At 40.0% G+C, this 121,896-nt stretch overlaps 10 protein-coding genes across 28 annotated transcripts; 4 read left to right on the top strand and 6 right to left on the bottom strand.

Moving 5' to 3' along the window:
* Positions 1-555: 555 nt before the first annotated feature.
* Positions 556-8,985, bottom strand: LOC103701969 (putative phospholipid-transporting ATPase 9). Of its 4 annotated transcripts, none has more exons than XM_008784204.6 (12): positions 7,531-8,985; positions 5,249-6,597; positions 5,026-5,136; positions 4,603-4,879; positions 4,421-4,509; positions 4,204-4,312; positions 2,582-2,785; positions 2,355-2,480; positions 2,089-2,187; positions 1,815-2,006; positions 974-1,564; positions 556-887 (listed from the first exon to the last, which is right to left on the bottom strand). In XM_008784204.6, exons 1-12 carry the CDS (start codon positions 7,915-7,917, stop codon positions 846-848), a joined length of 3,576 nt encoding a protein of 1,191 aa, XP_008782426.4. In that variant the 5' UTR covers positions 7,918-8,985; the 3' UTR covers positions 556-845. The 4 variants fall into 4 exon arrangements, with proteins under 4 accessions (XP_008782426.4, XP_088557972.2, XP_008782425.4 ...); XM_088701846.2 differs by having other exon boundaries at positions 556-1,564; positions 7,531-7,604; positions 7,733-7,910; XM_008784203.6 differs by having other exon boundaries at positions 556-1,564.
* A 6,662-nt stretch (positions 8,986-15,647) lies between these two features.
* On the bottom strand, positions 15,648-38,045 carry TGH (SWAP (Suppressor-of-White-APricot)/surp domain-containing protein). Of its 6 annotated transcripts, XR_015967564.2 has the most exons (20): positions 37,794-38,045; positions 35,285-35,375; positions 35,105-35,199; positions 33,728-33,831; positions 31,656-31,717; positions 31,477-31,551; positions 30,117-30,265; positions 29,891-29,966; positions 29,718-29,804; positions 29,483-29,560; positions 27,740-27,881; positions 27,037-27,523; positions 26,616-26,900; positions 26,399-26,527; positions 24,093-24,311; positions 22,794-23,901; positions 22,021-22,184; positions 16,793-16,900; positions 16,541-16,653; positions 15,648-15,898 (listed from the first exon to the last, which is right to left on the bottom strand). XR_015967564.2 is itself a non-coding variant. In XM_039127069.3 (17 exons), the coding sequence occupies exons 1-16, from the start codon at positions 37,923-37,925 to the stop codon at positions 22,834-22,836; spliced, it is 3,279 nt and encodes a 1,092-aa protein (XP_038982997.3). In that variant the 5' UTR covers positions 37,926-38,045; the 3' UTR covers positions 15,648-15,898; positions 22,794-22,833. The 6 variants fall into 6 exon arrangements, 1 of the variants encoding a protein (XP_038982997.3); XR_015967565.2 differs by lacking the exon at positions 16,541-16,653; XR_015967566.2 differs by lacking the exon at positions 22,021-22,184.
* An 888-nt stretch (positions 38,046-38,933) lies between these two features.
* Positions 38,934-46,610, top strand: TADA (tRNA arginine adenosine deaminase). The gene is made up of 4 exons (XM_008784201.5): positions 38,934-42,854; positions 42,951-43,038; positions 45,660-45,787; positions 46,250-46,610. The coding sequence occupies exons 1-4, from the start codon at positions 39,148-39,150 to the stop codon at positions 46,503-46,505; spliced, it is 4,179 nt and encodes a 1,392-aa protein (XP_008782423.4). The 5' UTR covers positions 38,934-39,147; the 3' UTR covers positions 46,506-46,610.
* Positions 46,611-48,559: 1,949 nt separating this feature from the next.
* LOC103701965 (AAA-ATPase At3g50940) lies at positions 48,560-54,185 on the bottom strand. Of its 2 annotated transcripts, XM_008784200.5 has the most exons (3): positions 53,187-54,185; positions 49,538-50,566; positions 48,560-49,357 (listed from the first exon to the last, which is right to left on the bottom strand). In XM_008784200.5, exons 2-3 carry the CDS (start codon positions 50,519-50,521, stop codon positions 48,935-48,937), a joined length of 1,407 nt encoding a protein of 468 aa, XP_008782422.2. In that variant the 5' UTR covers positions 50,522-50,566; positions 53,187-54,185; the 3' UTR covers positions 48,560-48,934. The 2 variants fall into 2 exon arrangements, with proteins under 2 accessions (XP_008782422.2, XP_088557970.2); XM_088701844.2 differs by lacking the exon at positions 53,187-54,185 and having other exon boundaries at positions 49,538-50,620.
* LOC103701964 (acetyl-CoA acetyltransferase 2-like) lies at positions 54,013-65,328 on the bottom strand. Of its 2 annotated transcripts, none has more exons than XM_008784198.6 (15): positions 65,247-65,328; positions 64,232-64,299; positions 61,812-61,910; positions 61,555-61,728; positions 61,335-61,440; positions 59,718-59,856; positions 58,970-59,047; positions 58,814-58,879; positions 58,079-58,164; positions 56,282-56,381; positions 55,614-55,724; positions 55,488-55,529; positions 55,209-55,295; positions 54,683-54,768; positions 54,013-54,270 (listed from the first exon to the last, which is right to left on the bottom strand). In XM_008784198.6, exons 2-15 carry the CDS (start codon positions 64,269-64,271, stop codon positions 54,237-54,239), a joined length of 1,248 nt encoding a protein of 415 aa, XP_008782420.1. In that variant the 5' UTR covers positions 64,272-64,299; positions 65,247-65,328; the 3' UTR covers positions 54,013-54,236. The 2 variants fall into 2 exon arrangements, with proteins under 2 accessions (XP_008782420.1, XP_008782421.1); XM_008784199.6 differs by having other exon boundaries at positions 65,044-65,290.
* Positions 65,329-71,178: 5,850 nt separating this feature from the next.
* On the top strand, positions 71,179-72,953 carry AGP19 (arabinogalactan protein 19). The gene is made up of 2 exons (XM_008784197.6): positions 71,179-71,909; positions 72,620-72,953. The coding sequence occupies exons 1-2, from the start codon at positions 71,289-71,291 to the stop codon at positions 72,710-72,712; spliced, it is 714 nt and encodes a 237-aa protein (XP_008782419.4). The 5' UTR covers positions 71,179-71,288; the 3' UTR covers positions 72,713-72,953.
* Positions 72,954-73,897: 944 nt separating this feature from the next.
* On the bottom strand, positions 73,898-77,838 carry LOC103701962 (nucleolar essential protein-like protein). Its single transcript, XM_008784196.5, has 7 exons — positions 77,203-77,838; positions 76,080-76,172; positions 75,347-75,491; positions 75,120-75,230; positions 74,961-75,046; positions 74,815-74,872; positions 73,898-74,286 (listed from the first exon to the last, which is right to left on the bottom strand). The coding sequence occupies exons 1-7, from the start codon at positions 77,491-77,493 to the stop codon at positions 74,207-74,209; spliced, it is 864 nt and encodes a 287-aa protein (XP_008782418.4). The 5' UTR covers positions 77,494-77,838; the 3' UTR covers positions 73,898-74,206.
* A 1,506-nt stretch (positions 77,839-79,344) lies between these two features.
* Positions 79,345-85,706, bottom strand: PHO1;H1 (EXS (ERD1/XPR1/SYG1) family protein). 2 transcript variants are annotated; one of them, XM_039127071.3, is made up of 14 exons: positions 85,150-85,706; positions 84,389-84,689; positions 83,226-83,619; positions 82,969-83,017; positions 82,788-82,859; positions 82,484-82,613; positions 82,272-82,392; positions 81,922-82,171; positions 81,561-81,665; positions 81,431-81,475; positions 80,899-81,051; positions 80,526-80,804; positions 80,172-80,308; positions 79,345-79,740 (listed from the first exon to the last, which is right to left on the bottom strand). In XM_039127071.3, exons 1-14 carry the CDS (start codon positions 85,378-85,380, stop codon positions 79,653-79,655), a joined length of 2,355 nt encoding a protein of 784 aa, XP_038982999.3. In that variant the 5' UTR covers positions 85,381-85,706; the 3' UTR covers positions 79,345-79,652. The 2 variants fall into 2 exon arrangements, with proteins under 2 accessions (XP_038982999.3, XP_088557969.2); XM_088701843.2 differs by lacking the exon at positions 85,150-85,706 and adding an exon at positions 84,916-85,137.
* A 13,859-nt stretch (positions 85,707-99,565) lies between these two features.
* On the top strand, positions 99,566-112,486 carry LOC103701960 (putative apyrase 7). Of its 8 annotated transcripts, XR_015967561.2 has the most exons (5): positions 99,566-99,747; positions 106,314-108,372; positions 111,384-111,703; positions 111,804-112,088; positions 112,255-112,486. XR_015967561.2 is itself a non-coding variant. In XM_088701840.2 (4 exons), exons 2-3 carry the CDS (start codon positions 106,518-106,520, stop codon positions 111,677-111,679), a joined length of 2,151 nt encoding a protein of 716 aa, XP_088557966.2. In that variant the 5' UTR covers positions 99,566-99,747; positions 106,322-106,517; the 3' UTR covers positions 111,680-111,703; positions 111,804-112,486. The 8 variants fall into 8 exon arrangements, 6 of the variants coding, with proteins under 6 accessions (XP_088557966.2, XP_088557967.2, XP_017697016.4 ...); XM_088701840.2 differs by having other exon boundaries at positions 106,322-108,372; positions 111,804-112,486; XR_016396047.1 differs by having other exon boundaries at positions 99,582-99,747; positions 111,384-112,088.
* A 2,526-nt stretch (positions 112,487-115,012) lies between these two features.
* OXP1 (oxoprolinase 1) lies at positions 115,013-120,027 on the top strand. The gene is made up of 2 exons (XM_008784191.5): positions 115,013-115,325; positions 116,056-120,027. The coding sequence occupies exon 2, from the start codon at positions 116,093-116,095 to the stop codon at positions 119,861-119,863; it is 3,771 nt and encodes a 1,256-aa protein (XP_008782413.3). The 5' UTR covers positions 115,013-115,325; positions 116,056-116,092; the 3' UTR covers positions 119,864-120,027.
* The last annotated feature ends 1,869 nt before the right edge of the window (positions 120,028-121,896 follow it).

Raw genomic sequence — 121,896 nt, 5'->3', positions numbered from 1 at the left:
CCCTAAAAAATCAAGGCTGTGGTTAGTTTTAAGGGGTGAAGAGCCACTTGCCTGTGCGAAGACCTAAATTTTAAGTTGGTCATCAATCATTTGAGATGCCATGTAACATTAGGCACTCCACTCTAGCAGATCAAAATACTCCATCTTGAACCGAAAATCTGTGGTTCTAATCTCTTTAAGCAAGCACAGACCAATGACCAAAATCTGTCTCAACCTTCACTCATTATGCACAAATTTTAATTCCTCCACTGTTGGAGGCTAGATGCTACAATGTCTTTGTTTGGTATATAATTTTTGGAGCATATATTTCTCTAAAGTTTCCAGAGTTCAATTTATTTTTATCTTACTTCGATGAGGAGAAGCTAGTTTCCAATAGCCACCTCCCCCATGAAACTTTCTGAGCTTGTCTATGTTCTCCTTTCAAGAAGTGCCAAAATATCGTATTAATGAGATAAACATGCTCTACAGTCTACCTCGACCAAGCTCTCATAATATGGCTTCACAAGCAGGCAGCTTTCTGTGATATTGGGAACAATAAGCAGCAAAAGAGAGGAATTTGATGAAAACGAAACTATATGTATTTCCACTATGTGACTATATAGAGGTTATTGTAAGGCACAAAAATTTAAAAAAAAAATAATGCACCCAAAAAGGGGGCCAGTGGTTGAAATATACAACTCTTCTGTGGACTTTGCTTTTGGTCACCTGACTAACAAATTATACTGCAGCGATACCCTGCATCTGAACGTAAAAACTTGAGTCAATGCCGTCCCTCCATGGGAAGCAATCTCACTCCAAACCTGCTTTCCTTCATTAAGGAACCATCTTTGAGCTGCTCAGCGAGTTCAACATGAACCTCTTTTAGAAGCAGCGGATCGAGAGTGTAACTGTACAAGGAGTGAGACTCAGACGACAGAAGCTTTTACAGCGAGTGAACTGCATGGTGGACTTTCCTTGTTATTAACTGACTAACCTTATCAAGGCGCGCAGAGACCCCAACTGTCGTTGGTCTCACCGACCTCTGGCGCACCACCTGGCAGTACTCAGGATCATCTGCTCGCCCTTCCAACCGTATCCACTGAACCATGTTATGGTACATTGGAAAGAAGCGCATCTGAATTGCAGCAAAGGCGAAGTAGGGAATGAGAGTAGCCAGCACCACGAAGAGTGTCACAATCCAATAAGAAGGCGCAGGAGCCAGCGCCTCAACGAATACCATGAAGGCAGTGGTGGATATGGTGGGGATGATGGCTCCATAGACCAGGAGGAAGAGATACCAAAGAGCAACGCCGCCCCATATGAAGATGTGCTGTATCAAAGTGAAGTAGCTGACAGAGAGTGCCATTTGGCAGTTCACAACCCACACCACGCAAGTGTACATGGTGGCCCCGAGAACTTCGAAGCCCACGACCTCGCCACCTTTGCGGAAGGCCTGGTGCTGGAAGGCACTGGTGCAGAAGAACAAGATAGCGATTGCATTCAAGATGCCATTGAACATCCAAGAAAGAAGGCGGGTCCAGCTGAAGAGAACATTTTGCACGCCTTCTTGGTAGAGCATGGGAAACTGCATTGAAACCGAGATCAAATTCAGGATTAGTTCATAAAGTAAGCATGAAATATCAGATAAGAAATTATGGAAGTTTAGAATGCTTCATTGAAGCAAAGTATTGTTGATTCTCATGTGTATAGGATATTGGGTTACATTCTTCAGGGACGAAAGTTCATATTTTGGTGAAACCATGGGGACAATTGGGGAAAACAGATATATCTGATTGAAAACAAATGTATTTATGACTGATGGGCTGAAGACAGACCTTGAGACAAAATCGGGCAGAAACATCCTGGTCGAATACTCCCAAAGCAATCACAGGGAGTGATGTGAAGAAGACATTATAGAATGACATGAACCAATCATTGTATGCAGGTTGACCGGAGAATGATGCATATGCCTCAAACAAGAAGAGGGTGAGACCAAATGTGATGTTCTTGTAGAAGAAATAGCATATCTGCAAAGCAATGCGAGGAACATGTCAGACACCAGCTGCAAAGAAGATTCAAGTATAAAATTTATAAGTCCAGAGGCTATACCATTGATGAGATCCTCCTATAACACCAATGCCCATGCACAAGTAGCAATCGCTCCAGAAATCTAAACTGAGCAATGGCAACATCACTTGACATTACAGCCTGAAATTGAGCATCATTCCAGGAAAAAAAATAGATTTTTAATACTAAGAAGACCAGAAATTCGTGCAACAGAAAATATTACAATAAAAAGGCTTCAGATAGAAACGTCCAGTCTGGCATCAGATTCTCGTATATGTTTGCAAGTATTTTTTTCTGATGTGACTGACCTGCATTCCTTCAGCACCACTGATACCAACCCCTATATCTGCTTCTTGAAGCATGCCCACATCATTGGCCCCGTCACCGATTGCTAAGGTGACTTTACGTGTGCCAGTTTTAACAAGTCGTGTGACCTGGACAATTCCATGATGCCTTCATTAGATTCAATGCGAGGATGACTAAATGATGAGAAACCAAGGTCAATAATGTTATTAAAAATTTTGCCAAAACTCACAAGGGCTTTCTGTATGGGCGACGAACGGCAGCATATAACTGATGCGCAGCCAATTGCCAGCTGCAAGAACATGTCCTTGACACCATCTTCCAAAGCATATGTAAGTGACTTCCCATCAATGATCAAAGCAAATGATTCAGCACTTGATGAACTAATAAGTTTCCTTCCCTCCCTTATCTGATGGATGACACTATCCTTTGATGCCTAAAGTATCAACAACAAACTGTAAATATGTTGGTAAGGACCGAGCTTGCAACTTCAGTAATCAGGTGAGAAATGTTGCATCAGAATACAGAAAACTTTTAAAATGTAGGTCCAAATAATAATATTTCTAACTTTCATCAGGAGGTTAGACAAGGTGCTATAGTGCTAAGGCAGTTAAACTAATCTTTAATCTTTTCTTTTATATAATAGTCATCAAAATGCAGTGAAAGGAAATTCACTAAACTTTCTCCAATTTTATGAACCTCCCCATTACATGTAGCCTATCGAGAATAAATAAAGCATAGAAACAACTGGAAGAACAGTATATTTATACAGTCGATAATCAGGAGTATCTAACTGAGATGATTTGTTAACATTTAAAATTACTTATATACCTTCCATCCCCAACTCTACCTCATCCTACAAGAGATGGTACTATATTAACATACGGAACTGTAGCTAAAGATTGTCTTAAATGCAAAAGTTGTTCTGAGTGCTTGTAATTCAAGCACGGATTTTGGATATTCTATCATGATGGCAACTGTAGAGATAAATCTGGTCAGTGTCCCAAGAAATGAATATCATCAGAAGTTCAGAACATGCACTGAACATATAAAACAAGTTTGGGCATAACTAGGTGGTTGTGAAGGAGTCACCCGTGATGTTTAATTCGCAGTGCTACTGCCCTGTGTTTCAGTTATATTCTCAATCACATTGTTTTAACACTTATGATCAGCTGATACCATTTAGACATATAGGCTGAAGAAATGGAGAATCTTTAACAAGCAACTTAGCAACTGTTGACTTCTATTTCCAGCCATAAGAGACAAGCTTTAAGCCTTATTAGCTAAAAACTTCGTCTTAGGGCGGCATACTCACTTCCTTAACGTTTCCTCATCCATGCTCCCACTTTCCTAATGTTCCCCATGCTAATCTTTACTGATAGACCCGTTTCGCTGCACCTACAGCAGAAGCCACCATCACATCCAAGGTTCACAATATCGGTGCATACTAGCACATACTGGGCAACACCGTACCCATGCTGAACCAATATTTAGTGCAGGGGAAAACCTACTGTCGGTACACCAAAATGAACTGTACTGATACTGTAGCAACATGGTGCTGGAACGGGTACTGAGACCAGAATTGCGAACCTTGGTCATACCTGCTCTTGCTTTTGGCAATTAAGCTTTAAACTGTTTATGTTCCTTCTATATCTTTATTAGTTATTAGGATTATCATTCAGTGTTTAGAAGTTTGAGCTGTCAAGTTAGGTACTCAAATAGTATCTTGACCACTTAAAGTTGTCCTGATTCAGATACCCTGATATGAGGATTATTTTCAGTGAATAAGAAGGTGAACTACTCATTGATAAGAAATATTGTCATGATAATAGAACAATAAATCGTAATTTTTACCTTAGCAATGGCATCCTTGTTCCCAGATTTCACCAATCCTATAATTTCTGGTGTTTCCAAAGTGATGATTATCTGATTCATTCCTTGTCTTAGTAGACTACAGGAGAAGCTGCAAAAATTCATAAAGTTAACTGGGTAAGAATAGTGTCCAGCAAGATTAAAAACACCCACAAACAGCAAGCATTTGAAACTGAAAATATGTATTTCAAAGGAATACCCTATATTGATGGCTGTCTCCATCTTGTCACCAGTAAGTACCCAAATCTTGATTCCAGCTTGTGCAAGTTTGTCGATGCACTCAGGTACCTATTGACCCATTCTAGAAGAAGTGAGCATTAGCATATACAAGATGGTTATAAGATTCACATGTACTATATTCCTTGAGAACCTTCTACGCACCCCGACTTGCAGTTTGTCTTCAACAGCAGTGGCACCAAGAAGAATCAAATCTCTCTCTATCATATCAGCAGCTTCCTCAATTTTTTCGTCTCTATCAGCACTAACTAAATTCTTGGCCGCCATGAATTTTTTGTTGAAAGTCATGTATTCTTCTTCATCAAGTTCACGATATGCAAGAACTAACGTTCTTAAACCTGCATCAGCATACTCATTCAAGTGTTCCTTGGTTTTTTCCTCGAACTCCCTTCCATTCTTTGCAAGCCTTTCAAACATTACACTGTTTATATCCATGTAAAAAAAAGTGGGCAAAGACAAAAGTTATTTTGATTGCATATCTTTTTCAAAATAGAACATGAGAAATGAGAAACCTGGTTTTCTTTTAAACTTATACTTCTAAGCAGATTGGTGTAGTAACTTTTAAACCTGTCAGCGCCTTTGCTGAGTAGTAGCAATTTCCCCTCCTCATCTTGAACTATCACAGACATCCGCTTCCGAGAGCTACTAAACTCCAAGATATTTAAGAGCCTATATGACCTGCAAGAAAAAAGGAGAAAAACATTCGGCTATAAGTTGAAGTTTGATTAGAACTTACCAGCAGGTCATGAAACTGTTTGATCAAGCAGAGGTTGAATGAAACATTTCTCACCTTTCAACTGTCCTGCCCGACATGGGATCCAGTTCATGCAGAGAGATGCTTGTCTGTGTCCTCTGGTAAAATTCAAATCCTAGTTCCCTTGCCGCAATAACAAAGGCAGCCTCATCAGGTGACTCAGCTTCATACGATATCTTCCCCGAGTCTTTGTCTGCTTCAGGTATGCAAGTATGGCAGATAGCCAACAGCCGAAAAAATTTCTGAATGGCATCAGCATGAGGCTCATTAACCCAATTCTGATTCATGATGCGTCTGTCCTCAAAATTAAACCCTTTAATTGCAGATTTTGCATCCACATGATTTTCTTCGTGATCTTCATCGTCTAACTCATTAATCAACGGGGTTCCTTTTGTTCTAGTCATTGCTCTCTCAACCTCTGTAACTCCGTGTCCATAAGCAGTCCCAGCAATGGAGCATTTAATAAACTCCATTGAATTGCAAGTCAGTGTTCCCGTCTTGTCCGAGAGAATCGTGTCAACTTGACCAAGTTCCTCATTCAAGTTAGATGTACGAGCATGAGCAGGCTTGTCTGATTCCTCATGATACATTTGAATATCTTGGTTGATGAAAATAGCCTGCAACACCTTGACAATCTCTATGGATACATACAGGGAGATGGGGATGAAGTAACCATACAGGATCATTGCCGTCAAAAAGTGCAGTACTGCTGCAGCAGGAGCTCGGTTAGGATCAAAGTAGATTTTAGACTGATCCGGTCTTAGATACCATCTCTTCATCTTGCCATCTTCTAAGTCATCATGGGTTGCAATACCAAAGAAAATCGAGCCAACAGCTGAGATCAAGACCAGAGCAGACAGAAGGAGGTAAATGATTTTATCCATTTTCCTTTCGATTTTGCTTCTTTTGGATGGTGGGCTTGTGGCATTTTGCATGACTTTTGTATCATGACCTGTGAAAATAACAGCCCCATATACGTAATCAGTGTTGCGCAGCTTAGAGTCCCTGAGAAGAAGTTGCTGAGGTGAGAGGGGGTATTGCTTGTCATCATGTTCCATGCTTCCAACAAAAGAATAGAGGCTTGCATTTGGGTCTTCACATCTGATTATTGCTTTAAAATCTTTGAAGCTAGAATCAGATTGAAAAATTGAAGTTGCCTCCAATGATTGCTTCAATTTCAGATTTGTTTCTCCATCAAGGTTCATGGTCTCGACATAGCAAATTGCATTTTCATAACTGGATGAAAGCAAAATAAGGTCAGCAGGGAAGAATTCATCCTTATCCACCTTCACTATATTCCCAACTCTCAATTTTTTCCATTCTGTATAATCAAAATTACCATCCCCTTGATGAACTTTAACCTTTCGATTGTTCACCTCAGTATCCTGGAAAAGGGATTTTTCACAGAATTGTTCATTAAATTAAGATATACAAGCAAGCCGACATGAGAGAATTACACTTCTTTGGCAACCAAATTATAATACCACACTTAGATACAGTTTAGGAGAAGGAAAAATATATATATCTTTTAGAAAACTGAACTAAAAATAGAGCGATATAAATGATAATGATCAGTTAAATATCTGTAAATGAAGTAAGCAAATTTCCTTTTTCTTAGAAGTAACAATATGTCAGTATTCCTTTGTCTGGATCAACCAATAGAAGATTATTACTCATCATTAGAAAAGTCCAGTTGGACAATTATAAAGATATTGATTTCACTTTCATGTCCTTCAGAAAAACCAAACTTATACAGATGACATAGTCTAACATAATTGCTACCATTGAGACGCCAGCATCCATGATAACGTTTAGCATTCCCACCATTTCAAGAAAGGAAAACTCATATTCTTTTAGTGAAAGGAACTTTCTACTCACTAGATACTGAATGCTTTCCAGGTCCTAAACAACCAATGGGGTCAAACATCTATTTTAAAACCTCTTCCGTCAAATTTTAAGAAGGCTAAAATGTTCCAATTTCTGCAACTATATCTAGATGCAGTGATACAACTATTACTACTACTGTAATGATTACCGAGTATTTTTCATAATATCAGCATTTCCTTTGGTTGTTTGTCAATCATCAGGAAACCCAAAAAGATTGTTGGAAAAAGTTCAGAATGAAGGGAGATCTGCAATCATCTAACGATATGGTTACCAAGCTCTAGAATTCTTATTTTACATGGCAGAGTTTTGTAGATTGATCATAAAAGTCAATAAGAAAGCATACATACATACATACATACACACACACACATCAATAATTATCATACCAGATTCAAGTTCTTCCCCTAAACAAGAAGAGCCCAAAAATTTACCTGCTGGCTGCGCCTCCAATCCTCAACAGCCTCCTTTGCCATGGTTGCTCCAATCACCACAATCAGTGGAAAAACTGCACTCCAAGCAGTGTAAGGAGCCAAGGGGGTGAAAGAGAGACATCCCGAGATCAGGAAATATATGTTAGCAACCCTCCTGAACTGCTCAAACAAAGACTTGGGAATGAAGGTAGCTAACGTATACTTGGTGGTAGAGACATAGTTAGATCCATAGCTTAGGTTGATGGCATCTTCTGGGTCATTGGCAGAGACTACTCGGGAGAAGCCCGGGCCTCCAAGCTGAGAGTGGTCTTCTTCAAACTTCGGCCTAACACATGCAAAGCTGTATAATTTACTAACATGAAACTTCCTTCTTCTCCCTCTAGCCATCTTGTCTTATTGTCCAATCCCAAGCAGTGAAGCCACCTTAAATGCAATCACTACCAATTTCCAAACAATGGAGATAGAAAGTTAACAATCTAATCTCCAATCAAGCCAACTAAATACAGGGACCCGGAATTGCAAACTAAAGGAGAAGGAGAAGGAAAAATCGCAAATCACAATCTCTTCAGCAAGTGAAGCTCCGAAAATCCTCAAATGGATAGCAGATACTGGACTTCATAATTTTTTTTTAAAAAAAAACAGCCTCGGTCAATAGAAAAATTCCAAAAGCTTCCTCCTTTCAAGCACTCCAAAGCCTAATCACTCCCGAGCAGCAAGAATAACAAGAAAAACAGAGCTTGCCTCTCCAAGATTAAAAGAGAAACAAAAGAACCAAGCCCAGAACAAACCAAAAGAATGCCCAGAGGAAACGAAAGATCCCACCTTTACCGCACGTTCAAATCCAAAGTCCCACAAACAGCTGGAATCCGACAAAAAGAGAGAAAAACCCAAAAAAAATCCAATTTTTCTCTATCTTCCGGACATCAGAGTCTTTCAAAAGCTATTAAGAGGTAGGAGAAGGAAGCAGCAAGCCATCTTTGAGAGCTTTGCTGACGCAGGCGGCATCGCGCAGAACCTCCAAACCGAGCGCGAAGTCTCCTCTTTGACTCGAGCCCAAGCGAGAAGAGACCGGAGAATCCCTCGGATATCTCATGCAGGAGCCCGAGAAAACGAATAAAAGTCGAAACTTTGGGCGAAAAAAGGAATCCCCTGTTCGAGAACGTCAATGTCACCAACGTAGCAAATCCGACGACTTCCCCCCGCCCGCCACGGCCGTTTGGTGCCCAAAAGCTCGGTCTTTTTCCTTCTTTTTTTTTTCTCCCCCTTCTCCCTCCTCTCTCCCTCTTCTCTCTCTTCTCTCTCGAAGCTGCTTCTCAGGAGAACAGACGGTGGGAGGCGATGGGGGAGCGCGAGCATGTTAGCTTTTATATTTGGCATACGTCTGAATTGGGGTCGGACAGGGAGAGGAGAAGACGACTCCAGACGCAAAACCTAACCTTAAATAGAAGCGTAGAATCTAGGATAAAAATTGAACTTTAATCTGGAGATCAGGAGTAAATCTATATATATAAAATGATATTTTTGAAAAAAAATAAAATGACAGTAACATATTTATCAACTTGGTTTAGATTGCAAGCAGCAACAATCCCTTTCATATTGTGCATGGACAAAGTATTTAATAGGCATTGCGAATTATGATACATTAATTGCCACCTGTCCAAGAAAATATCAATTTACCTATCCATAGAGACAACATGCGAAGAACATCTTGGTTGGTTGCAACCCAGGCCCCACCCAGAACTTGCACAGGTAAATTCATATTAAGAAAGATATCTGAAAGTAATTAATTTTTTTTCCTGGAAAGGTGGCGCCAAGGAGGGGGAAAGAGCGTGGCTTGTGGGTTGGAGTTCAAACATGGGAACAAGTTGCTTAAATATAAATACACTTATTATTGAGTCCGTCTAGTTTTCCCCTCATTAAGTACAAAACTATGGACTAAATCCATACACACACACAAAAAAAATTTTTTTTATTGATTATAGAAGGATATTTGGAACATGGAAGTTGGAACAGGAAAGGTGGCACCAAGGAGGGGAAAAGAGGTTGGCTTGTAGGTTGGGGTCAAACATGGTAACAAGTTGCTTAAATATAAACACACTTATTATTGAGTCCATCTAGTTTCCACTCATTAAGTACAAAACTATGGACTAAAACAAAAAAAAATAATTTTTTTATTGATTATACAATTGGATATTTGGAACATGGAAGTTGGAACAGGAAAGGTGGCGCCAAGGAGGGGAAAAGAGGTTGGCTTGTGTGTTGGGGTCAAACATGGTAACAAGTTGCTTAAATATAAACACACTTATTATTGAGTCCATCTAGTTTTCCACTCATTAAGTACAAAGCTATGGACTAAATCAATACAAAAAAAAAAAAAAGAACAAATTTTTATGCAGAGAATGCCCTTAACGTGGGTCATGAATCTTTATCCACCATACATAGACTTCTTATGACCCTCGTGGCTATAAATCGATTTGGACCAAAAGACCCCCCAAGTGCTGTTCCCAGAATACCCCCTTTATTCACCTTTCTCTCGTTATTCCAGGAATATCGCGAGGGCGTATTGGGAATATCGCGGGTCTTCTCGAAGCACAGACTGAAAGGAGCTTGTAGAAGTACGACTTGGGATTGGTTGTGGGACACCACGTGGCGAGCTAAAGCCAACGGCCGGGGGAACGTGGAGTCGTTGGGGAGGGCCAGAAAGGGAATAATGAGGTAGAAACTTTGTCGGCTTCTCGTGAGGGTTGGAAGTGGTGGGGTTGCTTTGGAATTTTTTTCCCTTTTTTTTTTTTGCCCCTTTTACCCGATCTTATGCAACGTTGTTCACAAATTTAGCTCCCAAAAATCAGACTTGTAACATTTAGAAAGGGAGAGAATGTTACAAAGTAATAAGTTTAAATATAAATTTGTATGTTAAAGTAAAAGTTTTAAAATCTAAATATGAATGATAGCTGAAATAATACTTTCTAGTTCTCAAAAGCATGGTAAAGTAATACTTTTAAATTTAAAACTCAATAGAAAAGCAATTAAGCACTAATTCGAGCAAATAATAGCCATTATTTCATTGTAATAGTTTGATATGAAGCATATCTAGGTCATCTAGATGTGATAGCTGGTTTGAATAAATTGATAATAGATTTGATTCATGCATACTATAATCACAATATATGCCAGTATGATTAATATTTCTGGTACAATTTAAATTTAAAATATATCAAAAATGATAATTATATTAGCATATCTTATGATTGTAACTAGTATAAATTAAGTCTGCTATCAAGATACAGGAATAAATTTGATATATAGGATATATATTATATGCGCACAATCTTATCTCCAACGTGCCACCTTTGAAAAATGTTAGCTCCAATATTTTGGTCAACACTCATGTCAATAACCAGCTGAAACTCAAGCAGCACACTTCCTACTTCAGTACAAAGTTTTTGATGCTCCCAACTTTCTTATTCATCTAGATTCACATTTGTTCAATTGCACCTACCCTCGTTAATCAAATAACATCAATACTTCCTGCTTCAGTACAATAATAATATATATAGATATATTTTTTTGTTGTTGTTTTTAACAGAAGTTCCCCCCCTTGATGGTGAAGAGGTAAAATATCACCATCAGTATGTTATTGGGTCATATAGAAAGCACCAAATAGAACACTGGAATAGATAAGGTCTGGTGATGGGATCATGTAAGGTGAGAAGTCTTCTGAGAGAACCATATTTAACTTTCATGGGAGGCAACCTCAACTTTCCAGCCCTCAAATTTCCGGATAATCCCCAGGCAAAACAAAACCCCAAATTGACAAGAGAAGAAGCCACCTTGGGCTTGCAATGGGTAAGGTATACCATTCCCTTCAGACTTCAGGAGAGGAATATCCTTCCCCCCATCACCAATCTGTACCCCACCATGGACAAAAAAAAAAAGAGAGGTGGTTGTAGGGAGGGGAAAGGATTCTTTCCTTGAGACTTACCTATTCAAAGAGTGGCAGTAGGTTGCCTTTGGTTCTTTAAATCTTGCATGCATGAGAAAACCTAAATTTCTTGAGCATTCTCTGATCCAACTCGGAAATGATGTTAGTAGCAGGATATCTGGATTCACTTGTGATCCCGCAGGTTGTTAGACTTAGATCCATTTTCCAACTTGTACCACTCCATTGCATGGATTTACTCTCCTAATCAAGTGTCTACAGTGTACCTTTTTTTTTCATTGCCTTGTGTTGATAGTGAACAAAAATCATATGTGGTAGGCATCAGAGAAAGAAATATAGGGTGGACTTCCTATTTTGCCACATTTTTTCTAGTGTCCATCTCCATTAAAATACTTAAAAGTCAAAGGCTTCTCTTGCTAATGGAGTAGTCGAACTCGTGATTACAAAAAAAGGATGGCATTCTCTTTCTTTCTCATTTTTAAAACGTACTTTTTATTAGTATACACTACTTGGCCAGGTAATACACACCAAGCAAATTAATCATCTTGTAAGTTAATATATACTTTTAGGTAAATCGATACATAATCTTCAGAACATAGTATATATAGTACGTAACCCGGTGTTATATATCTAGCAAATTAGTCATCAAGTAACCCAATACACATCTCCAAACAAATGTTGAATATCAAAAACTTATTATACTGAATCCCTTTTTTTTGGAACGAGTTGAAAGAGTGGGCATATCTAACGAATCAATGGTCGCCGATTCGGTTAAATGCTCTTTAGTGCCTTCGTGATATTTAAGGATATATAGTTTATAGAATATCATATTTATTACTATATACTACATTGCCAGATGATGCATACTCCTCGACATTCTGATACATATTGCAAGCCTATTTGATATATACCCACCAGTGATCCAATACATACCTCCAGATAAATCAATACATAGTTTTCAAGATATTTTTTTATCAATGCATTCTACATAGCCAGGTGATACACACAAAGCAAATTAATCATCTAGCAAGTCAATGCACACTTCTAAATAAATCGAAACACAGTTTTCATAACATGATATTCATTAGTATCAGTATATAGGACACAAGTTTCTAGCCGTCTAATTTTTCCAGTATGCATCACCTGGCCGTGTACTACGTACTGATAAACACTATATTCTGAAAATTATATATTGATTTATCTAGAAGTGTGTATTGACTTGCTAAATGATTAATTTCCTTTATGTGTATCATCCGAATATATAGTATGTACTGATAAAAAGCAAATTTTGATAATGATGAAGAACGAGGATCCCACACTTTTTTTTTAATCATAGGGCTGACAAATGTTTTAGCAAGAGGAGTCTTCAATTTTTTAAGTTTCTTCTTTAAGAGACGCATTAAAGAAAATATGGTAAAATAAGAAGTCCGTCCCATATTTCTTTCTCTAGTGTCCATCTCATATGATTTTTTTCGGTTAGTAGACAAATTAAAGGGAAGACAATGGAAGTCACATAGACATGATGTCATGGTCTGCAATATTTTTGTGTGATGTATGATGTCTCGAAAGTGAGGGCATTGAAGTTGTAGTTTTGGTGGATGGGTGGGGCACCTAACATCAAGGTAACGCTCGTCTGAAGAGTCCTATGATAGGTTAGCATAAAAAAAATTATGTAGGATGACATAATTAGGTCTCCTTATTATTGGAGTTTATTTGCTAAATGCATTCAGATGTTTTATAGGTGTCCACTTTCACACACAGGAATACAAAAGTTTTGGAAAAGTCAAAATTACATGATTAAATTGGATATCTTTGCAAGATGCAACAGAGTATTCATATTTTTCTCAAACTCTTCTACCACTGGCTTCTGCTAACTGTCATTCAACTGATCTGTTGCTCATCTCATTTCAGCTCGTTGAAGAAAGAACGTTGGGCGGTCAAGATCGATGGACCTCTTGCGTGGGAGTCTGCTTTAAGGAATTGGTATCAAAACAGTGGCAAGATATGACATTATTTGCTTAGAATTTAATGGCTTGGATCACAAGAAAGAAACATTGGAAGAGAATAAATTTTTCAATTCGTTGGTTGGATTGTGTTTGGGTGGGGTTTAGTGAGGGCTTTAATTGGCATATCTAATGAGACATTAACTTAAACTCTCTTTTATATTATTAATAATCATAAAATTTGCATGTCTATGTAAAAACCTATCATGAGGGCAACCACATAAATAGATCAAAAATAATTATGTTTTATCATGCTATTAGCCAACTAATTTGAGGAAAACATAAGATAGTGGATAATAACAACTAATTCCTACATAATTGTTTGCTTGTGTATATGTCCATACATGAGATTGCCCTTGGGCTACCTTTTTCTTCTTTTTTTTTTGATAAATCCTGCCACCTCACAGCATATATCTAGCTTCCGCGGTGTCTCGTCATGAGCTCGAGTTGATCATCCATGAGCACATTACAAAATCTTCTTGCTCACTGATAATGGCCATGCAAAAGAAAAGTATCTAATTTCACAAGATACGTGCATGGCTCATGGCTGAAGCCAGTCTTATCAAAATGCCCTTCATTACAATGCTAAGCTGATCACTTGACAACCAGAAAGTTTCACCTTCCAATCCTTGGCTTCGGATTGGAAAACTTGGGAATCCCGATAGGTTTGGTTTGGCCTGTGGAGAGGTATGCCTTTGCTCTGTCCGACGGAAAACTGCCATTTGGAGCCTCACCATTGAATGCCGTGCTCCAGTCCAGGCCACGCACATCTCCTTCGTGCCTCAATCTCTTTGGTTGCATGAAGTAAATCTTGAATAAAGACAGCTGCATCTTAGCATTGTTAAAATAGTGTCAACTTTTGAGTAAGCCAGATGGTTAGCTGCGTCATTTATTGCGTTGTTCAACAGCAAAGGCAGCCACATCCCAAGTTGCTTTTAGAAATTGTAGTCTCAAGGAGGAACAACTCATTAAATGACAAATGGCGTTCATTTAAGCAGATGCTCTCTTATCTTTTCTAGCTATGGATTGGCACTTTACTGGAGAACTTTTATTTTTTGGACGCCCTTCGGATTGGTTGGCGGTCCCCCAAGCCACCATCTCTCCTTTATTATTAATTATTGTTCTGTATGTGAATGAATGACATCAATGGACATAGAAAAAATAGCTACCCATCAACAACGTTTGAATAAAGAATTTAGCAATGTCATTGACCCAAATTGTGGGTTCCCAATGAGTCATGGATTACCATATTGCTTTGATGGGCACTGGCTTAGTGACCATGTATTAAAAAGAAAAACCAAGCCAGCGACACCAACCATGGGTTAAAATAAAACAGTATGGATAGCCCATCAAAATCATCAAGACAATGAACCCAACCAGCATTCTTGGAAATGCTTGGCTAGCACATAAATTATCTTTCCTTTCGTTTTGTCAAGCCAAAACAAAGTTCAGGATAAAGCCAAACAGATACGTAATGCGAGATCCCAAGCTATTCACCTAATGATCCCATCAAGCACCTAACACTTGTTTCTTTAGCTATGACTCTCCATATTAACCTTTGCAGCAGCAAACGGCAAATAAGAAACCTTAGAGCAGGTGAAACTATATCGAGATTAGGCTTGCCTTGTGATGGTCATGCATTCTTGCCCAAGGGCCACCTCTCTTATCTAACAGGACAAACCACAGCTCACCTACTTGTACATCATAATCATCAAACAGAATTTCAGAGGGAAACCAACTTCACAACCATAAATCGGCAAAATATTAAACGCGTCCTAGGAAATTGTTTTGTTTGGCACTATCTTTTGATAGGCTATTTTGATGACCCAGCCCATTCATTTTTTTCTTTTTTTTGGCAAAAGAGCACCGCCTATTTTGTCTCAGAGGACCATATCAAATTATTGATCAATATATATCATCAATTCCTGCGCCATCCTGGCAGTGAGGATGGATCTAAATTATAGCTTAATTTTTCTAATATTGCTTTAGCAACCCTCAACCGGTACCAACGCACAAATGGTTTTGTGCAAGTTTGACATCTTAATAAACTTATATCCAAGGGGCCCCCTCGATAGATTTGGTAATGTTACTTGATATTAGAATTAGATTGTGCAGCCACATCTATTGTCATTTCGAAAAGAACTAGAAATCGGATGATGAACAAGCAAAAAATCATATTTAAATACTAATGCATTCTTTAAAAGAGAGTTGTGTTTCAACGGGATACTATACAATCTGGTCTTTCCATTTAACAGAGGCGACATAATAATTATCGATCCCTTCAATCGTTCGTTAATGATTTAAGTATCAGTGTGGGCCTAAGGAAGGATGATGGAAACAAAGTCACCCAAGACGGCAGCAGTTTCAATGGCAACAATGAAGCATTTCCTCTAGCTCCCGGCCATGGTTGCATTGAGCTGTATGCCTGTATGCAGAAATATCAAAAAAAAAACTTAAAATCTGATAAGAGCCAGAAACTAAAGACAGCAAACAAGAATTGCGGCAATCTGTTAGTTAGATATGCCAGGGTAAAATCCTTCTAGTTGCAATCATAATTTTCATCCACATCAAACAAAGAGAGACGAGGTTCCTAGAATTCTCTCAAGCATTACAAGAACCCCCCAGGGGCCGGTCCTCTGTTTCTGTCGATACGATATGAAACTATTGAGTTCAGACTTCCAGCAACAGTATAATAATGCAAAAATAATAGCAGAGCAACGAGCACCGGTGTGATACCTATCAGTCACCTATTTCATCATTGGAAGAGATGCCCCGTTGTCGCATATATATATATATATATATATATATATAACTGGCAGGTGCAAGACCAGGCATATAATGCTTCGTTTCAAATTTGGAGGGCAGTGAGCGTTATTCATTAAGATGGTTGTCATAGCATCATATGATAACAAAATCCAAGAGCCAAATGCCAAAACAAGCATGGTTTTCAACCTCCTAATTGCGGTACGGCAAAGGCACTCTTTAAGACAGACAAAAAGCAACTTCTCTTTTGAAGTGTTCTGTAATTTAAAGAACCTCCTTGCTCTTTAGGAACAACTTTGCTTACAGGATTTAGCTTTCGCAGAAGGTCTGGCCTTCTGCATTTAAGGCTATGATATGCCGAACCACTTAGAATAATTTTCCTGTTCAAAAATAAATGCTTCCACACTGAACAGCTTCCTGGTCGCCAGTATGTTAGCACACTATTAGTTGAAGCCTTCTTAGATGGAATATAAGAAGATAAAGTAACAAAACAAATATCATGTTGAGATAACAAGAAGAGAAAGAAGTATCAATAAGGCTCAAAACACAAGCATACCACCAAAACAAAACATGCAACAGGCTCTCTGCATTCTTCTCTTTCCAGCTCAAATCACAGAGCAGTAATCCGTCCTAGCTTGTAGTGAATGCCTCTGTCAGAAGACATCTAATGCCAAGATCATAGAAAGACTAAACTATCAAAAACGAAACATGATTTCACACACAAGGAATCGGATGCCTAGCACAGATAGTTTAAAGAAAAGCAGCACTTATCTGCTAAGTGCTTGTAGATGAGCAAACAAGATCAGAATAAGACAAAGAAACTGGAATACAAAGATATAATCGGATATAGAAATAAATGTGCAGTGTCAAATAAGTCGAAACATTGACAAATGGTAATTCATGTATCGCAGTATCTGTTGATAGGTGGCAATGATATGTTTTCACTAAAATCAGCCATGAGTAGGGGCGAGATAGGACTTTTTATCATGATGACAGAAGCAGCTAAACAATTTGTTAATTCAACTGAAGCCAAAGATGCTACTCCAGAAGGGTCTACTGCCTAGACTTAACCTGAATAGGCCCACTTAAGGCATATGCTTGGCTTTCAAAGTGGCTCCCTCAACAGCAAGCTGTCTGTCTGTGCCCATCTACTTATATAATTGATAATATTGCTACTAATTTAAAAATTAGAAGTGTTGGGGGAAAAACCCCAAGTCATACCGCCACGGAGGCGCTCGGCCAAAGAGCGCCGACCAGGAGGATGCTCGGCCAAAGAATGCCGACCAGGAAGGCGCTCGACTAAAGGGCGCCGACCGGAGAGAGCGCCAAGAGGCGCCCAATCAAAATAACCAAGTAGAGATGCTCGGATAGGAAGAGCCGACCAGCGGACGCCGACCAGAGAAGCGCTCAACTAGAAAGCGCTGACTAGAGAGAGCGCCAAATAGAGGCGCTCGGCTAGAAGATACTCGCCCAAAGGGCGCCGACCAGGAGTACTAGAAGCAACCCCGCCACAGGGCGCCCCTCTGGGCGACCAGCTCGGCTCGGCACCCTTGCCGAGCCGATGCCTTAACTAATACTCCTCCCCGCCAAGCTTTCTCGAAAGGTCCGGCGGCTATACACGCGACTCTACTATAGCCTGCCACTATCTCCAAGCCATCAAGGCATAAGATCTCTGCAGGTATTCGGCACGACCTGCCATTAATGCATGAGACTCCCTCAAGTCTCCGATGCACCCAGTCATTTAATGAGCACGGCCCAAGACGATCTCCGGATCACTGAACCATCAGAGCGTATGGCTCTCCCTGACCGCCGGTTCATTCGGTAATAAATGCACTTACCATCCACGGACCCCAGGCCCACCACAGCCGGCGGTTCAACCACTCCAACAGGTCCGATCGACCGTGACAACTCCCTGATTCCGGTCCGATTCGGTCCCGTTCTCCACTACGCCATTAATGGGCCAAATCGTGCCCAATTATTACAAAAGAGGACAAACCTCCTGTCAACTCTCAGGTAACAAAAATCCTTCTATAAAAGAAAACCTGGGGGGAAAAGGATGGGGGCCGCCCGGACAGAACCCTCCTGGACCGGGTGAAAAGAAACAAACAGCACAGACACAATGGAGGATATCACCCTCTTCATCTTCTTCATCTTATCCAAATATTCCTGCTGTCTTCTCCATATACTCTCTTCCTTGCTCTCTCCACATATCTGCCCCCTCTGACTTAAGCATCGGAGGGCCGGCGCCGGGGAGCCCGGCCACCGGCTTTTTGCAGGACTTACACCCCTCCAGGAGGACGTCACCAGTCGGCGCGCCGCCGACCACCGTCCCTGCAGCGAAGCTCCTCCTTCCCCGGCTTCGCGGTAGCCCCCGGGTCCAATTTCCAGCAACAAGAAGCAATAAATTATATAAGCCCAACAGTATCGCAGATTATTTAGTTATCTAGACAGTAATTTTACATTCTTATAATTTTAGTGTGCCGTTTATAGATTATGATAGCTATACTTTATGCAATCTTTTGAAATTGGACTCTTTTGAACTATTGTATAGGAATTTAGCAAAAAAATTAAAATTCAAACTTCTGAAGTATTTAAATTGCATAAGATATCAATCAAAATAATTAGATATGATCTTTAGCATGCTCAATTCTTTGCTTCTGCTCCCAGACATTATACATAAGATTTATCAAGGGAGTGGCACATTGCCTACAGGCACTTTGACTCCCTTGGTCGGCAAGGCTTTATGGACTCTAATAAACCTTCAGATACAAAAAGGCATTTGACCCGTCCACCTACAATGTAAGTGAACAAAATACTCCTACTAGCAAGGGAACACTACAACCATATTCCTAAGCAAGGTATGCTGTGGGTATCGGGATCCTGTACTGGTGCCACCCTGTTACTATATCAGCATGCCTAGTACAGGGGCCAATTCGGCATACTGAGTGTCGGTATGCCCCCGATACCACGTACTGGTACATTATAATACGTCCCGTACCATGCGGTTCGATATGGTATGGCATACCTTGTTCCTAAGAATCATAATCCAATTCAAAAGTACTGAGATTCCCAAAATAGCTACATAACTGAAAAAAGAACTACACCCATAGTCAATGGAAACCAGGAAGGCAGGTTTATCCAACTTTAATACATGGAATAAACATCACTTCAATCACCATTTCGCAGAATTAGTGGCTTTGCCCAACAAAAATTCCAAAATGGTGTCCAAGGTAATTATAAAAAAAACAACAACTGTTGGCTATTTAGCGTTCGATCCACACCAAATCATGTTGAGTGATACTTCCCACAGCACTCTGATAAATTGTCCGAGACCACTTTGTTCAAAAAAAAAGAATAGTTCCCATATCATGCAGCATGTATCTCCCCTGAAAGAGAGAGCTAAGAAAGTGATGGTTTATAACATAAGTAACTTGTGGACAATAACAGAGATTCTGTCATTTCCTCTCGTCATAAGAAGCACATGCAAATGACCTGTCTCAAGAACAACTTCTTGAGACAAATTATAGAAAATCTTCACATGTTCTAGTCTTCTTTCTCACTGCCATCAAACAAAATATGCAGGTTCTTTTTTTTTTTTTTTGTGGGGCAGGGGGTAGCAAGGATGTAACGTTTTTACCAGACCATGAGGTCAAGAACATATACTTCAATCATAGTTAACTCCATAAACAAAGGATTTTTTGCGTAGATATTCTCCTAAATATTGAAATTTGCATGAATAACCTCCTAAAATTCATATTTACATGTATACCCTTATAAAATACTTGTTTTGCATGAATACCCTTTATTTCTCTTTTTTTTTTTGTATATATGTGCCCACACCATCTAATGCCGTCAAAAAATAGCGGTTTAAAATTAAAAATGACTGAAATATCCTTAAAGGGTAGATATGCAAAAGAAAATATTTATAAGGGTATATATACAAATAATACTTTGCGAGAGTATTCATGCAGTTTTACATATTTAGGAGGATTTATATGCAAAAAAATTTAATTTTATGTTTTTCTATTTCAATTTGTTTTAATACTCGAATTTGTCTAGCGCCCGCTCCTCAATGTTTTCCATAAGAAAATTGCTTAAAAAAAATTGATTCGACAATTAGATAACGAAAAGAGTTATGGAAGTTCTTTCACTAATTATCAGATTAACCTACTTTATTCTTTTTCATTGATAACAACCTCTATATCTTATTTAATCGAAACATAGCTTATAATATTTATTGTTATAGATGCATATATGAGGGCATACATTAGAATATAGAAAAGGATTAGAATCTCTTAAAGGCAAACGATAGATTACAATGATCAAGCTTCCTTGCTATTGCTATGTTCATGGGTGGAAAAGCAATATCAATCATCCCCAAGCAAAATCATTGAAGGACTTCGAACCCTTCAGATTTATTAACAATCTCCACGTCCATGTGGTAGAAGGCCACCCTAGACAAATCTGAGTGTTAAAACAGGTTGAAATAGAAAAAAATAAAATTAGAATTTTTTTGCATGTAAACCCTCCTAAATATGTGAAATTGTATGAACCCCCTCGCATAGTATTATTTGCATATATACCCTTATAAATATTTTCTTTTGCATACCTACCCATTAAGGATATTTCAATCATTTTTAATTTTAAACCGCTAATTTTTTGACGGCGTTAGATGGTGTGAGCACATATGCAAGAAAAAAGAAAAATAAAGGATATACACGCAAAACAAGTATTTTATAAGAGTATACATGCAAATATCAATTTTATGAGGGTATTCATACAAATTTCAATATTTAGGAGAGTATGTACACAAAAAACCCATACACAAATTATTAGAAACAACTTGCAAATTGATTTTATCCCTTAGATATCTAAACTGAGGGTGGGTGTGAAAGTGGAATTGGTTGCTGCCTTGTAGGTAAAGGAATATTCACTTGTCATCAACTACACCTTTCAGCCAGATCTGAGATCCCTGACTCCACCCTAAGTGGCCGATGGATCTAGATGGAATATAATATAATGGAACCACTTTGACGTTTCCTATGAAATGAGGCATGAAACAGAGCCACGATGAGGACGTACTAGGAGTTTAAGAAGGAAGCCTCATGGAAGTTTCAAAAAGATTAGGATGCGGAAGCACCTATTAAGTATCTGAACAAAATAATTTTCTACAAAACTAGTGATAAGAAGAGTTGATTAAAAATAAATATTTAATATGATATTTCAATATTATGAAACATCTATGCAATGATAAAAAGAGCAATTGACCTAGAGCAACAGCAGCCAGAAGAACCCAAAAAGGTCACGTTAAAGGCAAAACCATCCCTTCAGAAGCTAAAGTCCTTAGCTCAGCCAGCAGCACAGCAATATTTTCAGATGAGGTCCCAATTCTGTTAAAATTCTCTTCTACCAGTTTGAGAAAACCTGAAAAACGTCCCTCAGTGACAATTTAAGGCCCCAATAGCTATCTTTACCATAATGTAAAGCAAACTCCTGGTGAGTGCCTTAACGTTCAACCTTACTTCCACTCAATAATTATCCATAAGATAGAAACCTTCAGGGAAAAAAGAAAGGGAGGTGGGGGAGAGCTAATAGGAGGGCCAAAATTCATGGGAAGGCCAGATATCCCTCCTTTTAAAAACCACAGTCCCACACATGAGATAAGAAACCAAGAAAGGAAATTGAAACACCTAAGGAAGAGTCTAAGGAAAGGCTCAAATAAGAGAATAAGAGGGGGGAAATTAAACAGAAAAAAAAATAGTAGGCCTAAAAGAGAAATCCAACCATTTATCCAGATGAAATTCTTTCCTTTCCATGTCTTTCTTATTACGAGCACAACTCCATCCATCAGACTGCAAGCATCCATATTTCCTCTTCCCACTTGCATCACACATGACACAAATGTGAAGTTAAAAGGAACATAATGCCTAATTTCCAAAACATGCTACCTGTCAATCGTATAATAAAAAGATAAGGTTCAAAATCAGCTTAAAGACAACAAGATAACGGAAGCCAGATATACGACAAGAATGTAATTGTTTCTTTAGAAACTATTAACTTGAATAATATTAATACTCTTGACGAGGATTTCTACAGCATCCTGTTATGCTGGTTATATAGCTACAGAGATGCATATAATTCTGGAACAATATTCTTTTGTTTATATATCAAAAACCAGATATTGCTGTCAAGATTTAGTAGAAGTGTGCAACCTGATGATTATGCATAGCACGATACATGTTGATTCAAGTTTATAACCAAATAAGCTGCTGCATAAGTACTTGGAAGATCTTCAAGTGTAGAAGCAAAACATCTTCTACAATGCAACAAAAACTTACGGGAAGAGGCAGACATGTAATGTGCCATTTTGCTTAGTGGGAAACATCACTGAAGTGATAGACGGGAATATACAAGAATATAAAATAAGCCACGATACAAATGAAAATAGAAAAGATACCCATCCCAAACAACTATTGAATGCATGATAGAATTAAATAGAAAGCATGGCATTTTTTTTTGACTATGCACAATGAGCAATAGGCAAACAAAGCACTTACAACTCTAGAATGATTTTCATCTCTTTCATCTTAAGTATGTTCAACGGTAGTTTCTATGACTATCTGATTTTGATTTTGCAGAGTGCCTTCCCCTGTCCCCTGATTTCCTATCCTTTCTGCTATCATCTGTGAGATCCCTGTCGTTGTCACGGCTAGCATATCTATCCGGAGATCTCCTTTTGTGCTTGTGGTGTCTTGAGCGCTTTTTCCTTTTTCCTTGAGGTGAACATTTTTCTACTCCGGACCTTGAGAGATCACGATACCGGCAATCACTAGAAGAATCAATATCCGGTGTAGTGCTCCTATGGCGATGCCTTGATTGAGTTCTACTGTGTTTAGCTTTATTTTGATCACTATAATAATCAGTATCTGGAGTTCTGCTCCTGCTTGGATGATGCCTTGAGTGAGTTCTATTTTTTCTAGAACGATGTTGATCACTAGAAGAATCTGTATCTGGGGTCTTGCTCCTGCCTCGATGATGCCTTGAGTGAGTTCTGCTTTTTTTAATCCAATGTTGATCACAAGAATCAGTATCTGGAGAGCTACTCCTGCTTCTTCGATACTTTGAGTGTGAGCGACTTATTTTAGCATCAAGTTCATCTTTCTCTACTTGAACTTTATCATTTTTAACATCAGGACGACCACTAGCCACTCCACTCCTCAAACAGATGTTAAAACTATCTTTCGAAGAGGAACAATGACCATGCCCATCCCCATTAAAAGGCGGAACTTCAATCTCCCATGCTTTAGAAGCAGAAGCACTGTTTTTGCCATTTTCAGGAGGCCATGGTTTGCAAGCTTCATCCTTGTTTTCCAAGAGCACTTTGGGCATTTCAAATGTAGATGTGGATTTTTCATTAGTTGATGGGATTTTGAGATCTCCCATGGAAGCATTTTCTGTTAAGGTTGAACTGTTGGCTTTATACGGTTGGCAGGGCCTATCAGGAGGAACCTCTAGTCCTAGCTCTTTACCCAAAGATTCTAGAAAATCCCCTGCTATCAAACGGTTTAAAGTTGTGTTAGCACCTTCATTCTTACTTGCAGGATCAACCACTTGGCTGGGACTAGCACCATCCACATCATCATCAGATTCATCAGAGAAAATGGCCTGCAACCAATAAAGATCAACTCCATCATAAGAGGAGCACTGCAAACATATGCACCATTTTACAGCAACTCATGATGACAAACATGCATCTTAGAAGCTTGAACATACCAGATGAAAAAAAACGACAACAAATAAACAAAAACAGGAATAAGTGTTTGTTTATTTTCTCTTGTTAGATTGCAAGTAAGCACCTTATATAGATCAACTGGCCTCTGCACAGTTGTAGTGCTTGGCTCAATGTCAGGCTCGTTAGCAGTTGGTTGTTTCTGAACCTCTTGTACTTCTGATAGAGATATGTGTTTTGAGTCTCTGGCAGCAGAACTTGTCTCTTCAGTCTTTGAACTCTTGAGAGATTCTGTCATAAAGATAAGGGTCTCCATCTTGCTTCTGGGTCTAGGCAAGGGTGGTGGCTGCAAATGGAAAGAAGTTATCTCGTTAGATCTGCTTGCAGGAGACGAGAATATGAGATATTTGCAGTAGGCTTTCACATCTAAAAGCCATGAGAATGAGATCATGCAGTCATCACAGAAAGCTAGATCTACCAATTAAGGCTTACATTGAGCCAAAAAAACAAAAAACTAGAGATCTTACGTTTAACGTCTGCACCAGATGGACAAAGGAAAAAAATATAAACAACTCATTTTAAGAAACACAACAGAAGCTGATTGAAGACCTTAAGCAATTTCAAGACCAAATTGTATTGGTGAAAGGGTTCAGAACAATGGCTCTTTTCCTTGTGTTTGTTGAAGGGTAATATAGAACATAATGACATGCCTTTAAAGGATTGGCAATAGATCTTCACCAAAAATTGTATAACAAAAAAGGGAATGACAATTGCTCTTTTGGTAGTTCAAAAGGAAAAATCACCCTCTGACTCTTTAAATTTGAATTAAGCCATATAGTTTACCAGTTACCACAGAGAAATACAAATTACAAACTATGAAGTACCTGGCAGTTTTTTCAATTTGATCAGCTATAACAAAGGGTGTGTGTTGATGGACTGCATAATGGTGCACTCCCTTTTGTGAATCATACTGGCAAAACATACTCGAGTTCCTTAAATTCTGATACAGCCAACTGGTAGTTGTCCCAGCAAAGAGCATTAGAGAAAACTAGGCAAGGGTACTCTTTCATTGTCAAAAAGGGATAGGGTTCAATTATCACCCACTAGACTGGAGGAAATCAGGGCAATGATCATGCAATGGTTCATACACGTGTTCTTGGAGATTTGACAAACCTAATTAGATTTCAGCTTTCTTATGGAAATGACTGCAAGAAGGTTGCGACGAACATGATCCAACCAGAACCTGATCCAAGGTTGAAATATGGACGAATGGCGAGATTTAGATTTATCACGTTTTGGTTTAGTAGCAACGACCTTCCACTCAGGGTGTTGTAATCACTCCAGGACTTATGGGTGCATGGCACCTGCACTCTCAACCAAGTTTTCAGTAGAAATCTTTCTTTTAGCTTCCATGTATTTAGGAAGCCAACCACAGAGCTGCACCATCTGTACTTTTGTCATTTATACAACTAGTGTCATCCATATTCTAAACGATAGTTGCCAAGTCTTAGTTCATAACATCTTCACGCTCAGTGGTTTCTCTGGCACTTCTTATATTCCTGGGACCCTGCAACCTTGATCCAACACCTATTTCCTATTCAGGTTATTTGACATAACTTAATATGTCATATGATACCCCATATGATGCCCCACTGCAATACATCAGGTACTATATAGGGTATGTTCTGCGTATAAGTTTGTATTGTATGTGCCATACCATTTGCACCACAAAATAGGCTGATAGATGTTGGCATGTGTGACTACAGCATACATAAGCAGGCAAAGCACTCGAACCTGTGCATTTTGTTCAAGAAGATCAATTTCCAGATTGATACTTAAAAAAACTATCTATCACATGCACAACTGAAATTAAGTTCAACTCTGCCATTAGTAGGTGGTTATCTGGAAAGCAGATGTTGGATACCACCAAGTGGAAGGCTGTCATTCAATTATAAGAACCAAATCACCTGACAGTTTCAAAGATGGAAGCAACCTACGATGAAGCAGATCCAGACTACATAAATCTGCTAAAAAGATAATTACATTCTATGATAGCAAAAAATATAGCAACTAATAGATGGATGCGGCGTGAAACAAAATTGGAACATACATGTAAATAAACAGCGATCAGAACAATTACAATGATGTCTGTGTTTGTCCATGCATAGACAAATACGCACACATACATAGATAAAAAGGTAAGATATAATAGGAATAAAGAGTTGCACAATGAATATGACATTTAATCGATGCCACTTGTCACTTCATGAAAATAAAGTCCAGAACTCAGACAAGCAATATTTAGCTAAATTACTAGAAGACAAAAGGCAATATTCCTCAATCTGCACATAGAAAAACCTTGAAAAGAGTCTTGCTAATCATGTTGAATAAAAAAACCTTTCCCAGTGCAATGCTAATTATGGACAGATTTACCTTCCCCATGAAAGGATCGACGATATCAAATCGCTTGCATAGAATGGGTGTAGGTCGCCACTGAAACTCTTCTCTCTTTGGGTAAAACTTATTCATTATCTTTTCTTCATCTTGAGAAATGTCATGTTTCTGCTTGAACATGTTCAACATGCATCATAAATCAGTTCTCAAAAGGGATATGAGCTAACAGAAACCCTGCAAACACTGCAAAATATACCTCTACTCCGGTTGATGGTATAAAGAACTGCTCCCCAAGTCCTGGCAAAACTGTGTGGGTTGATGGAACACAAATTTTTGTGTTCCCTTTGCCCTTTTCAATTGCCTCTGCTGCAGCCTCAAAGTCCAGTCTCTCGCGGGCACGATCAGCCTCCGACATGATACTACTACCCAAGGCCTGTGTAGAACGGAGGCCACCTTCGTACTTATCCTTAAGAAAATACTCAAATCTTTCTTGCTTTGCAGGATCATTTTTGAAAGGTTTTACAGATTCTGATGACTCGACCTACAGCCCGGACAAGCCTTAGTGTAAGTATTATCCTTCTCAAGAAACTAACTTCATGGGATCCAGCTAAATGATATTAGACAGAAAATTGCTACTGAATAAGATGGGAGAAAATAAGCGACGAATAGAAAGTTACAAGAGAGTTTGGTTTGGTAAATGTGTCTGAAAGATTGGACTGGAAATGGACGACTTCTTTGAAGGCAGTAGATGAGCTAGATCCACTGGAGCTTCTCTCCAAGGGCTTTTCACCAAGAATTCTTCCACGACTGTCTGCAGTCATTGTTTGGACAGATGACTTGGATTTTACATCTTCCATCCTTCGCTGATCAACTTTTTTTTGCTTCTCCTCCCACAACTTTCTTGCATAATAACTGTGGCCATTTCCTCCATTAAGAAATGAGAATAATGGATTGGATCTATGCTTCTCCTTGGAGAGATCTTCAAAATGTTTCCCATAACGAGCAACCAAAGTTGCAAGCCCTTCGATCGACAGTCTCAAATTATTGTCTTCTGGAGGAGGTACCTCAGGAGGAGGTAACTCAGCTAACTTATCTTCCATCTCAAGAGGGGTAGGAAACTTGTGATATGGCTCAAAATCAGCTGGAATAACAGGAGGGAGAAATCTGAAAGTAAATTTGAGCAGCAAGTCAATATAAGTCAAGGTGCATCTCCAAAATAAACAAAGGGCCAACCATTGATGAATAGTATCTATTATCCACTAATAAGCTCCACTCAGGTATTTAGTAAAGAATGCAATTCATGAAGGTGAAAACAAATATAGGAAAAAAAACGCCTTACAAAATTATGAATCAGGGAATCTTGTGATGTGTTAAAGCTACCTTACAACATTGTAGTCGGAAATCGATGCAACTTTAAAACCAGGCAGAACTCCCTGCTTTTTATCTTCCAGTTTATACTTATTGTGTCTGATAATTCTTGAAGGCTCAACTTCTTCAACTTCAGTTTGTTCAAAGTCAAAACCTATAAACGATATTTTAGAGAATAAGAAATAGCACTAGAACAACTCTACAAGCTAAGACAGTTAATTGAGTTAAAATGATCTTTATTGAGCCTAGATGCATCATAGACAATCACGATAGAAACAGAAACTTCATCCTGTGGATTGAAGGTTCTTACGATACCTTACAACATTGCCTCATCAGTATCATTCATGACCCATGTTTCAGAGAGAGACAGACTAGACAATAAAAAAGTGGGCCATACGAATACATATGAAGCATAAAGTTACAGTCTGGCAAAACTTGGGATGGAAAGGCCTGAAGCATTATAGTTTGTTTGAACAAAACACAGTTCTTTAGTATAATAGCAGAACAGAATCAATCAAAGGAACATGCAGGATACAATTGGATCTAAAATTGATAAAGGATTCAAGCCAGTAAGAGACAGCACACAATTAAGTTCTATAGGAATATAACTATTTTATCTATAAGTAGTCTAGGATCATAATTGATTCGTTGGAAATCTAGTCGATGCCTTTAAGCTAGAAGTATAGAACCGTTAAGGTGATTCTAACAAAAGGTATATTTTCCAAATATTACTCTCAAAGGATATATTTTCAGGTAAATGTTGCATTAAACCCACAAATGTTATTTTTGACTGCACCTTCTAATTAAAAAAATGTAGAAACATAAAGTGATTTTCCGCCAGAGCTCATGGTTGGTTTCCAATTAATTAGCTAATAGCTTTCTTTAAATTGGTTTAACTATTGAAAATGGAAGCACTTAATTTGAAGAAGCAAAAAATAAAAAATAAAAACTTGAGTTTTCAAGACAAGATAATTATTAAGAAAAAAGGGGAGCGAGAGAGTGGAAGGAAAAGATTTTTAACCATTATTAAGTGCAATGCCTAGAAATATGATGATAAAATAAAAACTAGTTAAACTTCATTCTGATGGGTTCATTGTCATGTCACGACATGTAAAAACCTGCAGTTTTGCATTGTCTGAATGATATGCTTTCATGTGAGTATGATCACAAAGTATAACCTGTAAAAGGACAATACTAGTTTGAATGCAAGTTCTGCTAGCAAGAATTTCATAGAAGTGTTTAATACCAAAACATCTTCCGAGGACATTAAGAATTACCCTCTTTTATTAAGAGAATCCAAGAAAATGATGAATCGGTTAAGAGGTAATACAAGTCCTTTTTGTGTGCACTAATTGGTTGGCTAGACAACAAAGCATGACCTATCCACAACGAGATTGATAAAGGATTAAAAGAGTTACCATCCCTTAGATATTATCAAGCACCATACTCATAATGCATTAAAAAACTTGTGCTCAAACTTCAAATGTGAATTAAGTGGCATTCCGCTACCCTAATTGGAAATGGAACATATGCATGTCTCAATTATTTGTTTCTCAAGGAAGTACTTTTTTGTTCTATAAACTTCTTCAATAATTTATTGAAATGTGGCAAAACTTTGCATCCAAATAAAATAGCAGCAAAACATTAGTCAATAGACTGACAGTTTTCAAACAAAAACTATTAGCTTCCAATTGTTGGAAAATTGATTGACGTATGATGTGATCATGGCAGAATGTTAATCATGCTAATACTTACCTGATGCGTAAATATCCTCATCTTCAATATCAAGTTCCTCAAGTGCTCCGATTCCGAAGCCTGGGGCATATTTTCCTGCTGATGATTGAGTCCATGATTAAGTTGTAAATCCAAGTGACAACAGGCTGAAGTATTATGATGATAATGAATAGGCAACAACACTCAAAGGGACATTCCTACGTAAATTCTACAAATGCAGTCAAATCTGAAATCCAGGCAGATAAAGATATCTTACAGTTGGAAGCTAAAAGATTCCCCTTCATTGAAACATCACTTCTATAATGACGATCCTTATTTTTAGATTCATGGAATGTTTTCCTATCTGAAAAGGATGAATCAAATGTCTTAGAGAAATTCCAATCAAGTATGGCAATGGAGCACAATAATCAACTTACTAGATTCCATTACCTCTAAATTCAGGAGCATGCTTGAACGGATCATAACCCAATCCATGTAAATCCAGCTTCGGATGTAGTACATACATCTAAAATATAGGAGGTGTAAGAGAAGACATTGTTTTCTGACTGGTTGTATGAAAAGAACTAAAGATGTTAACCATATGAGGAAAACTACCATTTTCCAAATATAGAGAAACAAATAACTCATTAATAAAGGTCTGTGTCAAATTACTCACAGGAGTATTTTGAGAAGCATAGATGCCATCCTTGCATTTTTCACTACATTCTTCAGAGTCAGACCTGCTTGATTCATTTTGAGCAAGTTCTGGTCCTCCGTCATTACCAGAAAAGGCCAGGAATGCTTTTCTAGCTTCTCTGCGTGCTTCTAAAAGCAACAAAAATTTAGATCAGATGCATGGTTAAATCCCAACACTTACTAAAATACTGCAAGAACAAAAGATATCACCAATAAAATTTTAATCAAAAAAGCTGATAGCATGATGATGCCCTAATGGAAGAATCTGTTTTCACATATTAATTTTTTACAAATTGAGTATATGAATTTATACAGGCACCAAGATGCAAAACCTCTGGGAACATTACTGCAATATCTTTCAAAGCTATGCAACCCTTCAAACCATCCTCAGGACCATTAAATAAAGGCATCTGTGAAACCCCAGAACCCCGCCCTCTCCCCCAAAACCCTCCAATAAAGAAGAATCATAAAATCATATAAAGTAAGAACAGAAAGTATGAAGTTCTACAGATAGATACTCCGTATCTTAAATTCCAAGAACCAAAAGAAAACCATAATTTTCCCCCAAAAAAAAGTACGAAGTTCTATATAACCTGGATTTTGCATCCAATATACATACAGGTATATGTATGTGTGTATATTCCATAATATAAATCCATAAAATGCAGCTTAATTTGCTTCAAAGATATGCCACAAAGAAGTACCTTTACAAGCTGAAAGCAACTGGTCGAGTGATTTCATAGGGAAAAAAGATCTCCATCACATTACTGTGATTATCAAGACCACATGTAATTATCACTCTATGCATGTTTGAGGAGATCTTTTAATTGAACATTATCAAATGTTAAAAGATTAGATCTCTAGTAGACAATTTTGTAACAAAATATTTAATAGTATTTGATTCAATTTGTTTGGTAGGATTAGGTCACAAGTTGTAAGATAATTGAAATAGCTACCAAAAACTGACCAGAAATATAAAATATGGATCGGATAAGATTTAAAATCGAACCACAAATAATAAAAGTAATAAAGTTGCTTTAAAAAAGTACAAGATTTTTTTTGGTACAAACAGATTTTGTTATTTATCAAAATTTGGACCAAATAAGGTGAAGTGACTGCTATCAACTACCACTACATAGTCAAGTCAATCTGATATCTGGGCACTCGCAATAAACCTTAAGTGTTTTGAGTACCATAAATCTCACAGTATCCCAAAACAAAAATATTTGAAGAATAGCAAATAACTTAATATCAAACACATACGAATGCAAGGCTAAGTATGTTTAGAGACATGAAGGCCACAAATATCGCTAATGCCACAAGGCACCCAAAAAGCATACCATACAAGGAATCAGTATGTGTGTCCTTGATAGAATGACCATGACGCCATCCCATTTTCTGCAATAGCTTTATACCTATAGAAAATTAAGATTGAAATGTAATGGTACCAAAGTAGAAAACTTTGGGCCAAGAAAATTTGGTTACTGAATCAAATTTACAATAAAAAAACAAAACAAACCAATAGAATTTGCTGCAGGAAGAACTATTTCATCGGGAACAGGTCCAGGAATAGCTGATGGTCTGCAATGGAAAAAAATGCAGGATTACATTTATAAGGAGGCCAAACAATGCAATATCCAGGAATGTTTCATGTCACAACTGGGTTGATCATATTTCCAGTAACAAATCAACTCAACTGAATTTATATTTTCCAATTAACATTAATGAATTTTCTCCAGTGTTATAAAAAAGAGTAGCACCACTTATACTAAGTTAAGGTAGGGGTGCAAACAAGCCAAGTCAAGGCCAAGTACCAGGCTGCTCAAGCTCAGCTTGGAACCAAACAGCTGCTTGAGCGTGTCTCAAACTCGAGCTGAGCTCAACATAACCTGTTCAAGCGTGGCTTGGCTAAGCCCTGAGCCCGGGCAAGCTTTTCCATTATATCTGAACAACATCAGCATTCCAGATTAGCTCGTTTATGAGCTGAGCTCTAAAAAGTGTTTGATTTCCTAGATGAGTCGAGATCAAACAAGCTCTTAGCAAGCCAAGATCAAGCTGCTGAAATTGAACCTTTGGCATCACTTCCGGTTTGCACCCCTAAGTTAAGGTATCCTTTGGCATCACTCAACCCGGTTTTCTATTTTTTATTTCTCACAACCGAAGACCTGAAAATTATTTGATGATCGCGTAGATTGCATTTGGCAGCGGCTAGGTTGCAAAGATGCTGGTGGCAGTGGTGGTAATAGAAGTGGTAATAGTGGTAGTAGCAGTGGTGGCAGCAGCTACTAGGCCCGCAAGGGTACCCATTGCAGTGCTATCGGGCCAGCAAGGTGTGCCAACAGAGGTGGCAGTGAGCATCGTGGGCAGTTTTGGTTTTCAAAAAAAAAAAAATATATAGAAACCAGATTTTTCAGCTTCACATTTTCAAAAAATCAGGATATCAATTTGTTTTGAAAAAAAGAGAAACTAAAAAAAAAAAGAAATGAAATTACCACACACCATTCTGATTTAACTTTCATGTTTAAAAAAAAAAGAAAAGAAAACTGAAAACCATAAACCACAAGTGATGACAAACAGGGCCTAAACTATGCTGAAAGCACATTATAAATTCCATTTCCAACTTAGATGAAAAGATTTCCATCTGCACTGTATAATGGGACAGCCCATGTAGTTCTAATTTAATTTTGCAAGTTGTGTAACTAATTGAGAACAATATAACTGCCAACCCCAAGAACAAAGGAGGTAAGTAATGACAATATGCAGATGGAAGATTGTTGAAAGGGAAAAAATAAACAAATGAAGCATTTAGACAGAAAAGTTGAGAAACTTTGACAAAGATGCAAAAAAGAGACAATAGCACTGGATTGCAAAACAACCTGTGAGGAAACTATAAATAAGCAATGAAAAGAAAAATGAATCAGGCACCATGGACATGATACATCTTTTTTTTTGGTACACTTTCATTTCCATCTCTCCTCTCTCTTAGTTTTTTTTAGGACCTCCAACTCTAACTCCCTCTTTTTACTCTGTTTTGTTTTCATTTTTTTAAGGAAAATAATTGATTGGTAGAGCTCTAACTATGTTTCCAGGCAGAGCATCGGCCCATATAAAAATAAATAGGTTGGGTAAAGTTTATTTTTTTCAACCCAAAAAAATGAATAGGCCAACTGACCCTAACCAAAATCCAACCCATTCTCACTCTAGTCCATACCAGTACAATAAAATTAGAAAGGAGGACAAGACTTAGCAATCCCTCTTAAGAGGTGATAAGAAAGACATAAAAGGATAGAAGGAGAGGGACGAGAATACCAGAACTTATAGGAGAGAAGAGAAAGGAAAGAAGAGAGGAGAGAGAAGAAAAGAGAGGGGCAGTGGGGAAAAGGAAAACTGCTTGTAGAAAAAGAGTTTGGAAGAAATTTCTGAGGTTGATTTTGATGTAGCTGGCCCCAGACTGACAGGATAAAGTTTGTCATTGTTTGGAAAGGATTTGTTTGATCTGAAGTCTATGAAGGCTAAGCTACAACAACATTACATCAAGTTTAAAATTTATTATATTCTGGCAAGTAAACCATACAACAAGGTTGAAATGACCTCTTCTGTTGTTCCTTCTCTGCCTTCTTACGGGCAAATTCTGCAGCAGTAAATCCAAAGGTATCAAATTGCAGGGATGTCTCCAACGCATGCCCTCCCATACCCTGTATGTCATAAGCACAATGATTGGAACTTGTAAGAACCCAGATCATAATCTTGTAGTCAAATAAAAATAACTGTGATTATCCAACACTTATCAATGACACTTTCTGCTAAGGCTATAAATTACACAGCTTTCTGGAAAAGAAAGTAACATTGATAAGATTGGATATTGAACAGCACTTTCAGGCACGATAACTCAGTCTAAATGGATCCCTTGGTTTATCTAATACTTTCAGAAGACCTGTCACATGAAGGCACCCTAAAATCATATTAATACAGCTATTTGACATTTTAATCTTAAAGTATAGTGTTATATAATTATTTCCAATAATCAAAGATTATAACATGCTTGAACCTGGTGACTTACTTAAGGATTTAAAGGATGATTTAGTATCCAACCACATGCAAAAAATTGTCCGTGAATCAAGCAAAATGACAATATATAATGCAGATGATAAAATGACCAAAGCCTTTTGGTTTTTAATAGCATGTGAAGGAAAAACCAAATGAGTGCTTCAGTCACTACCAAAGCATGTGTAATATATAAAGTGTATATAATTGTATATAATTGTATTAGTAGAATAAAGATGAGGTGCTTCTAAACAAGATGAATGCATCTGATGTCAACAAAGTAAGCGGTATTGTGAAGGTAACAGGCCCATTTTAAAGTTTATGTATAATAATAATGGAAAACGGTGCTTTAATTTTAGCAAGCTCTCTTAGAATACAAAAAGAAATTACTATTTTGGTAGGATTTTAAAGATTTTGTCAATGTTTCTAAAACTGAAAAACTCAGCCACTCAGTGGATAGCCAACACCAAAACAGACTGATGCCTTGGTTTGTCTCAGCCAAGAAGAGCCCAGCCAGTATTTTAAGAAATAAGATATTGGAATCTAAGTAAATACAGTAAATGCAAAATTAGCGAACACATTAAGACATTAACTTAAATATTTAATAGCAAAAGAGAAATTTTAAGATCATAAAATATTTACAAGGAAGTTCGACCGATGTTTTTATATTGCATCAGCTGATATATATTGGTTTATATAAGCCAAGATAATAATGGCTGAGCGCGAGTGCCCAGTACCAATGCAAACCAACATCTTAGCCGAGATCTCTGCCAAAATGAAAACATTGATCCTTGACTGTAGTTAATCTAAGAAAAATGTAAACCTATTCTAGAAGATAATAAAGGGCCAAATATCTTCCATGCCTTGAAAATGCAACTGATATTGAACAGGAGACACAACAAAAAAAAAAATCACAGGAAATACCTTAATATCATCTTCATCAAAAAAATTATATATAGTCTGCTGTTTCACTTCAGCTCTATTTTTGCGTGATGACGTAAATGTCTGTGGAGTCCATCCTGCAATTAATTTCTACCAGATTCTTCAGACTGCTGCCCAATTTCACCCATAAAACAATTTTCAGTAATTCTTAAAAGAACGAACCCTCTTTTGAACCAACAGTATTGTAGTAGCCAGCAGAAAAGCCTCCAGTGAATGCACCATGAAATCTTCTGCGACCTTCCTCATCTCTGACCTGAATTTTGAGTATTCAAATTTAGTAATTCAGGAGGAAAGAAATAAAGAATATGTAGGGTCAAACTCTGAGTAAAAAGATATTAGTATAGCACATTGACGCAGACAAAAGGTAAGCATGCAACATCCCATATCTACAAATTCTATTATAAACATTGTGAGCTTGAGAAAAAAATACAGAACAGGGATTCATTCAGAATAACAATCAACAAGGAATTTTGGATGAAAGGGATAATTAAAATGTAGGATCCATTGAGACAGGATTATTAAAAAGTTGCTCTCTCAAAGTATAGAAACATAAAAAGCTGTCATAAGCCAGAGACCCTCAACCAAGCCTACAAAATCTGTGTACTTTTCAGAATATCATGCAGCACACAGTACATATCATTGCCCAATGGTATCCTCATATAAAGATCATAGTAACATAAGACCATCACTTAAACAAAAGAAGAGCATTACTTAAACGCAAGAATAGGAAGAAGAAAAGAATGAAATAAGCTAAACTTTTTAGAAGCTGTATGGTGGGTAGCCATCTATACTAATTGACCTTTCTTAGATCCTAAACAAGTTAATTTCCTCCTTAAAAAGTTACTGCCTAATCTCTCCTCCCCTTTTGCTGCCTCAAACTCTTTACCATTTGAAAATACATTAAAACCTTTCCAAACCTATCAACATATTGGATCCTAGAAAAGTATTTGAATAATAATATCCAACTCACAAGAAAATAAATGCAAACAAGAACTTGGAAAGATTTAACACCGAGATGGGTGCAAAATAGAGTTTGGTAATAAAGAATTTTGGAGAAATTTGATAACAAATTGGATGCAAGACAGTTTTAATTACAAATTGGATCTTCAATGCAAAAGTATAGGGGTAATTGAGAGGTTTAAAAGTACATCAAAATTTCTAGTGGGTTTCCTAAACCAGGAATTAAATTTACAAGTTGTCAAAAATTTAAGACATTGCTTGCCATCAATTTAAAATGAACTAGTAGATGTAAAAGAGCTAGATAAAATATTTATTATGGGACAAACAGGGATAGGGTAGTACATATAGATCCAAGGTTAGGCTTCAGGTTTTAGAGTTTTGAGATATGATTATACTGATCGATATGGTCAATTTTTTTAGCAACATAACTATTGAAGGAGTGGTACTATTGTTATGTCTTGACAATTGACACCCAAGGGTCTTGATTAAGTCATCACCAAGAAGAAAGTATCATTGCTTTAAAAAAAAAAAAAAAACCTAAATGTTCTAGCACCACGCCTTATGTCCCTGCCTTTTCAGACATTGATAACACATAATATGTAGAAGGCCTCCAATATTGTTCCGCCTATTTTTTGAGCTAGCCATTATATCTCTTTTACAAATAAAAGCTAAAGATGACCCCTTCTAACATGCCTTAGGTGTTGACTCATAATCACCATCCAAACCTACACTCATTGGAATAGGGTCAGTTATGGAACATAACTCTTGGTCAAGAAGGCTCTATAGAGGGATCAAGTACATTCTGTTGACCAGTTGACAATTTTAGGTCATCCCTATCAAATTAGTGTCGAGTTCCTTGCAGTGGCAGGGGGGAGATCTGTTCTGAAAGACTGAAACCCAAAAGGCTAGCAAGAATAGACCTGCCCCATCAGTCATAATTTAAGCTTATGAAACTTTCTGGTGCCCCATTAAGATTCCCCTGATCTTGGTAAAAGTCTAAACAGATAGGTCAGATGATGAGGCTTCACCCAAGCAATTGAATTTCTCTAAACGGACAAAATTATAAGCCAACTAGTTGAGCTGAAACACAATCCCCAGTACATTGGGGTGTGACGAAAAATTCAAAAATAAACATGAGAGCATCTTTCCCGTCAAGTGGAGCCCCCAGGTCATAATTTGGATGCATTAATTTTTGATCATCCATGTAGTCATCCAACTGATATTTCCAGTGCCAATCCAGTTGGACTTCCCATACTTCCGCTGCAGTCTATAGCCATCTGATCACTAATTTTATCAGCTACACAACACTGGCACACGATCATTCTTCTAGGCTAAAAACCCATCTGACATTGATCATGAGCAAACGAAGTCCTTCAAAATTTTCCCAGGCCCGAGATCTAATTGACGGTTCTGCCGGAAAGAACTAGCGGTCTATAGATTGTTCCAGGAATTAATAAATCCAGAAGAAGATAATTTTTTCCTGTGGTTAAGTAATTTATTCAACTCCCAGTGGGGCTCAAACCGAATGCTTGCAAGAAATCAAAGGAAATCCTATCAAATGTCTGGCAAGAGGAGCTATAAATCGAATACTGGACTAAATTTAATCGATTCTAAAGATGAAGACGGAAAAAGGAAAAGAAGCCTAAAGTATACAGGAGAAAGGGGGATTCTTCAAGAAAACGACTGAGATGGAGAAGGAGGGGGAGATGACCTCTTGCTTCCATTGGGGAAGGGTTCGCAGCTGGCCGGCGTCGGCGACGGCCTTCCTCTTCCGCGCCGACGTCTCCTCCTCCCGCTCGATCGGCGTGCCGTAAAACAAGTAATCCTCCTCGTCCTCATCCATCTCCACCCCCAAGAACCCTAGCCTCGGATCGGAACCCTAATCACCGCGACCAAGAGAGAGATAATTGGAGGGGCAAAAATAGAGAGGGGAGCCCGAGACCTCTCTATTTGTTTCTCCGGCGCGGTGGAACGAAGCATCTGGGGACTGGGCTAAGTATCCGAACGGGCGGTTCAGGCCGGCCCAAGCCTGGTCGGTAGAAACGAACAGGCCGCCGACCCACTGGGCCTCATACATCATTGCGTTATGGATACTTATCCGCATGGTGTTTCCTCTTTTAATTGTTCAAAAAGGATTATAATTCTCACAAAAAAAAAAAGAGAATTATACAAAATGGTTAATTATTCGCAAGATTTGGTACTTACATGCATATTTTATCATTCTTACTACAATAATGCACATGCTTGAAACAAACACATTGTTGAACTTTGAATAGTGAAAATTCACACGCAAAAAAAAAAGCCACTCATTTAAGAAGTCAAGTCCAAGTTCCTCAAACACATCAATGAATACTATAAAAAAAAGTAAATTAAATAAAATGACTATATTTTAGAGGACAATTGCCAAGTTTAGCACAATATTTACAAAGTAACATTATCAAATTTATCTCCAATGATTTCAGCCAAACAAATATAACAAGTTTAGTTGTTACAACCATGGTTGTATCCAACCATATGTATTTTTATACATACATTCATTTTGTTTGCCGTATTTACTGGGCTGCCGTTGTTGAAAAAAAAAAAAAAAAAAAACCAAGAACCCACGTGACGTGGTTTGAATTGTGTCTTGTCGTCGCATTGGTCATTTTATTTACACGAATCCAGCATCGTGGCGCAAATTGATTCGTTGAAATAACGGCATCCATAAAGTTACATGAACCACTAGATCAGCACGGTCAATCAAATAGGACACCCAATCAACACATGAACACATGCCACGTCACCCCCCATCCAGAAACCGCTGGCTCGACCAGCCCACCTAATCCCGTTCCGGCGGGCCACCAGACCGGGCCTCATCCCGGACGACCAGCCGCTCCACCCCCGCCCATCGTCTCCTTCCCTACCGAGCCTCCCAGTGGCGAACAGACCCCCAACCCCTCCTCCGGGTTGACCGCACCGCTATCTCCACAACCCTTGGATCCCCCACGGACGGCGGCGATATTCTCCTCCTTCCTCTGAAGGTGAGCTTGGTCTTATGCCCTCTCCCATCTCTGCCCCTCCCCCCAATGTACGGCGGCTACACCACCACGGCCATCGCCCTGAGGGCAAAATCGTCCTTTTCCTACGCCCCTCTCCCCTTCTTCACCGAGAGAGGCGACCACTGCCGTGGGGACTTCTCTCCCTGCGCCCATTTCTCCCACCATGGGTTCTCCATCAACCCTAGATTTCTTCTCTATGGCTACTGCTCCAGGCAATCCTCTTTGATCTACTGGTCTCCTTCTAGATCCTTCCTCTCCAGCAGGGCGGCCGACCGCGCCCGGTGCCGGCGGTCGGCCGTCCGGGAGCTCGGTCTCGGCCCGCAGTGCCGCCGGACCTCTTCCTGGTCCCGGACCTCCGATGGGGGCTTCTGGGAGATGATCGGCCTCCTGGCCGAGGTCAGGAGCTGCTACCGGGAGGGCTACAGCGCTGAGGAGTCGAGAAATGAAGCCGGTTGTGATAAAGTTGTCAGCTTGTGGAAGAATTTGAGGAGAGAGGTAGAAATCGAGTCGGTTGATGGGGAGGGCTGGCGGTCTTCCAGGGCGAGGAAGGATGGGTCGGAGTTGGATTGTTACAGTGGTTCTGAGAGGAAAGAAGGGAAGGGGAGAAGGGTCTGTGGTGACTCTTCGAGAAATTATGGTAGTGGTAGAGTGGATGTTGGTGACAGGGAGGTTCGGCAAGTTCGGAAGTATGAGGATAATGCTGGGTCGAAGAAGAGGTATGTGTCGGAGAGTGATGCTGGTTGGGATTCGAGTAGAAAGACGGAGTTTCAGGAAAAAGATGGCAACTTGAGGGCCTCGAGTTCAACAAAGTTATCTGAATGGGAAATTAGAGATAGAGAGGAGAAAGCTGCCTCCTTGAGGAGATCGCGGTGTGAAGCGAGGGAAGAACACGGTTATGAAGAGCAAAATGTTGCTGGGCAAGAAGGATCTTGGAGATTTACGAGAATGTCTGGGGTAGGTGAAAATGATGCAAGGACAGGTTTGAGTTCTAAGAACATGGCTGGTGCAAGGAAGGTTGATAGGGAAGAGGGCTCGGGTTCAGCTGGAAAGTGGCAAGGCAAAGTAGATAAGAGAGTTGTTGGGCGAACAGGATGGAAGGCAGAGGAGAGAGAGGAGAGGGGTGCTTTGGGGATGGATTCAGCTCATGAAGCAAGAGAAGTGTGTGATTACAAAGAAGAAAATGTTTATGGAGAAAGGGTGTTGAGGGAAGGATCTCGGAAGATTGCTAGAAAGAGAACATCTGAGGCACATGGGGATGATTCAACGAGGTTTTCCAGTTTTCAGAGCGTGGTTGATGCAAGGAAGGTAGACAGGGAAGAGGGTTTGGCTGCGAGGCAGCATAGCGAAATAGACCAGCGGGTAGTTGGGCAAGCTGAATTGAGATTTGCGGACAGAGAAGAGAAAAGTGCTTCATCAATTGATTTAGCTCTTGAAGCAAGAGAAGAATATGGTTATGAAGATGAATGGGTTGTCAGGCAAAGGGAGTCAAGGGCAGGATCTCGGATGGTTACTGGAACATCTGATGTGCATGAGGATGATACAAAGAGGTCTTCCAGTTCCAAGAACATGGGTGATGCAAGGAAGGTGGGTTGGGAAGTGAGTTCGACTTCAAATAAGCATACTGAGCTTGATCAAGGAGTGGTTGGGCGCACAGAGTTAAGGAAAAGATCACAAAAGCCCAGGGAAATAACACAGCTCCGTGACAAAAATACTGAGAGTGCCTCCGACTCTCAGAGGCATTATGAACAAATGTGGGTGAGGAACAGGGAGGACAGATCTGCTTCAGCTCAGAGTTCGGTTCCTGTGTCAAGAGATAAGAGAAGCCAAAGGGATCAATGGGTACTTGGCAGAATGGAAACAGACAAGCATAATGAAAGTCGCACTGATGTTTCTAGTGCCCGTGCTGGTGATGCTGAAAGGGCCAGCAGTTCACGGAGACTTCTTGAGACTAGAATGGATGATCCAGAAGACTATTCGGCTAGGAACCAATGGAATCTAATCAATGAACAATTCATGCAGCAATCCAGTTCAAGAAGAACACATGAAAGGGATGCCCAAAATTTTGAAGTTTCAAGGAGGGACACTGAAAGGGCTTCTAACACACAAGAAATATATAATACAAGGTATAATACGAGGGTAGAGAGTGAAAGTGTCAACTGTGAATACAGTTCCAGACGAGATTCTGCCAAGGAAACAAATATATCTGAGTACTCAAGAAATGACAATGAAATGGCTTCCACTTCACAGGAGATATCTAATATGAGGATAGAAAACCGTCGAGGGAATTCTTCATCGATGCTGGTTCGAGATAAGCTGGGGAAACAAAGAAGCACACTTACAGGGGACAGTTCGCAGCCAACAAAAGGGCAAATGGGTTTTACTGGACGTTTTGATAGTGGCACTAGCTCTCTAAACACTTATACCCATGAGTTAGATGATCAGGCGAGTAGAGGTGAGATGTACATAATCAAAGATGGGTCACTAGAGTCTGCTAGCCGATCAGACAGGTCCTCTGCATTGTATGTTGGAGAGTTTGTCGACAAGGTACAACAGGACATTACAACTTTAGATGGATTAGACTATGCTTCCAAATATTCTCCTGGAATTCAAATAGAAGAAGTACCTAGTGGAGCGAGCAATGCAACTAGTGGCACACCCTCAAGACTTCCTGCTGCTGCGTCAGAAGACAAAGACGAGAGGTATGTAGAAGAAGGTTCCAGGAGATCTACATCAAAGCCAGGGATGAAAGGGCCATCTGATGAAATGTGGGATGTCAGGGGCCTGACTTCTCAGGAAACTTCTAGGAAAGAAGAACCCGAGGAGGGCCCAACAGCTGCTGAAGCTGAGGATTCCACCACTGCTACTGCAGGAACTGAAAATGCTGTTGCTCAAAGATCCCACAGGTCATTGTGGTCTTATGTTGCAGATATAATTCGATTGAGTTGGGGTCTGCATGCTGAATCTCGCAACCCAGCTCTGAAATCGGGTACAAGATGTTCGTCAAATGAGTCTGTAAGCAGTGAGGCTTGGTTTTCTGGCCAGGAGCCAGATGACAATGATGAGATCGATGAGAAAAGAAGTGGAACACCTAAAGAACCATTACTGACTAAAAGACCTCTTGATGAATCCTATCCCAGGACGCATGCTGGTCCAAGTGAAGGAAGCTTTGGAGTGCCTCAATTGGGAGACAGAGTAGTGAAGTCAGAAGCTGGTACATCAACCTCAACGGGTATAACAAAAACAGGTTCACTGGCCAAAGGTTCTTCCACCGTTTCCATACCGGAAGAAGTAGGCTGGACCGAAGGTGAAAAAGGCAGAGAAGGTATTCCTTCTAATGTAATAACAGTTGACCAGTCATCAGCACTGACAGATGATACAGCTCCAGCCATCATAGAAGAAGATAAAACTAATATTGGAAATGTTCCGTTGCCTGTGAGCAAATTCACTAGGTTGGAAGAAAAGCTTGTTAGAGAGGGATCACCTGAAGTTGGTAAACCTGATGGAAAAGATGGGGAACTGAAGAGGAGGAAACTGCAAAGGAATAAGCAAGTCTTAAAAGAAAGATTTGATGAGTGGGAAGAAGCATATAGGCTTGAAAGTGAACAGAGAAAAACTGATGAGTTTTTTATGAGGGAAGCTCTGGCGGAAGCTCGGAAAGCTGCAGATACATGGGAGGTGCCAGTTGGGGCTGTACTGGTACAGAATGGGAAAATCATTGCTCGTGGCTGTAACCTGTAAATATTATATTTACATGTTATGTTACTTCCTAGTCAGTCTTCTATCATGAAAATCAGACTTCAATCCAACTTGGTTCTTAATTTAATGTTCAGGGTGGAAGGGCTGAGAGATTCAACTGCACATGCTGAAATGATTTGCATACGTGAAGCTTCTAATCTTCTTCGGACTTGGCGACTTGCAGTAATTTTCTACTTTTAAATCTTTACCGGCTGGTGATACTGTTAATGAGTCTTAGCCTTTCAAGATTACTTGCTGCTGATTTAGTGAACGTTATGCAGATATTGGTGTATTTCTTGCTTTAATTTTATGCTTATTAATATTATTTTGCCTTTGTGTATGGAGATTGTGGATATCTTGCGAGGCTCATTTTTGGCATTAATTTTTTTAATCAGTGTATTTATCTTTGTATAAAGAAATCATGCAGATCTTGGAAGGATCATTTTGATGATAATGCAAGAATGGTCTTTTCATGGAGAAAAATGACTGTCAATCATGGTTTTTTTCATGAAGCACGCGATCATCTATCTGACATTTCTTGTGTACAACCTGTAGCTTTTTTTGCTAGGCTGGAATGATTATCATAAGCATCTTCGTACTAAGTTTGCTTCATGTAAGTCTTTTTAGTGAATACTTGGAATCGATGTTCTGATGTAAAAAAGAAAGGCGCCCAAAATATAGGTCAATTTTTTTTTTCTGTTAAACCAGTTTGAAACTAATTAAAACCGTAATTAAATAATATAAATGCACAACAAGTTCATCCATTCAGAAACATTAATAAGTGCACTTATGTCGGTCATGCATTGCACATTGTACTATATTTACTGACAGTACTGGTCTCCAGATCTTAGATTATTATAATTTTAAATGAATTTAAGTATGGTTGGTTACAGGATGTTAATAGTTAAATGGAATTTTGTTTCTCTTTAAGATTTAGAATTGGCCTCCTGAGGATGAAAATTGCATTACTGGACCTGGGGGCTGTGACCATGGATGTTTCTTGAAATCAAGATTATTGGCTTATACCAAGGAGGCTGTAAGTAGAGTTTTTATGTCTGCATCTGCTGCACTTCAGGCCCTTCAAATTTGGTGTTTCATTATTTTTTCTCTATTTAAAAAGACTTTGTCATGTTTCATGTATATATAAACAAAGTCTATTAATTATTAATATTCACACAAGCAACTGATATTATTTACTGATCATAATACATAAAATACTAGTTAGAAACTTTTCATTTGTAAATCTTCAGTATGCTAATTTTTTTTCTTGTTTTGTGGTAAGTTTGTATGCACATAAGCTGAGCAACATTGTTTACATGCATCGGTTGTGTATTACCTTTAATTTAGGACGTCTTTGCTTTGCATAGTACCCTTTGTATGTTAAGATTGTACATGCTTGTTTCTCAAGTATGAACATGTACTTCTATTTACATATAAGCGGTGCTTCTTATTTTTCTGTATCTAAATGTGCAATATAAACTGTAAGTTTTTATTTGCTTTTGTTATGCAATTATCTGTCTGTTCATGCTAAGTGTGTAGGAACTCAAGCAAACTCTCTATGCACATAGGGGTGGCAATTTGGACTTGGACCTCTTTACCTGATCTTATCCAATCCAACCCAGCGCATTATCTTTTGGGTCCCTGAGCACGGTACAAGTCAAGAAGCCCTGACTTACCAGTGTGGCTAGTTGGGTACAGTTGTAGCAGCCTTTGACCTGTTGGGTCATATCCACACCCATTTTTTAATTTTCAGATTTCTAAACCATTGGAATGAGAAAGAAAGAAAAGAAGGCTGGGCTTGGAGACATTATGTGATATTGGACATGTTTCTTACAGGCCTTAAACCTGATTATTTCAGATTAGGAAATAAATAATGTAGAATAAAGCCCAAATTAAAGCTCAAACCAGCACGGCCCAACACAATGTGGTAATCTTCCTACAAATGAAGCCAAAAGTTGCATGATCTCAGCTGATCCTCCTCTGAATCAGCTAGGCTGGCCCACCAGGGTATTGGCCTTGATTGACCTTCTGGTGGGCCAGGTTGTTGAATGCCTTGATACTTGATGTTGACCAATGCCTGGACCAAAACTACCCTCGGTCGTCTCTGTATGCACATATATGAAGTGCATATTTTAAAATGAAGCATGAGTACACATATGTCAAGTATATACACGCATATTCTAGTCTTTCTCATATGCTGTGTTTATATGAATTAAACATGTCAAGTCCTGTTAAGTAAATAGAGATTGTAGAAGACAAATTCTGTTGTTGAGGGCAGAAATGGTATAGAGGTAAAACAATGAATGTGGAAGGTCCTTAAAAGGTGAAAAAGCTAAATATAATAAAAAATGAAAATACGATGCTTGTGCACTCTTTCGTTGTTAAATTGGAGCAGGAGATCACACATAGCAATATGCTAAAATTCTGTAGGTTACTCAATCATGAATAAGAGAAAGGCTTGATGAATAATTCAGGAAAACTTCGATGCTTATGTGGTTTTGGTAGGGAATTCTGGTTTAGCTAAAGCAGACTATGGATTCTTTTATATATATATATATATATATATATATATATATAAACATGTGAAAGTTTTGATTTGTATCAGCTTATCAGTTGATATAATTGGGAAATGAACACTTTTTGGGAAATATTATCTTTCAAAGAATGCGCATCGGGCCGTTACACCAAATTGGATACCACCTCGAATTGCTAAGATGTTCCTTCTGTGCTTTCTTTTGTGACATTTAGTTTGAATACAATTTCTCTTTCTCAGCAAAGATGTTTCTTATGCAAATTCTCTGTAGGAAACAACACTTTATGTGACACTTGAACCATGCCCAATGTGTGCTGGAGCAATCCTTCAAGCTAGGATTGATACTGTGGTATGGGGAGCGCCCAACAAGCTACTAGGAGCTGATGGCAGCTGGGTCAGGTGTGCATTTTACATTTTTATTCATTATTATATTGGAATATGCTTATAAACAATTGCAGTTGCTCTCTTGATTATTTGTTTAATCATGGCATTCTGATTATGATGCTGTCAAGATTGAATCTATTTCAGTTATTTACATAATACTTTGTATTCAGTGGCTCTTTTAATAAGTTTTCAGCACCATGTTGCTCCATATGAAAAGTTGTAGCCAACTCATGAAAACTCTGTGTGGCCTTCATTTCCTCTTAATTATCCCAAGGGAACTTATTTTTCATCAAACAGGCCTTGTTGAATTGTTGAAATAAAATGTAATGGGTTAATATTCTTAAATTGTGCATGTTGTCTGCAGCTTTGTCTCAACTATGTATGCTTAGTTTTGCTGTTTGTGGACTCCACATTGTTAACGGGTTTGATTGGTCAAATTGATAGCAAGTTTGGCTTGATATGTCCATTATTTTACAGGCTTTTTCCTGGGGATGGAGGAAGCAGCAGCTTGGATTCATCAAATCAAATAGTCGGACCTGTCCACCCATTCCACCCAAGTATAACAATAAGGCGTGGTGTTCTGGCAACCGAGTGTTCTGAAGCAATGCAACAATTCTTTCAACTGAGGAGGAAGAACAAAAAACCAGAACCATCACTGCCACCAGTATCTACTCACCCGACAAAATTCTTCACAAAGATACATGACCTGTTCTCTGTAATGTTTTGCTTGTAGCATTTGAAGTCAACCTGAGATTATAATTACTGTAATGTCTTTCAGCAAAGGAAATCAAATTCCTCTGTTTTTGTATCAATACATGCACCTAAACAATTTTCGTTAGCTGATGGTGTTTTCTGAGAACATGGAGCTCATAATATCAAGTAATGTGCTAATTATTACATGTAGGCTGTAAAGTTCTCTTTTAAAATGTATAATAAGCGAAAACATTTCTTTCCTTGGTTGTAAAATATAGTTGTTTTCAGAACCCAATAGGAATGAATGTATCTTTTGCTGCTGTATGCAGATTTTATTTCACCTAAGAGAGTCTAGATTCTCATGCTTGTCAAAATCTCAAGGGTTCCTGCAGGATCTATTGCTTGCAAATTTGCAATAGTAGTTATTAGTTAGGGATATGTGAAAAGTCCAAGTTCATGTTGTTGATATATATAGAGTGAAATCTCTCCAATGATTTGTTTTGTTTCTGTCATTTCTTTTAATGAAGATTGCGAATAATTTTAATGCTGTTTGGTGGTGATCCTTTTTTTCATTGGTTGCTCTTCTTTCAGAGTCTGTCACAGGCTTAAAAATGTACAATTAAACTTGACAGAAGACCAGCCTCATGAACTGTGTCTAAACTCCGAACTCTGAACCTGGCTGACTTAATATGAACAGTCTCTCTTGTGATGAAATAAAGAGGTGTAGAAAATTTAGATGGGTGCTTATGACTCTTATCAATTTTACAGGACGAGTGAAGCCCCTTGTAAACACATTTTATAATTATGATATTCCATAAAAGAAAGATTTAGTAAAAAAAAATCATATGGACCACACTGTTGTGCAAGAGAGGTCTTATTTCTCAGACCATTAACTTGACATGGAGGAGAGACACCAAAGCCGAAAGAAAAGGTCCATGCATGAAGACCACGTCCACAACCATTCAATTTTTGTCAGCATTCATGCTCAAACCAAACAAGATTCTACTAAAATAAGAAAGATCACGTCCACAACTATTCCACTTTTTTTCAGCATTCATGCTCAAACCGAACAAAATTCTACTAAAATAAGAGACCTCATCGACTGATTGGTTTTCATTCATTCAGTTAATGCTTTGGCATTATTTAATAGCAGATAGAAATTGTCGCAAGATAGAGCTGTTTTTCTATTGTTAACTACCACATTTGCTCCTCATATCAGAGAGCCTATCAACAGAGGCAAAAGCAAAGATGAGGACGGCTGCTGCCATCCTTGCCCTCACCCTCACCTTCTCTGCAGCCATGGCGCAGGAGGATCTGAGCGTGGTGCCGGAGTTGGGCACTTATATCCGCTGCTGGCGCTACGTCGCCAACATGAAGGTCATCAACGACCTCATCGACTACACCGTCGACGGCACCTTCCCCGGCAAGGAGACATGCAAGAATGTCCAGAAGGCCAGCGACGATGGGTTCTGCATTCCAGACATGTTCCTCATTTGGCAAGGAAAGTATGGTTATGGCCGCGACCATATGATCAAACTTGCAGACCACTGCAAGAAATTCCATTGAGTGGGCTATTGTTCTTCATGTCATTCTCTTTCTTTAGCTAGCTACGAGGTATGATTCAATTTTTATATGATCCTGATTGCTGAATGATATAGATATTATGGGATGGCACTCCTAGTGTAACTGTATGAAATATGTTCATGTTGATGGAGGTATTTCTTGTTGGCTTATTTCCTTTATTTTTATGTACTATTTTAATGAAAGTTGTCGACAAAATTCCACTATATATCAACATGGATTTAAGCAATTTGGATGTCGATCCTAAGCTTAGTCTTGCCGTGAGGCCATCTGGTCTCTATTTCATTCAATATTTATTTAATACTTACCATAGGGAAAAAGAAACTAATCACACTTTCTATAGCTGGATGCTTGTTTATCATAAATAATAAAAAGATTAGTTAGAAAATAAGGATCAGTCATGCTTCTTTTCATGAGCACTGCATTGGACAGAGCTCTAGCAAGCACGAAATATTTAGCATGACATGGTCTTGAGATCATTAATTATAGAAAGACCACGGGGCAAAATAAAAATGTTCGAAGTCTTCTGCAAGTCTAAAAGGAGGCCCCTTTTCTCCCAGTGGATCCTCTCTCTCTTTTTTTCTTGTGATTCAAAGGGAAGAAAGATACATAATAGACGAAGAAGTCCGCGTTTTTTGGACTTTCCCGAGTATCCATTGTAACTACCGAACGTATGACCATCGACCCCGGCCACTGCCATGACTGATGGTTGGAATTTTCTAAGTCCATGAACACTGAATGACTCCAAGCTGCAGGAAATTTCTAGTGCCTCGCTATATGTATGGTCGTCATCTACCCCCGTAGCCATCTTTTTTTGACTTCCTTTTCCCTTTATTCTTTAACGTGTTTCTCCGGCAAAAAAAAAAAGAAGAAAAAATGAGGAAAATCTCAGGCTTGACCTTCATCATTTAGCTTTCTTCCACCCTCCTGGTTCTCATTTTGATCTGGAGCAGCACTGGCTTGTTTCTTCTTGGTTTGGATAAGCTTGATGAGCCCTCGGAGCGCGACTTCAGCGTCGTCGCTCTTCATCAGCTCTTCTGCAACCTCCGCCGGTGTGACCTCCACCTCTTTGATCGATGCTTCGATCTCCTCGAAGAGTGGGTGGTCGCGGAGACGATGGTAGTTGGAAGCCAGCACCCTGAACCCGGCAGGACTGCAGTAGCTCATGTGGATGTGTACATCCATCCGGCCCGGCCGCAGCAGTGCCGGTTCCAGCCGATCCTTGTAATTGGTAGTGAACACGATGATCCTCTCATCCCCACAGCTCGACCACAGCCCATCGACGAAGTTGAGCAGACCAGAAAGTGTCACCTGTAGATCATTTCATGAGAAAGATTAATTCAGGAACCAAAAAAAAAAAAAAAAAAGAGATCTTAGAAAGATTCTGCCTAGTGTAGTAATTGAAAAAAAAAAAAAAAACAAGCAAGCAAGCAAGCATGCCAAATGAAAGGATATGAGCCACAAAAATAATATGTACCAGAAGAAGCTCACCTTGTCGTCTTCATCGTTTGAGGACTTCTTGTCCTTGTCTACCTTCTTCTCGGCATCCCTTTTCTGCAATTCGAGCGAGCAGTCGATGTCCTCCACAACCAGTATGGATCGGTTGGACGTGCCGACGAGCAGAGATCTCAGCATCGAATTGCTCCGGACCTCCGTCAGCTCTAGATCGTACACGTCGAACCTCAGAAAGTTCGCCATCGCTGCGATCAAGCTCGACTTCCCGGTCCCCGGCGGGCCGTGCAGCAAGTATCCCCGCTTCCAGGCCTTCCCTATTCGCCTGTAGAACTCCTTCCTCTTAACGAACCGGGCCAAGTCCTCCATCACCTCGTTCTTCAGCGGGTCTTCCATGGCCAGCGTATCGAACGTCGCGGGGTGGTGGAGATTCACAGGCGTCCACATCTCGTCCTCGTTGCTGTAAAGCTTCAGCGTTCTGGCCTGCTCTTTGATTGTTTTGGATTGGTCCAGGACGTGAGGCAGGTAGGACTTCAAGGCCAGGTCCTTGTGCTTCCTGTGGAAGGTTAGCTCGAAGTAGCGGAGCTCCGACGGGGTGGAGTCAACGAAGTAGTGGCGGCGGCGGTGGGTGTGGAAGATCGGGCGGTTGGATTCCCGAGATAGGAGTCGCCACCGGAAGCGCACCCCTTGGAAGACATCAACGACGTCCTCGCCGCGGTCCATGGTGACGTCGAGGGCGGTGGAGTCGTCGTGCTTCGTGACGCGGAAACGGCGGGTGGAGGGGGAGACCTTGGTGCCGAGGTAGATCTCGGCGGCCTTGTACATCTGGTTGGTGGTGATGCCGTCGAGCTCGTCGATGACTACGGTGAGCTGGGAGGAGAGGCGGGCGACGAGGGAGGCCAGGGTCGAGGAGAGGTAGTATTGGATGGATTCGGGGACGAGGTCGTTAGCGATGGAGCGGACGAGGACGGCGGAGGCGGCGACGGAGGCGGCGGTGGTGAGGAATGTTTTGGTGGTGGCCATTGGATGTGGCGGTGCCGGATGCGGAGGAAAGAAGAACACCGAATCCTTCAATAAATAATGGATGGACAAAGAATAAACATAGGGGATGGAAGTTGCTGGGAAGGAGGATTGTTTTGGTTTTGCCCAAATTCACAAATATAAATATAATAAAATTGGAGCAAAGAGAATAAACTATTTTATATACAATTTTTTTATAAGAAAATTACAAAGCAATACTAAATAAAATTTTATTATAAATAAAATAATAATTATAATAGAATCCTCTCAAGTATTATGCTCAAGAAAATGAGGTGTATATTGATTGGAGATAAATACAAAAGTTATCTCCATACGTATCTCAGTAGGTACCTTTCAAAAAAATCATCTATTTATTTCTTAGAGAAATCAACAATAGTGAAATTCTACAAAGATGAAAGCTAAAAGACTTTCGGTGTGATCACCAGACTTTAAAAAATCCAAACAAAAGCGTTGCTCTTAATTATGAAGAAAAAAAAAACGTTCTAAAAGAATATAACTCCCACACCAATAGACTCAAAAAAGAAACAAAAAAAAAAGGATGGACCTTTCACAACCAAAATCAACTTCCAATTAAGCAAGACTTTAGACTTTCTTTCTTTTCTTCCCTTTACTCTTTTTTTTTTTTTTTTTTTGACCATATGAGTCCCATTTGCGCTGGATCCAATATATGGTACATCCTAGCGGCTTTTTGGAGGAAAGATTTTTATTTTAAATTTTTGGAGGAAGGGCAAGGACCCGTTGATGTATCCAGTCTTAGGTCTGTGTCTTTGGAAAACAATTCTATACATATTTTGACTTGTTGACCATTTGTTGTTGGTCGCTGCAAAATTATAAAATAACCCTCTGTGGACCCCGCTGTGAAGAACATTGTTGACCGGCTATGTAATTGACCGGAATCTATTCTCTTAAATCCTAACCCTATCATACCCCACCTGCCCACTCGCACCCTCAAAAAAAAAATTCCTTACTTCTCGTGCTCGATCTCCACCTTCCCGAGGTCAAAGCTTTAAACAGACTCGCTATTACAAAGAAAACTTTTAAGGTGATTAGTTTGCTCCTAAAAATCAAAACCATGTATAGAAATCAAATTCCTTTCTTCAGACTCATTTGAATTTATCAAAAAATTCATATTGATATATATTTAGCTTCATATCAGCTATATATTTAAATATTTAAACAGAACAAAGAAATTTAAATAACATTTTTGGCTAATTTTTATGGACTGAAGTATTAGGTTGTAACAATATGGTATCAGGATTCAGCCCATAACTTATATTCTATAATAGAGATGATTTTTTTTCTTTTTAATTTTAATTAAAAAAATACTATAAATATTATTCCAAGTCTTAACCAAAAGAATAATGCAATTATAGTCATAAAGTCCCCATAAAGCAGCATGTGCATCTGAATATCTGCATAGAAATTTGTTCAGATATAAGATAAGATAATACATGTCCTTCCAAACAGTCCATGACATGTAACTTATAAAGTTGACGAGCCAGTGGCCTCTCTACTATAGGAGTTTCTTTCAGCTAGGCATTGCCATTTTATAAATTAAATCACTAAGGATGATAAGTTTATAAAGTCTGATAGCACATGATAAGTTTCTTGTTTCGAAGTTCCCCATCCTTAAAATATTAGAAGAATCATACACTACCACCGACCAGAAGAGTATCATGTCCCATTCCTTATTCCAAAAAACGAGTAGTTTGAATTCTACATGTGACCACTGACCAGTTTATGCAGTACAGTTTGGATGGTTCACAAAGGATGCTGTAATCAAGGCGTAAATAGTCTAACCAGTCACTCCAACAAAAAAGAAAGTACAGCTTATATGGAAAAGAGTAAAGAAGAAAAAAAGACGAAGACGATCGCATGGTTCTGAGCCCGCATACAAGCTTCATTATTGAAATGCTGCAGGTGTAAAAAATCATTTTCAATGGCCATGGATTGGGAGGTGAAATAGCGGTTGAAGCGGACATTTCAAAATGACAGCATCGAAGATATTTATATACACGGTCATGGTTATTCTAGACTGCGTTCCAAAAAAAGTAGCCTACTTGACAGGAAGGACGGACACTCTCGGCTTAGAGGTAGGCAGTCTCGTGTTTCAACCCCACATTACTTTGATAGTTGTGGGGCACTGTGTAACTGAAACCAATTTACATGAACAATCCCTAGCACCCTGCCTTCGCTCCCAGAGCCCCACTTTGGGGATAGAAACAACTGAAAAGCGAGCTACCTCATGAACATGCAAGTGAGTGATAGGGACCTAACAAGATTACTTGTTTATGCAAGTGGACAAGATTTTGTCCCATGCATGATCTTTGGTGATAAGAACACAAGGTAAAGCTATTTGTCCAAACTAGTATCCATGATAAGGCATAGCCTAAGTTTCATGTAAATTATCCACAACAATGTCTCCAACTTTAAGTGAAGGAAGTTGATGAGGGACAGTTTAAGAACTCATTATAGCTATAAGTTTGCATGAAAAGTATGCTGTATTTTCTCTTTTTCAGGGGAAAATAGAAATTAAGAAGTTTGACATATTTATGGAATAGTTTTAGATCATGCATACAGGTAAATATATGCGTTATATTTTCTGTAAACATATGATCATGATTTCTAATATAAATTAGAATACTACCTTTTCTCTGTACCAAGTATCTTTAGTTAAAGATTCTTCATTTTGATGAATTTAGAACAGCTGGCACATCTCAGAGGATGCGGTTCAGTTCCCGTAGGTTCAATCTCTGTCCAGGAGAAATTAGAGAAGCACGAACCTGCAAATCCTGTTGCAACTAAGAAGCTGGTGCAGTTCATGAAATAGAGTCTAAATTCTCGGAGCTTAGAAAGCTAGCACCTCTTTTGGATATAGCGTCACTAGTGTAAGTCGAGTCCATATGCAATGAAACCATTAAATAGGTCGAGTAAAGAAAGCAGTACCAAATAATAGGAGTCCAAGTACAGCGATTTTCATGAGAGAGATGAACTAGAATCTAGAGAATTTAGATTCCATCTCAATTCCTTAAAAATTTCCAGGTCTGTTCGACAATGATGGCAATGCGAATGACAATGGTCTCATCGATATACCTTCTTATTATCAAGCCTAAATCGCGAATTAGTCTCATCATGCAGCAGCATGCCAGAGTTTTATTTTTGGTAAAATAAGAGCCAGCAAACCATGCAATAATAAGTCACAACTTGTTGAAACTGCCATATTTTTTTTCTTTTGTATTGTAAAACATGAATCAGTCTCGGCATAAGCTTTGCCAGTAAAATTGTAACTTGCTACTAGAGTTTCCATTAAAAATAAATTTATCCATCTGAAAGGAGGACCAGGTGTCACAACTGGTGTTTGCTAGTATTAAACAATTTTAATTAATATTCTTGTTTTTGCTTCCTCTACTCTCATTCGAAAGATATGTTTAGATGCAAGCTCATGTTACTTGAACACCACAGAGATGCAAATATGTAACGATAGCCGTGCCTTGCTTTTTATTTATATGGAGGGTTGACATATTAAACAGATAATATGACATGATTGAGTTGTGAGGATATGGCATATCAGACATCCATAACCACGTCAACCACATCATAGGCAGATTACATTTACCTATCATATACTTATTGTTACACTGGATGCAAAATTTTATGATCTCATACAACAACACTTAATTACACCAAATAAGAAAACTCATAGCAAAGAGCGTTCAGTCTTCGCACGAGGCCTGCACATATAAATGATTTATCACTCAGAAAATAGGTGGTTGATAAACTTCTGGTTTCAACAAATTACATGGGATTACTGCAAGATTGTTCTATAAAGTTTTGACTAAAGATGATATGGCTATTACCATGCAAATACTACAGCTGATTAGGATTACCTGGGAAGGGAAAAGGACCATGTGTATTTCATCAAGTGCTCAGCAAATCGGCACAGAAATGTCAGTAATAAAATTCAAATTGGACTTCAGAAACTCAAAGCTCTTGGTTTTGTGATGGGTTGTTAAAACCAAAGTAAAATATATTTTAGAAAACCAAAGATATATGTTTTACAATAAGATATCTAATTCATTGCCAAGTTGACAGTAAAGTTTTATTATGCCAAACTCGAAGCCTCGCCAAACCGAGAATACTTACGTGAGCTCCAAGACAAGTGCAGAGGCTCCCCCACCACCATTGCAAACTCCTGCTACTCCAAATTTGCCATTTCTGTGTCTGAGAACCTGCAAATCCATAGTTAACACAAGCTTATAGCTACATGACAGTTGAGCCAATACTCTATCTTAAAACATGTATTATACGATGTTTGGAATCATGAAAAGTTGTCTGTTTCTATTTCCTATAAAACTAGAAATGCCCTGAAAGACTACCTTAATAAAAAACAGATGGATAATCAAAGGCTACTGAACTCTTAAGATAAGATGCCAGTTGATAAAAAAAATCCCGTGTTTATTTAAAAAATTGGAGAAACAACATGCCAGTCACCAACATCCATGCTTGTTCTGAAAAAGCAGAAATCAAGGTTACACAACACAACACACACATGCGCATGCACGTATGCATGCATATGCATGCATTCGGTGAGATGTGCAGATACACATGCAGGAGGAAGAATAAGAAGATCCAGGCTATGCAAATATAATTTGTATGCTAGGATACATACCCCTAACAAAGTGACCAAAATGCGTGCGCCACTGCAACCTAGAGGATGTCCCAAAGAAACAGCACCACCATGCACATTAAGCTTTTCCTGCAGGCAGCATGAGGTAGGATAGTTAACAAGGTTGAAAGGGCGAAGTAGTAAGCCTGCCCAGCTTGTCTACGAAGAACTCATCATAATTTAGGCAGCTGGACATGAATCTAAACTGCAGAATGCAAATGTTTGAAGGTCCCAGAAGGTTGTAGCAGTAAGGGCCTCAGTTTAGAAAAAACAGTAACTTACAGCAGGAAGCCGAAGAAGCTTCTGATTTGCTAGAGCCACAACCTGCTACCATGAAAAAGCTAAAAGTTCTGCCAAAAAGAATTTTACATAGAGAAGAAACCAGGTGAGAGATAGTTCTCAACTTACGGAGAAAGCTTCATTGATCTCATAATAGTCTATTTGAGAAGCCTCCAAGCCAGCATTCGAAATAGCTTTTGGTATCGCGAGAGATGGGGCTGTTGTGAATAGCTCAGGTGCCTGCATGACCAATCTCATATCAGCTTCAAGCAGAAAATAACTTAGGATTAACTAGATATTTATTAATGCTAAACAGACACAAAATGGAGTCCAAAAGATCAGACGATGCCATTTTGTGAACAGCGAAAATAGTCTTCAGCATAATCACTACCATAATTCACTTGACTGGCAGCTGCGACACACCATTCAAGTAGATTCGGTTAATTAATTGAGCAGCAGCTGACAATAAAGTGATTAACAGCTACACATGTGCCAAGTAGCGTTCTGCTGAGTAGTGTTCAGAACATAACAGCAGATTGTCAGTCTTAGATAATTTATCCAAACTGCATGGCACAAACATCTGAGTTGCGGCCCTCCGGGTCTCTACAGATTTACTGAAGACTGGAACACCCTGAGTTTCTTTGTGTATACAACAGCTAGTCCAAACTCTGGACTTTTAATGAAAATAGGCCAAAGAAAACAGAAATTTTCCAGATAGCCAGTCTATATTAATTTGAAGCATCCTCTCTCTCTTTTTTCTGCCATGAAAAAGATTTTTGCTTTATTTGGTCAATCACCTGAGCAGCATCAGCATATCCTTTGATCTTTGCAATCACTTGCAATCCTAGTTCCCTAGCTTTCGCCCCACTCACTAACACTAAAGCAGCAGCACCATCACTGTCCAAAAGAACCGTATTCAGGAGAAAAATAAAAAAAATCATGCTTCAATGAAATTCATCAAGTGCTTAAACAGGTTGAAACTTGACCAATTACCAGTCAGTGCTTACAAATCCAATCCTGAATTATGGTAAAATTACAGAGAGTGCAAATCCAAGCCATGGGATAAAAAAGCAAAATATGCAACGAAGAAATTCAACATAATTAACCTAGACTGGTGGTGACTAAAGGGATTTTGCCTCAAACTTCCTTTGAACGGATGATGGAGCTGATAAACTCCCCAGAAAACGGTGAATGTGCTGCAGGTGGACTTGACGTTTATGATGTTTCCTAATGTGTGATATGGGTTGTGGATTGCTGGAAAAATATTGATACGGCTTCTCAACCTCACTGCATATCATTCTTCCATGTGAACAAGTCCTCATTGCCTCTGGGGGCCAGATTGAGAGACGTTCAACTGGCACCAATCACTTGTCTGTTGCAGAAGAATGCATCTTCACATCCACAACAAAAAAATAGTTGAAACTTTTGATTCCCACCATACTCTTGGGAGATATGAGATCTCTAGCAGCAGGTTAACGATGAAAATTCTACTCTCACCAAGGATTGAAATAAGGTCAGGGTAGCTTTTTCTTTGCTTTCTTGCTGTTCTAAGGGAGCGGTTCTACAAGCTGTCTGGGTCTACTAGACTTGAAGGTTTGGACAAGGAGTAGATGATGTTGATAATCTTGTGATAAATGTAACAAACAGACTGTTGGCTGCAAGAGCACCTTATAGGCGAAGCTGGGAGAATCTCTCTTTTAAGTCTAATGTCCAGGGTTAAAGTCAACTTATAACTGATGCTTGGGTTCCTGAAAAGGTAAAATCATTTTTTCTAAGGGATGGGCAAAGGTGATGCATCATATATGGGAGCTCAACTCAGCTATGCCAATCCACATATACTAAGGCAACTTTTCAAAATAATCATGAGCAATTTATCTGAGAAGGAAATTTTTTAATGAAAGCAAAAGGGAAAAAATTGGGGAAATCTTAGTGGCTGCTTCTAGATTAGAAATGGCCCAAGTATTAGTAGCATAGAAAATCATTGTCAGAAGACAGATTAGATCTATTATATGTGAGTTAGTTATGCAGTAAATTTTAAGTAAGATTACTCCTTTAAATCTGTTGATGGTGATGTTAGAAATTTCATAAAATTTACAGCATTTAGCACCCGATATAAATCCTTCACTTACAATCAATTAGACATTATCATCGAGATTTTAGCTGAAGTAAGAGAATCACAATTTTAATAATACTACAGGGATATATCAGTGCATGCATTGAAAAAGAGAACACTTCTCTTGAATAGAAGCCAACATGGAGTCTATTCAGTCCATTATAATGAACCTACACTTATAAGCCAATAAGGAGCCAGAATGGATCCATGGTTTGTTGTATATTGACTGAATCTGTTCTGCTACAAATTATTTCAAGGACAGCACCACTGAAAAGAAAATTAGGTCAAAGAAATCTATCATTCCACATAGCATATTAGGGGATCAGTTTGCAAGAAAGTTATACCACAAGCAGCCCTGCAGAAACTAATAAACATAAAGAAAAGAAACTAAGGTAAATCTGATTCAATAAAAATTTACATATATTGTATTCTTAAAGGGGAAAAAAAGATGGTAATGATAACAAAGATGAAAGCAGCCAACCTTATACTAGAAGCATTGCCAGCAGTAACTGAACCACCATTCTCCTTGAAACTAGGACGGAGCTTCCTTAATTTTACAGGATCAAACTAGTCATACAAAAAAAAAAAAAAAAATTGCAAGCCTCCATCAATATCACGATACCAGATTTTGCAAAGAGAAGCAGGAAGGATGACGATAGTACCTATAAGTTTAGCATCCAGAATAAAATCACATAAGCTTCAAAACTAATTGGCTGAACAGTAACTATACACTATGAAAACTTTAACTGGATTTTGCATGTTGCAGGTAAATCATGAACCAGTTCTACCATCTATTTCCAACCTGATATCGACCACAGTATCTTAAAGTGAAAACAACACAGTGTTCTCAAAATATGTCAAGGAGAATTTTAACCTCAAGTCAAAATTCTTGATTCTGTTAATCAGGCTAGTAGAGCCGACAATCATAATCTAAATATATAGTTATATCATTATCATATATATAACAGGATAATTTTTTTGAAACCACTAACCTAATTTTAAGTTCTGTTATTTTCATTCTCTTTTACTATTATAAAAGGAAGGAATTAACCTTCGCTGACTGAGAAGAGGGCATCTTTAAAGACTGCCCTATCGAAATTCTCCCTTTTTTTTAAATAAAGACTGCATATATCTAATAACTATTGATTATGATCTATACTTTGTGGAATGGCATGTGATGTATGAAAGAGTCTACTTAAGTTTTATAAGACATTACTTTTTCAAGACTTTCATCCTTATCGATGATTCTTGATGGTTTTCCTCTACCTGTAGAAACTTCCACCTGCATAGCATGAAATTATGTGAAATAAGTCAAATATGCAAGAAATGGTAAACCCCCTGCCTGCATCTACCATAAATTTTGATGTCCCACCGGAGCAATTTCCCAAGAAAATGCACCACTATGTTGAGCAGCTATTCCACGCTCATTGCTCTGAATGGCATAAGAATCCTAGAGGAAGTGGAGGAAATAAATCAGTCACATTCCTTGTAAATGAGACCACAGACTGCAAGACATTACTTATATGCTAGTACCACATAACCAGGACCAGAGAAAAAGGGATTTTAAAAACTATTAATTAGAATAAAAGTTAAGGCACAAAGATGATGCAGCTTGAAATAGAACACAGGTGCATAAAGTTATAAACTTTATAGCTGGTGCCACTTGTGGTCAATGTCCCAAACCAAATCACAACTAAAGTATGCATCATTGACCACATTAAAACAATTTGGAAACTGTTGATGGAACTATTTTCAACAAAATTTCTAACACAATGCTCTAATAAATCACATGGTGTCGGGTTAGTCAGCAACATTGTGCCAATTTCCCTAGTGCTTTAGAGTTTAGACCAATGCCACAGTGACAAGTCAAGAGACCATCAAAGGTAATCTAAATAACAACTTCAGCAGGAATATAAATCCAAACAATTTATACCGAACTCCTAATAAAGAAGGATAATAACCTGTATGAATCACATTTAAGATCTAGTGCCACACCATTCAAAGAAAACCAAACCACAATCAACAAAGCCTATTTGATTTTTTTGCAAAAGAAAAAAACCAAGTCTGTATGGTCTTTTCCCGTGAATACAAATGACTTGAAAAATAATATATACAAGTACCTGCTCTTCTCTTGTTATCAAATGTTGGTCGGCACATAATTCAGCACACATTCCCATGCCAAAATCATTATAGACATCCCACAGACCATCTTTAAGCATGCCATCAATAAGCGTATCATTTCCAAATCGAGATCCTTTTCTGCACGAATGGAGATGTTCAAGGCAAATCAGTGACAGTATGGCGAAGCCAAGAATCTTATTAAATGGCATTAAATCAATCAAAAAGAGGAATAGAAACTGCTTCACTCATGTTAACTACAACCATAAATACGATCAGAAAAAACACTATTTTAGATCAAGATTATCGCCTACTTGAGAAAGAACGTATTCTCCAGATGACAGACATATGATCTCTAACATCCACATTATGGCATAAGCATGAATATCTGGACTGTTCAAGAATGTGATTTCGGCAATCTTTAAAATTTAGGGTAAGGATAAAGTTACTCACACAACACATTATTGCCTTAGGATATGAAGAAGAATGCTGAGAAGTGCTTAAAGTTTTTACCAACTCATGGATGTAGCATTTCTTGTTCATAATCCCCAAAAGGATGGTTATATGCCTAGGAAAGTTTCAAATATTGCAACACCGAGCTTCTATGTATTTCAATGAAGATCAGTACACCAGACACAGTAAATTCCTCGTTTGTTGGGGTTGAACTACATGTCTATGTAATCACAAGAAATCAATCGTATAGATACTTGACCCTTTGATGAAGAAAGTTTGGGACATTACAAAGTTCATATGTAACTTAAAATTAGTATAGGAATTTTTAATTTGTTACAAAAATTTCTGGACTTGTGTGCATCAGTTGAAATTTGGTTGACATTTTAAGTTATCATACAGCACTTAATCAGAAATCATAAGTCATGTGAGTGCTTTAGTTGATGGGAGATTTAGGAGAGTTGGTTTTTGGAGGTTATTACCAGAAAGCAATTCTACCCTGAGAGCTGTCAGGTCATGAAAGTTTTGATCTCACTGGGAGTGAGTTTAGAATTGATCCTAAGAAATTTTATCCATTTTTCCACTTTTGTCAAAGAATTATCTTACACTATTGGCAATAACTTCAAGAGTAACATTGGATGATGATTCTGGAAGTACGGGTGGTGGTTAATGATGATGACCCTATCCTTAGTTTTCTTCCTTAGTTAATGATGACCACCCTATCACAATCTTTTTCACTAATGTGATTCCCACACCTAAACTTCCAACCTAATATACGTTCGATAACCCATGTACAAAGCCTAACCACCTAGCATTAAATCTTTGTCTACTATGTTACCTGATGAAGAAAATTGATAAAATTTATGTGCCTTCACCTTTTCTTTGCGCATGTTGTACTCCATGGAAAAACAGTAGTATCTCATAGACTTCACTTGAGGACTCGATTGTGGTTTCAACTATTTCTGTATCTTCCTTCTTTTAAAAACCCAATTTCAGACATATGTCAAACTTATATATAAGGAAATAACATAACTAAAAGTCTATACTTATTTTCCAAAATTCCTCAGGAAATCCTGAGACAAATTTCAGATTTCATATATCATTAATTCTTATTAGATGCATGGATGTACAAAAAATTACGTTGGAAAGCAAGAGAACAGATTGCAAACCTCGCTTCTGTTAAATATTTAGGAGCATTCGACATGCTTTCCATGCCACCAGCGACAACAACATCATTGATTCCCAACTGAATACTTTGTGCTGCAAACATTGTTGCTGTGAAGAAGCAATACATATACTTTATTATGACAACCTAAGCAGTAGCTACTAGTGATCTATCTTTTCTTGATGGAGAGATACTAGTGATCTATCAAAAGAGTAAGTTCATACCCTTTATCCCAGATGAACACACTTTGTTGATGGTAGTGCAGACCACTGTATTTGGTATACCAGCACCCAAGGCTGCCTGCCTGGCAGGAGCCTGCCCCAGATTGGCACTCAAAACATTCCCAAAAAAGACTTCTTGAACAAGCGTTGTGTCAACATTTGCCCTTTTAAGTGCACCTGAACATATAAGCTGACATGTCACAAGGCACAGAAAGGGGGAAGGTAGGATGAGCAATAAAACCAACAAAATATTATCTTACATTGAATAACAATAGACCCTAGTTTGGTGGCTGATAAAGATGATAGGGCACCAAGAAAGCCACCCATTGGTGTACGTGCAACACCAACAATACAAACATCTGTCGACAAGAGAAAATGTAGTGAAAATTAGTCATCGATCATCCATAGCATATGATGTTTGCTGGTCCAGTACGAATATATGAAACCACAAGATAAATCTTCTTTATATTGCTTCTAAAAAATAGTGATAACTTTCCAGATCGACATTGATGAATAAAATTGTTCTATTATATGCGTTTTCCATTAAATGGACAATTATATTTCACAATTTTTAGGACAAAAAATTTAATATCTTAAGGCCTTGAAACTACAGGTAACATTGCCAACCAACTTGAGACTAGTTATGACTTAAAACAAAAAACTCAATTGATCTGTAATATTAACAGGATGGAGATAAGGTGTACCACCCCCATACTGGCCAGGAACTGGTGCAAGGGGCTTCTATGTCCTAGTTATGGCAAACTGGGCTTGAATCACTGTATTGTATTGGATCAAGGGATGAAGCTTAAACGGAGAATGAACTGCGGAGGACTGCTGAGTACCCAGCTGGACATCTTAAATCATTTATATTTTTCAGTTTTTCAACCATTTCAAGGTGGGAGATGGAGTGAGAGGCAATGGGAAGCTTCCATACTGTAATTTGTATTTTGGAGCTCACAGCACTGGAAACCTGAAGAGAGGCTAGATAAATCCTGTAATTTGTAATTTTTTGCAAAATCCTGCGCTTGATCTTGTAGGTTTTGAGATTGATCAGTAGTGGTCAAGTTCTAGGTTAATTCCTTGTGTATGAACGCTAGATTCATGCCCTTAAGCATGAATCCAGGTCAAAATCAAAGGGCTCGGGGGTTTTGTGTTGAACATCAAAGCCGTCTCCAAAAATAGCACTCAGTAGAAGAGATTAAGTTGTTGTTGTTAAGTTACCAATAAATTGAGGGAACTCAACAATCTGCATTGACCAATGGAAGGGCTAACACTTGGATAGTCACATGTTTCACAATTCTATTATCAAAATGTTTACAATATAAGCATTGATCTATGTGAAAGAGGCAAAAATTAGATAAAATCCCCAAAAGGTAAATGGTATGAGAGAAAGTATTTCTCTGTACCATAACATGGGAGGATGGCTGGAAAGACTTATTCATTTATCTAAAAGTATCATATTAAGGTTTACTATACCATCTTGAACCACTAGATACAGGGCGTACCGAACCGAACCAACAGAAAACCGGAATCGCTCCTCCTGTCGGCTAGGTAAGCAGGTTGGACCTATGAACAAGTCCCCTCCCAAGTCGATTATGGCTCGATCCGCTCGTGATCGCTCCTTCCACACCCCACACCCCCTGCGTCGCAGATCCCCCTTCCCCCCTCCTCTGGCCCCTTTGCCTCCTCCTCCACTCGTGATTGCCCTTGCTCCATCATGGATCCCCCCTCCTTCAGCCCCTTCACTGCCTCTTCTAGCCCCTCCCTCTCTCTCGCTCCCCCTCCTTCCCCGGCTATTGCCGCCAGACTTGGGAGACCTAGCTACAAATCAATCCACGTCTCCAGGAGAGCCCCCCCCCCCCCCCCCGGGGGCCCTTCACTCTCTTCCTCTCTCTCCATCTTCCTCTCCCACTCCCTCCCAGTCCTTCTTCCTCTCTATCTCCCTGTGTTGGCACATCCTAGAACTGCACGGTACAAACCCATACCATACCGAACCGGTCACTATTCGGTACGCCCACCAGTACTAGTTCAGCGAAAGTTGGTTCAAACGTTATAATCTTCTCATCTTTGTTGTTTGTCAGTCACTTGTTCTCCAAGAAATAACCTAATAAAACATCAACATTGATGAACACAAGGCACTCGCAAGTTTTGCAAGAGATTATTGATGTTTGCACTTGCAGTGTTACTTTACAAAGTGATTGTATAATGTCTCTTCATATTGGAGCAATAAGAGTTATACAAGGCAACAAAAGAGAATAACTGGATCCAAAGGATGGACAAATACATGCTGACATTGCTATTGAGACAAACAGTAGACATTTTTCATAGAAAGCTGTCTACATTGTTCAAGTATTAACACCAAACACGAGAATACACCATGACATAATAAATCCATAAAATGGTTTACAGAGAATATTACAAGAACAAATGTGGGTGTTATGTTAAGCAAAATGATAGAAATAATTATTGCCTGCTAGTCAGCCTTATCTGATCTATTTTGGATTACAAACACTCCATTGGTACTCCTATCTTTCAAGGGTTAAATTCTTAGTAAAACATGGCAGAAAATAGAAGGATACGCAGTGGAATATTATCCTGGATGACTGAGATATAGAATACCTAACATGGAATATCTTAAACAATTATTCTGGTTTGGAAATTAAGTAAGTAATGTATATACCTCTAGGGTTTAAGTCGTCACAAAACCCAGATGGCGCCATAAATGGATACAATGTACTTGAGTACCTCCTAGTGCAAATGATGAAGGAAAAGAAAATAGCATCAGTTATTCACGTAAAATCAAATTATAGATAAATTTTTTACGGCAGTAAAATTAGAAAAAAATCAGGTTATTCTTCTTGCTAGATTTGCAGTAAAAAGCATGAACAAAGAACCAACAAATGTTTAATATTTTCTTAAACACCTAATTTATGCACAAAAAATAACGGTAATGGTTATCATCTTTTTTCTCCATGACGTTTGTGGATCAATTTAATAATTATGGCACTTATAGATTATAAACAAAAAATTTCTTCTAGAAATAAAATCTAGATAATCTTCGTAGGAACAATAGAACAAAACCAAGAAAGGAGGGGAGTAAAATTGACATTTGTTACTGAAAACCAACACATCATTTTCTCCCACATAGAGATGAAAGAAAATGATACTTATCAAATGAATGTGATGTCAAAAGTTACACCTCAAGCGAACGGACTGAAACCTATCATCCAATAGAAAAGCCCGAAGCTCAAGCCTTCAAGTGAGATAATCAGAAAGACAAAGGAGCTAGCCTTCATATATGTATAAACTATGAAATATTACAAAAAAAAATGGTATTATAATAAACCATGGGAAGAGAAAGAGATCCAGGCCATCTGAACAAAGAGAATTTACGACAGAGCAAAGAAGGAATTTAGAGAAAAGTATCCATGACAAGGAAAACCGACAAGAATCACAGACCATTGCCCTAATTTTGATTGAAAAGAGCCGAACCTTCAGCCGACTGATGATCAAGAAACCTACGGCTCTTACAAAGACATCTAACAACGTGGGCAAGACCGAAAAGACTGCAAGAACTTTCAAGATAAATACAGTAATGAAACAGATCCGATCGAGGCTTCCAAAAATGGCGAAAAGATCCAATCTTGAAATTTAATTACTAGGGTTTCTAGATGGCGAAGTTTGGGAGCTCTCACCTCGGTTCCCTCCGCACTATGGTGTGGAGAAAGACAAGATTAACACGGCGAAGGGGAAAATATAAAAATAAAAAAAGCAAGGTATCTTAAATACACTGCGGTGTGACGCTCATACACTGATGGGTTTATATGGAGAACAGTGCTACCAAACGACAGCCATCGGATCTTGATCGAGTGATGAGGATTTGAGGATATACAAATATACATCAGGTGGAAACGTACGGACGCGTGCATAACTGTTCTATGCGGAAGTAAATCCGCACAGAATTAAGCAGACAGTCGTCCGCATCCCTGGTCGTACCCACTTCTAGATATCAAAACATCTCGGAGGTAAGTTGCTTTTTATGGAATTTTTTTTATGAATATCCCCTAAATATTAAATTTTACATGAATATTCTTTGAAAATTGATATTTACACGTATACCCTAATAAAACACATATTTTGCTATTTTACTCCTTTTTTTATCCTTATTTTTGCATATGTACCCACGCCATATAATGCCGTTAAAAAATTAATGGATGTGCAAAAAAAAACTTATAAGCCGATCGTGATGGAGGACAAAAAAATAATTTCAATATTTTATTTTATTTTTAATTAAAATAAATATAGTTTTTATTAACGATATTAGAAAAACCGTTATATTAAAAACATTTGTACAAAAAGAGTATTTTATAAAAGTACATAAATAAATATAAATTTTAAGAGGGTATTCATGTAAATTTAAATATTTAGAAGGGTATTCATGCAAAAAAATTCTATTTTTATTTGATATTTTTATGCATGTAGTTGAAAAGATTAAATCCTAACACCTAAGTTTTATTAGCAAAACAGCACCATTCAATAAAATTCTAGTTAAAATGTTTTCTTTCTTTCTTTCTCGGAGATTCTTTGCATACCTTGGTGGCACTTGTAGGATGTTTCTTGCTATTAGTTGTTTTTTGGCATATCTAAATCTTAGTGTAGGTAATTCTTTATAAGCCTTTACATCGCTTAGTTTTTAATATTGAAAAACATATTTTGTGCATGATCTAATAAGAAATCCAACCTTGGATCATTTGCAATTGCGAGCAACTTGTATAAAAATTTATATGGCTAGTGCCAAATTTGTTGGCCTCCTTTTTATATGGGTAAGTATCAGTAAGATTTTGCTCTTTTTTTTTTTTGATGTTTCAAATGAAAGACAGAGTTGTTATCTTAAATCAAAACCGATGTTATAATCATTATCTAGAATCATATCTAAAGTTTAAATTATAGTAATCTCTACAATGACCGTCGTCGACAAGGCCGGCTCGAGCCTTAGGCGACTGAGGCGGTCGCCTAAGGCCCCCGGCCTGAGGAAGGCCCCGATTTTTTTTTTTTTGCCTAGGATAGGAGGCACCGCTACAGTGTCAGTGCTTTCCGGCGGCAGCAGGCAGCAGGCTACGGGCTATAGGTAGGCAGGCAGAATTGACAAACAACGGGCTACAGTGTCAGTGCTCCCCCCCCCCTCTCTCCCAGAGCTTTTTTTTTTCTTTCCTGAACCTTTTCTTTGCTAAACCTCCCCCCTTGAGGCTTCCCATTTCTCAAAGCTTCAGTTTTTGGGCCGCCCCTGCTCCGGAGTCTTGTCCGGACCTCCTCTCCTCTCCAGACTCCAGCGACCAGCTCTCCTCGGCAGCTCGGCTCCTCCGACTTCCGGCCTCCGCGGCCTCTGGGCTCCATTGATCCCTCTCGATCTTGTCAGCGCCAACGGTTCACAGACCATGGTCCACGTCCACCGTCTTCCGGCAGCCCGGCTCCGACTACAAGAAGGCAAGAACCCGGGCTCCCTAGTCCCTCCTGGCTCCATCCCTCTCGATCTCGTCAACCTCCCTTTTTTTTTCTTTTTTGATCTCTAATCTTGTTCTATTTTTTTTTTGTGAGGAGGGATTTGCATGTCTGGAGGAGAGCGATGCACCACTCGAAGTTGAGGACTTGAGGGAGCGGGGTTTTGGGGCGGGTGAGCATGGGGGTGAGGTGGTGACTGGTGAGGGACAGAGGGAGGAGGGGGTGGGGACTGTGGGGTGTCTTCTGGAGAGGGATGGAGGGAGCCAGCCAGGCGCCAGCCAGGGAGGAATTGGGTCAGGGACTCAAGATGGAGGCTGAGGGGTTTAGTATGGTGGTATGGTGCCGTGGTGGGGGGTTTGGGCTGCATCTGGCCATTAAAGTAGAGGGGTGGGTTTTCCTGAGAATTGGGAGTGATATTGTGTGGTTTAATGAGCTCAACCTCCTTTTTTTTTTTTTTTTTGTTTGTGATTGATTAGCTTTTCTAGGGGCCAGGGGGTGAGGTCTGTGGTGAGCATGATAAAAGGAAATGTTCTCTTCAACAAGGCCTTAGCTTGGGCTATCTTCTAATGTGATGAGGTATGTTGTAAATTCTTTGGGCCAGGGCCTCTTCACATACATTGGAAAGCATTTGTGGTGTAGATGAATGCACATAGCTAGGTTGTTAAAGGGTGCTGAAAGGTTTAGATTTCTAAACACTAATAGCTGAGCATAAATGGGCCCTATTCTCATAGCTTTTCACTACTTGTAAGCACTAATTTAGAAACATCTAATAGCTATTATTTTTAAATAAATTTTTAAAATATTTTGCATTTATTAAAAAAAATGTTATTTTTTTTTAAAAAAAAAGGCCTCTTTTAATGAATTCGCCTTAGGCCTCCAAATATATTGAGCCGCCCTTGGTCGTCGATCATTGTCGTTAGCATCGTTAAAGGTTTTAATGATATAACATTGCTTATATTGCATGACACTTTGCTCCATCAAGTATGCATCATCTTCTTGTGGTGAATTGATCCATGCGGTTGCATTGGCTGACGGACTCCCCAAGCTCGGCTGTTGTCAGGGCACCATAGATTACGTTGTCCGTTTCTTATCCTTTTTCAGTTCCCATGCTGATGCCCAGATTGGCAGCAACGATGCAACAAAATCTATTGAACGTTTACCAAAATGTAGAGATTTTCTCTTAAGGGGACGTCGATAGGGTTTTTAGGTTAGGTATAATTGGGTCAAGCGTATCTAAACTTTTCAATAGATCTGGGATGATAACTTGCCCCAAAACAATTGAAAATTTTGGGTACAATGCATGCTCATGTCTCCGCGGGTGATGGTACTTTAGATTAATATTTAATTCTCTGCTAGTGATGGTACTTGAGATTGGTTTGGGTATATGCTCTTGAACTTGAACCCTAGCACCAACCCAACATGGCAATATGGGATGGGGTTTTTGTTGTTTGTGTGTGTTATGAATTTATAAAATAAATTAAATAATAAATAGATGAATAAATGAATCTAATCTCGAATGAAGATTTATCATAACTATGCAAGATCAAGGCTAGTGTCTGACACTATATCCTTAAGACAAATTTTGCCTTCCACATAGGTACTTTGGATCTTTTGAGTGTCTGCCTCCCAGGATACAATGATCTTCACAAACAAAAGGAGCACACCGATTTGTTTGTACGGCGAATCAAAAAACTAAATTTTTGTACTCTCTTTGAATGAACTCACTAATGCTCTTTTAGAACTCTAGAATGAAAGAACTAAATGAATTGGACAAAATTCAGTGTTTACAATAGTTGGAGGAAGGGTCTATTTATAAAGTTCATGGTGATTGTTCAGAACAGACACCAAGTGAAGAGACATGTCTTTTCTTTTTAAATGAATAGATACATCCCTACGTATAGTCATGTTTTTAAAATAAAAAGATGCATCCATACAAATGAATAGATGCATCTCTTTTAAAGAGACTCACCTCTTCTAAGAAGCAACCTTTTAAGTGGGTTACTTTTGAGCCTATTTTCTCATTCACCTGTTATTGTCTAACAGTTTTTACTCAACCCCAGCGGCTTGCCACGTCCATACTCTTGAATTTGTATCAAAGTCTCAGATTGAAAGCCAATTTAGTTTGGATTTAAGTCAAGTTATAGGTTCTCATGTCAACCAAGATCTTGGTTTATGTACCAAAAAAATCAAGATCTTTGTCTACATCAGTATGAGCACCTCCTGATATGAAATATTCAAAAAATATTGACCCTATTATCTCACTCAATATAAATTTATAAAGTTGGTGATATCTACAGATATAGTATGTTTGTACCAAGATCTATGAATTAATTTGGATTCCAAATTGAAAATAGATCTAAATTCAAGGTTGAGTCAGGATCCTGTATTTCTCATTCTGAACCAGCATGATCCGAACCCATCTAGCTCAATCTAAAAACCCAAATCATATAAACCCCATTCTTTATTGTAAATATCTTTCTCACTCAATTTGAACGAACTATTTTTTGCATTAATTCTTCTTTTCATCTTGATAATTGTATCTTCTCTCATCTGTTTTCGCTTCGTTATGTTTGAATATCCATATTTCATTATTTGATTTGATTTAATCATATTTATAATGCACGAATCAATATACATTTTAAAAATTATAGTTTGCAAACTTAAGATGGTTAGTTACTTGAATGAAATTAATCATTTTTGAATAAAAGTTCAAGTCTATACTAGCTCTTTTCTATTTATTAATCTCTTTAACAATTTTATATTCAATTATTCAATATTATATTTTAGTTATAAAAGAATAGCAAGGTACTTGTCTTGAATTGTAAACCCAATTTAATCCAAATCCAAAAAATTTAGATCGGGCCTAGGTCATGCTTGACCCTAAGCCAACCTAAATGATTGACTTGGCTCAACCTAAATGATTAGTTGGATCTAAAATCCTTTTCGTCGACCTGACCTAGCCTGACCTAATTAGCTTATAGGTTGAGTCCAGGTTCGAAATCATAATTGAAATATGAAATTGGGTTAGATCTTAAATCAAGCATTTCTGGTCCGACCCGATCCGATCTATTTGAATTCTAGATTTATTATTATTAGAGCAGGAAAGTGACTGCATCCCGAGGTATTGTTTGTTTTGGGGAAGTACACACGTACTTTACATCGTGCGCAGCTCTTGATGGGCAATATTCTCCTCACAGTTTTGTCCGCTTTGGGGAAGTACGCACATGCTTTACATCATGCGCAGCTCTTGATGGGCAATATTTTCCTCACAGCTTTAAGGGCCCTCTGGTACGAAAGGAGGTGTCCTCTCCTTATAAGGCACAATCCTTTCCGCTACTCTTTCGATGTGGGACTAAAGTTCTGGATCCCCCATCCGCCCCCCAACAACTATACCATATTTTGATACCTTCACAGGTGTCAACTAGATCTCTGAGAAATCTTAATTCTCTCCAAATTCTCTTACTTGCCGTAAGGGTGATCTAGATTTATCCCGGTCTCAACCACTCACCTTAAGCAAGCAACACCTGGATCTTGCTTCTTTCGTCCCCCAAAAGCCTCCCTGAAACTTATTCAACTGAGTTTTTAGACAGTCAGGATGAGAATTGGCAATTCCTTTTTTTTTTCGGTTTAACAGGTGGCAGTTCCTTCAAACCACCGCCAAGGCATAGCAAACCATACCAAGTTTCTTATATAGTTGAGTGTACCTACTTCCTTCACTTCAAAGTCGACATTTCATCTTCCATAGAAAGATATACAGCTCACGTATGAACCATTTGTGAACCAAAATAGCTAAACTTCATGATAGCTTGCATTCATTCAAGCCAACACTCGAGCCCTTTACAGCTATGTTGATTAGATCCAAGCCACGGCATTCCAATGATTCCATATGGTGGTTCTCGAGTCCTTTCAAACTCTCTCCAAATCTAACCATAAAGATTGTCCTGCCAGCACTTGAAAAATGAACTAAATGTGAACCATGAACGACCACAAAATCTTTTTCAACACTAACACAGACAGCTCTCCCTCTCTCTCTCTCTCTGTACATATGGAGTTGTAAAGACTCAGATCAGACCAAGCCATTCAAATACAGGCCATGGTTGTTCCTGGGTCCTTTTAATCCATCCTCCAATCTAACCACCTTCCTTCATCTCCAATCCTTGCAGCTCTCTCTCGTCTTCATAAACTCAAGCAGCCACCAGTTAACACTCACATCCATTCCACCCCACAAGTCCTTCAACATGGAGTTCCTTTGGTGGCTTTGCTTCGCCACCTCTCTTCTCCTCACTCAACTCGGCACAGCTGGAGCACAAGCCCCGGCGGCTGCACCCTCCGGGCAGCCAACACCGGTCGCCGCCACACCTCCAGCCGTGACACCACCACCCTCCTCAAGCCCTCCAAGCTCACCACCTCCAGTCTCTACTCCACCACCATCAGTGCCACCGGCATCACCTCCTGTTCCAATAGCACCTGCACTGCCGCAACCACCAGCACTGCCGCAACCACCAGCACTGCCGCCAACACCACCACTGCCGCCGCCGCCAGCATTGCCGCCGCCGCCAGCACTGCCGCCACCAGTGCCGTCACCGCCGGTGCCAGCGCCAGTGACGCCACCAATTCCACCACCGCCAGTGCCTGCTCCGGCTAAGCCTCCAGCGATGCCTGGGCCGGCACCAGCACCTTCGATATCTGCGCCAGCACCAGCACCAGCGAAGCGTAAGGGGAAGCATAAGAAGAGAAGGCATAGGAAGAAGCATGCACCAGCGCCAGCGCCGACGGTGCCGAGCCCGCCGGCACCGATTGCGCCCACACCACCTGATTCAGAGGATGTGACGACTCCGGCGCCTCAACCGATGGATCTGGTAACCAGCCAGAATTTCAAATTAGATTATTTTAGGCATGCTAATGTGGGTGCGATTAATATAAGAAAATACTTATATTCTTTAAGAGTAAAGGATTATGTTTTATCAGACGCTCTACCGGTAGTGTACAATAAACTTAATAGCTGTGATTAATGCATGTATAAGGGTCATTTTTTCTCAAAAAAGAAAATGAAAATGTCACAAAAGATATAAATTTGAGAAAAAAAGAAGAGAAAAGAAAAAAAAACTAATGTTTGTTAAGACCATTAAGTGGTAGAATGCTTACCTTATAACAACGATAGCACAAATAACAACCATCATAATAAATAATCACAAAAAAATATTTTCCATAAAACAAGTTTCATAAAATATGCAAAATTTTTATTTATCACAAAACTCGTTTTTTCAAATGTTTTATGACTTATCTTGTTTGACAAAACCACTTTATAAGAAATAATAAAACAATAGTTTTTTGTATGACTGTTACAATCAAGTATTTTAAAAGCACCACCTTAATCTTAGACTCTTAGTATATACATAGAACACAAATGCACAGAGCACCACCATTAATCTTAATTTGCTTGGGGTAGCAGTGTAACATCATCGGTTGCATCATAACTGGAGTTTCCCACGTTCGGAGAATTTAAAAGCTTTGGCTGATGCAAGATTTTGCTTGACCCTAACACTCTTCGTGTTCATTTCGATTTTAGAATGGAAGCAATGCGATGTTTGGGAATGGAGGGATGCTCCGAAACTGGGTGCCAACCACATTGGCCTTCTTTGTGCTGCTGTTAATGGTCTGAAGTCCGCACTGCTTGCAGCTCCATAAAACAATTCCGGGATTTCTCATACTACAGAGGTTCATCTTCATTGTTTTTTTGCTGAAATGTTCATCTTCATTGTTCGCCAGTTACAAATGTTATCTTTGTATTTATTTGCACATTAGTTTCATTGTGTAATAAGGCCAGAGAACTCTTTCATCTGTCTCGGACAAGAAAATTGAATTGATTCTTAGTAACAGCTGCATTTCTGTATAAACTAAAATTGCATCCCCAATTTATTGAGGCAAGCTGGATGAAAAGGAAAATAATATTTAGCCTTGAGCAAGAGGTAGGACGCATGCTCGATATGATGGCTCCCCAAATCTGAGTTCTAAATGAGGGAGCTTCCATTGATTGAGTAGGATGCGCATTTCAATCCATATCTCATTCTGAAACATCACATCTAAAACTACAACCTCGGCATCTAGCGACAACCACTGCGGCAGAGCGAAGTTGTACTCGTGCACGCAATGCGTTCAGCTCATCACTCAAATCGTGCTCCCAGCACACATCAAGGAAATATCTTTTGATCACCTCACCATAAGATTGTGACAGAAACAGCTAACAGCACAAAGGATGTTAAACAAGCACTGGTCCTTTAAATGCATCATACATCTGATGAGAAAAGCCATGATTATTGGCAAGAGTTTCATCATCAAGTCTGCCGAATAAATGAATTCAAGTTGCAGAAGACCTAATTGCCATGATACCTGTAGAGCTGCAAACTCCAAAATTATGCACCTGCATGGCAGCCCTACAAGGTTTCCCTAAACTTAATGATAACAAATTTAACATTGGATGATGACTTATTTCAGAAGAAATAATTTTCAAGCTAACCTAAAAGACAGAATCAAAAGAGGACTAAATTTCACCACACCATCTTCAATCCATCCTCCTAACTATGATGACTATACCAGCCAAGAAGATATATCAAATGCTACAAGGTACACCCTGAAACAGCACATACACCGTTATGAGAAATCGCATGTGTAGATCAATACTACACATGCGCCATATTCTGCAGCATGCTATCAAGTTCAACCATCCCATTAGAACAGGATGACTCTTGCTGAAACACAGCAATGAACGAATCATATGAACAGACTCCCTGTAGCCAATTCCGATTGAAAAAATTCTGCAGTCTCGCTTCAAACAAGCTCCAGCCCCTTGGCTCAAACCAGTCATCATAAAATCGGTATATAATTCAAACTTATCAAGCCACATAAGGCAAAAATATGTGTTCAAATAGAAACAAAAATAGTCGAACTTGTACAGTTTTGAACTAATCTCAACTTGCCCATATCTTGCACCAAGATGTTGACGGAATGGAGAAACCGTAGGCTCATCAATAAATAGAATTCACCATAATCATATAAACAGATGAGAGAGACTTGGGGAAGGCTAGCTTGCAGGAAGAAGAAAGCTCGAATAATTAGATAAACAAAGACTGAAGAAAAGTTCTGGGTGGACTTTGGTTCATCTGATCCTCCACTTTTGCTCAAGTGCACCACATATCCGGTTTAAACAGCATGCTGCGCTTAGCGGGTATTCAGAAACTGCAGAGAACAAGGTGGCAAGTTTTAACTAGCAGATCAGTATCATGCAGTTGATATTAAAAAGGAACAATGAATTACAGAGGAGGAGGTTTCCTATGATTATAATGATAGAGCGAATCACAAAAACATGGGGCACTTGTCCGTGAGATCTCTCAGGAATACTGCTTAGGCTAATCTGACATAGGCCTATGTAGATAGGAATGTACCAGCGCCGGCACAATGGATAATGTATGATACAGGGTAGCACCCTTAATTCATAGTCAAAATAATATCAAACCATATGACAGATTCTTTCTTTAAAAACATGGGTCAGGTATATTGACATACATTGTCATGAGTCAGTGCACCAATTAATATGCAATTAATACAAAGTAACCACAACTTTTGTTAGTTTAATAAATACCCACTAAAACTTAGAGGACAAGCATGATACCAATGAGGACTTAGCAGGGTATCATGTGGCATACTACAGTACTCACCGATACTCTACACTGGTAGTACATTAACTCATTGAGAGTGAAAACTTACTTGCTATAAAATCATCTGCATATTCCTTATCGATCACTCCATGTGCCATAGCACCGACCTGAACATATGGTCCAATAAAGTAATAAGTATGAATATGATCATAGCAAGCCCCTTCACTTAAAAGATTTATCAACATTCCCACATACCACAAAAACAAGGCTGACATCGTCATTAGCCGCAGCAGCAACATAATTGTTCAAATCAACCAACTTTTCTGAACTATATGAGAGGCCTATAAATTGAGTGGTAAGCATTCATTTATAACAAAAATTAATACTTTAGAAATTGCTGGAAAAAAATCTCACCTATTCTCCGGGAATTGGCAGGCAAGTGGCGTGTAACAGGATTTTTTATTATGTTAAGAAGTTTCTCGCGCTTGCCAACAGCAGCTATACTCAACTTCTGAAGTAATTGCACTACAAAAACAAAAACAAAGCATACACCAACACTTATTGATTTGGCAGACAATTACAAGAACTACAACATTTATCAAGTTTCGGAGGAATAAAAATAGCTTTTTATCATAACTTACACATGAGCCCAGCGAACCGCTTGAATGTACGTGGGATGCGTACATATGGTTTAATTTCGAAAAGCACTCCTTTCTCAGTTTTTACGTAAACAGCCTGCAGCCTCCCAGCCTTAGTGACAGGGCTATCAAAAATAGCAAGAAGTGCCTGATACAATAATCATTTGACATGTAAGTGGTTAAAATCAAGTGAAGTCACAAACACATTATACAAAAGCTATGGCCCAAAGACCCAAAGAATGTCATATAATAGGAGTACTGATTCAAATTCAAAAATGGGCAAACTTTACAAGAAAACGAGACATTTTACAGTCAGAAACTACATCACAGCATTGAGGAAATCTGATTTTTCTTTTCATAGAAAAACTGATTTGGTAGGTATTACTAGTTTATAGCTTCCTTTCGACAAAAAATGATCATACCACATGAAAATTACCTCTCCACATCTTGAACTAATTGCACTTGAAAATGCAAAGATTCTGATCATCTGAAGTAATAATTTTCATGGACTACGAAGCCAGACCATTTCATAAGCTGTTACACTTTTAAGGGATTTTCATGGAGTAGGATATTTGTATTGTTAAAATTGACGGGCATGCCCGCTATGAGAAAACTGTAGTAAGCATAAAAGATGGACCGTTAAAGTGACATAATATATATACACATGGAAGTGTAACTTTAAGGAGATTACAAATTGCAAACTAAAATGAAGAACAGGATAAAGAAATCGGCAAACCTGGTGAATGATATCTGGCCTATAATCAGCAGGATTACGGTTCTGTTTTTTCAGATAGTTCGCATGCTCATCTGAGTTTAGAATGTGGAATGTCTGAACATGAGAAAAGATAATTAGTTAACTTACCTAAAAAAATGACAAGAAATTTATTCAAGAATACATATTCTACGTTCATGGTGATAACATCTTGCAACAAAAAAAAAAATCAACCTTTAAACCCAGGTATAAAATCTAACTAGTTGATGCAGAGCAAACAACTGTTGTCATTCGGCATCACCGTTCATGTCAACCTCCTAATTACATGACTAAATTGATATGAACCTGGAAAAATCTGCTGGAAAAACACTATGAAGTAAGTAAGAACTACCTGAAAAGCAATTTCGGCTCACCTGGTAACCTCCACAGATGCTCTCCCAAGGAACCACAAGGTTAATACTAACAAAACCTTAATTAAACCCTAAAGCAAAATCCTAATCAAAATATCCAATCCCAAGAGCGATTTTCACTTGCCATTCCAACTTTAGTGGTCATTTTCACTTACCTCCCACCAAATTTGGCAACCATTAACCACGAATCCAATCAAACCCAGAACTCAATCAAGCCCTAAAGCAAAATCCCAAACTCAAAAGCCCTCCTTGGAGCAAAACCCTAATCCCAAAATCCCAACCTGCTAGCAATTTTCGCTCGTTTTTCGAACTCTGATAACCAGAAACCACAGTTGCAATCCAACCCTAAACCTAATGGAACTGCAGTGGCAATTTTCGCTCGTTTTTCCAACTCTGATAACCAGAAACCACAGTTCCAATCCAACCCTAAACCCTAATGGAACTGCAGTAGCACTTTTGCTCGTTTTCCAACTCTGATAACCAGAAACCACAGTTCCAATCCAACCTTAAACCCTAACGGAACTGCAGTGAAAGCCCTAATATCAAAAACCAAAAATCCTTACTTAATCGTCAAGGATCACCGAAATAGGCATTTCCGTTTACTTTCGCTGCGTTGGTGACCAGGAATCACGATTCCAAGGAATCCAATAACCATAATTAACACCTAGATCCTAACCCTCACCCCAGAATCCAATATTGAACACTATAAATCACTCCAAGAGCCGCTTGCCGCTTACCTTCCCGACTTTGCCGACTTCCAGGGACGCCCTCTCGAGGACGAAGATGACGCCGGGCTTCTTCGCCCCCTCGACGGGAGGCATAACGGGGATCCCCGCCATCTGCTCCACAGCCTCCTCGGCCCTCTCCTCGTCCTCCGCCGCCACTGCCTCTCCTCCATTCCCCACCTCCTCTTCCTTCACACCCTCCTCCTCCTCCGCTTCCAAGACCTCATCTTTCTCCTCTTCTACTGCTTCTTCCATTCTTCTCTTCTTGTGCTTTCTCCCCTTCACGGCGTGAGGACGAACCATCTCTTCTCGTTCTCTTCCCCCTTGCCCTCTCTCCGCCTTGCTCTAAGCTCGCGCAACACAGGTGAGGCCGGGAACAGGTTGAGGGTTTAAGGCTTTGGAGAGGCGGAGAAGAGAGGAGAGGCGGTGGGGGCTGGGGTGGGTTGAGGAGGGGAGGGGAGTATATATCTAGAAGATTCCTTTAAATCACTCGCCGTCCATTTAGGTTGGTCCCACTATTTAAGGGTACTTGATCACCTGATCCATGACTTAGGCCTAGCAACTGCCCACTGGTGGGGAGGGCTGATTCATATGCGGAAGAGGATATGCCCAATAGGGAGAGCATGAATTGATGAAAATTTCCAAAGTATGAGAAAGTTATGGCAAGTGATGGGATTAGGGCTGAAAATAGGCTAATTTGGTCGGGCTACGAGCTAAGTTCGAAAGAGTTCAACTTGGATTTCAGCTTAAATATAGAGCCTATTTTATTTTCAAACCAAGTTTGGGTATATCATTGGCCTTGGCCCACGTCTGGTCCGAGCTCAAGCCCCAATAAGACCTAAAACGGAGCTCAAATTCAAGCCCAAATTTAGGCCCAAACCAATTTGTTTTTGCATGTTATTATTTAGAGAGAATAATAAGAAAGTAAAGGACAAATTAAAATGGGTTTAGTTGATAATAGTGTATCATGAATCATTTACTTATGTTATAGGAGAAAAACTAATTTTAACTAGCTTATTTACTTGTGAAACAACATTATAAAATATTAAACTTCAATCGAGTTCGGACTAGATCTATTTTTGGCCCAAATAGGTAATTCGGTCTGGCCCAATCGGGTTTGGTTGGGCCTATGCTTGAGCTCAGGTCTGGCTCGGATCTGGATTATCTAAAAAAATTTGAGCCTAAGCTTATCCTAAAACCCTAAAAAAATTCGGACCAGGTTAGAGTAGGGGCATAGCATGGCCCAGCCCGACCCACTTATAGCCCTAGATAAGATAAATTGGTGGCTATGTTTACGTTATCAGCTTGGATATACTATTTCTAAGTATTTTTAGGAAGAAAAGGCAAATAAGTGTCAAATATTTCACTTATTTATCATGAATTTGTATTTATATAGATTATTATTATTTATGCATCTTGTTAACTAAAGGTCCACTCGGGATGGTAAACCTTCTTATTATTGTTATTCTGATCACGAAGAGCATATTTATGCGAGCAATTTATTAGTGCACAATGTGATTATAGAAAGGGAAAGGATTTGGAAACCAAAAATACAAGGAAAGTGTTGTTAGGCTACAGAGCTGCACTACAATGATCGAAGTCTGCCGTACCGATCGGTACCGTACCGTATCAGATGTAGCATACTATACTGCTATCAAATTGGTATGCAGTCTTGTACCGTACTGACACTTGATACACTTCATCGTCTTGTACCGTACCATGTACCGATGTTGTAGTAAGATGATACTGGTATAGGGTCGAGTCCCGAGACGGCCAAACTTAACAACAATAATATAGAATTTAATTATAAATAAGATAAAAAATGTGGAGGTGATTATTTGTTCTAGGAGTTTGAATTATGATATCCTGGATGTCCAGTTAGTTTATGCTGCTGCTGCTGTTCTTGATGATCGTCTTTTGCAGACCTAACTCTTGATGATCATCTGCCCCTGCTGCATGCTCGGTCTGTTAACTTAGATACCTTGTAATCTTGGATTTGGACAGGCAAAAAGCCAATAAATCAATTCATAATTTCCATTGTTTGTGACATTTATTGATTTTCCTCAGAGCTGATCATTTCTACAATTCCATAGTCTTGGTCATAGCTAATGTCCTAATCAATTTCATGGAGCTGAAAACTTCCAAAAGAGAAACTTGAGGGATCATGAGATGCTATCTATTCTGAAAGCATGCATTGGCCTAACCAATTACTACATTGTTTTTGGCCCTATTTTATTGTAGAATTTTAAGATATCACTGTCATTTCAATCTTGAGAGGAAAACATAGAACATGGATATATGATGCTTCTTTCATTTGTAGCATCAAGAATGAATAATCGTATACAAGTATGCATACTTTCTAACATCAATGGGAGCCAATCACAGGAAGAGGAAACCTCCCCCCACCCCTTCCGGCCGGTTCCTTTGCCATGTAATGCCGAGGGCTTGTAGTCGTCGGCCGATCAATCCTGGTCCACTTCATGAAAAGGCAGTGGAACTGTCTTGACGGCCCTAAACTTTCCGGCATTGTTTAGATGCTCATTCTCCAGCCTGAAATATAGTAGCTTGTTGTTAGAGGTAATCATACACTTCTATTTCATAGCAAATTGAGATATTTTAGTGTAGGCGAAATCGAATATTTTAGGTCATCAGAAAATGAGGCACATTTAAGATTTATCATGCTCATCCGAGACAAATAATTATATGCAAAAGGGGCAAGCATGGAAAAAAGAAGCAGCAAAGAATGTAAAACAATAGCACAAATGGCATAAAATGGAGTTATGTGCAGTCTTCTGAGGTAAGAAAATGATCATATGGGTTATGTAACAAAATACAAGAATATACTTTAGTCCCAAATGAACCCATGCCAAGTATACTTTCTTTTTTTCAATGAGAAGTGTGGAGCTACTTATGCTTCTGAATTTACCAAGATAATTTCAATCAGGCATGTGCAATTAATATTTACATTGCCAACAATTTACCTGTAGAAATTCCAATGCCCTCGCCGAATCACCTCAAGGGCTGCTAAGAAGAATGAGGTCACTCTATAATCCAAACTCCCAAAACTGGAGTGAAGAACAGTTTGTAGCCAAGCAAGCCTTAAGACAAAGTTCAGACCCTGCAAGATTAATTAAACAGAAACTACGTAAACATTGCAAGGATCAAACATAAACTGATGAGAAATCATGTTGGACCCTTTTTGTGAAGGCCATTTGCAGATCATTTCATTTCATGTACATTTTATAGTCTTTCCTCCTTTATGTAAGAGCAAGCTCTATGAAAAACTCTCTACTAATGTCGTTTATAAAAAGATGAAGAGGGAGCTAGGAACATACCATTGACAAGAAGTATATGAACTTCCGACGAAGAATCAATTCATTCCTCAGCCACGGGTTCTTTGAATTGAGTTGGAGCAAGCCCCAATCCTTGACAAAATCCCAGTATAATTGGTACACAGTCGCAGTGCTCGACATAACAACAACGAGGGAGAGCCACCCAATGGTCTTCTCCTTCTCATATGCTACTTTGGCACCAGCTGCTAGCATTGCAGAAACATACTTCCCCAAGTTGACGAGGTGGCTTGTCTGCCCTTCATCAAACCATCTTCGTGCACACTGCCAAATCCATTGCAGAAAATGTTCATTCTATATATTATTATCGTAAGAAAAGCAGATATAATTTTTGCTCAAATAATTGTCAGTGTTGAACCTGCATGGCTCTCCAGTAGTAAGGGAGGAAGGACACTGCATAAGCCAGGTCTCTGTAATGCTTGGTTCTCATGCAAAACCCATAGTCTTGGGTTTTATAGCTGCCAGTTATGTAGTAGCAAGCCACATACTCCAGACTCCTCAGCATTGGAACCTGTTTTCATCAGAAGAATATCTTAATTGATTGCTTTTTTAGAATAAGATATATCATCTTTCAGATGGAAATGTTCTCTAAACTCAATTTTGAACAAGGGGCAGCATTTTTTCTAATACCAAATCTTGAAGTAAGTTATAAGCATGATTACATGAAGAGGATTCCTCTGTAGTTATAACCTGAAAATCTTATACAACTTCGATTATAGGCTTTGTTTACGTGAGCTGTGCTGAAAAATTAGGTCATCTATATGTACTAGAAATAAAACAGATGTTTTTGAACCTGATCTTGGATGGAATTCTTAGAGGAGAACTAAACAAAATTAATCCACTGTGGTTAACCTAAATTTCTGCAGAAATTTAAAATACAAAAGACATACCTGGCTGCAAAGTTGATCGGCCATGAAGAAGTCTACCATGACTACCTGCAGAAAAAATGTTTGTAAATTATCAACTAGTTATGTTAGAAAAAGTTTGATTCGATCAATTACTGATCAGCAAGTGGCTTGCCTTGTACAGCGGCGACAAGATGATATTCCTGATAACTTTAAGGAAGTGATAGCGACTCGATCGGTAGACAACGTTGAAAGGGCATACAAGCACCACCAAGAACATCTGCATCACATTAGATGGGAATCCTTGTTATGCCAAAATATTTCCATATGGTGGCAAGAATATGTCATACTTATGTAGCACATCAAAACTATTCTAGATTCTACTGATGTTTATCTCATCGATAATGGAGAACCCAGCAGAGCACTCCACTTGTATTAGCACACAATTATTGCAGCCACCTACATGAGAGGTTGCAATGAAAGCTAAAGCTGAGGTATAAAAACCATGGATTGCATGAGAAGGAAGATAAGATTACCAGAAGTAAAATGCCAGGGATTGCTTGGATTTTGGTAGAAGAATGCCCTCTTGCAGTGAGGCTCAAGTGGGCAAACATGACTCCCACCACTATACTCATGGACATAGTACATATCAAGAACACATCCCTGTACTTGAGCTCTTTGGTAGGGGCGAATTCAAATATAAAGCTATAATTAATGCGTGTCTTTCTCCACATGAAGATGTTACACCCATACAGAAACAAGTGGAGGAACAAGAGGCTAAACATGCTACAATAAAAAAAAATCTAACGTCAGTGGCATGTTATATGAGATGATCATGGCTCATACTCAAAATTTTGATTTGAGTACTAGCTAGTTTAGTACTCACCTAAGGACAGGGTAGACAGTCTCCATGTAGACAGAGTCTGATTGCCCGGTGTACATCCCAGCTATATGTGCCATGATACAATATCCAATGAACAGTGCAATGAAGCATCCCGTGAATAGGCCTAATTTAGATAAATATGGGACCATTAGAAGATACTTTCTTCTGTTTTCATAACTGATTCAGATGCTTATGTTCAGGAATTTGGCAGTTACCAATGAAGAAGGTGACAGCATGCGATTCTTTATGCTGATAAGGCTTGAGATACTTCATGGCCTTCTGCTTATCATCTTCTGCAAAGTTTTTGATGAAGATTTCCTCCACCTCATCCATTAACTTAATTGCCTATTATTATGAAGGGGTAGTTAGAACGTTGGCTATTCCTTTAATGCTTCTATCTAGACGAAATATATACAACTTAGGAGTTGGGAGGGAATTTGTTGTTAATTTTTTAAGTATACATGTATGTACATATGTATAAAAATATAAGAGCACAAAAATATAGAGAAAGAAACTAGCCTTGTCTGAGCTGTTGAAATATGAACTTTCTACCACTTTGAGATATGTGGGGAGGACTTCTTGTCCTGTCACCTGAAGCATAAATAATCATTAAAACCCCTTCTATCTTTATTTATGGATAACTATAAGATTGATCTGTCTCCAAGTTCTGTCTCCAAGTATTAGCTGAAATGATCTGTACCTTGTCAAACTTCTTTAAAATCTTTACAAAAGCCAGCATGTTCAGATTTCTGGAAAAAAAATGCTCAGCATAAGATAGTAAGAAAGTAATTGATCTTTAAAACAGGTCAATAATGGTATGAATTCTTCACTCAAACAAAATAATGGTATAAACTCCGTCAGTTTTGCTGCTCGAATTTTTTCAGTTTTTCTGCTCCCTTTCTCCATTTGCAATATCAAAACCAATGCTCAAAATAAGAAACATGAACATCTTCTCACCGATAGGTTCCGAGATACCCCAACCCTTTGTAGAGCTCAATGAAGGCGCCTCTGATCATCTTCTCTGCATGGTGAAGCTTAGTCTTGTTGATGTTGAGCTTGCCACCTTCTGGGCCACCCTTTTTTGATTGGCTAAGTAAGTCGGCAAGGGCGGAGATAGTCCTCGAAGGTGTGGTCAGGGGTATGTTGATCTTTAGGTTCTTCCCCTGGCAGTCGATTACTCTACCAGAGAGGCTTCTAAGCTTCCCTTCCTCTCTCCTGGCCTTCTCCAGCTTCCCTGAGTCATCTGGTCTCTGAGGAGATACAGGGAACTGGACCTCACATTTCTCAAGTTCAGCTGTTGAGATCTCTTGGGGTTGGTCTTGATCTATGGTACCCTTGATGGACTCTTCCTCTATTATCAACAAAGAGAAGATGGTCTTTTAATGAACACTAGGAAAAAGAAAGAACACAGGCATTTTTTTATTTTATTTTTTGGTTGGCTGAGGGTGAGGATAAGCGGTGGGAATGCAGGAAATCTTATTTTCATTATTCTAGAACATAAACTCCTGAACAATATAAGTAGATTAGAACATTTTAGTTTATGCAAATTTTGCTCTCACTTTATGCTCAATCATTGGATGGTTTAACATAGGCAACCAAAAAAAATAATAATAATGATGATATTATCTTTATGCTGGAAAAAAATGAAATTAGACGAACAAGTTTGCTTATCTATGAGATAAAACTACCAAAATATCTAAGTACAAGGATAATACCCTTTTCTACTATTCACTAGGTACAAACCATTTGTGACCTGCTGCTGTGTCAATGCCATGAATTGAACTGATGAACTCTGAGATGAAATGGTCACCATCTATATTCACCAAAATCTAAAGATCTCACCGTGGACGACTTGGCATCACTCATGTTTTTTTTTTTTTTTTACTTTTTTTTTGGCGTAAAGCGTCACCCATCTTTAATTCGGCGGTCATGAACAATGCAATGCTCATCCAGTAGCCAGAGTTAGTTAAGGTAGTTGATCAAGTGACATGCTTTTGTTATGCATCTAGACTTGTGATCTCTCCCCTCCAACAACCAAATTTCTTCATTGCTAGTGAAACACACACACACAGAGAGAGAGAGAGAGAGAGAGAGAGAGAGCAAAAAGTTCATCTTCTCACCAGATGTAATTGAGCAAGATATGGAAGGATCCTCCTTTGAATCATTACTCAGTGAGCCCTTCTCGCGCTGCTGTTTGAGGGCAGCCTTAAGCTCAAGGAGGATCCCCATTTGCTTGTTTAGGGACTCTCCTCTCTCCACAAACTCCATCTCCTTCCCCTTGTAGAACTGATTCACCTTGTTGAGCTGATGATCAAGCCTAGCAAAGAACTCCCTTGCCGCATCAGTGTCTGCAAACTGATCTAGAAGCTCCGTCTCATATAACACCCCCCTGCTCGCCGAGCTTGTGAGCTTCCTATGTACCTATATTAGCATAAAAGTATATCAAAGCCGAGTAAATCACCTTGAAAAGAATAAATCATTACTCAACAAACAGATCGATCTCTCGCCCATTTGGGTTGAAACCTAAGTAAGAATCTTGTGGTGTCGAGAGGGATGACACCTAGTGGTAACCAAAAGAAAGAAGAGGCAGAGAACATGGCACCCATGTCCTTGTGCCGAAGGATGCACGAGGAGGAGCATCCCTTACTCGAGTAGCACACACATGAAATGAGGACGCCGTGTAAAAGAGTGGTATTGGAGCTACGTGATAGGCCATTAATGACTTCCCCAAGACACAGAAGATGAAGCAAATAGCAAATGGAGTTCACAAAGAAATCTTCATGCGTACACTCGGTACGTAGTTCATAGACCCAGACTAAATGTAACAACATTAAATGAGTAAATGCGAGAGTAGAATAAAGAGGTCGGTAGTAAGAAATGCCTGTATGACTTCATGATCCTTGCGACCATATGAACCGAAAAAGGGAAGCTTCCTTAAGGGAGAGAGGAGCCTATGGGCTAAAGGAGTTTGTGGTGGTTTGTTTGTGGGACCTTGGCCGGCACCAAGGACTTGCATCCTCTTGAGGTCCTTCTTCAGCTGCCAGTAATCAACAAAAGCCTCCTTCCACTCCGGAACAAGCTGGCCCTCAAACTGCTTGGAGAACTTCACCATCTCAGCTCCCCTGCTTCTTCTCTACGTTAGACTAGTTTGTAGAGACTTTGGATGGGTCTTTGAAGAGACGCCCACGAAGGACTATATATATTTGATGAGGTTACCATTGGGAAGCGTTATGGGGGAGGAGGTGGGAGAAAGCATCATTTTTGGGTGTTGGGGGACAGCACATTCTAAGTATCCAGTGTGCAAGATTTGTGCTAATATACTCGGCACCTTCCTCCACTTGGGGTCATGGTGGCAGGGATTCTCCGAGGCAGATGGAGGAAGAGGAGGAGGGCGAAATGGAGGGGAACTCTTGGGCAATCTTTTTGGGATGAAAACTTGGGTACTCGAAGGTGACGGGGTGGCATGTAAGAGAGGGAGAATTTGAGAAGTGGGTGGGGGCCGCAGGAGGTGTCATTTCAATTGGGTGCTGAGTGCACGCTTTTGCCACCTTTGTAGTATTTTAGGAGTTTGGTGACCTCGGTGCCCTTGCTTTGAGATTTCAGTGGCCCTTTTTCAGCTTGGGTATTGTAAAGGAAATGACTACAACACTATCGCCATTGATATCGAGCTTGGTGGTCTTGCTTACACAATACTCACTACTTGTTCAAAATATGATAAGTTTGTTGGACATTCATTCATCTGAAGCTTGATGCATCTGCCTCCATAAAATCAAAATTTATAAACATAGATATAATATATGTTAGATACTAAGGCTAATTTGGCTATACCAAAGTCATAATAAAGATGTCCTAAATATTGATCCCACTGAAGCCATAAAAGTTGTCTTGCATGCCTACCCAAAATAATGTCTCCAAAAATCTCTCCTTTTTTTTTAAGAAAATAGAGGAGTAAGAAGAGTTCGTCCCATAATGACTCCGTAATCAGTCTACTCTCCTATGGTGCAAGCTAAACGGCCTTTACAAAGACCCAACATTTATGGTTTCCACATCATTTTAGTATAGGTCAAACTTTGGGTCAAAAGTTACATTCCAAACTTTATGATTGATGTGCTTTGAATCACTTGTTTAATTTTTAAAGAAGCTGATGCTCTACTCTTTATGGGCACATTAGAAAGCCTATTGATTCAATGAATACACACCATTTCCTTAGCTAAAAAGGTCACTTAGATTAATCGATGAGTTTCATTCAAGAAAAAGAGAGGACCTCAACACGATGTCCACGCGTTTAACAATGATGTCTCCCGTTTCTAGTTTTGAGCAATCAGGAATTGGTGGTGTTGTTAATGAATTTTTCAGGGCCTCAATTTGATGGCTGATGTTAGTAATGTAAGGCTTGAAATCAGACACATGTTCGAAAGCTAGCAAATGTACGTAATTGACTGCAGTTTCTTTAAGATCAAAAGAAACTCTTTTTGCATCTATAAAAAGGCAAGTTAAAGTATGGGTCGGCAAAGAGATCTATCATGCTGAGAATTACTTAGCTAGCTCAAATACGAGGATTGCTACACTGACATGATTATTAAAATTTTATGCCAATAATTTTTTGATTACCGTTGTTAGAAGAATAGGATGAAAAGAAGGCTAGCTATTTCTCCTTGCTTCATTTAAAGGATGTGGAGGGTGTGATGGTCATCTCATGAGGGGGGTTAATTCTTTTTGCTGAAACAAGAGGAAAAGACGTATGGGACTTTGAATAAGCTCACAAGAAAGGGGTCTCATTAGACCAGACGGATGGGCACTAACCATGAGGATAAAAGAACCTTTATTCAATAATTGAGTATTTGAAGACCCTACAGCCTCCCACTCCAAAAAAGGCTGCTTAACTTTAATATTTAAAAGATTATCTTGTAGATAAACAAGATTAGCTGCATGGCTTAAAAGAATACCTAGATTATCATGCAATGAGCTCATTATTTATCCTTAATTTGCTCCAAAAGAGTTGTTGGCGTATCTCGCTCGATCGACTCGCCGTCGTTAGTGGCTTCCAATGAGAAATTCTTAATGCATATCAAGATTAACAGGAATTGATGATTTGTTATTTCTGTCATCCAATGATCGGAGAGGCGTAACATCTAGATAGGAAAATTGATCGGGCCTTCATTTATATATATATTGCGAGCGTCGAGGATTTCGATCTAGCTAATTGTTTGGCTTAGTGCATGCTAGAATCTGATACTGTGATATGAGTGACAACTACACATGATGGATGCCAAAATTAGATTTGGTTGGACTTGTTTGTGGCTTGTGATATTAATCTAACATAACAATCTCAATCATTCAAGGTCAGTGTCCTGTTTTCACACACCACTACGTTCTTTGAGCAATGCCAAATCTAAAGATGTTTCCATGATTTTGGTAGAAATTTTAGAGCCAGATTGAAAAATTAATCCTGGTTTTACCAAAGAAAATATTTTTTGGTTTGTTGTTACAAACAAAGTTCTCTTTTTGGAATTTGGAATATATAATGTGACGACACGCTCCAGCTCTACTTTCCAACTTACATCCAGCTTCTGAGACCATATAATTTGAGAACAAACTGTGTCTCTCTCTATCTTTAAAAAGATTCTAAATATCTTTGCATTCCCTTTGGTCGCCGGTGGCAGCACTATCAATTGACACTACCACAGAAATTCGACTTCTTTGGGAAGTCAGAGGTGGCCAACTCCATCAACTACACCAACCCCGTACTTCACCTTTTACTGTTGTCAAATAAGATACTGGTCGAACTGTTCTTGATCCAACAATATTCAAGTATTGACACTTATCAAGGGAATGAATTTTTTTTTTTTTTTTTCAAATGAAATGTAAGCATGTCTAACCAAGCAAGAATGCAAGGAGTGGAATTGTATCTTCCATGCGGAAGAATGATTCACTTTTGTTCGTAACATCAATCGTTCTTGCGATCTAACGCTTGACGTCATTAAAGGAGATTAATCATTCTTTTGTATGAAAGATACAACCTAAACCTAAAATGTAAACTTTTTTTTTTTATTTTTTTTGGTAGAAATGCAAACCTCCTTTAGTTGCCAAACTTTATGGATCATTGTTAGTAGGTAATGACGCCGCCCACTAGCCATGTGCAGTTCACATGCTGAGCTTGGAACAAATCGATTGGGAAAAGGGCTTGGGGCAAATATAGGATGGCAATAATTTGTCTGAGCTAATGGTTGAGTGTCGAGACAAAGCCATTCCACTCGTAGAATGCTTGTCGAATGTTTTGTTTGACCCGACCCGACCTATAGGCATAAAATATCTTATACAAAATTTTGTAATACCTTCATGTTTTTGTTCATGTCTGTTATTTTGGGATGAGACATCTGACAGTGATTGACCTGTAAAAGGAGAAATACGTATAGGTAGTCGGTATAGAGTTTACAGAATTTTGCATATGATGGGGCCCTCCATTGCATGGTATATTTGTCTAGCCGATAACTATGATGTGAGCCTTTATGAGACGGGTGATCCAAAAGGATCCTCATATTCGATATGGATCAATTTGGCCACTATGAAAATGGAAGGTCCAAAAGCAAGATTCGCTATATTGAAAAATCGAATCGTAGGCCAAACCTCCAAAGGCAATAACTTGGTCATACGACATTCAATTGAGATTATGATTTTTCTTTTTAAATCGACAGTTTTTCAAGATCTACAATGTGATGCCCTATCCTTTAGGGGGCGGCACCACTAATGGTTGAGCTCAAATTTCATCTTTTGGGGTCTGAAATGAACCGATCAAAACAAAAATTTGCTTTTTAGGTATAGCTCTCCATCTGAGAAGAATCAAGTGGAGCGACAGAATGCAGAACTGATATAAAAGTCGAGATCTACCTCCTAAGAATCAAGTGGACCTTTGACTTGATATGCTTGATCACAAGTTATCAATTTTATTTGTTTGGATTTGAAACCAAATGCAGGATTAGAGTTAGAATTTAATGTCAGCAAAATTTCTATCACATGAGTCACACTCAGTTTGGGAATTAGAAACCTTGGATAATTGATCTAAGATGCTTAAATTTTAGCTGGCCAACTGCTAGAAGAATAGCATTCTATATTTTTAAAGGGATCTTAACTTTAGTAAGATCAAATGTGATTTGACCTATTGGACACAAAGCTGTTGAGAGTATGTAAAGTATAACCCTGGCATGTAGATAGTATGAGAGTATCAGGCATTTGTTGACAAAACAGGCAAGGGTCTTTCAGGTATTCTAATTTCAAGGGGGAATGTTCAGTGGATATTCCTGCGCATCATGATATCCACCGCAATCCATAATAGACAATGAAAGCTAAAGGAGTTAAAAGTGAACCCTATAAAAGTTCCATGATGATTTTCGTGCATATGATATATCCTGGATCTTCAAATGTAAAAAATCAATTTGTTTTGTGCGAGCAAAGAGAAATAGAAAGGAGAATTTGAAAATTCTAGTCTTATTGTTTAGGTTATTCTCTCTTTAGTTCGCTTCAATTAGCGACATTGATACAAAGGCCAGCCGAGCATCACATTACACTATTCATATTGGTGTCTTTGTATGACTTGACATTCGCCACGTATATAGAATATATACAAATCTTTTTGATGGTATCCGGTGCATTAGTGCGTGTATATAGAATATGTTAACATTAGATGTTACTAGCATTTGAATATTAAAAACATGTGAATGATTTTATCCATGTGCATTGCCATAATTAGTACTTCTCATGAACAAATCACAATTAGGATGCTAACAATACAAAGTGAGACAATAATTGCATTATTCGCACTCTTTGAATCTTTTATTACCTTAACGAAAGAATGTTAGGCTTGCCTAACTCTTCACCTCAAAAAGGAACAATTGCTGCAATATTTTTCGTATGATAGAATTCAAAGTGAGAGCATTTGTTCTTGCATTTTAGTATACAGTCAATTAGGGCGCAATATGATGCCAAATTTTTTACATTGTGTTGAAACGTTGGATCGGTATGTTTGAATCTTGCTTTGTACTGTTTTTTTTAGCCACACCTTACATTTTTTGTTGGGCAACCATATCCCTTTCAGGCTTTTGGTTCACACCTTTGGATGGAACACAACTACACAAGCTTTATTCTGAGGACCAGCAAGATAGCCCTCTCCGAATCATCAGTCCCCTTCTGTTCCCGGAACTAATAACAAGCACCCTAAATGCTGCTCCTAGTCGGATTGCAATTTCGCCCACCATTCCCTCTTCTTCTGATCACTTCATGCTGCAAAGCTATCCTTTAGCAGCATGTCTATCATCTCCTAATTAACTTGATGGGCATAAAAGATTCTGTCATTCATGGAGAGGCTTTGTTTCTTCTTTTCATGGTTAATGGAGTTAGCGAAACACTTCCCCAAGATGTAGTACTAAGTTAATACAAAGGAGTAATTACAGAGGTAAGTAAATGAAGGAAAAATAGTGAAACAGTTATGGGAAGCTACATCAAAGGAGACAGAGAATTCAGGAGATCTCAATGATCGCATCATCTTGCTGGAAATTAGTATCAAGAGTTTTGTCGAGAAAATTTGAGAGTTTCTTTCGTGCCACATCTGCCAGCAAAGCGGAATTATGAGTTGCTCCCAAACTTTCTTCGAGCATCGATTGGATTTTTCTACATCTCCACGAGGTCCAACTGGACCTAGATCGATCAATCATTCCAACACGAGCGTCGATTGTTTAGAACATGCTCACTTTATTGATTTATCGACCGTCGATTTTGTGAGCCCTGCTCAATCATGTCCGTCGCGCCATATTTATACATCTGTGATTGGCAGAGAGGTGCTCTCCAATCCAAATGAGAATCGGAAGCAATCCAACTCTTTGCCATGAAGCTTGTGATCATGATGATGATTCTACTTCCTATAAGTTTCTGGTCACATCTAATTCACTTGATCCTTCTTAACATGTTGGCTTCCACAATGGGGACCGTTCGACCATTTGGTGTGCTTAGAGATACGAAGCATCTCACCTACCTGTAACTCGAGCATTTTTTGTCTCTTCACATGTATGCACATTGATGTAACCTTTGTTGGGTATCAAGGCTTAAAATGCTATTCCTAAACCAAACTCCTCGATGCATACTTCAAGATGAAGTCTTAAGTCTTATTCGGCGGAAATTTCTATAGAGAGGCAATGAAGCGTGCTCTAGTGGCCACTGTCTGGTTCGATGGAAGCAAGTTTGTGGACCAAAAATTTTGGAGGATTATATGAGAATCTGTGTGAGCATGTGTTTAGTCACACATCATTTATTCATAGAGGAGATCTTGGATACTTATATAGGACTAAGGAATCTAAAAAATACTTTCTAGTTAGCCATTTTCGATGAGGCTCTGGATTGTTACAAATGGTATCAGAGCGGACTCGATCCATAATCTATATGGACTAAGAGGACACTGCATGACAAGTTCATAAAGGATGACCACGAGCCAATCGTAGTGCTTGTGATTATATTTGAATTGATTTGAATTTTTAGCCTGACAAGTACGTCAGAGCTTGAATGGAAAAAGTATGTGAGGACCTGTGCGAGCGTGTGTTTAGGCCCACATTAGTTATTCGATGAGAAGATCTTGGGTAAGTGAGGTCCTAGGTTACTATATATTTGGCATTATCAACATCCGTTTGCTGAATTTTTGCCTGCTCACAGAATGGTGGTGTAGGTATTTCTGTGAACAAAAAAAGACCTTAGAGGAAGACTCTGTAGAGTGGAAATGGAGCAAATCCAAAACGTTCTCGGTAAAATAGTGCTATGACTTCCTTTGTCATGGAGGTGTATCATCGGTATTTGGAAAGAAAAATTGGAAACTACCATGCCACTGAGATGAAAATTTTCAATTGGCTAACTTTTAGAAACAAAATTCTCAAAGCGGAAAATCTGAAGAAGAGAAACCGGAACGGCCCACCAGCATGACCTCTTTGTGGAGTAGAGAATGAGACCGATTCCTCCATCGATGGAGGAACTGTTGAAGTTTTAATTAAAAATATTTATTTATTAAATATTTTAAAAAAAAGTTTTGTGAGACAGTGGTTTTTGGGGAAAAAAAAAGGTTAGTTTATGAAAAGATATGATGTTTCCAAAACATGCCGTATCTTTGGAACCATCAGTCTATAAATAGACTCCAAATTAATTCAAAAACAATTCGATCTCTCTTTTTCTCACTAGTATTCAGTTTTTCGAGAGTTTCTTCTTACGGACCAAGAGTTTTTGTTGTACCTTGAGAACGAGATCGCCGCAAATCTATATGTAGGAAGCGAATCACGGGTAGTGTATATCATACACCTCGATCTAGACAAGCTCTTTTCAATCTTCTGGTTTTATTTTTAGTAGACTTTTTTATAATACTTCTATAAAATAAAAATATAGTAATTTTTAGATAAAATATTTCGAATAGAGAAACTGACCGGAGGCTATAGATTGGGCTCATCTGCTGGTGTACTTGGAAAGAGCGTAACAACAGAGTATTCAGGTTTGAGGATTCTGGAAGTCACATTGCATGGCCGTATCAACGTGAATAATCCCAAGAGTTAATCCACAACTACCTTTTTGGGCCGTTCTCAGCTTACTTCGATCATCATTGTAAATAACCTATACAAATAAATTCTGGGTGGGTCCACCTCCCATTTTCACCAAAAAAAAACAAAATGAAGTCTTATTCGTTATCAGCTAAAGGGATTGATGTTGGGGTATAGGATTCTTAAGGTGATATGGATTCCTAACAGTGTATTATACTGACAGAAGGGCACAATCCCTTGTAGGACTAAAGGAAGACCCATGACCTCATATAAAGCAGACTCAAACTTCATTGCTTCTCTGCAGCTCATCCTCATCTTGCAAACTCTTCTTAACGAATACAGCAGAGCATATTCTCCAAGTGCGCATTTATCGAAGTTGGGATCTATGCTCCATGAATAATTTTCCATGAGTATCTATGTGCTCTGCTTTGCATCTTTCAGTGGTATGTGTGGGTGCTCCAAGCGCTCCAAGCACATAGTTTTATGCTTCCATTGAGTAAGTTTGATGTCTGGAATCAACTACTTACCTGATATATGCTGCAAAGATTAGGACATAGAAAATTCTATGGATAAAGATTCACATGGAAAAAGGAGTTACTGAAATATACCTTTAGATCATGCCTTACAGGAACCTGTCTCATGACATCATTTGATCTTTTGAATAATAATAATAATAATAATAATAATAATAATAATAATAATAATAATGAATAGTCCTGAAGAAATGTTTTCGTGTGGTGATTGCTTACCTAATTATTCCTAAGGGCCATATTTCTATACCATGTGTCTCGTCTTAGTTTAGTAGTGTTATGTCTCACATGTACGGACTATAGATGCTTGTCCATGGAAGTTCTTTCTGTAATAAATCAATGGGTTTGATACAAAGAATAAGCGTAATATACCGAGGATAAACTGATTCTCATGCATTGTAGAAGGAATATATTTCATAAAATTAAGCATTGAAGATGAATTAAAGGTCCATGTATGTCACCGAATGTGTACGCAGTCGATCTAGCCTAATTCTTCAAAATACTGACAGAGAATATTTTAGGAAGAATTCTCGAATCACAGCACAATTGATCAGAATAATAAGATATTCCTAGAAGGAATATTTAAGCATGGCATCAAAATACTGATAGGCAGCTCCTATTTCTGTGTAACTGCTATAAGTTAGCTATCAAGTCCTGCAAGAGCTTATCACTATCTTCCAGTTATGTGGTAACTTATAAAATCCTCTTTAATCACTCAATTGAAACTATTATCGGGCCCGCTCATTTTCTTGGGACTGCATCACTGGAATTGCTTTATAATAGGATGAAATAATGCCATCTAATGCGCTGCATAATCTTTTGTACAACAAGCAAGACTTCTAAGAAGCCAAAGAAGACCAGAAAGCATGTTATAGAATTGGAGTTACCTAATTGGTTTATGTCCAAGACCCATCATAAGATTGAAGTTTCACATTTCTTCAAACTCGAATATGCCAGAGAAAATACCTGTTATATTCAAGAAATAAGCTGCAAGCCGATACTATTGACTGATCTGATGACATGAACATAAACCTAAAGAATAGAATGATGTATACTAATTAAGCTAGCAGTCATTTCATATCCTAGCTTACAGTTCTACCTATATGCGCGCTAATTAAGCTTAGAATAGTGACCTTACAAATGAATGACAATGGTCTGGTCTTTTCCATATAGCGATTTCATGTGTTAGGTTTATAATGCCCTAGAATAAATCATTAACTAAGGATCCACTAATAAATTCCAATATAGGAATTTTTCCCTCAAAAAAAAATTCAATATATATAGGATATTTAAGCAGCAGGTAATCGTTTTCCTGTCACTATTGTGATAGTATTTGCGCCGCTGGGGAGAAAAAGAAGTTGCCATAGTATTAGGATTATATGGTTTATCTTTATGCAAATACTTTGGATCCCTTGTCAGTTTCTACTATCTTACCTGAAAGCAGATGATTCAATAACAGGGCACTCTGATAAGATAGACAAGAAAAAGGAAGCTAGGCCTGTACTGTCACGTCCCCGCCTCTGCGAGGTACGTGAGGCACCTAGTGCCCACGTGGGGGCCACATGAGGGGGGAACACGGGGCTCCCCTGCCAGATATTGTCCGGTTCTGGGGCTTCACGCAAGCGTCCTTCACCCCTCCCCGGTTTTGTTTTCCATCCAAAACGCGTCTGCAGGATTTGGAGACACCCGCCTCATATGCCCAGGCTCTGGAACGAGTCTTTCCGATGTGGGACTATTGGGCCTCACACCCTTCCCACCATCGGACAAGAGCCGTCCTCGGCTCTGATACCAAATGTCACGCCCCCGCCTCTGCGAGGCACGTGAGGCACCTAGTGCCCACGTGGGGGCCACATGAGGGGGGAACACGGAGCTCCCCTGCCAGATATTGTCCGGTTCTGGGGCTTCACGCAAGCGTCCTTTACCCCTCCCCGGTTTTGTTTTCCACCCAAAACGCGTCTGCAGGATTTGGAGACACCCGCCTCATATGCCCAGGCTCTGGAACGAGTCTTTCCGATGTGGGACTATTGGGCCTCACATCCTTTCCACCATCGGACAAGAGCCGTCCTCGGCTCTGATACCAAATGTCACGCCCCCGCCTCTGCGAGGCACGTGAGGCACCTAGTGCCCACGTGGGGGCCACATGAGGGGGGAACACGGGGCTCCCCTGCCAGATATTGTCCGGTTCTGGGGCTTCACGCAAGCGTCCTTCACCCCTCCCCGGTTTTGTTTTCCACCCAAAACGCGTCTGCAGGATTTGGAGACACCCGCCTCATATGCCCAGGCTCTGGAACGAGTCTTTCCGATGTGGGACTATTGGGGCTCACACCCTTCCCACCATCGGACAAGAGCCGAACCTGGCTCTGATACCAAATGTCACGCCCCCGCCTCTGCGAGGCACGTGAGGCACCTAGTGCCCACGTGGGGGCCACATGAGGGGGAAACACGGGGCTCCCCTGCCAGATATTGTCCGGTTCTGGGGCTTCACGCAAGCGTCCTTTAAATGTCACGTCCCCGCCTCTGCGAGGTACGTGAGGCACCTAGTGCCCACGTGGGGGCCACATGAGGGGGGAACACGGGGCTCCCCTGCCAGATATTGTCCGGTTCTGGGGCTTCACGCAAGCGTCCTTCACCCCTCCCCGGTTTTGTTTTCCATCCAAAACGCGTCTGCAGGATTTGGAGACACCCGCCTCATATGCCCAGGCTTTGAAACGAGTCTTTCCGATGTGAGACTATTGGGCCTCACACCCTTCCCACCATCGGACAAGAGCCGTCCTCGGCTCTGATACCAAATGTCACGCCCCCGCCTCTGCGAGGCACGTGAGGCACCTAATGCCCACGTGGGGGCCACATGAGGGGGGAACACGGGGCTCCCCTGCCAGATATTGTCCGGTTCTGGGGCTTCACGCAAGCGTCCTTCACCCCTCCCCGGTTTTGTTTTCCACCCAAAACGCGTCTGCAGGATTTGGAGACACCCGCCTCATATGCCCAGGCTCTGGAACGAGTCTTTCCGATGTGGGACTATTGGGCCTCACACCCTTCCCACCATCGGACAAGAGCCGTCCTCGGCTCTGATACCAAATGTCACGTCCCCGCCTCTGCGAGGTACGTGAGGCACCTAGTGCCCACGTGGGGGCCACATGAGGGGGGAACACGGGGCTCCCCTGCCAGATATTGTCCGGTTCTGGGGCTTCACGCAAGCGTCCTTCACCCCTCCCCGGTTTTGTTTTCCATCCAAAACGCGTCTGCAGGATTTGGAGACACCCGCCTCATATGCCCAGGCTCTGGAACGAGTCTTTCCGATGTGGGACTATTGGGCCTCACACCCTTCCCACCATCGGACAAGAGCCGTCCTCGGCTCTGATACCAAATGTCACGCCCCCGCCTCTGCAAGGCACGAGAGGCACCTAGTGCCCACGTGGGGGCCACATGAGGGGGGAACACGGGGCTCCCCTGCCAGATATTGTCCGGTTCTGGGGCTTCACGCAAGCGTCCTTCACCCCTCCCCGGTTTTGTTTTCCACCCAAGACGCAATGTCACGCCCCCGCCTCTGCGAGGCACGTGAGGCACCTAGTGCCCACATGGGGGCCACATGAGGGGGGAACACGGGGCTCCCCTGCCAGATATTGTCCGGTTCTGGGGCTTCACGCAAGCGTCCTTCACCCCTCCCCGGTTTTGTTTTCCACCCAAGACGCGTTTTGGGTGGAAAACAAAACCGGGGAGGGGTGAAGGACGCTTGCGTGAAGCCCCAGAACCGGACAATATCTGGCAGGGGAGCCCCGTGTTCCCCCCTCATGTGGCCCCCACGTGGGCACTAGGTGCCTCTCGTGCCTCGCAGAGGCGGGGGCGTGATATTTGGTATCAGAGCCGAGGACGGCTCTTGTCCGATGGTGGGAAGGGTGTGAGGCCCAATAGTCCCACATCGGATAGACTCGTTCCAGAGCCTGGGCATATGAGGCGGGTGTCTCCAAATCCTGCAGACGCGTTTTGGGTGGAAAACAAAACCGGGGAGGGGTGAAGGACGCTTGCGTGAAGCCCCAGAACCGGACAATATCTGGCAGGGGAGCCCCGTGTTCCCCCCTCATGTGGCCCCCACGTGGGCACTAGGTGCCTCACGTGCCTCGCAGAGGCGGGGGCGTGACATTTGGTATCAGAGCCGAGGACGGCTCTTGTCCGATGGTGGGAAGGGTGTGAGGCCCAATAGTCCCACATCGGAAAGACTCGTTCCAGAGCCTGGGCATATGAGGCGGGTGTCTCCAAATCCTGCAGACGCGTTTTGGGTGGAAAACAAAACCGGGGAGGGGTGAAGGACGCTTGCGTGAAGCCCCAGAACCGGACAATATCTGGCAGGGAAGCCCCGTGTTCCCCCCTCATGTGGCCCCCACGTGGGCACTAGGTGCCTCACGTGCCTCGCAGAGGCGGGGGCGTGACATGTACCTTCCATTCATTCAACTTAAAGGAATGATTCCACTGCCTGGATGTGCAAAGTTAATTTAATCAAAATAGATTGTGTACGATATGACTAATGAACTACAGACATAGGTGTAAGAGTATATGGCAACAGGTAGTTCTCAGGATTTTAAGTGATAATATGATACATCATTTTGTTCAGAAAGATAATATGCTGCAACCTATTGGTAGTCTTACATGGGCATCATGACGTATTCGCAAGGAAGAACTAGACGTAAATTCCATCAAAACAGTATCTCCTACCATCAAGGAAGGATAAGGTGGCTTCTCAGTTGTTGGAAGAATAGAGAAAAGGTCAGGATCTCTTGAAGCACAAGGAGAAGATAGGGTTTCTAGTTTCTACCCTAGTCTTCACTCATCTATATAAAAAGGAAAACAGAATAGATTCTCTCTTATAGGATTGGCCTACATAAGATGAACACCTCATTTTTCTTAAATTTCCTTGGCAACATCTGTCACACATCCAACCTTACACCTGTGAACTTGTAAAAAAGAAGAAAAAAGAACTATCTTGGACCTCATTTTCGAATGTTGGAAAGGTCTGATTCCCTGAATAATATGTATCATCACATGATAGCACAGTTACATGTCTACATTATGCTTCTGCTGGACACGGGGATCATATCATACATCAGTACAGAAGTAAATATTGAATAGGTGAGAGAATTTTTTTTTTTTTTTGAAGTAAAGGTGAGAGCATATCATATAGTGGATTCCGCAGATCTTGTTAAGAGTAGATTGGTTGATACCTATATTCTTTTGTTACATGAATAGAAACGAAGGATTCCTGGACACTATCATTCGATATAATAAAAAGAAAAGTGTCATAAAGCATGGTGCATGTCTAATATATTTGTATTTTGAGAGTGCCAACTAGTCGAGTTGATAGAATCATCTAGTGTTGGACAATAGTTACCTAGCGATGGAAAGCAAGCTACACCAGCTTCATTAAGGTTATGAAGAGGGTAAAAGAGAGATCACATAGAAAGGGGGAAGTAAAGGAAGGAAAGATGCATGGGGATTACACAGGTTAGAGGATGGAAAGGTGACGTAAAAGAATTATATCTAACATTCACCGTACTAGCATGAACGGGATGGTTCAATCCGTACTAATATTTCTAAACTGAACGGGATTGGCGGGTTCCACCATTTTAACCAGACTATTAATAGGGTGATTCGAATGTCACCAAATCGTGGCATTTTGGTGGGTCGGTTTGGTTTATAATCCTCTCCCCTGGGCCAAATATTTAAAAGAGTGTTCGCTCTCTCCTCGCTTGTTTGGTCGCTTGTCTCGCTTGCTCATTGTCTCTTCCCTCTTCAATGCCTACTAATGCCTACTAATAGAATTTTTAAATATATTATATTAATATATATAATATTAATATAATATATTAATAGTATATTGATATATTATTTTTTTCGTTAGGCTGAGTGACATTTTTATTCTCAATTTTTAGGCTTAAGATTACTGTTTTGGGATGATATTGAATTTTCGAGGACATCCTGTTGGGTTGGGTGGTGATTTGAGTTGGTAAAGCCATTTAGAATCACTGTTATATAAAATTACTGTGGTGCAATTAATGTGGCGGCCAATATCTTTGACCTTGGGACAATAATTCCATACCAAACGCCCCATTGGTATACATTAGATCCGAAGAAGATACGGCAGAGAGTACAGACAAAAAAAGACCGCGCCGATGCGACCCAAAGACGGACCCCGTCCACAAACATAGGTTTTGGTCTCTTTAGGTTTCACATTCAGGTCGCAATAAACATACTGTCGATCTAATTTCTTCACTTTTTTCCGTCCTACTCCCGTCCTGCCCCGATCGATCGCCAACCCATCTCTCTCTCTCTACCAGCGGCGCGGACGGTCGCCGCTCGTGCATCCCCCGCCGCCGGATTCATCCAAAGCCACAGGTCAGTCGTCGTTCTTCATTTTCTCGGAGTTTTTTATCCATAAATTTTTTCGAGGATTCACAAAAACTATAATGTTCTTTTCGTTATCCCTTCAAGTTTCTGTTTGGGTCCAGGATTTGATCGAAGCTGCCTCTCGTTTTGTTTGGTTGGAGTTTCGATCGAGAGATTACTCCTCTTTAGATCTCTACCGGGATTTTTACGTTGAGATGTGTTCTGGGTAATGCAGGGCGGCGCTTGATCTTGTTAGTTTTGACTAATGGTGGGATAGTTCGAATTTGCAGTGTACTAATGGCATTTAGAAGAACTTTTTTGTTGTCAGGAGGATTGAGAGACGTAAAGGTGAGGTCTTTTAATAGGTTTCTTGGATTTAGGGGGAGAGTGATGGAACACAGTATTAGGTAGCCTTTTAGGTTTCAAATTGTGGATGTGAATTGGATTTTGGTTAGGAGGCATACCTGCTGATCTTTGCGAATGTGACCCATAGCTTGGGAAAAGGAATGTTCTAGGATTTGCAGTAGCAGTTCTGGGATACATTGGATCATTGATGGTATATGAAAAAAGAGATCAAAGATTACATGTTATCATTTTCGGTTTAGTTTTCTTAGGATGCATATGAGTGGGGAGTTTGGGAATGGCCTTGGATAGCATGAAACAGAAGGATGGTAGTGTAAGTTCGCAGCTGGGCTTCGGGACATATCTGTCAGGGATTCATGCTAAGGAGTGAGAAAATGGCTGACAGGACAGAGGAGGAAAATGTAGGGTGGTGTAGAGGACAAAGAATTATGATGAAACGGATAGAACAAGCAAGCATTGTTGAACGTTTCTTTTCTTTTCTTTTTTAAAAAAAAATTGCTTCAGCATTTGAATTTTGTTGGGAATAGAGTGCTTAATGTCCTCACCTTGGTGATGTGTGGTAGTGGCGGACAATACCATGGCAGAGATGATGCCTGAAGGTGTTGCACTTGTAATTGGAAAGCTGACTGGGCTTTGTAGTGAATGTTTCCTGAGGGATTTATCAAATCAACAGTTAGATCATTCAAAAGTGGGAGTGCAGACCTTTAAGATGTATGCCCCATGCCTTGTTGGTCAAGAAGAATAGGTAGGAGGAGGAGAATTTACAGCATTTGACTCATATAGTGCCAATCAATATTTTATATCCTGATGGGAAAGGGCGCATCCCGGCCATCCCGTCCCATTATTGTGGAAAACATGACCGGGATCGGAATGGGGGTGGGACTCTAAAACCCATCCATGTGGAAAAAGAAGAAGAAAGAAGGAAAAAAAGGAAAGAAACAAGAAGAAATAGAAAAGAAATGAATGAAAGGAGAAGAAAACAGAAAATAAATGAAGGAAAGGAAAGAAGGGGGAAGAGAATGAAAGAAAGGAAGGAAAGAAGGAATAAAGGAAAAAAATAAGCAGAAAAGAAAAGAAAGAAAGGAAGGAAGGGAGAAGAAAAGAAAGGAAGGAAGGAAGGGAGAAGAAAAGAAAGGAAGTAAGGAAGAGGAAAAAGGAAAAAGGAAAAAAAGAAAGAAACAGAGGAAAGAAGATGGGGAGAGAGATAGAGGGTACTCCTTGGAATGCTCGACCGGGATTGATGCCAGAAAGCGGCGGGATGGCAGGGAGTCCCTTTCCTTGGAGAAATCGGGACGCCTCCATCCCATGGGATTTAAAACCTTGATGCCAATTGTTGTCAATTAATCTATGACTCCATGTCATAGCATCATATATATGATGTTGAACAGGATGTACCATGTCACATGGGTGGTGGGTGATTTTTGGACCAAATGGACATTCATGCTGCAATATAGATGCTTCTCAATGTGATCAACAGAGATAGTGAAATAGCAAAGTATTGGATTGGCTATAACTTGACATTCATATACTCAAGCATGGCAACAAAATCTACATAATTGTGCAATTCCACATATGTATGCTGATGAGAGGGGCTTCACTATGTTGGAGGGAGATCGTGGTGGTAGAAACACTTAAGAGGGTTGTCAAACAAAGAAGTAAAAGGAAAAAGCAATTAGAAAGATAAAATAAATGAATAGGTATAATCTACATAATTATTTGATACTGTGTACATGTGTTATACATAAGCGTGCTAATGGGAGGGGCTTCATTATGTTGGAGGGAGTTATTGGTGGCAGAAACCCTTAAGAGGGTTTTCAACAGATAAGTAAATGAAAGAAGCAATTAGAGAGGTAAGATAAATGAATGGGGCTTAACTACATAATTACATGATACTTCATACATGTGCTGATGAAGAGGGGCTTCATTATGTTGGAGGGAGGTAGTGGTGGCATAAACTCTTAAGAGGGTTTTCAACAAAGCAGTAAACAGAAGAAATAGTTAGAGAATAAATAGATGAAGGGGCTGAACAACTTATAGCTTGCCGCCTTTTCTAAGACAAAGGTTGGAGACTTGGAGTTGACACTATTTGATCATGGTAGTGGATTACAGGTTCTGGGCCCATAAATACTACAGACCTGTGTTCAAGATATGTATACTGGATAGACTAGGAGTAGCGTGCTAAATCTGGAATAGGAAACTGATGCCGGACTAATTTTAAAATGAGAGCAGGAGAAGAGGAGAAGAGAAGGAGGAAGAAGGAGAGAAGAAGGAGAAGGGAGGAGAAGAGAAGAAGAGGAAACGTGGGGAAAGAAGTCTTTTAATTCTGCATTAAAACCCTAATCAGCTTACAAGTTCCCTTTAAATAGGGCCCCATAAGAACAATTAAAATAAACCCCTTACATAAAATAATTCCCCACAAATAAGCCCTAAAATGAAAATAAGCCCAGAATAAAATAAACCACAAATAAATCCCTAAACACAAATAAACCCAGAAATAACAATAAGCAAATATGCAAATAAAATGGGGACCTAGCTGATGTCCCCATCAACTCCTTCCGGGTGAGAAAAACTCGACCCCGTCGAGTGTAAATCGGGGCGACTGTCGTACTGCTCCAGAAGATCCGGGTCAAGGCGCTGCAACTCAGCTCGCGAAATCCACGACACATCTGATTCGGGTCGACCTTTCCACCGAACAAGGTAACGTTGGTAGCTTCCTCTCCTGTGGTGAATGCAGTTGACCAGAATCGTCTGCTCGTGGAGTCTCGAACACGAAGTTGGCGCCGGGCAGAGCTAGCTAGAGCTGTGGACCTAGATCTACAGCACAAGGGCTCCTGGGCTTCTGAAATGGACTGAAGAAGACTCTGGATCGGGCCTGAAACAGGGCCTACGGCCAAGTGGCCTTGGGCTGCACTACAGGCCAAGCTTGTTTTGAGACCGCCTGGACCTGGGCCACACTCAAGGGAGCTTGGCGCGCGGGCCGGGTGATGGAACTGGGCTTGTGGCCTGCTGAACACGAAATGGGGGTCAGGCTGGCCGAGCTCGAGTGGGGTCTGATGGCACCGACTCGGCTAGGAGAGAGGGAAAGCGGAGGGGGAGGCGTGCAGTGATGGCGTGCGGCAGCGGAGCCGCAGTGGCGAGGATGGCGGCAACTCCGGTGTCGGTGGACGAAGGTTGGTGGAGGCGGAGCCCGGCGGAGGTGGCACGGCTCGGCAACGGCGGCGGCGACTCGGCGATGGTCGCTGTGGCTGACCGTGAGAGGGAGGCGACCGAGGGGGTGGTGGTGGCAATCAGGCGGTCGCGGGAGCAGCGGGGACGGCGACGGCGAGGCGGCGCGGCTCGGTTGACGGAGGAGAACACGGGACTCGGGCGATGGCGGATCTCGGCGGCGGCAAGAGGCGGCACGGGCGGAGACGGCGAAGACGGAGCGAGGCCGGCGGAGACGGCGAAGGCAGAGCGAGGCCGAACGGCACGGTCACAGGGGCGGCGCGGCTCGGTTGACGGAGGGGAAGGCGTCGGCAGCAGAGACGGCACGGCGGGGCGGCGGCAATGGTGTCGGCGGCGGAAACCCTAGGGTTCCGTTCGACAGAAACAGAGGTAAGTTTTTTTTTTTTTTTTTTGGAAACACGTGCAGGTCACGTGATCCTACGGGATTTTTTTTTTTTTTTTTTTTTTTGGAACCCTAACGGGTTCGGGTTATCGGTTTCGGGTTTCGAATGAAACCCGCTCCGATAACTGTGAAACTCAGCACGTGCGGGTCACGTGCCAATTTTTTTTTTTTTTTTTTTAACTTACTGGATGTGAACCGGGCTATCGGGTTTGGGGTAACGGGTTTAGAACTTACCCGTTACCGTAACTCCTTCTTCAACCTCCCGATCGATTCGGGAGGGCGTTCCGGCCGCTTCGGCGGTGGTTGCGGAGCGGCCGAACTGAACGGCGTCGGAGATTCCGTTGTCGGCGGCGACAGGCGGCGGCTGGTCGTGGCGGCGGCCGGAATCTTGCGCGCGGTGGTCGGCGGGTGCGTCGACAGTGCCGAGGGACAAGATGGCAAACAGATCGGCGACGCTCTTCCTCTTTCCGGCAGCGGGAGTCACACGCGGTCCTTCAACGCGCTCCGGTGTCCGTGGTCGACGTACGGCGTAATACTCGTGCGGCCACAGAAATCCAGGAATCCGGCGACGCTCGGCCATACACCGGTGGTGGCACACGGTGAAGACGTGGCAGAGGTGGTGGTGGCGTCGGTTGCAGGCTCCGGTGGAGGGCCAGAGGCGGCGCTGCAGGGAGGCCTCCGGGGGATCTGTTGGAAAGAGGTGGTTGCGGCAGGGAGGGGCACAGTGGAACTGCTCGGCCACAGGGGAGCTTCCTTTTTTTTTTTTGCTCTGGTGAAAACACAGACCGAGAGAGAGGAAGGGTCGGATGCGGGTGGCTGTCGATCTGGGTCTTCACAGACTCGGCAGTGACCCCTTTTTTTTTTTTTTTTTTTTTTTTGGTGAGCGGACTGACAGAGGGAAGGGGTCTGTTCTTGTTGTTGATGGTAACCGAGGGAAAGAAAAACTGTTGACGGATCGGGGCTTTGGCAATAGAAGCAAAACCGGTTGCTCTGATACCAAGTTGATGCCGGACTAATTTTAAAATGAGAGCAGGAGAAGAGGAGAAGAGAAGGAGGAAGAAGGAGAGAAGAAGGAGAAGGGAGGAGAAGAGAAGAAGAGGAAACGTGGGGAAAGAAGTCTTTTAATTCTGCATTAAAACCCTAATCAGCTTACAAGTTCCCTTTAAATAGGGCCCCATAAGAACAATTAAAATAAACCCCTTACATAAAATAATTCCCCACAAATAAGCCCTAAAATGAAAATAAGCCCAGAATAAAATAAACCACAAATAAATCCCTAAACACAAATAAACCCAGAAATAACAATAAGCAAATATGCAAATAAAATGGGGACCTAGCTGATGTCCCCATCAGAAACGGCATATATTTCAGGTTCCAGACTCAATAAGGTTTATGGGATCTAGGATTAGGGTTTTGGATGAAGAGGATGTGCTTAATAGAGTTCTCCACTAATTAGCCAATCTTTAGAAATACCATTTTTTCCAGCTGCCAATCCAGCATTAGCTCTCCACTAGCTAGCTTGGCAAGGGAAGTGTCGAATCAGGCAATTCAACCACCCAAGAAGAAATAAAAGTTGTTTTTTCTTTTTCAGGAGACAATATTTAGGCCTCAAATTATGATGACTGCATACACTTAGGTTGTTGATGTGCTGATGTCAGCAGGTTAGGGTGATAAGGTAGATGAAGGTGAGAGAGAGCAGTTACAAACTATTTGTTGATAGCCTAGCCACGAGAACTTGTAAATTTGTTCCAGTGGCCTTTTGTTGATTTTTGAATTTAAAATTGGAGTTTCTGTATGCTATGTTTACAAATTTGCACTATATTTGCAGAACTTTTATGATTAGCCTTTGAACCCAAGGATAATGGAAGCTCATTTTGATAAGCTGCTGTGTGTTGAAAATAACACATCTATTGAGTTTATGGAATAGTCAGCTGCCACCTGAGACGACTCCTTGGTGTCTCATCCATATTCTCATAAGAGAGCATTACCTCAACTCATTTCTAATAACCTGTTCCATGATGGAAATGACACCTTTATTGAGTTTATGGAGTAGCCAGCTGCCACCTGATGCTCCTCCTCGGTGTCTCATCCATATTCTGATAAGACAGCACTACTTTTATGGCATCCAAGTGTTATTTGAACAGTTAGCTTTCAAATTATTGCTTGAGTACTCAGAGTATAAAAATTAGGCTTTCTTGTGAAATTTATGTTACTTGATTTATGCATTATGTTGTTCTATGCTTGTAATCCAATGTTTGACCAAAATATTATATCTGATGGTTGGTTCACTATTCTTGTTTACTTCTTTAAGCGGTAGTTGCAGGTGCATTCTTAGAAAAATGTTATAACTGTTTAGATTGCATTATTGTGTATTAACCAATAGCTTTTCTAGTCAAGCACTATTAAACTGCTATAGAAAGTAGCGGCAATCTTTTGATTGTTTGATAGAGCATTTATTTACTGTTCTGAATGATATCTGGAATTTGAATTTTATTCTTGCTGTTTGTCATTTTTTTAGTCACTGCTGTTAGTATTTTTTGGATTATGATAAAGGAAATGTTGATAATTTATCTTCTCCAAGTGTCCTGATTCATTGTCTTTTCAGACATACAGATACGAGGTTCTGGAATTGCTTTACAAAATTTATCTAGTGAAGAAAATCAGCTTCAGTCAGGTGCAATCTAACAAGACTGCAGCAATTCTTTTGTCTCTGCTCTATTACTGTATTTCTTGGTTTCTCCATGTAATTTCTTGTCCCAGCATGCCAAAATCATAGCTTGGCTTCAGTCAACCACAAGAGAAAACCAGCATGCAGCTTTCAACATCTCTCCATGAACTGCCAATATTCTCGAAATTAAATCTGGTGGAGGGTGACTTTGACCTTGAAACTGTTAGAAGTAATGACCATGCAAAACCTCTACATGCTCTAGAAAGAGAGAGTACTACTGGATATAGCTTTTCAAAGGAGAAGTCCTCTCTAGCAACCCCAACTAAAGGAAGGAAATGGATACGGGCAGCTGTAGGTGTTATTGTCATTCTCTTGTTATTTTTATTCATTTACATATGTTCAAGATATCTTAGTACTTATTTGTCACATGAAGCATCAGAGTATTATGTCATACTTGATTGCGGAAGTACTAGTACTCGAGTTTATGTCTATGACTGGTCTATTAATCGAAATAAAGGCCACTCAGATTTACCTATTGTCTTGAGATCATTACCTGAAGGTTCGCAAAGAAAATTTAGTGCACGGAGTGGCCATGCTTATCAGCGTATGGAAACGGAACCTGGTTTTCATAAACTTGTCCACAATGAAACTGGGTTGAAGGCTGCAATAATGCCACTTCTTCAGTGGGCTGAGAGACAGATACCCAAGCGTGCTCACAGAAATGCCTCTCTCTTTCTTTATGCTACAGCTGGGGTTCGTAGGCTACGGAGTTCTGATTCAGAGTGGCTTCTGGACAAGGCATGGAATATTTTGAAAAGTTCGTCATTTTTCTGTAAAAGAGATTGGGTCAAGATCATAACTGGCATGGAGGAAGCTTATTATGGATGGATTGCTCTTAATCATCATATGGGTATGCTAGGTTCCTCACCAAGTAAAAAGACATTTGGTGCACTTGATATGGGTGGTTCATCATTGCAAGTTACTTTTGAGACCGAGAAGCCAATGCATGATGAGACTAGCATAAATTTGAGAATTGGAACTGTGAGTCATTATTTAAGTGCGTATTCTCTGTCTGGCTATGGACTAAATGATGCATTCGACAAATCTGTAAGCTATCTTCTCAAAAGTTTCTCAGGCACTGCTGTTGCTGGCTTAAGAAATGGAAAAGTTCAGCTTAGGCATCCGTGCTTGCACATGGGGTACAGAGAGGAGTATACCTGTCCTCATTGTGCTACACTTAATCAAGAAGAAAATCCTCTGATTGGAGGGAGAATCAGTTCTGGGCATGCTAGAATGGCTGGAATGGTTATTGAACTGCTTGGTGCTCCTAATTGGGAAGAATGCAGTGCACTTGCAAGAATAGCAGTTAATCTGTCTGAATGGTCTAGTACAAGTTCTGCAGTTGATTGTAGACTCAAGCCATGTGCTCTCAGTGATAATTTACCTCGTCCGCATGGACAATTCTATGCCATGTCTGGTTTCTTTGTGGTCTTTCGGTTTTTCAACTTGACTTCTGAGGCTACCCTTGATGATGTTCTAAACTTGGGTAAGGAATTCTGTGGAAAAAAATGGGAAGTTGCGAAGAGCAGTGTTGCTCCACAACCTTTCATAGAACATTATTGCTTTCGGGCACCATACATTGCTTCACTATTAAGAGAGGGATTGCAGATCAAAGATAACCAAGTGGTCATTGGTTCTGGTAGTATTACTTGGACACTGGGAGTTGCATTAGCAGAGGCCGGACGAGCATTGTCGAGCAGAATTGATCTTCAGAGCTATAAAATATTCCATACAGATATAAATCCGACTTATCTTCTTCTCCTTCTTTTGGTGTCGATTATACTCTTACTTTGTGCACTATCATGTGTTAGCAAATGGACCCCAGGATTTCTCCAGAGATCATATCTCCCACTTTTTAGGCATAACAGTGCAACCAACTTGGCTCTCAATAAATCATCTCCTTTTCTTTTCCAACGATGGAGTCCCATAAATTCAGGTATGCTTTTCCAATAGCATTGTTACCAGCCCTTTTGTGATAAATTCTTGATTGTTCCAAATAAATTTGCTTCATGCATTGAGGCCTTTGGTTTTCTTTGCATGTCCAATTATAAATTCTACTTGTTTAACATTGTTTCAAAAAAAATAAAAAGGAAAGTATCAAGCTTGGGTTTTGTTATCCATCTTTTTTTAAAATGCTAACTAAGAGCCATGGCCAATCTTGATTTCACTATCTGAAGTTGAGCAGTGGTATTCATCAAGTAGGAGTTGGTTGATGGATGGAACAACATTATTAACTCTTTCATGTCTAAGGGCTTTCTTTTGCTTCATTAAGAAAAAAAGGGCATCCAGTGCATGAGGCTCTTGCCATTGCTGGGTCTAGGGAGGGTCATATGTGCCCAACCTTACCCCCTTGTATGGAGAGGCCATTTTCATGTTTTGAACCTGTGACAACCTGGTTACCATGGTCCAACCTTATTGTTGCACCAAGGCTCAGCCCTCGCCTCTGTTGCTTCGTTATATGAGGAAAATTATATTTTCTATCTTAGGACTGGGACAAAAGTTAGCAACCAGGATTCTTTGAATCATGTCCACCTTATGCTAAGGAGATCTGATTTATCCATCTGTGAATAAATCTTGTCTGCAATAGCTGGACTCTTTTCTGATGTCCCAACTGAATTGCCATGACAAATTCACCATTTTTTATTCATGAATATGAATTGGACATGTAAGGGCAGATTGAGGATTTTTACCCTCGAGGGAGCCCATATCAAATATTCAATTAATCAAAATTTATTGATATTTTTAAATTATTGTGCACATTGACATTTTCATGTGCACTTTATTTTTAAAAAAAGTGAAAGGAAAACCAATTCATTTGTGTTAAAATGCTTGTAACTAGAACCTTTTTGTTTATTTAGGAGAGAAAGGTAAGAAAATCCAACATGCTTCACTTTTTTAACATAACAATAAAAATATTTAAATAGTGAGGACATAATTATAGAGACAAAGGGATACTGGTGCTGCTACAAAAACAAAATGTAGCGGACAAAGTGGTTTAGAGAGAAGTTCCGAAGATTGTTAAAACTAAATAATAAAATATGGATTGTATTTAAGGTGTTGTGTATATGCATACAAAGATAAGAGAGCAAATTAACATGCATACATCATAGTTCTTGGATCAAAAAGATGTTAAAAAATCAATAATAGATGGGAAAAAAATGAAGCAAAGAGAGAAGAAAGGAAGCAAGCCTCCTCATTGTTTCATGCTACAGGTTCCTTTTTCTTTTTTACATCCTTTCCATTCTCATGGTACTACCTTCTTTAACCCGGGTTTCTCTCTCTCTCTCTCTCTCTCTCTCTCTCATGAATTGTTCACACTTCCCAAAACCAGATGGAAACTAATAGCTAATGATGTTTATTACCCAAGGTTTGCTTAGGGGAGTAAATTAGGAATGAAAAAGATATCACACAAACATGGTTTCCTTATTTGGATGGATAAGGATTAAGGATTGTCAAGGAAGGTATTCTAATATTACACCGCGTGCACCCCCCGCCCCCTAAAAAAAAAGAAAAGGAAGGTATGCTAATTACACAATCATGGTATTAATGAAATTGTAGAATTCTATTTCCATATAAATTCTAATTATACTAAATTCAAGATTTACTGATCTAAACTAGTATGTATAAGTTGAATGCAAGCAGGAGGGGAGAGGGGGCATATATGTATAGGCTTAGGATTTTGGGGGGCACTCTTATAGGAGCTATATAAGAGGTTTTTCGGATCCTGGGGGGCACTCTTATAAAAGCTATATAAGAGGTTTTTCGGATCTTGGGGGGCCTTGGGACCCTCTATCACCCCCTTGATCCACCCATGGAATCATGCATGTCTAGTCTTTATATCTCCTAGCAAAGTCTTTCCTTGCCCAAGGTGACCCTAACTAAAAATTAAGCTCTGATTCTTGATGGTTGACATTGAGTTGATGACGTGTCATGACAGTTCACTCAATCCTCGTGTGGATCTTCTTGACCTACATTTGTCATAAAGAAGCCCTCATTTTAATGGGGAAAAGCTTTTGTGGATCTTGTTGACTTCCATTTATTCTAAAGAAGTCCACATTTAATGGGGAAAAGCTTGGAGAGAGAGGATGAACATTGGTACATGGAATGAATATCAGAATATGACTGTACACTGACATACAATATGGCAATGCACATGGACATACAGCATGGCAAATATTAGGAGCACAGGACATGGGACAGCTAAATATTAAGTGTATGTTGTTCACCACCTTAATTATTTATGTTAATTGCATACATTTCAGTTACATGGACTCTTCATGAAATGGTTTAAAGAGTCTAAACTCTGCTTCCAATATACTCAACTAATATACGGATCAACACATACTCTTCCAGTAGGTTAGAACTCTGATTATGAGGCAGAATTTATCAATGAAGTACATTGCATCTGTAGCTTGCCTTAGTTTGTCAAGAAAACATAATCATGATAGATTACATAAAGGCATGGATTAGTGTAAATTTGGACTACAGACAACTTATAATTGGGCTATAAATAGCAGCATATATGTAACGGTGCGAGTATGAGCACTAGCTGATTGTCAGGTGCCCAGTGACCCATGCAGGCCCTTTGGTCAATAAGCCTGGGACCCTTGTATTCTGTAGGCACACATAGGCAGTGGGGTTGCCAGGGTGCCAAGATGGGGACCAGCTAGGCACCCATTTCTGCCCGTAACAATTGCCTCGAAGTATCAGAATTTTATCTCGCTTGTTAGTTTTGTGGATGCAAAGATACTGGATGAGTCTGTGAATCTTTTGTTGCTATTTTCTTTCCTTTTCCAAACATTTTTTCTTTGTATTCTCGAGTGCTCTACCCGTTAACATGTCGTTTTTATTTTCATTCTGCAATAAGCATGAGTTATGTAGTATGTACTTGCAATTGCTATGACCCATACAAGGCTTGATGAAAATTATTTGAATTTCTCCTTTCAGGTGATGGAAGAGTAAAGACACCGCTTAGTCCTACTGTTTCTGGCTCTGAGCAGCACCCTTTCGGCATGGGATATGGATTCAGTGGTAGCACCATTCAGCTTACGGAATCGTCTTTGCACCCATTAGGTGTTTCTCATAGTTATTCCACTGGTAGCTTAGGTCAGATACAGTCTGGCGATGGAATGGGATCCTTCTGGCCACCTCACAGGGGTCAGACAACTCTTTCAAGCCGAAGATCACAATCTAGAGAAGACCTCAGTGCTTCATTGGCAGAAGCCCATATAACAAAGGTTTAGCATATCTGTGCTGTTGACAAGCTGGTACAGACCCTTAATTTTTAACAAGCCATGTTTATAATAGCATAGAACTATTAGATGTCTTACTCTTAACCAACAAAAATCATTTTGTCCGCTGTACCAGAAAAAAATCATTTTGTACCGTAAGGCATCATAAGATAGGCGGAAGGATATGCTGAAAGAGTTACATGATGTTGGTTACTGCCATTATCTTTCGATAGTACATTGAGAATACCATGAGAAGTGGAGCTTTCGATTCATTTTCAAACACTCAAAATCCTCATAGGTTGTAAATATTTTCAAGCGATTCCATTGAAGCAGGTGTGATATTGTAACAAACCAGAATCTGCAAGACAATGCGCCACCCTGCATCACTGCAGCATCTTCTTCGATAAGTCTCCTGCCTCAGGTGCTTGTGTTCCCCTTCAATTTTGTTTCCTGATGTGATGCAGATTCAGCAGGATGCCTTGTCCTTTTTTCAATTTTTACATCACAGTAAATTGCTTCTTTCCCATAATTGCTAATAGATTTTTTTTAATATTTCTAATTGTAATTATTTGTCATCCATTCATCAGTATTATACTAACATTGGTGAATGCTACCGCACATAACTGCCTTTTTATGTCGCTGGGCGACAAGCATGAAGAGGGATGCCTTCCATTGGTTATGTTTTTGGGGTCATATGTCAGTTATGTTCACTTATGTTCATGATTCCTCTATGGTGGGTTTATGTACATTATTTTTCCTATTGGATATTGTAAGGATTCTTGGTGTTAGACCAGAAAATTTTGTGTTCTGCCACATAAACACCTTCCATTATTCTTTTTTGTTGACAGTAAATTGCACAGCAACCTATTTTGTTTGCTATAATAAATGCTGCTATAGAATTTCCAAGAACAGCATCACAACAGACTGACAGTTCCCACTGGAAACAAATGCTGAACTGATGGATCTTTTGCTTCGAACTCAGACAAGGAGTCATTTGTACTAATTATCTAAAGTCCATTATCTGTTTATTTCATCACTTTTTAATCTTATCATACGGAATATAGCAATAGCAAAGTTCAAATTGGCCTGAGCTGAATCCTACGTAACCCATCACTCCAAGGTCTTCTCCACCGCTTCGTCTCCCTTCTGCATGCGAGTGAAAAACACCCATATATTATCGTCAGCTCGCATCTATTGCATTAAAGCTCGAGTTAAATAATAAAAATAATTCTCGAGGAAAGAAAAATTCATTAGGTGTCTAATCTAATGCTTTCCTCTGTAAGAATAGGAACATATGTTAGTAAACTTGACTGGCGCCCACAGGAGGAGGAGCCCACAGCATGATAATACAAGAGAAGTATGAAATGGAGTTAGAAACCATCAGAAACAAAGAGAAGAATAGCCAAGCTGGATCATCTACTAAGGGAAGCCATGCTCAGTTTAATTGAACAAGAAGATAAGAACTCAGAAACAGGAAGAGACCATATTATGGAGGAGCTTCAGTGAGCTCGAAAAAAAGGCCGTGTTCAGGTTGCATCTTTCACATGAAAAAATATTTGATCTTCTTTCACAATGTCACTCGTCGGATTGCACTTTTTTTTTTTTTTTTTGCTATACCGGATAATTTATACAACACGTGCATGAATACACCTAATAAAATCGGAAAACAAAATATCACGGAGCTCCCGAGGCAGCTCCCCATTTTCTGCCCATAGGGTACTACTGGCATGGTTAGCCACATACGTAGCCACCCAATCCGCAGCTCCGTTGACTTCTCTAAATGCATACTTTGCCTGGACCACCTCTCTGTTCCTCATCATCATCCAGATATCGTAAATCAAAGGATGGTCAGCAGCACCAACCCTCTGACCCCCTGGATCCAGCTGATGACCGTAGCCGAGTCACCCTTCAAAATGACTAAACTAGCTGAGAGCACACGCTGAGCGTGTTGAAGACTCGCCCAGGCAGCTCTCAGCTCCGCTCCAGAAACTGTCCAGTCAAATAACTGACAGCCTCCCACCGCCACGATCCTGAAGTTCGGATCTCTAATGACGAATCCCACTCCACCTTTTGTGCCACCATCCAACATTGACCCATCAAAATTGATCTTAAGGAAGCTTGGGGGTGGGGGCTCTTCGGTGAAAAACACCGTACGAGAAGCTGCCGAGGCAGAATGGAAACTTCAGATATCCCGAGCTATCAAAAGTCCTTCTAAGGAGGAAACATGATTAATCTCTGTCACCTGCGCCCGAGCTCTCTCCACCATGAGCCTTGGCGACATGCTCAGCTCGCCGAAGGTTCGAACATTCCTTGCCAGCCATATCTGGTATGCTGTGCAGGTCGCTCTAACTGCCTCTTGGCATGTCAATGGGTTGCCCGACTACCAACGGATGGTCCGTAAGAATTGGTCCCCCTGAGACCAATCCTCCCATATTAGCCCCGCCGCACGCCACGCCGCCCTCGCCCATGTGCACTGAAACAGTGCATGATCCCCGGATCGCACTTCACACAGCTCTCAAAACATGCCGAATATGTCTATTTATCCACTTGCTTGTGTAGATCCCGAAGCAACCCTCGTGCGATCCAATGGTGGCTTCATGTGAGGCGCTGAAATTCAAGCCTTGGAAGCTAATCACACGTGGATCCGCACTGAAATTCAAGCTTTGGAACTTAATCACCCTTCAATTCCTTCCTTCCGGCAAAAAGCCTATTTGTTGCAGGTGGGCCTTCAAAACTCAGAGACACATCCCTGCCATAAGGGAATCGTAGGGCTAAACTGATGCATTTATTGAAGAACAAGGACATGGGCTAGTGAACATTGTCTTTCAATTTGAGCTTCCTCAATAGCCTCCAAGATGTTCTTAATTTTATATTTATGTATTTTTTTCATGGTGCGGCTCTTCTTTATTTGCTGAATTTAGATTTATGGCCAAGCCCAATAGCGGAAGCCCAACTATGACACAACTTTGTGCGTGATTGGGTCCTGAACGAATGATTGACTGGATCAGGAAAGCAGATAGATATGAAGATGGCCATTTATTGATACGGAACATCCGTACATTAGTGAGGAAGCTAATCTCCTTTCCGGATAGCTCATATGCATCGAAAGGCGAATAGTGCAGTCGGTTGGATCGCCTTGTATGTCATCCGGCACTCCAAAAAAAAAATTTGAACAAACTTAGCTAGTATTCTATATGTTTTGTACTGTTTATTTTTATTAAATTTGGCGGCCTGTACTAGAGATATATGAATAGAAAGCCATTTTGACTATAAAAAAAAAAAAAAAAAAAAACTGGTGAGGGTCAGCGGCCATGAATTTATGCGTCATTTGCCAGGGTGAGCCGCAAATGATCGGGCTACGTTGTCCAACTTGAAGAAAATCTCAGACTCGTACATGTCCCGGTCCACATTACCTGCCTATTTCTGACCTTTTGAGTCCGGTTCAAGTTGTTTAACGCAAGAACGTGTTGCTTGCGCCCGTCTAGGTTCATCTTTATGTCGCTTCTTTCTTTCGTTTTTCTTTTTTGTTGTCTTCTTCCAAGATCGCTTCCCAGAATGGTTGGAATAAAAGGCTGTGCAAGAGCCCCAAACGAAGACAAACAGCGCTTTTCCATTCCACCGATCGATCTGGATATTGATTCCTCCATCGAGAGATTTGGTAAGCTACTTAGACTGATGAATGTTTTTTTTTTTTTATATATATATAATTTTGATAGGTCTTGCGGGTGATTTATATCTTCTATGTCTGCTTGATCGATTAGATTTTATCACACGAGATGGAATGATTTTTGGTCTTCAAAAGGCGTTCTTTTGGAATTAAAAAAAAGGCTTTTTTTTTTCTGATTTTTGCGCCGGTGGTGGGGTAGTTTAAACCCTGGAATTTGGTACGACTTTGAGCTGGTTTCTCCCCAACAACTTTTCGGGATCTATAAAAAGGTTGGATTTTTTTTTGCTTGTTCTACTGCCTTTTCAGCTCTTGTTTAAGGTAAACGTTTTTTAAAACGTGATGTGTTTTCTATCAGTGCATTTTAGGGCTTCAAAACGCTGTTGCTTGTTTTGTTGAAGCCCTTAAGTTTTTAATCCGCTAGGGTACTTTGATTTGATGTGTTTATGCCTGTCCTAGTCTTGTTGATGGAAAATTGAAACAATAGAATCCAAGTCTGGAGTCTTAAAGGCTGGTTCGTTTCAGCAGATATTACTTGGTTTGAGGGGAAAAATCCAGTCCTTTTCATGTTTAGCTATGAACCCTTGGCTCGTTACCTGTATAAAAAGACATCTCTTATATTTGCACACAAATTGCGTGTTTGAGAATTGAATTAGTACAAACATAAAGATTGAGAATTTCTGAGCATCATCATAAGACTTTAATTCTGAGATATGTATGGCAGCATGATCCTGTAGTTTCTAAGAAAGCAGAACAAAAAAATGGGGAGCATCAAGGAAGAGAAATTCAGGTTTTGCATTGATAGGGGAGGAACATTCACAGACATCTATGCAGAAGTCCCAGGCCAGTCAGACTGCTGCGTGATGAAGCTTTTATCAGTGGACCCATCAAACTATGATGATGCTCCCATTGAAGGGATTCGAAGGATCCTAGAAGAGTATACCGGTCAGAAAATCCCACGGTCTTCCAAGATTCCCACAGACAAAATTGAGTGGATTCGAATGGGCACCACTGTTGCTACAAATGCTCTTCTGGAGCGAAAAGGTGAGAGGATTGCTCTTTGTGTGACTGGGGGCTTCGGAGACTTGCTTCAGATTGGAAACCAAGCTCGGCCGAACATCTTCGACCTCATGGCCTCAAAGCCCTCGAACCTCTATGAGGAAGTCATAGAGGTGGATGAGAGAATTGAACTTGTGTTGGATAAAGAGGACTCTTCTTCTTCTATAGAAGGAATATCTGGGGAGCTTATCAGGGTGGCAAAGCCTCTGGATGTAGAAGCACTAAAACCTTCACTAAAAGGTCTCCTTGATAAAGGGATAAGCTGTTTGGCTGTTGTGCTGTTGCATTCGTACACTTACCCTCATCATGAAATCTTGGTTGAGCAGTTAGCTTTGAGTATGGGTTTCAGGCATGTCTCTCTGTCATCAGCTTTGACTCCCATGGTTCGTGCTGTGCCCCGAGGTCTGACAGCTAGTGTTGATGCCTATCTGACTCCAGTCATTAAGGAGTACTTGTCAGGCTTCATGTCAAGATTTGAAGGGGGTGCTGAGAAGATGAATGTATTGTTTATGCAATCAGATGGAGGCCTTGCACCAGAACAAAGCTTTTCTGGGCACAAAGCAGTTCTTTCAGGTCCTGCAGGAGGGGTTGTTGGCTACTCACAAACCCTCTTTGGGCTGGAAACATCTAAACCACTGATTGGGTTCGACATGGGTGGCACATCCACTGATGTAAGCCGCTATGATGGAAGCTATGAGCAAGTTCTCGAAACCCAGATTGCTGGGGCTATAATACAAGCACCTCAGCTTGACATAAACACTGTTGCTGCTGGTGGTGGTTCTAAGTTGAAATTTCAATTTGGATCCTTCCGGGTAGGACCTGAATCAGTTGGGGCACATCCTGGTCCTGTTTGTTACAGGAAAGGTGGGGAATTAGCTGTTACAGATGCTAATTTGATATTGGGGACTGTTATTCCTGACTACTTCCCATCCATCTTTGGCCCTAAAGAGGATCAGCCTTTGGACATAGAAGCCACAAGAAAAGCATTTGAGAAGTTATCTGTTGAAATAAATTCTTACAGGAAAAGCCAGGACCCTTCAGCAAAGGTTATGACGGTGGAGGAGATTGCTCTTGGATTTGTGAATGTGGCAAATGAAACAATGTGCCGACCTATACGTCAGCTAACTGAAATGAAGGGGCATGAAACAAGAAACCATGCACTGGCTTGCTTTGGGGGTGCAGGTCCCCAGCATGCATGTGCTATTGCCAGGTCACTAGGCATGTCTGAAGTCGTTATCCACCGGTTTTGTGGGATATTGAGTGCTTATGGAATGGGCTTGGCTGATGTTGTTGAAGAGGCACAGGAGCCATATTCTTCTGTTTATGGTCCAGATTCTGTGCTCGAGGCGTCTCGAAGAGAGGCTGCTCTGTTAACACTAGTAAAACAAAAGCTGAAAGAACAGGGTTTTAGAGATGAAAGCATCAAGACAGAGTCTTATTTAAACTTGAGATATGAGGGAACAGATACGGCCATCATGGTTAAAAAACCAAAGGAAGATGGGAATGATTATGCTTCTGAGTTTGTAAGGCTGTTTCAGCAGGAGTATGGATTCAAACTACAAAACAGGAAAATCCTTATCTGTGATGTGAGGGTTCGAGGTATTGGAGTCACCAACATCTTGAAGCCTCGAGAACTTGAACCAGCTTTGGCAAATCCTGTAGCAGAAGGTTCTTATAAGATATACTTTGGTAACGGGTGGCAAGACACACCATTATTCAAGCTTGAGAAGCTGGGTTATGGGCACGTCTTGCGAGGCCCTGCAATAATCATGAATGGGAACAGTACGGTGATTGTCGAACCTGACTGCAGAGCCATCATTACCAAGTATGGTAACATAAAGATTGAGGTTAGCTCAGCCCCAAGCACCGTAGAGATTGCAGACAGGGTTGCGGATGTGGTGCAGCTTTCTATATTCAACCATCGGTTCATGGGCATTGCTGAACAGATGGGTCGGACCCTTCAAAGAACTTCTATTTCAACAAACATAAAGGAGAGGCTGGATTTTTCTTGTGCTTTGTTTGGCCCAGATGGAGGACTTGTTGCAAATGCACCTCATGTCCCCGTGCACCTCGGGGCCATGTCAAGCACAGTGTGTTGGCAACTCAAATATTGGGGTGAAAACCTCTATGAAGGAGATGTTTTGGTAGCTAATCATCCTTGTGCAGGAGGAAGCCATCTGCCTGATATAACTGTGATTACTCCGGTCTTTGATAATGGCAAGCTGGTATTTTTTGTGGCAAGCAGAGGGCACCATGCAGAAATTGGTGGGATAACTCCAGGAAGCATGCCACCCTTCTCAAAAGCTATATGGGAGGAAGGTGTGGCCATTAAAGCATTCAAGCTTGTTGAAAGAGGTGTCTTTCAAGAAGATGGAATCATTCATCTTCTTCAGACACCTGGTTGGGATGAACATTCGTGTCATAAGGTCCCAGGGACCCGTAGGCTTCAGGATAATATGTCTGATCTTCGAGCCCAAGTGGCAGCAAACCAGAGGGGAATCACACTTATAAAAGAACTCATTGATCAATATGGTCTGAATACTGTTCAATCCTACATGACCCATGTTCAGAAAAATGCTGAACATGCTGTGAGGGAAATGCTCAAAGTAGTTGCTGGTAGAGTTGAACAAGAAAAAGGGTCTGCTGTTATCGAAGAAGAAGACTATATGGATGATGGATCTGTTATCCACCTTAAGCTCAGCATTGATGTCAAGAAGGGTGAAGCTACTTTTGACTTTGAAGGGACAAGCCCAGAAGTTTATGGTAATTGGAATGCCCCTGAAGCGGTAACAACTGCGGCTGTGATCTACTGCCTCCGCTGTCTGGTGGATGTCGATATACCGTTGAATCAAGGGTGCCTGGCTCCTGTGAAAATCCATATTCCCGAGGGTTCTTTCCTTTCTCCAAGTGATAAGGCTGCTGTGGTGGGTGGTAATGTGCTCACATCCCAGAGGGTAACTGATGTTATCTTAACTGCATTCCAGGCATGCGCCTGCTCTCAGGGATGCATGAATAACCTGACCTTTGGGGATGACACTTTTGGCTACTATGAAACTATTGGAGGTGGCAGTGGAGCAGGACCAAGCTGGGATGGAACGAGTGGAATTCAGTGTCACATGACTAATACTAGGATGACTGATCCTGAGATTTTTGAGCAGCGGTACCCGGTTCTTCTGCACAGGTTTGCTATTCGAGACAACAGTGGGGGCGACGGCTATCATAGAGGGGGTGATGGCCTTGTCAGGGAAATAGAGTTCCGACGGCCTGTTACAGTGAGCATTCTCTCAGAGAGGCGAGTGCATGCTCCAAGAGGATTGAAGGGAGGAAGGGATGGGGCTCGTGGGGCGAACTATCTGATCAGGAAAGACAAGCGAAAGGTGTATCTTGGAGGTAAGAACACTGTCGAGGTGGATGCAGGTGAGATTCTTCAGATTCTTACTCCTGGAGGTGGTGGGTTTGGCACTCCTCGTTGACATCTTCTTTCAGCCTCTTGTCATTCTCCTTTGCATATGTTTCATCCTTTGCAGGCAGCATAGCATCCTCTTATCAGGGAATTTATGGAAAATAAAATTAAACTTTGTGAAGCATTCAGGAATTGATTTCCTTACTGAATAAAAGGCATCATTTTAAAAAAAAATCCATCAGTGAAATGAAAATATGGCCTTTTTCCTGTGTAATCTGGAATGCTTTGCCATCCAGATTTTTCACGATGCCCTGGTTATCTTTATTGCTCTTTAGCAATCTGATTTCTTTGTTCGCAATCGCTGCTCCAACTGTTTTAAATCATAATACATGCGGGGTAAGGGCTGAGACGTGGAGTTCATACTATAAATATGGTGCACTGTATCGGTCCGAACCGAGCGGTATGAAACATACTATATTAGTTCAATATCGATATATGGTACAGATGGTTTATCGATATTAATATGCCAAAAAAAATTCTGTACCATACCAATACTTTGCTAGTGTACTACCAGTACAGGATCTAGTACCGAGATGATGAATATTAACTATGAATCTACCATATATGGTAGAAACACTAAGAATCAGAGACGTGAAACCATACTCTAGAAGTTCTAACATTTTGAATCAACTTATTGAGAAACATGCAAACCCTGCCTGTCCACCTTACTTCCTTTTTATTTATCTCCTCTAAAACAAACACAGCAAGACTTTCCTCTTATCATTATTTTTTAATCGGCTCATGCGTAGAACTAGTCCCAGCAGGCCAACTGCAGGGAATGGTTCAACATTTTTATACATAGTGCCCCTTGATTAAATGAACTAATATGTGATTTTTATGCTCGAGAGGGATTCATGTGTTAACAATGGCGTGTTAGCTTTATTTCGATCTCAACACTCAGCTTTACGGGACTAGTATAAGCTTAATGCAAACTAGCATATGGTTTTCATATTCTACAGAGATTGATGTGTTAAGCATTGTTTAACTTTGCAAATAATCCTCGCACTCGGTGTGGTGGGACTAATCCAAACTTAACACAAATTTCTCATGTAAAACCTTTATAGTAAGTAAATTAATACGTGTCCTAGGGGTGGAGCTGAGGGCAGCCCAGTCCGACTTAAATTATGTCTGTCACTTTTTATCTGCATACGCTATAGTGCTGGAGGGTGACTCGTTGACAGTCATCAGTTAGATTCAACAGAGTGCGGGTGGTGTGCGCGATAGCCACCCGCTGCTTAGAGACATTCAGACTATGTTGTGTTGGGGGATGGCCGTTAAGGTAAAGCATGCGTACCGTGAGACCAACGGGGCAGCAGATTGGGTAGTCTCTTACGTGATTAATCATTCTGGAGATCATTTGGCTAGGGGAGGAGAACTTGCCTGAAGCACTTTGAAAATTATTATCTTTTGACTTTTTTTAGTGTATTCGTACCCGCTATGTAGGATACATCTGCTTTAGAAGAAAAAAAAAATAATACGTAATTTTTATGTTCGGAAAGTATTTATGCGTAAAAATGCTGAGTCGAATAAAAAATGTTAGTACGACTCACCTCATAACGAGTACGGCCTATAGGGACCGATTCAAACTTAATGCACAACTTATGTAAAATATATGGATTCTATAGGGAGTTATACGTGAATTGGAACCGTATCTTTGAATCAAAAAACGGGTCCCAGTCCGCCCCAATCCGTATAACTCAGTTTTACATTATCATAATCAATTTTACATATAAACACCGAGAAGGAAACACTAAACGCAACCATAGGTGAGTAAAACTCTGTGAAATATTTTTTATAGGGAGTTATATGTAAATGTGGCACTGTACGTTGGAACCAATGGCGCGTTGTCAAATCGCACAAACGTTTACATATAAACCCCTATTGAGTTTAATATTAAAATTTGTCGAAGACTCACGTTGTTACGATTTCCAGTCCAGGACGTCCGCAGCGCATTTAAGAGATCGCCTTTCCCTCCCACCCCTCCCCAAGTCTCTCTCTCTCTCTCTCTCTCTCTCTCTCTCTCTCTCTTTCTCTCTCTCTCTC

This window comes from Phoenix dactylifera, chromosome 7 (assembly GCF_051530095.1).
Source record: "Phoenix dactylifera cultivar Ajwa chromosome 7, Ajwa_hap1_PhDact_Kaust_v1.1, whole genome shotgun sequence".
Classification (NCBI taxonomy): domain Eukaryota; kingdom Viridiplantae; phylum Streptophyta; class Magnoliopsida; order Arecales; family Arecaceae; genus Phoenix; species Phoenix dactylifera.
This window is presented reverse-complemented; position numbering and strand designations above follow the sequence as displayed.

Coding starts and splice junctions, on each gene's coding strand:
- LOC103701969 (XM_008784203.6), bottom strand. CDS start 7,917: ATGGCTAGAGGGAGAAGAAGGAAGTTTCATGTTAGTAAATTATACAGC. Junction 6,598..7,530: donor ATTGGAGGCGCAGCCAGCAG/GTAAATTTTTGG, acceptor TCCCTTTTCCAG/GATACTGAGGTGAACAATCG. Junction 2,188..2,354: donor GTGGTGCTGAAGGAATGCAG/GTCAGTCACATC, acceptor GCTCAATTTCAG/GCTGTAATGTCAAGTGATGT.
- TGH (XM_039127069.3), bottom strand. CDS start 37,925: ATGGATGAGGACGAGGAGGATTACTTGTTTTACGGCACGCCGATCGAG. Junction 35,200..35,284: donor TACTGTTGGTTCAAAAGAGG/GTTCGTTCTTTT, acceptor AATTAATTGCAG/GATGGACTCCACAGACATTT. Junction 29,967..30,116: donor ATGCTTCTCAAAATACTCCT/GTGAGTAATTTG, acceptor CCTATATTTTAG/ATGTATGTACTACATCCGAA.
- TADA (XM_008784201.5), top strand. CDS start 39,148: ATGTACGGCGGCTACACCACCACGGCCATCGCCCTGAGGGCAAAATCG. Junction 42,855..42,950: donor ATTGCTCGTGGCTGTAACCT/GTAAATATTATA, acceptor TTTAATGTTCAG/GGTGGAAGGGCTGAGAGATT. Junction 45,788..46,249: donor GCTGATGGCAGCTGGGTCAG/GTGTGCATTTTA, acceptor ATTATTTTACAG/GCTTTTTCCTGGGGATGGAG.
- LOC103701965 (XM_008784200.5), bottom strand. CDS start 50,521: ATGGCCACCACCAAAACATTCCTCACCACCGCCGCCTCCGTCGCCGCC. Junction 49,358..49,537: donor CAAACGATGAAGACGACAAG/GTGAGCTTCTTC, acceptor AATGATCTACAG/GTGACACTTTCTGGTCTGCT.
- LOC103701964 (XM_008784198.6), bottom strand. CDS start 64,271: ATGGCGCCATCTGGGTTTTGTGACGACTTAAACCCTAGAG. Junction 61,911..64,231: donor TGACGACTTAAACCCTAGAG/GTATATACATTA, acceptor TCTTGTCGACAG/ATGTTTGTATTGTTGGTGTT. Junction 58,880..58,969: donor TTTCTTGGGAAATTGCTCCG/GTGGGACATCAA, acceptor CATGCTATGCAG/GTGGAAGTTTCTACAGGTAG.
- AGP19 (XM_008784197.6), top strand. CDS start 71,289: ATGGAGTTCCTTTGGTGGCTTTGCTTCGCCACCTCTCTTCTCCTCACT. Junction 71,910..72,619: donor CGCCTCAACCGATGGATCTG/GTAACCAGCCAG, acceptor TTTCGATTTTAG/AATGGAAGCAATGCGATGTT.
- LOC103701962 (XM_008784196.5), bottom strand. CDS start 77,493: ATGGTTCGTCCTCACGCCGTGAAGGGGAGAAAGCACAAGAAGAGAAGA. Junction 75,492..76,079: donor GGCCAGATATCATTCACCAG/GTTTGCCGATTT, acceptor TTATTGTATCAG/GCACTTCTTGCTATTTTTGA. Junction 75,231..75,346: donor GCGGTTCGCTGGGCTCATGT/GTAAGTTATGAT, acceptor TTGTTTTTGTAG/TGCAATTACTTCAGAAGTTG.
- LOC103701960 (XM_088701840.2), top strand. CDS start 106,518: ATGCAGCTTTCAACATCTCTCCATGAACTGCCAATATTCTCGAAATTA. Junction 108,373..111,383: donor ATGGAGTCCCATAAATTCAG/GTATGCTTTTCC, acceptor TTCTCCTTTCAG/GTGATGGAAGAGTAAAGACA.
- OXP1 (XM_008784191.5), top strand. CDS start 116,093: ATGGGGAGCATCAAGGAAGAGAAATTCAGGTTTTGCATTGATAGGGGA.